The sequence below is a fragment of the Ischnura elegans genome, chromosome 8, assembly GCF_921293095.1.
Source record: "Ischnura elegans chromosome 8, ioIscEleg1.1, whole genome shotgun sequence".
NCBI lineage: Eukaryota > Metazoa > Arthropoda > Insecta > Odonata > Coenagrionidae > Ischnura > Ischnura elegans.
The window spans coordinates 74,426,117-74,570,295 of NC_060253.1; the positions used below are offsets into that span (position 1 = coordinate 74,426,117).

General features: G+C 39.1%; 2 protein-coding genes across 2 annotated transcripts; one reads left to right on the forward strand and one right to left on the reverse strand.

Annotated features, from left to right (window-relative positions):
* The first annotated feature begins 5,972 nt into the window (after positions 1–5,972).
* On the forward strand, positions 5,973–98,854 carry LOC124163428 (cip1-interacting zinc finger protein). The gene is made up of 7 exons (XM_046540339.1): positions 5,973–6,273; positions 47,219–47,389; positions 88,827–89,132; positions 92,762–92,970; positions 94,339–94,681; positions 95,839–96,163; positions 98,321–98,854. Exons 1-7 carry the CDS (start codon positions 6,145–6,147, stop codon positions 98,419–98,421), a joined length of 1,584 nt encoding a protein of 527 aa, XP_046396295.1. The 5' UTR covers positions 5,973–6,144; the 3' UTR covers positions 98,422–98,854.
* Positions 98,784–120,293, reverse strand: LOC124163429 (probable tubulin polyglutamylase TTLL9). The gene is made up of 11 exons (XM_046540340.1): positions 119,953–120,293; positions 112,739–112,834; positions 112,432–112,538; positions 110,268–110,346; positions 107,525–107,631; positions 107,055–107,214; positions 105,107–105,225; positions 103,515–103,733; positions 103,064–103,177; positions 102,794–102,969; positions 98,784–99,087 (listed from the first exon to the last, which is right to left on the reverse strand). Exons 1-11 carry the CDS (start codon positions 120,076–120,078, stop codon positions 98,972–98,974), a joined length of 1,419 nt encoding a protein of 472 aa, XP_046396296.1. The 5' UTR covers positions 120,079–120,293; the 3' UTR covers positions 98,784–98,971.
* Between the last annotated feature and the right edge of the window lie 23,886 nt (positions 120,294–144,179).

The following is a 144,179-nucleotide window of genomic DNA, read 5'->3' on the forward strand; positions in this document are numbered from 1 at the left end:
CTCTATTTCTTTATTTATTATTATTTGTGTAAACTATTGGACCTACACCCGGATTAAAGCACCAATATTTGTTTTTCTACGCGTTTGCGCCAGACTACATAAAAAGGATACGTACAACTTTTATCATCTCTAAAACAATAGTATTAGACGCTTTTTGGTAATGACTCATTCCCTTAAACACACTATTGCTTAATGAGCCCTCCTTTGCATACCTTTAAATACCTTGACTTAAAATAAAGGGGAAATGTTGACGATTTCAACATACAACTTATCATAATTATTTTTGAATCCTGATCGAACGGATAAATAATGATTCTTTTGACTTGAAAACGTTCTGCAACAACTCTTTGCCACTTGAACATACATACATTTCGGAAAAAATGTCTGCATTATTCCTATCTAGTAATGCACGTTGACGCATTTTGGGGCTTCATCTATAGTGCATCCTCACGGGGAGTGAATTCATTGTCTACTGGATATAAATTAACTAATAGGTACTGTATGAGTATTAAAGATTCGCATACTAACCGCACTCACTGAGAAGTTCTAAGGCTGATTATTTTTCTTTCCAAAAGAACCGCTATCAGTTACTTTAACAATCAATGTGTCGCATTCCTGGATATTAGGATCCTTAGAGCTAATGCATTATAAACTCGAAATTTATGAAGTGTTATTAAGTTGTCGATACCGTGATCCTTAGATCTCCGAGATAGATATAATTGGAGATTTTTTATCGCCTGTAGAAAAAGAAGTTAGAACATGATATATCGCTACGAAAAAAAACTGTTTTTTGTCATGAATCAATAGCTTCAAGCATGATGGTAGTATTATTTTATGATTTTGTAATTCCACTGCTTTATTTTGCGCACTATTTTACTAGGCACACAATACGAAATCCTGATGACATAAGCAGCAAGGTGGATGCTGATAGTCATCAGTCATCACTAGTAGCCATAAAATATTAAAATTGTTTTATAATGATTTTTGACTAGCTTTCCCATCTCATACCATATGACGACATTAGGGAATAAAGTTGAAAAGAATCACAGTACAAGATATTTTCTGAATAGTTGGTCCTTCAAATATCCCTTAATGTAACCTAGAATCAATAGAAATTGTACGTATCAAATTTGCTAATTGAATAATGACTTCCAATTTACTGGTATCAGTTACATTCAATCGTCATAAATACAACCATAATTCTTATAAGAAGCGATTTTGAATCGATTTTCCGCCCATTAAACGTATTAAAACATGCAGGGTACAATTCAAAAGACGTCTCCTATATTTCTCAAAGTGTTACCCCTTCAAATAATCTGCGTATTGCTATAATTAATACAGTAATTTACATAATATATGCTCATATATTGAATGAATCAATATTTCGGTTCCACCATGAACACTTTTGATGTGAAAGATAATGTAGACGTGAGAGCCTATGGTTTTATTCTCGGTGAAGCCTTTCTCTTATGGGGATCGATTGCGGACGAATATCCTCATTTTTTCCTAGCCCACTTTCTACGAATTTCCTCCGATATTCAATCTTTGGCGAAACTCACGGGAAAGATATCATATTTAATTATTTCTGTTTATATTACTTCTGAGCACTAAAAACTGATATATTACCTTTACCGAGAATATTTTCTTGATATATTGTGAGTGCATACTGAGGATATTTTATTGACATATTGAGTGTGTTTCAGGAGGAATCTATAATACTTCAGGAGGAGGTAGGAGAGACAATTTTAAGAATTTTCTGTCCATAAACATGGGGTCGCAACTTTATTTACTTTTATTAACTCCTTCATTAATAATACATCACCGGCCTCGGTGGCGGTGGGGTAAAGTCCGCGCCTACCAATCCGTAGGTCGCGGGTTCGAATCCCGCCTGGGTAGGTGATCCTTAACCAGGGCATGGGTTTTTGCGTTGAGCGTTGCTGATGTTGTAAAGGCCTCAATGTGCTGTTTACGGGGAAATGGGAAATGAATAAATCAATATGGCAATGAAAAATTATTTTGGATGCACAATGCAATTACCATGAAAACGGTTTTTCTATGGTATCCAGCCTGCCCGACGTTTTATTTAATACTCTGGATTTTTAAGGATATTAAAAAATTAAGGTTGGACGAAAATGTGCAATTATACTTGTCTGAAACAATTAATCTTTGAGCCTCATTAAAGGAGAGCTTTCAGAGAGTATCACCCGCCCTTTGCCCATTCACCCATTTTGAGATTATTAACCAACCACTTCCTGAATTATTGCAGATTGCTCCAGAAACACCCTGTATGTAGTGACATTATTGTATTCGGTGAGGACTATGGCCGCTGTAAAATCACTGGTCAACTCCCATTGCCAACATCGAACATGCAAGCCTTAGGGACTCATTATATAAAAGAACAAATAAAAAACTTGAAGGAACGAAGCAATTTAATTGGCGAGTATATCCATAAGCTCCAGCTACTAAACATATTTTAGCTACTAGTTGTTGAAGTTGTTTGGAATTTTAGGTCAAAGCATAAAGTTGGATACCAAAGATGAAACCTCATATCGACGAATGATATAAATCCACATGGTTTATGCACTCACTGGAAAAAATCTTCTATTAAATGCAAATACGCTTTCCTCTTACAGTATTTTTTAAATCTAAAATTTATCAAATAAATATGAACTTCATTGGCATATTTTTGTGATGATAGTGATGTTTCTTGAATGCTACAGGGTTCCCAATCTACTGAATTGTTGCATGTTTGAATTAACAAGGATGCATACGTTACTCTCACGTAGCCTAAGTTTAGGATTTCAATGGTTTTTAAAAGCTTTTTATCCCCTTACCGTCTTCATTTACAGCGCAATGAATACCAAAAATATAAGAGAAGTTGCTTAACTTTCTCCGATGAAGAAGAATTTAAATAACTACATGCTACATAATAAATTACAGCATTTTTTAAAACCATCTCCGACTAGTAATGGTTTACAGAACTGTATTTAAGATTTAGCATGAGGAAGTTTAACCCTAGGCTGCTTTGTACCGTTAAAATATCCATGCTTAGTTTTTTACAATACCAAAAGAGATCAGGTTGGGTTGCGTCATTTGATTTTCTTCTTGTGGAATAAGTTTGAGCATTGAGCATCTTCTAGTTCCTCTTCGCCAGCCTCTTTACTGCACATATTCAAACGTGTCAATGTCATTACATCGACTTTTCCATATTATTAGAGAAATATAATATATTCGCTATAAACAGAAAAAAACAATTAAGATGCAGCTCTAACTGCGTCAAAAGTATACGTAAATACTATTTATCCCAAATTCCCACCAGGTGGGCTCTTTGTGAATTCATGGCTTTAATTGGAGATGAATTTTTTTAGGAGCTAAAATAAGGCATACTTTCCTTATCATATCATTTATAGTAATGCCATGTAGTAGTTTTTGGGTGCATAAATGAATTTTCGGAATATTTTCCTCGCTTGAAAGAAAATGAAATGAATATTAATTAAAATTTAAAGGTAATTGGCATTCCTCCCCTTTAGCGGGAAGGTCTGATCATATTATCCGATGGAAATCCCAAAGATTCCCGAGACAAACGTCTAGGCGTAGAAAATATATAAACGCCTAATTTCCCCTCTAAATTGTGTTATAATCACACCATTTAAAGACCATTTAAGCAGGCCAGTGCCTATGTAGCCAAAAATGATAGCAAATTAATCGAAATAAACAATAAAGTTCAACATCTGAACTTCCCGAAAAAATGTTTTCTTCAGCTCGAATAAAAATAACGTTTTTTTTCAAACTTTAGTAACATTTCAAACGTTTCGGTTTTTGTGAGGTGTTATTACAGCCAGGAAACCATAGCTACATGTATATATTTACATATTACCCTGCAGACCACTTGCAGAGGTGTTTGGCAGGGGGTGAACCATCACCAACATGTACCGGAGGATAAAAATTTTTCGTCCACGAACATGCTCCATACAACTTGTACGCTACATATGACATATAAAGTATGGGATTAATATATATATATATATCCTACTTTTTAAGACAATCTGCTTATGAACTTAGAGCGTGTGAAACATGCCGCTAGAAATACTAGGAAAGGGAAAATGCTAGGAAAAAGGCGTTAAAAGTTTGTGGTCTGTCTCGAGTTTACATTAAATGCATTTCGATACATGTGTACTTCATGGTGAATGAAAAGCAAGCAATGAGACAAGCGCATGTATACGAGCTGGTTGAATTCCCACCTCGAATGTAGCGCCCTATTAGCACATGAGTACTATGGTTGAGGGGATCACGAGATAAACACAAGCTGTCATACAACTCGATGTACACTTTGAAAGAGGTCGACCATGGGCTTGTGACAATTAATCAAGGTAATTATGTCCATGCTTCGCTGGTATCAAACAAAAATGCGAAGAAATGAAGGCACAAAATACTAAAAAAATGTAAGATTCTAAACAAAGACACGTTACCAGTTGTCCGAGAAAGTGAAGCGTGTTTTCTGGCTTAATTATACCTATGTAGCCAGCGGAAAAAAGGAGGTTAATATACTACAGCTATACATTAGTTTAAGAACCGCTCTTATTCATATCGCATCTGGAGGACTTGGAAATATACTTACTGCACTACCACACCGCATACCGGAGCGTGTGGCAGGGGATGTTAGGACACCTGCCAATGACAAAAAAAGAAAACAAGTTGTGCGTAGGAGATGTTTGGCCACGGAGTTCCACCCAGCATTTATTATAGTCATTTATGATTTGGGGAAGGAGGAGTATCCTTACATACCAGTTAGACAAACTTTATCAAAGTCTAATAGTTTCAATCGGACTTAGAAACAAAGGGAACTTCCAAGATGATGTTATAAGTGCTTCCTATAAGTTAACTGTTCTTAATAGCTCAAGCATTCTAAGCTAAGTATATAGCCTCTTATTCACATCCAGCTCACTACACTGATTTCTGCAAAAGTTGTATAATCTTCTCCGTTCGCCCTTTGCATTGATATAATATATTAATAACTAACCGTTGGCACGTTTTAGATTTTTATGTGAGAGTATTTGCGTTTTGGTCTCCGGTTTCCTTAAGCGATGCGCGCTTGATGGACGCTCACACCACCTGCAAGAGAGTGTTTGTTTTGCTTTTGTAATGACGCTCGATTTCATGTTATTGTAGTGTGCAAGTGATCATACTGTTGCATGCTGATAATAGGTCAGCCCCTCCAAATCTTCCTACATCCATATTATACTCTGCGAGCCATCTCTAGGGTGTTTGGCAGGGGTTCTCCAATCACCAACATGCAACGGCATACCCATATGCACACCCCACGGCCAAAAAATAATAACAAAATACGTCCTCATTTATGAAAAGGGAAAACATTCCAGCGGTTAGTGATTCCGTTTCAAATTCGTGGAAGGTTAGATCAAAGGAAAAATAAAAACATGCAATGAGTCGTCCCTTGAGGAGGCTCTAAGGGTATTATGTAGACGTCACCTTTTTTGACTAATCGTACAGCTCTTCCTTGTATTATATTAAGTTCACGGATCACGGTTTGACGTGTATGTCTTTCTATACCGGATTCGACATGATCAGTGTATATTTCGGATATAATGAAAACGCGAATGAACAAAAATAAGTATCGCTGTATAATACGCCAGTTGAAAGTTTCGTATCGTTATAGCAATAGGGACAGCAATAGGGCATGAGGTTCTAGGAGGGTGAAGAAGCACTGCATTAGTTGAGAAGGGGGTGGTGGGAGATTTCGACGGAAGAAGGCTTCGGGAGGGGGTGAGATCTTTGTCCAGGAGGAAAAAGGGTTGCCCGGGGAAAACGAAGGGGAAGGCGGAGAGGGGAAGCTGTGGTAGGGGGGATTAAGGACAACTCTCTCCCGGGCAACCAATGGGAAGCGTTCCTCGAGCGTGCACCGCCTGACGCCTCTACCACCCCTTCGGCACCGTGGAGAGAGCTGAGAGCCCATCGTAGACTCAGTGGCTGCAGAGACACAGCCGTGAAACGTTCAGACACCATTACCTGCAGGAAGAGAAGACGATATTTCGAAGGGCAACATCCCGTTTTGAAACAGTTTGAAGAGACGCACGAGGAGGTCCGAAGATCAGATCACTGAAGCGGAAGGGTTATTGACGAGTTACCATGGAAACGAAGCAACAAATGGCGGCGGAGGCGGCTGGAGTGTCCGTCATACAGCTTCCTCACCCGGACTCCTTGTCGACAGCTTCCGTCAAGGAATACGCACCGTCGTTCAGCTCTGAGCCACCCCCGGTGAGTACTAGAGCATTGTTTTGTTGCCTAGAGAATGCGCATTCAGTGTTTCCCAGCAGTCAAAGCAAATTCCAACGTTTCAATATCACAGAGGCAAGTGTAGTACTTGGTCATTTATTCTGTCTCTTGTGGTAGTGTCGTAATTTACAACTCACAGCTCTCTTAGAGTTTGCAAATGTAAGAAATTACGCCCATGAATCATGACAGATTTTATTTCTTTTCAATATGTAGTTGGATCATTCAAAATTAATAATAAATATCCACTCTTGAGGTATCTTTAAATTTATTAACATTATTACATCCTAACTTATGCTACAGATGCATCTTTTTCCAGTTTATTTAGGCCTGATAAATTTTTAAATATGCTGGCACGAAATCACTTGCCTTTATGTGCTAAGATGCATGCAAAAGAAGTTTATGGATTCTGCGGAAATCACGCAATAATGTACTTAACGGAAGTGGAAAGAAAATTTGGAAACTTCAACGCCTGATACTGAGAGTCGAATTGCCTTTTTCGTTTGGATAGCATACCATTGATGTAATTTAATAGTAAATTACATTCAATATCAGTCTCGGATTCTTGATTACCTGCTTAGTACCTTGAGAAGTGTTTTTGTGGAAAAAAGGGCGTCTGAAGTCTCAATACCCCCGCAGTAACTGAGTTCTATTATCATTGATGTTATTTATATGGTGGCGATGACTTTAGATTATTCGCAAAAGTCAGGTAATTTTGTGACATTAAATTGCTTTGATGAACTAAAGAAGCTATTAGGATCTTTATATTTCTCATCGATTGATTTTGAATTTCCCGTTTGTATGCAGTGGCGGATTCAGAATAGGGACAAGGGGGGGTTAAGTATGGGTTGTCCTACCAGCTGTACAGGGGGTCCGAAAAAACTACAATTCTATCAAGTGTAAATTGGATACCGAAGGGTGGGCTGTGGCCTCTTAGCCCCCCACCCCAAAGATCCGCCCCTGTTTATGTGTGCTTGTTGATAGATTAGGCAAGTGTAGTAGGTACTCGTTTTTGGCATTCCATTTCATTACGAAAATTTCCCCGTGAATGTAGTAATCATGCTAATTGTTTGGTTTTGATTGCAATTACATCCTCGAAGTTTTGTATGCCTTGACCCCTCAAGCTTTTGGCTGTACCCGCATTGCCTCCTCTTGTTTCGAAAGTCGACCTAAGCTCGTATTTCCTTATCGGCCCACTTGCCAACATAGAGAGTGACCTCATCGTAACTTCATGTTGCTGGAATAGAACTTATATATTATATATAAGTTCTATTCCAGTCCGGTATAACGATATTATTTCCAGTTCCTAAGGCATGCGACGATATCAGCTGATTGGTATAAAACGTCAGGAGGAAACTTTCGTGTTTGTAATGATAGTGTTATTTTTTTCTTCACAAAAAAAGTCGGTCGACCGGTTCCTAAGAGTGTGGTAGTGTTTGATTATGTCTTTACAGGTTTATGGTCCGATAGAATCGGTAACTTTAACGTTTTGCACAACGAAAGTTGGACATAACTGTTCTTACGATTGGCAATAAAAATATAACTTTAACATTTTTTGGGTAATGGCATCGACGATATATTTGGGAACCAATTCATCAATTGGAGAATACCGTATTTAAATGGCATAAATGCCTAAATTCATAAATAACTGGGGTTAATCTGATAGTTACCCTCAAGAGATGCTCAGGCGTGCGTGACCAGTTGGATCTCTTTATTTAAATGCTGCCCCCGCAATATCACGAGAGATATTGGAATTAATGAAAAAGACTGGTGGAAATTTATAATGTACGTGAAAGCGCAGAACGAATTAAAGAAAGCCGTACGTATAATATACAATATCATCAATTAAATTAAATGCAATATTATAGCCCTCCAAAACGTCGAGAACGTTCCATTTATGATGGTGACAGGTCGAAAGCTTGAATGATTTCAAGTCCTGATTAGTAGCATGTTGCATGATTTATTAATTATAATTAATTTTCTGAGCAATGTAACTGTTTTGGGCATACTGATAATTTTTAAATTGTAATATTCACGGTTTCAAGGTGTTACTGTTTTTGAAAGTGATTTGAGGTTAATGTTGAGTCGAAAAAGTTATTAGCTAAACTATGATTTTCTACAAGTGCTCCGTGTAGTTTTCTATTCAGTAAACAATACAACCGCATAACCAAATGAGTACTCCGCTTTAGACCATTTACTACTGTACGTATACATGGAGAGAGTTAAAATTGTCATTCCTTTTAGTTTCAAAATAACGCAGGAAGGACAAAATATTCATGTAGGCCATTCCTTAGATAGATATTTAAACAATCGCTTTATCTACGACCAAGTCAGCTAGAACCTTACCGATCCAATGCATCAGTAAATTTATCGTTCAATACATATTTGGGGGTTGATGAATGACATCACATGATTTCATGCCAATTTGATCAAAAAGTAATTTGACATTCTAGTGCAAAATTCTTCTCACCAAGGAAGCAATAAGTTATAGCAAAGAAGTAAGAGTTAATTGAACCCAGGTGGGATTTGAATTCAAATACCGGCTAAACCAAGCCATTTTTTCATCGCAAATTTCATTCTTGGTGTACATAACTTTGCACCCACGAGTATCACTGATTGTGAGAGCAAAGCTACTAGTTTGATTCAATGAAGGAATATTATAGTTTTAAGCGTTTATGTTTTTTTTTGCTCGAGTGCTTTTTTGTTTAAGCGGAAACTTAACTTTTCCCAAGGGCAGATGAAGAAGGGAGGGAGGTATTCAGTGGGAGGACTGTCAATCGTTAGTTTGTTCGCTGGGAGCCGCAGACAGAGTGTTGGCTCAAGCAATTCAAAGAATCGTCCTTCGACTAAGCCTATTTGCACATTTCATGATAAGTGGACAGGGTAAGTGAAGGATAATCGTGGAGTCTTGATGGTGGAAAACCCAACGTTGGCAGCCACCCACTCATTCTCATTCGTGTCTGCATAGGACACAAAGGTATTTGTATCATTAACTTGAACCGGACGGAAAGATCACTGGATATTTATCTCGATGTAGTTCCGATTAAGGATGGAAATCCCACTAAATTTGGTATCAAAATATACTGCAAGTTTCTCCGCGCTGCATAATTGTTTTTGCCAATGCACTATAAATATTTCCGGATTCGGTGAATCATTTCAAATGTGAACCTGCGGCGTTCTACTTTTTTAGTTGGATATAATTTTTTTATTTGATTTTCCTTAAGTTTCACCTGACCTAGTTTAAAATAATGAATAATCAGCAGGAAAGAATCACTCTGGTAAGAGGACCTTTATCCAGGATGAGATAACGGAAACCCTGATCACCCGTAATCGAATTGCATATTTGTTCGATTTATGCATGCAAAGAATATATTGTGCAAAAAGCGTTTCTTTCGATAATTTCTTCTCTGTTTACTATCGTCTTACACCTAGCACCTTGAGTCTCGGTATAATTGCCTTAGGAATGAAAGAACCTGGATAGCGTAGTAGTCTGCGCAGTAGACCCGAAAGCCAAAGGTCCGTAGTTCGATACCCAGTCTCGGGGAATTTTTGCTCATGGCAATTCTTGTTTATTATCGTCTTGCCTAGATGCAGAATATATTCAACTCAAATATAACTTATTAAAATATTATAACTCATATATTTTACTTGTTAAGTTAAATATATATTCAACTTGCAATTTGTTAATTAAATATAATTGTTATAATATAAACGTAGATACATAAACTTAAGTTATTTGTAATGCTAGCCAGTATCAAGGGCAACTTATCACTTCGTACTCTATAGTTCAGAATATACGGGTGTCCTTGTCATTAATGTTAATACTCTGCGTGAAAGTGACACTGGTCAGCGGCATACCTCACCCAGGTGCTCACACTCCCTTTTCCTTCGATTCCACGACTCGTCTCCGATTCGGTTCGCACCCGTCGCAACCAAAACAAAAAAGAACACAAGTGCGCATTCCCTTCTCACACCGTCCCGGTCGACTGCATTGCTGCTCGCCCGGTGTCCGGCGGCGAGGGAGGTTGATGTTCTGTTTGTCCCATGAAAGTGAAAACACAGTTAAGCGTGAAGGTGGGGTGGGGTAGATAGTCGGCGAACGGACGACAGGAGTGCACTGGTTTGGCGTAGCGATGGTGACGGTGGTGTGGGGATACCGAAAAGTCAATGCACAGCCCTCTTTCTCTGTGGCGCGGGACTCTCTCTTTCCAGGCACGGCCAATGTGGGACAATTTGCAGAAGCGCTGTTCTGCACGGGCGGAGAGTCGCAAGAGTGCATACGCCCCGTGTACCGTTGGGAGAAATCTCTCAAAAGCATTGTTTTTCCCTCTCCTGCCGGGCGGATTAAAAATAGATTACTGGGGTATAATATATACGTTATCTCGTACTCGGCGAACGGATTAGGGCATATGGTGAGCTTTCCCCAAACGCGTACCTACTACATTACGTGCGGAATTTATTCCGAATATCTTTGATATACCACAATACAGAATCGATCATTTTGAAGATATGTTTGGCGTACAAGAGGGAAAAGGTTTCAAAGCAAAGTACGGCATTGTTCACTCATATTGAATTCGATTTTTATACTTTGAATGCAAGGAAAAATTATATTCGCTGGTGTAACATATCCAGGGTATATTTTGTGGGTATTCGCTTTTTTCATGGCAATTAATCTCAATGAGGAGACGGTTCAATGGATTGACTTTGCTTAGGTACGTACGTATGTTCATCTAAAAAAATATGCCAAGCGTATCTTTAGACAGTGCTGTTGCTGTTGTTGAGTTCGCTGTTGCTGGAATATTCGGCATCAATAACGTATCATTTTCGTAATATCATAATGAATCTCTGGAAGTGTCATGATATTAAACTTATCAAAACAGTTCCTGCTGCCTTTTATCATCAAATTTACTTCATAAGCTAAGAGTGGTTGTCCTGACCTTTTAGCGGCGACTGCAATGTTGTAGGTATGCGTTAGCACAATAACATTCTATTAAATATAGGGCCTATACTCAGCTCATCTATTCTATATATATGAAACACTCATTCAGCTCAAGGGTACGTCTTTCTTCCGAAAGTCATATTCACGCTCAATACTCAACGGTATATTTTCGAAGAAAGCTTCCAAACGCCACGAAATGCAGCGAAAGTGGTTCGCTCACTCATGAGCTATAAAGTTCCAGAGACTTCATGCAGACAGTGTTTACAGATATAAAATGCTATTACCCATACACTCAGAGCCTACTTTACCTTGCCCGAGCCGATTATTATAGAGCTACACTGTCGCAGGCACTATGGCCCCTTATTGTGCGCGGAAAAAAACGTCTTAAATCTATTGGTCTCCTACGTTCCTCACTCGAGTTCCCCGCTTATGATTCGCGCATTCAAAGGTATAGAAGCGTGCGTCACAGTGCTCCATTCTAATGAGCATCGCGTAGACTGTCTGCGAGGAGAAATGGCGTGAGAGATCGGTCCACTAATTCTCACCACTGATGTTTGCGTACCATCCGGTGTGGACAGCTCCTCAAGATGTTTTCGCCGTCTTAACCACGCCACAGTCCATGAATTCCCACTCATTCAAATGGCGTATGGGTAGAAGGAAGTCAGTGATTCGTATTTACTCTTCAGTTTAATTAACTTATCATTAGGCAGTGAAAGTCGCGAAAGGAATCACAATGGTGCATGGTCGGGGAATTTGATGGGGAATGGAATGCTATTAAAAGCTGCACAATCACTGGCGTTCAAATGTTTTTCATGTAGTTTTGCTGTTGGATTGGGAGTAGTTCCTCACAAAAATTAATTTTGTAGCAGTTAAAAATTTTCACGATTTCTAGTTTGGTACGGGGAGAATTTTGATCCTTAATAATTTAGAGCTTAAATTGCGGAAACTTTAAACGGTCAGTGTAACATTTCATTAAAGTGTTATTTTTTTGAGGATTAATGCTGAAAACTTATCTTGGAGCACATACTTACGTTACACAGACTTTTGTGCGCTGAAGAAGTTCTGTACTGCAGTTACTGTCACGAGACTTTTTCTTTTATCTACGTAATGAATGCAACTGCATATCTCGACTCATAGATTTTTAAGCGAAGCCTGGGTTTATTTCGAGGCTTTCAACCATTTAATATTTGACAGCAATTTCTATGGTCCCTCATCCCAATGACATGCTCTATGACTTTCGCTTCATAGGGACGGGGGTACACGAATCGTGCATTGACAAGTGGGTGCAATGATGAAGCTTAAATTCAGCGAAGAGAAGATTGGTGAAAAAGTATTTATTGCAGTAGTTTGATGCTTTTATGGCGTAATATATGATCGATGACCGTAATATACATCTACATCAATATAAATCTACAAAAAACGTTACGCATACAAACAAATTATACTACCGTATTCATTCAAAGGCAAAACTTACGTACTACTCATCAAGGTTTTGTACCAATAAAGCTAGATTACACAAGCCATGCTGTTATAAATAAAAAGACAATTCAGAAACACGACCGTAATATACGATCTTATTACATGACACATATCGCACATGACTGTCAGCTATGGAAATTCCGCACCCCTTAAAAATGCGAAATTGTGAAGGCCCCAGCGATGGATGGAATTAATAATGGAGGCCTATGCATTGCCAATCACACCTGGTTTTCCGTGGGATAAGATAGCATAGAGCGGATGGCATGAATTTCTCATGGATTTTGATTTATTCATTTTAATTTTTACTACGCACGTATAACCCCACAAGGGCGACGCACTGGAGATTCAGTCATTGCTTGTAGAAATTGTCACGTTGACATAACTACAGAGGGCGTGCAGAGAAGCTCTAGAGCTGGATTGTACTACATTCATTGGGCAAATAGACCTTTGGGTTGTTTAATTATTTTTTTTTCAAAATTATATCATTCCGTTCGGTTATATAATTAGTGAAAGAGGTAGGCAATCATTAATTTCCTTGGACATTAGCATGAATTAAATACTTGTGCCATTACGATGACGTATACTAATATTGGCTTGCAATATTTATGCTTTACCACGTCTCCAACAGCTTAGCAACTATTATACCGGCCGCAATCTCGAAGAATCCCACTATTTGCTTAGCAACTTGGCTTCATGTTCGTGCCGGAATTATTTTGCCTGAGTGCAATGCGTTCGTTGTTGTTTCATGGGGTGGCTCCGGCCAGCAAAACCGCTATCCTCCCATTGCATGTTCCGCGAATTCTCGCCGGGTCGCCCAAACTGCGATTTCTCCACTCACGTGTCCAATGTGTCCCAATGGAAGTGTGTCACCCGAACTCTCGGAAGAGCACGGTCAGGGTGGGGTGAGGCGTGACCGCGAGGAGGGATTATGGACAGAACGGACCTTCTGGGAGTGCACTAAGGGAGAAGGAGAATGGTTCGGACCACGAACGAGGTGTTCGTTAGGCTGGTCGGGAAAACCCGCAGGTCAATGGACAACTGGACTCGGCCCTCTCCCGAGACTGGGACAATACCTTTACATGGGGAATACCCGCCATATAGTAAATGCCAATCCTTCCACATATTAAGGGTTTCTTTTTCAGGGTCCTCTCTTGATGAGACTTTACCTCTCTTTGTTAGCCCATTGATGGTGGATACTCCGTCAACCATCTTTTGTACTGCATCTCTATACTTTCGCAGATGAGGCGTTTTTTCCCAACTACCACCGACGCCTCCCAGTAGGTTCAAGACAAGACGTACGTCTGGGACGTGAGTGCATTCTGGGTGTGACCTCCGACCAAAAAATAAAGAGGGAGTTATTTTTTCAAATGGCATGGTTTGGAAAGCAAACGGCGCCATCGGTTAACGTATCTGATGACTAGTGTAAGTGTGATGCATTTTAACGTGTACTAGAGTCCATGTTTTTTATATCTATGATTGTTGTAGCCTATTTTTGACTACGGATCGTAAGGTTTTCAACCTATATATTTTAAAATGGACTATACGAAATTTTTACATTCTCTTCATTTTCTTTAAACCTTGTCCCTTAACCTTGATTAATAAATATATACCATTTCACATGTGGCATGTAATTACTCGGCCTGGTGGTCGATCGGCTTCACAAAATCTATTCTGTTAAGTTATGACTGACATGCACACATGGCGGTGTAACGTATGATTAATAATAGTCTAAGCACAGTACCCGCTAATTTGACAGAAACATACTTTCGTGCCCCTTGTATGAAATATCTCGTAATTACCTGAATACCAACTGTTTTGCCTGTAAACGTTAAAGGGAAATTTTTATTTTTTTAAGTATTTTGTAAGGTCAAAATTTTATTTTGCATCTTCTGCGGTATTTCTCAACATCTTTGTTGCATCAAATTTCTCGGTGACTGAGCGAGACAGGTACCCACACGCTACATGGATTTTTTAAAGTCAAGGTTTACAAACATCACTTATTAGAATCACTATTCCTTAGTTATAATTTATTCAAGTAACTGGAAAGGATCATGCCCTTCACCTATGTTACCCCACCCGCTTAAGACACCTCGCAATATTTCTAAGTCGATATATAGTTCGATCTTGTTAAGATTCTTAGGGTAAACATAGATTTTTTTGTAACACTCGTGTTTGTGGCGAGTATACTCTACGGATTCCTGTGTGGGGTTTTCCTTGCTGCCTTGAGTTGCTCTCGTTCCTCTTCTTTCTCAAACCTTCAATTCCGTTATTTCCTTCTTTAGCCATAAGATCATAGGATGCCGCCCAGACCATGGTCAATAGCGAGTGCGATAACAGTGAAAAGGTGGATTTTGCAGGTTTCCCTGGTGCATCGTCTTCTTCCTGAGGCAGTTAACGACTTTTTCTGGAAAATGCAGGGGCAGTTGAGGAGATTGTTTTCCAGAGGGTACGGACATTGTGTACAGGGAGAGCCCTATTAGGGGGAAAGGCCTCATTTGGTCGGGGACGGTTTCGTGGGATTCCCGCTTCTGGTGGACAAAGCACGTGGGAAAGAATTTTTGTGTGCTTTGGCACGGTAATCGACGTAACCCAGTCACTCGTCCGTTTGGCTTCATTCTTTGGTTTCAAAGTTTCACATTTTGTATGTGGGTACGCGGAAGTGTATTCCTCTGGCCTCCGAGCTCGTATAAGATTTGTGCTGTCCTAACACTTTGATTTAGGAATTATACAACTTTAATAGGTCTCCTAGAACTTTAAATGGATTGTTTCGAAAGTAAGAGAGGCCTGATTTCACATGCTTGTGTTTTCGGGATAAATGTTTCGCCTTTTAAAGTCCACGGAAATGTTTCTATTTATCTATTTATTTATTTATTTATTTATCACAACCCCCGTAAACAGCACATAACGGCCTTTTACAACGAGGGATTTCAATATTAACAGAGTACAACACAAACATCCATGCCCTGGAGAGGGATCACCTACCCAGGCGGGATTCGAACCCGCGACCTGCGGTTTGGCAGGCGAGGACTTTACCCCGCCGCCACCGAGGCCGGCAGAGGCCTTTCGCCTTATAGAGGCCAGGCCAGACATTTATTCCGTTTCTATACCGAAGTATCTTTATATTATTCTCTCTTTAAGGAAAATTAGGACTGGATTGAAGTGAGAGTTTTCAACGAATCTTCTTTATACCCACGAAAAAAGTTAATAGTATAAGTCATGTAACTAAAATGGTCAATTTTTCAAGCAAATGATTTTGTAAACTAATACAGCGCGGTTATAATTTTCTTAAAATGTTGGTTTCATCCACCTTTTCCATGCAAAATTGTTGGTGGTGGTGCTACAGGTGGACTTGAGCGACCATGCCAACACCTTCCCCCCCCCCCACAAGTTTTGATCCTGGGTACGCCCTTGTCTCTATTCCAAGTCTCGGGTTTACGTGAGAAAGTTTGCATTGTGATATGTTAGATAGAAGTATTACAGTTGGGTTGCACGATAATAATAATTTTCTCATGCCAACTTTGGCTTTTCCTGGTGATAGCAAGGTTAATGACCTGGCCATTTTTTGGGGAGCGGAGCTGATCAGAATGAATAGGGGGGGCTGTTTTTTCCGAGCACAACAGATATACGTTTTTTAAACGGCTTGATAAGTTTTACTTAATTTTTGGCCGTAATTGAACAATGTTTTCTCTCGCATAGCCATGAGTGCCTGTATTGCTGTCTTTGACAGTGGATGGCTTTGATTTGAAGTTCATAAATCGAATTTTTTGGAAAGCCTATGCTAATATAATGTATATTACATCGACAAAATTTTGCCTCCCCCTTCCGATTGTTTTCTGGTTGTGAGTAAACATTTTCTTGGATACCGAATAAAGCTTCCCAACCTGTCGTTTGTGACAGGATCAGGGAACCAGTATTTTACCTTCGATAGATGCCAGCATCGCTTCCTCTCGTTTTGCAATCTTTTCGCTGGAGAGCAATCTCGTCTACCCCTCGAGGCAGTTGCTGTGGAAATGTGCGGCTGCCCTTGGGAGGCTTAAAATGTTTCCATCTTGACGGTGACGTAATCACATCGCATAGGTCTCCATGCCAACAACAAACTTCGTGACTCCGGAACGCCTTTCAAATGACCTGAGGACTCAAGTGATTTCGTTTTGATTCATGAACGCCCTCCGCCGAGTTTCTTCGCTGGATCCAATGGATAATATTTTCCATTTATTTACGAATGTGCGTGGGTTTTGATACATTGTATATTTTCAATTGAGTTGAGTGCACGAGACAACGAATAGCCTATGGAGAGGGTACGCATTTTTTCAAGCAGGTAATAACACTCTTTTAACCTCATTTACGTCATTCTGTAATGAGGGACGGTATTCGGTTTTCTTTCCGTCATAGATTTTCTGCACATCCTTCCTTTATACGTCATTGCACCTCAATTCAACGAACGTTTTTCCCTTGGGGTCTCAGCTGTTGGTGGTATGATTTTATGATATGTGGCTTATTTTAATTAAAAATTTACATAAGAAAGATGCCAATCGTTGACTAAAATGTTTGATAGGAAGTTCTTTTTTGTCAGACACCACGGATCACTTGATAAAGTGAATACTATATTGGCGGAGTCTTTACTTTATCTTTTATGCTATAGGTCATATTGCGAAGCTCTGTAGCACATCGATGTTACACACTTTAATTATAGGCCTACCGTATGTAGTTTTCATTTGGGAGCAAGTGCACTGCGCAGGAGAAAAATGTAAATTTATAAATAAAAAAAAAATGAGTTGTAATTTTTGTTTTTTTTTTGGAATTCTAGGTTTAAAATGTCTGGATTGTAAAATGAAGTAGTAAAGTTGAAGAAGCACGAAATAGGAATTTTGAGGCTTCGCTTTAATTATTAAAGCATTAACAGTTGCCATCATTACTTTATGATGTATTGATTTAGGAGCGTAGAATGTTGCGACTCGGGTACGTGTCCTTGCGTCTAGAGTACCGAGACTTTTTTCTCCTTTGTACGGCATTATTATCTGTACAATATTAACGCAGTGCTTGATGCTAGTTTGAGATCCAGGGCCAATTCATTGCATCCTGTTGTATTGTTAAAATTACATGCGAGCCCTTACAAAACCCCTCCTGCATCCTCTTCTGAGATGTATGACTTCGTGCGACGGTATTCTGGAATCGATTGGAGACAGGTGCTAATTATCATTTAGTGTGCCTTCTAAAGTTACACCATTGGCGAACGACAGCTTATGAGTAACCACCGCAAGGGCCTAGGGCATTCCTAGGGCATTGGAATACATTGTATTCCAATGCCCTAGGAATCTATTTTTCCGATTATTTACCACATAAATTCGTTCTAACGATATATCTTGTTTTTATCTCACTCCATCCTAACTCCGTGTGCTCACCTTGGGTCTGTCTTACCAGACTTCGCATTTCATCATAATTCTCCCGACAGTTCGATCTCGTTTCCTTATATTTGAAGAAATTACCGGTGGTGATTCTCCGCCCTTTCAGTTCCTCTAGCAATGGTCATTTTTCATTTTTTTGACATGTCTACTCGTGATATGAGAGGTCTGAAAATTTTTACAGGGTGTACCAGTGCTTTGCGATGGACGACGACTGGAATTGCCCATTTCAACAATTTAATGAGGCCGTAGCTATATTTTACAAAGATTTACTTCTTGGGACTCCACAACGGCACAAGTATAGTCCGCAAGGCAGGAATTTGGGATAAATAGTTTTCTTGCATACACTTTGTATACTAAAGTTATTGATTTCGTTTCTTTTGTGTATACTAACAAATAAAACGGACGAAACGAAGAGGAAAATATTTTGATTAAAAGTATATGTTACCCGTGACTGTGCCGTCTTAGCGTAACGTACTCGCAACTGTGCTTAACGATGACCAAGTTTGCAAATTTTTCACGACAATATACTAGGCATCTGCGTCCCATATTGCTTAAATTATAAATATTAATTTGGATACAAATGTCTCAATGGATAACCCGTAGGACCCAGAGTAATTTGGGTACAAATGTTAATGATAGTGGATTTAATGGTGGCAGGTTCCTTGTCTTGCATCAAAATATAAGAAGTCTAAGAGCTAATTTTGATAAATTTGTATTTCAACTAATTAATCTCGATATAAAACCCGCTGTAATTGTTTTGACAGAAATTTGGGTCAATGACACTGAAGTATCTATGTATCAAATAACTGGCTATCGGAGTTTTGATGTGTGTAATAATAACTATAGGGCTGGAGGAGTTATTGCATATGTAGCAGATACTTATGAGTGTTCTTCTATTGATCTGGGTGAATTGAAAACTGCTGATATGGTTAAAATATCAGTAGGGATAAATGATTCTTCTTGGATAAGCATTATTGGTGTATATAGACTTAATTTTAATCCTGTTGAACATTTTTTGAGTGAATTGGAGAATGTATTAACCATCTCTCGTGAGAGGAATTTAATTGTAATTGGTGATATTAATTTATGTATATTACAACCCAACGATATTTCCTTTGAATATCAAACCCTTATGGCTAGTCATGGACTGGACCAGCTTATTCGAGTACCAACTAGAATTAGCAAAACGGGTAGTACATGTATAGATCACATTTTTTGCAGAAGTAGAGATAACTATAAGTATGAGGGAAGAGCGGACGATTGGGGTTTAACAGACCATCATGCTGTATCATGTTCTTTAAATATTAATGTACCCATTAATATATACGAACGAGTTTATCGAAGCCATTGCCGGATAAACTTTAACCATCTAAATAATAGTTTGCTAAGATGTGACTGGAATGATGTTTATTCACAACAAAATGTCAATGAAGCCTATGAAATATTTATAAATAAATTGAAATGCTGCATTGAAAAAGCTGAATACGTGTCAGACAGTAACAGATCGGGAGGAATGAAGAGGCCATGGATGACTTACGCTTTGTGCGGGAGAATTTCTAGGCGAAATTTTCTGTATAAAAAAATGAGGAAACACCCTGAAAATGAAAAGCTAAATAGGTACTACGTATCGTACACGCAAAGATTAGAATATGATATTAAAAAGCGCAAAGAAAAGTATTACAGGGACCTATTTGATAGTAATGTCAATAATACCGCTGCTCAATGGCGCATTTTAGATTCACTCACGGGAGGAAAGCAAGGAAATGAGAATTGTGTAAAAATTAGAACTAGTAATGGTATCGTTGTCACTAAGTGCCAGGACATTGTAAACGAATTTAGTTCACATTATGGTAAAGTAATTCAAGAATTGACCCAGAACAATTATTTTGAAAGTAATACGAATAAATACAAAGAAATATTCCCAACCTCCAATTCAATTGACTCACTGTTTTTTGTTCCTACTGATGCGAAAGAAATTAGCAGCATTATTAAGGAATTAAAGTCTAAAAAATCTAAAGGTGTTGATAATATTTCCACACAAGTTATAAAAGAAGTAAATGCAAATATTTCGGAGGTCCTTGCCCATATTGCTAATCTAAGTATGTATACTGGAATATTTCCTAAACAATTAAAAACTGCAATAGTGATACCAATTTTTAAAAAAGGTGATAAAATGAACGTAAATAATTACAGACCAATATCCCTATTATCTGTATTTGCTAAAATAATAGAAAAAGTTGTTAAAGTCAGACTTCTTAAATTTCTAAATCAGCATAGTTTTTTCAATAAAAACCAATTTGGATTTATGAGTGGTAAGAGTACAGAGGATGCATTATTAAAATTCTGTTCAGAGCTGAACGACGGACTGAATAAGAACTGTAAAGTTGCTGGCTTATTTGTAGACATTACCAAAGCCTTCGACTCCATTAATCATAACATACTAATGAATCGATTATGGGAAGCGGGTATACGTGGAACCGCATATGATTGGTTTCAAAGTTATCTTTGTGATCGAGATCAATGTGTGCGTCTCAAAAATTGCTACAGTGAAAAGATTCGACTCACCTGTGGTGTCCCACAGGGTTCTGTGTTGGGACCCATACTGTTTTTAATATATGTAAACAATTTATGTGCTGGCAGGTTTAAAGGTCAATTAACGTCATTCGCAGATGACACTGCACTAAGTTACTCTGTTAATAGTGTTGATGATCTATATGAACACATACAAAGTGATCTATTAGCACTCAATATGTGGTTTTCGGCTAATTATATGTTGTTAAGTGAAAAAACGAAATATATTATGTTTAGCATGAGTAAATCTACCTCAAACAAAAGTAAACTATACTATCAATGTGCAAATTGTATAAAAGATAATGTTACTTCCTGTGATAAATGTATTTTGATCGAACAGGTTAGTCACATAAAATATTTAGGTATATATTTTGACCAAAATTGTAAATGGAAGTCTCACATAAATAAATTAAAATCAGAAATGATTACTATTGTAAGAAAATTCTACTTCCTCAGATACATATGCCCTGAATCAGTGTTAAAAATGGTATATTATGCTCTCGTTAATTCAAGATTGCAATACGGAATAGCCTGCTGGGGTGGAGCATATTTTATCAACATTAAACCATTGATAGTGGCGCAAAAAAGGGTTATCAGGGTTATAACACGATCGTATAGGAAAAGCCACTCATTTCCTCTATTCAAAAAATTAGATGTCCTCCCACTAAGGCATTTATTCATTTATAAAGTCCTTAGAATATTCTATAACCGTAGTGGTGAAAAGGCCCGACCACAAAACTATGACATTAGAGCTTGGAGAAACTTCCATATACCTAGGCCGACGACCGAAATTTATCGACAGTCATACAATTACTTAGGGCCTAAATTGTTTAGCATGTTGCCGAGTAATGTAGCAAACTCGGAAAAAAGATGGGGATTTAAATCCGAAGTTAAAAAATGGCTTATGATGTGTGAGGAAGTAGAGTTTCTACTAAGAAAGGTGGGTTAAAAAGTTTACAATAAAAGGTATATTGTATATTCTATGTATGTAATTATGCGTTTATATAAGAAAAATAAGAAAAATAGTTATCCTTGTCCAAATATTTGAAATACGTTTTGTAATAATGAATGCAATCGGCAATAGAACAAATAACTGAATACAAAGAAATTTTACTTCTCATGTGTGCTAGCACCAGACCTATGTAAAACGTTTAAGATGGTAGCCCCAAAACTACTCAAAGGGGTACCTATATATTCCAAAATATTTAAGTATGTTCTAAAATGTAATATTTGATTGTAAATGGAATAAATTATATATTATTATATTATATTATTATTAATTACAAACCGTAATGTGAAAGGCACCCGAATGTGCATGTATTCGCGCGCCAGGTCATTGTAACTAACTACAAATGGTAGCCTGATTATCATAAACATAGTTTTAAGTTTGTGAACGCCTCTGTTGCTGCTGAGGAACCACAATGCATGTACCCGACTTTTGGGTCACGAAATCTTTCTTATCCGAAGGGTGCAGGACCTGAAGATGCACTTTCTTTCGCGTACTCTCTCTCTCTCTCACGCTTTCGTCCAAATGTCACGATTTGCTTAGTCGTGATGGGAAAGGGATTCACGTCTAATATTTCCCGGAAATGTAATTTGTCGTTTCTCTCATCATTGTACATATTGACGTTGATTTGATTAGGAATGAATTTCTTTCTCAACACAAAGACCATCAAAGGTGAAAGTGGTCGTTGCTCATCCTTTTATGATATCCTTGTTCTACTTAATTGCTGTAAAACCGTAAGACAGACAAGGGCGATGATTTTAAACGCACCTACCCATTTTGCATGGATATATTAATATTATATCCGTAATGTTTTTTACTTCTGACGTTAAGTTTACGGCGGTGGGACGATATTGCAGTGCACAGTTTGCGGTCGTTTTTTTCTAAGGTTCGTAATACTTTTAATGGTACATGGGATGCAGGTATTAACATAATACTCTCTTTAGCTCGCTGAGGGGTATTTTGTTGTTGAAGTATTAATTCACGAAGAAGCGAAAATTGCTCTCATCGGTCTGAAATTTAGTTTCTCGACGTATCATGTGGTCTAGATCGGTGATTGTTATTTTTGAAAAATCGATTTTTTGACCCCCGAAGGTTCCTCTAAAGTTGAATCATAGAGGCCGGTGACAGCAGCTTTGAAGATAGAAAATTTAGCATTTCCTCAAATTTTCTTTGGGTTTCAACGATTTTAAATCGGGTCGATTCACTGACTTTTCGTCATATTTCGTCTAGTTCACCCCAAACATTTGTATGAATCAGCCAGTTGGTGAGTCAGTGATCGGAAGTGGGTTTTATAGTTTATGACCTTTAGAGGGTATTTTTCCGATTTCATCCCTTTTTACTCCTTCACCAAATACCTTACAGCTCCCGTGTCATTGAGTGTTTTCCCCATAAAATTGTCATTAAAAAGGACATACTCGTATATTGTACTATGACATGCAGTGGCGCAGCGAGGGGGGGGGGGTTTGGAGGATAAGACCCCCCACAGAGCTCAGAAATTTTTAAAAGTTAAATCCATTTTACTTAATTGTACTAATATTACTTATAGTATATTGTAAGGATTCACAAAATATCCCTCAGAAAGGTGTAAAACTCACTTTTATCGTAAAAGTTTTCTGTGGAGGGCCCCCGCACCTCCGACTTGCTCTGGCGGGTATGCCATACCCCCAGACACCCCAGTATTATTTGCGCTTAAATCCCCTTCCAGCCTTAATTCCTAGCTACGCCCCTGATGACATGTGCTCGTTTATTGTGCTATTGTTTTACAGGGGTTTTACTGTATTATTATTATTATCACCTGCGTGCACTTCATCTTTTCACCACAGCATTCCACACAGTAGACTCTCGTTAACACAAAAAATGTCAATGTTTCATTGTTACAAGAGTAAATGTATTTCAGGCTCTTTGTATACCCTGTGCAAATTTTTAACCTCCATAACTGCCTGCGGGTTTACTTAATCACTCTGGTAGTCAGAGCCATCGCCTCTGGTTGATCTTTAACGAGTATTGTAAAACGACGTTTTCTGTGATGGCTAATGAGCAGAGATTCCGCAGTTTCACCGTCCTCGGTAATGATATTTTTATGGTTATAATGGCACTGATGTTACGAGATTTTTTGTACAAACCTAGAGTGCAGCCGACTTTCTCGCAAGTTATCTAAGAATTTTTCTTTCGAAAGCAACAACGCTTCCGCTCTCCATATGGTGGATTTCATGTTAGCTGTTGCGAAAAAAAGCTAACTAATTTAAGCTAAGCTAATACTACGAATGGAGTTAGAATGACTTGTAATCTACGCTCCTAGACATCATTACAGCGTGTGCCTTTTCGTTTCAATGAAATTTCAGACGCTTCTTCATTTACTGTACGATTAGCAGTAAAACTAGAGTCATAACCGAAAAGTTCGACCAATGTGTAACTTCGAAGAGAGCGGTATACATGTATATCTACATAATACCTTACGAGCCGCATATAGGGTGTTTGGCAGTGTTTGAATTCATGCGAAGACAACATGTGCCAACTAATTTTAAAGGCAATGTGCCAATAACGCTAGGACATGCAAAAACATGCTATTAGGGGCACTAGGAAAATTCAGAAGTATGCATTCAGGAATGCAATTAATTTGTAAGCTACTCTACCAACTAACTGTTCCTAACTGTTTATCAATAAACTAACCTATTTCTATGTCCTAACTCTATGTTATTCAACACTGTTAAGTGGAGGACTGAAATATTTTAGTGATATTAGACAATCATGAAATTACCTTTAATTTTAAAAATACCTTTAGCATCTTGTATACCTCAGAATATTTCCAAATTGAAAGGTCTTTTTCTATCTAAACGTAACTTGTACCGTGCATTAGGTCCCATTAGTTACGAGTATTTGCACATCAAATTGCTCATGAGACGGTTCCTGTTATTTAAAGCATTATAAACACATTTTTTCCAATTGGATAACGCTAGGCCAATCGGCCACTTTGTGCAGGGTGGTCCCGATTCAAACGTTTTCTGTGATGTTGACCTCTCTGAGAGTTCGCGAGACTCCGTTCCGACAGTTGTATTGACCGCATCTGTATTCGCACAACGCACGCTGACCCCGAGCGTATAGGGACATGACTCGAGCAGCGGGGATGGGTGGTATGGCTTAAAACAACATCATCAGCGAGCTCCGCGCGTCGGAGAGTTGAATCCCGTCAATACTGGTGGCCTTGTGAATATTTCACCAAGTACGGCGAAACGTGCGATTGGAGGCATTTCGCTTCCCGATGTTTTGATTGTTTCACCCGAGGAGTCCCAATTACAACCCTTTAAAAGGTTGATTTTTGTTGCCACTTCAGTCGCATATTAATCAGGTTTCAAGAACGTCCGCTGCGAACTGCGAAATGCTGCGAATAGCATTGCGATCCACTTTTTTTCCAATATTTTATCGTAAAATGTTTGCGATTGCCAGAAATAGCATTGAAAAGTTATGAATTTGATGGATCTCATAATAATCTAGATAAATTTCGGTTAACGCTCCTATTTTTACCATATTTCCCCGTGAAACTCGGATCGATTTGTCCGTCGGCGACGCGAGTGGCGACCTTCGTAAACCCATTCACAAGCACGGTGGGTGACAACACATTTAGAGGCCGACCTGAGGATCCTCATTCGTAATATTCGCGGTTTCACCATCTACGCCCATTCTGCTACTGGGGACTCACAAATATGTTTTTTGGGGTATATGATTTTCTAACTATCTATAACTACATAATACCCTGCGAGCCACCTCTGGGGTATTTGGCAGGGATTACCAATCACCAACATCCAGCATGCAAGAGGACCGCCACATGCAGACCGCACAGTCTTGTTTTTCCTTGGCCGTCCCGGAGGTCGTCTTCCATCAGGGTTTTCTGTCCAGACTTGTTTTTATAGGCCGTAGATCCACAGGATAAGTTAATTGGAATATTTTTACATAACTAACGGAATGAGCTTGGAGACACTAATATGAGACTACGATATACTAAATATAAATTTCATTATTTGTTTCATTGCATTTTTCGTCCTTTTTGGGTGCAAGAGTACCCACAGGATTCCTCAATAGAGAGCTGTTCGGTTATGGAGGCGAAGAGGGGTTGCTTGCTCGATTCCCTAATAGTAATGATAACTAGATCGAAACTAGAGGCCTGAACGTGGTGGAAGGGCTCCATATTAGCAATAATAACACTTAGTGACTTCCAGAGTTTATTTAAAAATTACGACCGGTTGCGGCTATCAGTCGTTATCAAGTACATACTCAGCAATTGCTGTTTCTGCACTTGATAATGGCTTGATAGCCGAGACCGATGGTAATTTTTATAATATTTAATTTATTAAATGTTAATGTGATTAAAATTAAAATATCTAGTACATAAATGCAATAGCTGTTAATGTACCAGATAATGGCATGAAGGCCGAAACCGGTAGTCATTTTTTTGAATAAATTGAGGAAATCACGAAATGTTATCACTGCTAATAGTAATGATAGCATTAATCCGCCCTCAATCCCAATGTGCCGCCGCCCACTCGGCTACATCCGCCCAGCAGCCGCCGCCTTCTCCCCCGCGAGGCCTCTAACGGTGCCCGCCCCACACTCCCAAGATCTCTCTCTTCCCCCTTGGCTGGCCTCGATTAATCTCGTCTCCAACAGCAACCATCCCGATCGGGTGTCTCCGTTTTCCCTAAAACTACATCTGTAGCTGCATGATTGTGTGCGAGCCACCCGCACGGTTGCCTAGTTACCAACGATATCAATCAGAATATCAGAGATGTGCGAGAATGTTACATCAGTCCATACGGTATAGATACTATGCAAATATTTTATTTTTATCTCGTTTTCATTTTTTTTGTTTGGGTAGTGAGAATTATGTTCGAATTTATTGGAGGTAGAGTAAAAACATATTTTCAGTCTAACCAACTTTGTCTAGCTAATTGAGGTTCCGCATGATTTAAAATGGTAATGACTTTCTTGTTTCCTCGTCATTATCTTGATCACCTGCCACACAAGGTTTGTCCTATATCTCAGTGAAATTCCTCCAACCAAAGTGACAGGATCTTCGGCATCAGCACTTTTTGTTTCAGTCCATTATCTAGGTACAGCACTTGTTTATGTACGAACAAAAGAAGTACCCCGCAGTGATTTATTGGAAGTGATTTAACATTTGGGATGAGCCGGTAAGAAAATTTTAGCAGCATCACAAGGGAAGGCAATAACCGCTCTTCGTCGGTGCGACATTTTGGTCCGATACTGGGATGTAAAAAATTCAGCCCATTACGTTTTGATTCACACAATTATGGTCGGAGAAGATCCCATAAGGGGATCGGGTAGGTGTAATGGCTAGAGTGTTGGCTTCCCACCCCATGGGCTCAGGTTAAAACCCCGGAGAATTTTTCAGAGACTACCCGATCCCTTTGAATGTTGTGTGGAGAACATTTCAAGCGCAGCACTCCGTCCGTCGGATGGGACGTAAAGCCGTAGTCCCCTTGGCGCCTTTCGTTAAGAGCAGGCTAATTCCGACGCCGAGTTTCTCTCCACCCTTCTTTCCATTTCCTTCCCTCAAGCAAATGACCTCAGCTGTCTGTCGTCTCCTCCAAATACCATAACCGAAGATCCCATAATCCCTGAAGGTCCTATTAGTTCGTGAGAAGGAATTTCACTGACAAACTGAGTGATAGGACAAACCCTTTGAGGCAAGTGACGAAGATGATAAGAAGCAAGGGTGAAGTCATTCACATTTAAAATCATGCGGAGATGCAATTACCTAGACAAATTTGGCTTGGGCAGATGTTGACGGGGGCCCATATTCTGTATATTAACAGCCCCCCACAGGGTGACCGAACTGTGGACGTCCGGAAACAGCGTAAGGAAAGCTTTCCGCCGCCACTTGTGCATCATATCGATCGAGTGCGTGAGCACCTGTATGTGTGTGTGGGGTCAACGGGGGAGGGATTGTTTGTAGCGTAGTCGGCATCGGGCTCCGTAAAAAAAGGTGGGGGTGCTCAAGGGATGGGCGGGATGGAGGATCCGGGGAGGGGGTTTGCCGTGTAACTTGTTGAGATAACAGGGAGGTATGGCCTCACGCAGAATCAACCCTTTCTGACCCTTTAAAAAGTTCTGAGCAGTGTTCATGAGCCGCCTGGGTGGTGTGGCGATCAATCTTTTTCCAGGACTCGGGGTGCGAGGTGTACTAACGCACAAAAGGGAACATCCTCATATCTTATAGTCACCATGGTTTCTCCGATAGGCGTGTGCGTGGGTGGATGGGAGAACATTGGAGATCGTCGGAGTGGGAATTGTGTTAAGAAGTCCTCCCGCTGCATTCGTGAAATTAGTTAGCACCCAGACGGAGAAAATTCTGCATAGCGATACGTTTAAAAAGTGATTTTATGAAAAAGGCAAAAGGCGTAGTTTACTGTCTGAAGCATATCGAATATCAAGTATTGCCAATCGTACCAAAGAGTCAAATTTTATATTATAAAAATATATTAGTATCAGTGATTTAAAAATATTTATAGAGCACATTGATCCCTACGTAGAAATGTGTGGAACCCACAATATTTTAAACCCTTCTCTTGGCACATGATGAATCTAGAAAATGGAGTACGGGCATTTTCCAACGTAGCTCTTTACTTATATAATGAAAGAAAGTAATTCGTTGATAATTTAAATAAAAATAAATGAAGCCGTTAGATCCTTTACTGCTCACCCCAATGGCCGAAAACTTCACATGCTTAAAGGAGAAGAACAGGAGGATGGTGGTGACGATTTCTGTGTTCTCTCCATAATGAGTTCATTAATAGTCAGTCTGTTTAACATTTTGCCGCGTAGGATTAGCGGCAATCCTCTTGGCTTTTGGTCTTCAGGCAGCTCTTCACCTCTCTAGCTAGTTTTTGTGTTTGTTGTAAATTTTTTCTTATATTGTGAAATGGATTAATGCACTACTGTTAGCCAATTAAATTTTGAAGGGGGGCAGTTATGCCTTCCTTCACGTAAAAAGCTGTGGTAATATTTTGTTGAGAAAATGTTAGTATATTTTAGAAGGGATCGCTGAGGTTTGATTTTCTGGGATCAAATTAAAATTTTTCCTGCATAGCGAGCTTAATCATAGCTAAGAAGTGCTTCTTAGGAATTCGCACTGCTCTTCTACGCGAAGTAGGTAGGCGGGAATTAGTTATTCCGAAGCTGCAAAAAAAACTGCGTTTGTTCGTAACCGCGATTTATTCATGGAAATTTCTAAGTATGCTCACTCATTTCCTGCAGTATTGAAATTATGTTGTAGTTATCTCAACATGCTCTCCGAAAGGAATTTTTGCACTTAAAACTTAAGGACTGCATTACGCCGGCACCCCAATAAGCCAGTGGAAGTTTCAGCGCCTTGGACAATTGGACATTTTTACAGTCTGTCTGCTGTTCATTTCCAGGCTTTCTATTGCCATCCTCAGATTATAATCAGAGTTACAGTCTTTCTCAAGGCTTATCTTGGGCACCCACCCACTATAGGAATGTTTTCATTGGCCTTCCTTTGTCCGCGACGGGCTGATTTCCCTAGTCCCGGGCAGCTTCATCCAAGGCCAGGCGGGGATCGAATCGCACTCACATTCCTTCCCACTTTTTACTTTATGTGTGATGGATGAAGAATTGACCGACGTATTATAACGAAATAATTAATATTAGCATCCCATCAAATTCGTTCTACTGTTGATACTCATACGATATGTTAGGGTACTGGTTCAAACAACCTGTTGCATTTCTTTCATCAGCCCGTTTCTAGTTAATGTGTGGCCATACAGGTGAGATCGTAGTTTATATCCTCTGGAGAGAGTCCAGGATCAATAAAAGGTGATATAGTTATAGATAGGATCATCCATCAGGAAGCATCCCTGGATGTTTCAATTAAATAAAAAAAAGCCCTGAATAGCCCGTCGCAAATATGCTTAGGATGCAGAATGCCTAGTCCACAAGGGGGGTGTATTAGGAAATACAATATTTTCCTCCCTAAATTGTATTCCATGCGCTCCTCATCGACAAAATAAAAGTCCGGTGACTCACCTAGCGGATTCACCCGTTCTCATAGGTTGCTCAATTGTTCAGCGCAGGAAATTTTTTTGCCTCGATCGGGATCCGAACCGAGTTCTACCGAATTTACGTCAGATGCTTCACCGCTCGGCGCGGATTCGGTAGATTCGGGTTCGAATCGCGGTCAGAGTAATTTATGTATCCTGAATTTTATATTTATTCGCATGCTGTCAATTTTTTTAATTGCGTGGTACAAGCACAGGAATTAAATCTCCGGGTGACAAGTGAAAATTATTTTTTGGTAAAACCAGGCACTGACATCTGGGTCGTTATTCGTTTCTCTTTTGCGGTTTTCCTTGTTATGGACTCGGAACGACGGCTTTCTTAACATAAAGGTGTCAGGGAATATCTCATATTTTACGTCTACTTTCCACTTTGACGAATGTGTTCCCATTATCACTCATCTTCAAATAACAAAGTATTCTTTCATTGATAATTTGAACGTAAAACACTAATTTTCTCGAGGCTCACTTTGAAGCAGTTTCCTAGACAGGGTGGTTTTAATGAAGCAAATATTTTGCTACTCAGATTTGTTGTTACATGACCCAGACATGTTGCGTATGGGACCCTTACGAAGTAGGACTAATAGCTGAAATCAATCGAGTACAGCGTAGGGCGGCCAGATTTGTGATGAGTTGTTACGACAAAAAGTGCAGCGTTTCCAGTATGTTACATGAGTTAAGATGGGAATCTTTACAGGAGCTTAGATCAAAGTATAGGATTAACTTAGGAAAATTAAAGATGTTTTCTTAGACGACGTGAGTCATATCGTGCGTTTACCACCGTACTATGGTAGGCGTGATCATGAGAAGAAAATAGAAAAATTGGACTGCAAAACTGAGAGATTTAAAATGTCATTCTTCCCTCGTACTATTAAGGATAGCAACGCTGTCTCAATTGATAGGATTAATGGCGTCACTCGCTAGGATGACATTGGCAAGTTTTTTCAGAGAATAAGCATGTATATTTTGCTAGTAGGTATGCGTAATATCTCTATGACCGCGCGGTGTGCATGTGGCGGTCCTCTTGCATGCTGCATGTTGGTGATTGGTCAACCCCTGCCAAACTCCCTAGAGGTGGCTCGCAGGGTATTATGTAAATGTAGATAAGATGAAGTAGATGTACCATCCACTACGCCCGACCATGAGGATTTAAGGTTACTTTCGCGAATATAATGGACTGCGTAACATTTACGCTACATTTACTATTTTACGATATAGGATTAATCTATGTCCTACTTAATTAACTCTAGTAGTTTACCTCTATCGCATGGAGTAAGGGGTAAAATTATAACGAACTTGTGCTCTCCACCCGCTACGAGCGTCAAAGTAATATTGGCACCAACGTTTCAGACGACTAAGCCACGACTTATGTTCCTCTCAATACTTCCTGGCGCGGGAGATTAAAACAGCTCTCTCCTAAAAGGTGACCGCAATATTTTTTTCCGGACCGGTGAGTCACGGCTCGGGGGAGGCTGGCAAAAATACGCAGGGTGAGTTTCCCCAACTTGAGGTTGAGTAAAAATAAGAGAGTGAGAAGCGATGAGCCTGGAAGGGAAAGGAAAAAAATGAATTGCGCCCACGAATCGGCGAGTTTAAGGAAGTTGGCCAGTTTCACACCTTGCAGTAGAAGCTATACATCTGCAAGCCACCAACAGAGTTGTTTGGTAGGAAGTGAAACTTCATCAACATGCAACAGAAGATTAAAGTTTACTTCCATTAACATGCATTACGCTTTTTGTAGGTAAGCTATACATATATGACACATAATCTACTATATCCTACCTATGAGGGAAATCTGCCCATGGAGCTAGAATAAGCAAACATGCTGCTAGAAATATCAGGAAATTCAGAAATATGCTTTAAGGAATAGATAGGTAGTGAGCTACAGTAACAGTCAACTAACCTATTTCTTACTGCTGCACTTATAATATCTTATCGTTTGCGGAAAAAACGTCACTCTAAATATATCTGTCATATAGTATATTCCTCTTGTTTTATTATTTCTGATGTACCGTAATATGGTGACGATAGTAAGATATGGTTAACTTCTTCGGAAAATAGACAGATCTTGATATTTTTCTAGTTCATTACACGATTTGACAGTCATTCCCATCAGTCTTATTCGAAGAGGTCAATAACAGTAATTAAACTATCGTAAAGAATAAAAGTTTGTCAGAAGTGGGATTCGATCTCACGCCCGGATAACCGGACTGCGACCTGGATATAGCGTCTTGGACCGCTCTGCTGACCCGACTATGCATGCTAAGGTGGGGGTTATCTACTGCTTATTTATGCAATCTGCCATTTAATGTGCAGTCTGATATTGAATCTTCAGTCTTTTTCCAGGCCTCGGTTGACATTGGGGTTGCAATTGCAAGGATGTTTGGTACTTTTACTATTTCAATGAAGTCCACAAAATACGGTTGGCCATCTTAACGATTAAATAAAAAAAGGTCTGTCATTATGAGTATTTTTTTGCTCCATTGTGTTCGCTCGGCTAAGCGTGGCTGCTTCCGCATCCGCTCTTGCGTGGAATGGGGGAAGCCGTGGTTGCTCTGGGAACCCGTCTCTAAAGGCTTACTCCTCTCCTTCAGTCGGCGCATTTACAACCACACGCTGCTATAAAAAAAATGAAAATTTCCCTCGGTCGGGTGAAAGTTGACTAGATTCTATATAATGCGTTACAAATTGCCGTTGTCTCGATGAAGGACGTAAGTTCTAAATGGAAGTAAATCCCTTTAGTGTGGCTCTTTAATGACAGCGGCTCGGTAGTGTTTAGTGAAGATTAGTAGTCGCATCGCTACAATCTACGTAGCGCAGCGGTACCGCTTTTCCCTTATCTATTCAATGCATTACCAGATCGCATGACTCACCCAGATAGATACCCAAGAAATATACATCATTATTAATTCAGAGAATTCAATTTTTATAGGCTGAACATCGTGGCCGGAAAAAAAATCGATTCCGGGGGTAAAGTTTGCCTACTCCTTAAGAGGCGTAATTCGTGCGCATCGTAGCCTATAGGTGTTAGTGGAGTCAAACCACGGTCGCTTTTCAGGTCATTTTCTGTATTATTTCTGATGAATGCCAAGGGCAGTGAGTCAGTTTCCCTCAAATTTCCGAAAAATACTTAATCTTAAGAATAAGCGAACCGGGGCATTTTAGAGATCTGACCATCGGCCCAGAAAGCTGAAGGTCAACGCTTACTCCGATTCGGTAGATAATAAATCACACCAGATCCAACCCTTTTCCTTCCCCAAGCCGTTGAGGATTCAAAAGAGATGTATGAGGCATATCCAAGGGCACCCTAGTACATCTCATTCTTTATCGGTGTAACAGTCAAAATTAAGAGTCAAATTATCTTGGTGATTGATCCGAAGATTGATTTGGGTCGACGAGGGTATAGCCCACCCAAATTAAGCCACGGGTGTGTGAAATTCACTCATACAGGGTAGAGGGCAGTTCTTTTCCCTCAGTTGTTGTACTTGTCACTGAATGGAGTTATTCCGTTCGATTAATATTCAGAAAGTTTGATTCCGATTAGTTTTAACGCGATCGGAATTTGTTGTTCGAATATTTTCACTCTGACGACTAACTGCAAGGGCTCATGTCGTCATCGGAATAAACATTTTCAAACCCAACGAATTCCGATCGCGGATCACCCGTTTGGAATGGAAACACTAAAATCATTCGCATCAGTGTTAGGCACACTTCCTCCTGGACCAACTTGCCATTAGAGGATTTTTATTTGGTGGTGTCCGACAACTTCACCAGAGAATCGCACTTTGGACATTTCAAGCACTAGCCACCATAATCCATCTACAATGCTCAATGGTAATCTATCAACTACTGACAAATACCTTTGGCACCTTCGTAGTTTGGATGAGGAGAGGTAAGAGAAACACATATTCTATGTGGGATTCTCCACTTCCGCGACTCCGTTGATTCCCGCCGGCCGCCAGTGGCTCTACAGTCGCTTGGTTACTTGTCATCAGGGGCGGATCCAGGATTTTTTCTCTGGGGGGAAACAAGGGTCTGCAGGTTTTCTCATATTTGAGGTTATAAACAAAATACAATTACTGTATAGAATATTCCCTTTATTTTGATATGAAAGTTATAAATATTAAATTAAATGATTGAGGCTCCGTAGTACACAAAATAAAACGAATATAATGTTAACCGTATTCAAATAATATTGTCTACTTTTTAAGCGTTCGGGGGGGGGGGGGGGGGCGAAGTACTCCCCCCCTAAATCAGCTTATGCTTGTCAATATACGTTTTAGCCTGCGTGATACGCGCTACATGTTGGTAAGAATCGTAGCGACTGGAGCGCCACTATTTACAGCGACCGGCGGGAATCAATGGAGTTGCGGGAGTGGAGAATAGTGAGGCCTCCTGTAGTAATATAAGCTGTTATAAACCCTATGGTAAGAGAACTCGTCCCTTTCGGTTCGGCGACTTGTACCTCGGTTCGGCGTCCCTGTCGAGCTGCTTTGTTCTTCCTCTAAGGATTTTCGAGTCCTTTAATCCTCTTGCTTCGAAAGCGTGAGATTCTTTCGAGACGTGAGCCAACGATTCAACCAACAACTCTCTCTTCACCCTGTGGCCGCTGCAGCCATGACTCGGCAGTAAAAAAGAATGGTTTCGGTTACATCGGAGAGGAAGTAGTAAGGCACGTAGGAGTAAAAACTTTCGAGAGAGCTTACCATCTTCCATTTACAGTTGACGTTTCGAATCCCTTTTGTATCCTCGAGTAAAAATTGGGTCAACGCCATGTCCCCTTAAGAAAAATAATTATTAATATATAATAAAAATACACCCCGACCACATAGGTGCCGTCAGTGAGTGATTACAACTAATTGAGAATAGCAACGAATTGGCGATTACAAGTGTTTCTTCTGGTAAATAAGGAAGCAGCTAGTTAATATCGGGCAGCTAGTTAATAATAAAGTTCGGGTGGCCGTGATTTCTTCCGGGTATAAGTACATTGAGGTACCCAATATATAAGAATTATATCATTATACAGATATAATATTAACATTATACAGATGTATTAGATATAATATATAATATACATTACATTATATTTAAGGCACTTTCATGAGCTGACTCACTTAAGACACGAGTTTCATTGATCAATCAATAAATGTGCCAGGAACATAAAAATGAGCATTTAATTACAATATAGATCTCGCAGTTTAAAAAGGATAATCGTACATTCTGATTCATGATTTCATCCTTATGCATGATTCTGGGAATTTCTTGCTCTGTCCTTACCAAAATTTGTAATGAACTTTATCTATGATAAATTTCGTCTAGGATATCCGGGATAGATCTATTTCATATTGAATCAATGATTTTTCCTTACGAAGGCTATAAACTTACAGTATACTTGTTAGCTACGGGTTTGAAACGGTGGGTGACATTGTTGTCTCACATCTGGGAATTTACCTCGCTATCGTAAATTTGTTGTGACGTTCAGCTACGATGAATTTTGTAAAGGATATTCAGAAATATCTTTTACAAGTTTTAATATTAGGGCTCCTGGATATTAAATCTCAGGAAATTAACCCTGATTGTTTCCTATACATACCCGTGTGAAATTCGCTGAACTCAGGTCCTCATTCAGCATTACTCGGGGGCTGCTTTAAAAGAATAATGACATGTAACAATCGAAGGCGTGCGGGCGCAACGTCGACACGAGCTCGGGTAATGAAGTGCACTTATTGAGGGGCGTAAAACATTGTCGGGAGCGGTGAATCCCCCCAACGGAAAGAGAAACTTTACTTTCCCACGGGGAGGAGCGATTCAATTGTTTGTCTTGGAGGACTATTTTTTTTAGTCCCCTACAGGCCTACTGCGTTTGGCGCCGAGGGAAAACAGGGGAAAAGTTGTGCCGAGGTGAGAGGCTAAAAAGGAGAAAGGTGAACACGGGTCAAAATGGATAGATGGGAGCATTGGGTGAGCATTGCCCTTTTCATGGACGTTTCGAAGTTAAGGAACTGGCTGGTGAAAATTTTCCTGCGTCATGGTCATTTTTGCAGTTTTTTTTTCTTTCTGAAAAGCGAGTTTAAAGTTCAAATTGCACCGAAAAAGTTAACGTTGGAATTTCAGATTACTTTTACGTTATGTTTTCGCGACCACATTTCTTCTCGACGCCAGTGGCCTAAATTCGACGAAAAAGTGTAGGTAGCGTCTCAAGTGAGGAAGTATCAGCAAACGTTCGCTTGAAGGTTGGATTTACCTTAGCAAAGAGAAACAAAAGATGCATATCAAAGTTCTTCGTTACGGCCAGCAGTTTTTTTTTCAGAAAAGCGAGGTTAAAGTTAAGTTCAAATTGCACCGAAAAAGTCAACGTGAGAACTTCAGTCTACTTATGCGTTATATTTTCGTGACCGCGTTTATTCATGACCCAAGTAGCTAACATTCGTTAAAGTGTGAATGTTTGATGCATTTTAGTATATATAAACTAAACATGCATACCCTGTGTTTGGAGATAGAACGCTATCGCTTGCTCAGGGTATAATTATCCATAAATCTGCAATTAGGAATGATTCATCTCAGGTGAGATAATTTAGTAACATTAATCTCCCCCTCTATTAAAAAATATGAGGGGTATCTAGGATTGGCTGTTCTATTAAACATGTATTTATGGAGTATGACCTTGGGTCACGCCGCAAATATTTTATACGTACATATTTTTTTAAACTATGGTGGACAAGTGGCAATATTCTCTGGGGGGATGAGTGGGGTTAGTGGGGGCTACCCCCCAGGAAACGGGGAGTGAAGGAACAATTTAAAAAAATAACATGCCTTAAAATTCATTTTACCTCATTTTTGCACTTAAAATTAAACATTAAGCAGATGCAGTTATTATATATCAAATCCAAACGAGATTTTAAAATATTTTTATTTTTTATTTCCGGCTTTGGGGGGAAAGACATCTCCTAACCCCCCCATACTTACGCCACGGCACAAGTCCATTTTGAACCTATAAACTCGCTTTCCGATATTTCTCCTAATGTTTTATCGTTAAAACGAAGATCGAACGTTTATTTAAGCTATACTGATAACACTCTTACCAAGCATACATTCATCTACTCCCAAAACCGCTTTAATGCGACAGAAAGTAAAAAAAGGGATGGAGATCACTCAAAAGAAAAAGTGGCTGCATCAGCCTATCGTAGTTGAGCTGAACTACGATAGTGACATGGCTATTCAAAAATATTTTTCGTGCAAATGGACCTATAGGAATTATTTTTCAAATGGCTTGATTGCAGCCCCGTGAGAGGCGTTGACTCCAGACCGTTGAAAAATGAAAGGGCGGAGACACAGATACCTGAAGATGATATTTCAGAGCTCACCTCGACACCATAAAACAAGGCCAGCGGCAAGGAGATCCTGTCCCGGCTTCTGGCTCTGCTCTCACCGGGTTAGCGGCGTGGATGTTTTTTTTACGGGATCTGATGCTCATCTCTGGGAAGCCACCGCGATGGAAATGAAATGATCACATTCGAGGCGATGATTTTACATTCATATGGATTGAAAGAGTAATTCCACTTCATTGTGAGAAAATCGAGATAATACCATCCCCGGTATCTTATATCTAAACCTATTTTTGGACATCTCTGCCCGGAGTATATTTATGAAACCCAGAATTGGTGAATGGCTCTTACATCTCACTCTTTTGCCTATGCAGATGCATCTTTTCCAGAGTCATATCTTTGCATTGAAGGCTACATGCATGATAAAAATATATACAACATTTGTGCGTGCTTCGCGCCACCAAATTCAATGAAGGAATAAGCATCTTGAAAGTGGTGGTGCTCGAATAGATCGAGTTTTGGTTTCGGTACGGCCTTATTCCGAACTCTCATTATTTTATTATTAAGTGAAGTTATGTAACAACAAACCCATAATCCCATTTGCCCAGAATTCTTTAACAAACTATTCTACCAAAACTATCAAAATCCACTCTCTGCCAAGTGTCCTTTTTTAAGGTAAGTCACTAGGTTTATACGCTTGAGTTGATAATCATTTGTTGAATTGCCGGAGGTTGGAAATATTTCAGTTTTATGGCACATCTGTGAAGATCTATTACTACGTCGTGCACAGTTATAAATAATCGTACATTATCATGGAATTATTTTCTACAGTCCTCTCCCCCACATCCCACAAAAGAATAATACAATTCAAGCGTAATATGCAATAGTAATACTTATGATTCTCATCGCTCCTGACTTTTCCTAAGTCTACATTATGCTTAATCAAATTCCTGAGCCCCAAAACTTTTGACCAAGTAAATCACAGATCTAACACGTTTGAAATTTAATGGTTTAATTGGCATTTCAAAACTCTGGTTGAGTGCATAACTTGGAGTTAGTTATTAATGTGAAGAAAATTTAAAATCATCGATGACGTAACTGTGGTTAAGCATCAATTAATATTACGCAAGTTGGACTTATCCAATGGGGAAAGGGAAGATGGGTAAGAATTCTCGTTGTGATGACACTGCATTTTTATTTCAATACCTATAGTGTCGCAAGAGTGTTGAGTCGCAGCGGCAGAGGTTAACGGCGAGGTGAAAAATTTAACTTTTTTATGAGCTCGTCAAATTATGGAAAGGATTCTAACCACGAAATAGCGTCGTGCATCATTGAAAAATCTCTTGGTAGTGCATGGATCCAACACAATAAAAATTACGCAATTTTGTTGATATTGCTCCATCGTGACGTGTTCTAGACCGGTATTTACGGAAATTGATCATAAAACACAGATGAACAGGAAGCCAAGGGCACCTGTTATCTCACTTGCATCTTTCACAAGCGTACTTGTGCTATTAATTATTAGGAAGATGGGATAACTCATTAAAAATTGCGTATTTACTGCGCTTTCGCTGTCCAATAAAGTTTATGTAATGGCTAGTTTTCCCGTCACTTCCTTGGCATATACAAGTATTTCAGTAGGAATGTTGCCTTTCTTTAGGAAATTGTAGGGACTACAATTTTAAGCATTTTTTGTCCATACACATGCGGCCACAACGCCTTACTGAGCTATGGCAACGCAAACATTTTTTGAGTACATTTTGTAGTTGCGATGAAAAAAGATAAATTTCCATTATCCAGACTTTTTGATATTTTATATAATACTCTGAAATTTTAAGGACATTAAATAATTTAGATTGGACAAAAATGGCGCAATGGTATTGTTGGTACTCGTTCAATTTAGCTCAAACATTAATTTGTTTCAAAATGCTTAAAATTGTCTCCCCTACAACCTCCTGTAGTATTGTAGCTTCCTTCTAAAAACACTCTGTATATTCTAATTAGTAGGGTATTTTATTATTGCTAATAGTACTTCAAATAGATACATACATACTATTTTTATCATTTTCTATTCACCACGACGTTAGTTCATTCTTGACTAGAGAGAAATATTTCAGGGCATGATTTTATTACTCACTTGAGGGGTTTAATACAGTTCCATGAATTCTAGTTTGTACGATATTATTTTGAGTGACTTCCAGGAGAGACCGAGCCATTTAAATATGTGTTCAAAGTGATTGTTTCAGTCACCTGTTTTGATGAGCGGGTGTGCGCAGGACGCCATGTTCCTTCATTGTGCATTGTAGGCGCGTACTTTCCTAGCGAATGCTTTGTGGGCTAACGGTAGATCCCAGGCGCCGATTGCTCGGATCATGCCACCGATGGGCTTTTGTGCGGCCGTATCGAAGCCGTTGATCGGCCCCGTGTACTTGCATACACTCGGGCACAAGCTGTCCGAGTTTATCTCCGAAGGGAGAGAGCGTTGGGCAGAGGTTGGGACCGACCAACTTATTTCAATGAGGCTTCCTCCATCCTGTCACCTGAATATCTAAATCGTTTCATTTAATGAACTGAGCTTTCAGAATATCAACTATTCAGCTTGCATTTATCACTTTGTTTGCATTTTGAGACGTAATTTATGAACGAATATTTGAATTTTATGGATATTTATTAACCATGTGCGGTCCAATTTTGTATGAAATTATTTTTTCAAATTAATTTTCACGAAAAAATTGACACGATTGATTGTTGCGCTCTAATTGTTCTTATTTTTATTGTTTAAAGCAGAAATCCATTGGTTTTAATAGTATCCATGTTCTATCAGAGTTTTTTCTTGGAAAATTTTCGATACGTGATATTTCTTGAAATAATGAAAAATCCGTCGAGCCCTCATATAATCGCAGTGCCTTGTGATGTTGAGCTAAACTTTTCGTTGGATCTGATGCTAGAACTGGGCGCGACGAGTCAGCCTCGACGTTGGGCCGCAAAGGGTTAATACTATGATTTGCCTTTCTGCGGTGTAATAAATGATATTTTAAGTGCCAAAATGATGTAAAATGCATATTCAGTCATGTCATTTTTCAATATATTTCATGAACCCCGTTCCCTGGGGGTAGCCCCGACTAACCCCCTTGATCCCTCCCAAAGCCCCCTCATCCCCCCGAAGCATATTCCTAGTTACACCACTGTTCCAAAATACACACTTTTTTCCACTGCTTTGGGCAATAAATAGCTTTCCTTCGAAGAATTTCAATGAGTGTTCAAATGCAACTTTCATTCTAAATAGCGGATAGTGGGTGGAAAATCGCTCCTGGGGTTCATCGTCTCAAAGTGGAGAAAATGGTACCCCCGGAATGCATCTGAAGAGTAGAGAAGATACGTGAAGAGGAGGCATACTCCATTATTTCCCATGGACTCTTACTTGCTTTCCCAATGATTCTTGCCATCTCATTTCCTCAATGATGCGTGTAGATCACGGTTTTTCGTCCGCCTATTATAAATCCAAGCATCTTCCACGGGCCTTCCTCGTTTTATAGTCCTATGGCACGATGGTCGTTTATGGCTATCGAAACTTTCTCCAATAGTGTGCCTCGTCAGTGCGTACTCGTTGTGGGGAAGAGAAATTCAGTGACTTGTCTCCGGTGATGGTTTGAAATAAACCCTTAGTTGGTTCAGTGCTCGTTTTCCGGGATCGATAGGAATATTCACTATATGCTAGCGGATCAAAAATGTTACCGAAAAAGTCCACCGTATATGTTTTCCAAGCAGAAAAGGAGAAAGGGAATAATAGATCGACACAAGGGCTAAGTGACAACGATTATACCTTGAGAAGATGCACCAATCCCGGCTCTAAAGGTCCTATTTTGTGTTTATTTTTCGTTTTATAATACTTTTTGATTTTAGTTTGTAGAAGTTTGATACCATCTAGGAATTCCTAGAGTAGTGCACAATTTTCGACAATTTCAAGAATTTCAAATGTGTTTTGACGTGAGAACACAATGATGTTAAATTTGCATATTTTAGAAGTTCGCGAGGGTCTAATACATGCAGCCGGAGTATTTTACTATGATAGAGTAAGTTTAAAACAAGTGACGAGTTTCAGACAAAAATGGAAATGAATGCCCTAAGAATGTTAACCCCTAAATTTATAGAGCCCTTAAGCAGTGACGTCATGGCAAAATTAGCAGTGCCGGAAGGGACTTTCCTTAACTCTTTTTAGAGTTGAAATATTACTCTGTTTCTATTACAAGTCTATTTTTATTACAAGTTATTATTTACATTATATGACAATTTTTTGTTTTGATTGAGAATTTATGCATTAGAAATTTTGAGACAACAAAAATGATAAAAGTGTTATTTGACTATTATTTCTTTTGCTAACCAGTGCCAGAACGGCGTCCCGGCACCATGATACCGCTGCCCTTAAGTTAGAGACTGCGATAATGTAGAAGAAACACATTCTATAATTAAAGAAAAGGGCTAAAAATATTTGCAAATAGGTTTGTATTATTCTATCAGATTTGCGACAGCAAAAAAATAAGTTACCTACATACCTTTATGTTCTTCTCTTTTATATCCGAGGAATCATTGCTGTCATGATACGTACAATACATTAATTTGCCTCTAATTTCTGCCCCATTCTATGAGAAATTTAATTTTTATTTCAATTTAAATGTTCCGTCATTCAACAATCAGCACCTATTGTATTTATATGCGTCAATGTTTCAGTATGCCGTCACTGAATGCCTTGTTTTGTACATATTTGGGAAGATAAAATCATTGCATGTTTTGAATCGCGTAGTCACGGAGAATATCTTTGATCGGGTAAAATTACGATCCTTTCGAGAAAGTTTTCCCTGTCCATCGAACTTCCCTAACTATTGACGAGTCTTGTATCGTTTTACTTTCAAATCGACTATTGAAGTTGACGGTACATAAGTTATTGGCGTGGGTGGGTAAGTGCTCCATAAATCTCTTTGAGTGACTGTCATTTCGATGCGTGAGTATTAATGGCTTGGAATTCGCGATGCGATCTCTTTGAAGCCGGATATTTGCCTTTCATTCAATACACACCCACCCCGGAGTATTAACGTCCAGATGAAATCGACCTTCAAATGCTTATCGTGGAGTGGATGGCAACGTTCACGAAAACTTTATACATAGCTCGGTGACAAAATATTTTTCAGCTGCCGGAATTGTGCTAAAATACGAAAAGAAAGTGTACTGGCCAGTAAGTTGCGTGGTGTCTCATCCAGAATAGCATTTAGGAAAAGGCGACTTATTCTTTAAAGTTTCCTTTGCCAAGGAATTATTTGTGATTCATAAATACAGACAGAGTAAGTGACGATAATTACTCGGGAAGTATTTGCTTACTACAAACTGTTGCGTTAATAGCTCACTTTATCCAAATTAATTAAAACTCTTCGTAACCAATATTGTTAAGTACATGTTTTGACATTGAAATAAGATTCTAGGGTGACCTAGGGAGCTTTGTGATGATAGCATTCATAACCTAAAATAATATTCTTAAAATGCCAAGTAATACCTTGTTTGTTTAACTCGTTTTCGCGGGATTCTGCTAGAGAATAATTCCATCTAAATGTTGTTCTGCTGAATGACTCCCTGCATTAAAAAGGGCAAATATTTGGAAACTTCGTAGCTCATTTACATAATGATGCCTTTGCCCAGCCACAGATAAGTTACGATCTCAGAACATGAGGGTAAGGAGGTAATTCCGAAACTGCGACTTATTCATGTCAAAATAGCGGGGGGGGAATAGATATCCTGGCTTTTATACGGACGGAAGATATAGAGGATGGCTCCTGTCCATTGTTGGGAACGGTTCATTGTTGGTGCTTCCGGCGTCCGGTGGAAATAAAGCGGGCTCCATCACTGGCTGTTGCGCTGAACCCTTGCGTTGTTCACATATCTGCACTCTTTCCAGTGGGAGCTGAATCGAACAAAGGATATGTTAAAGGGGGAGGCCAATGGAAGGGTTGGGGGTATAGACGGCGATTGTGGCGACGCCGGTGGCAATTAAAAATAATGGCATTGCGCCATTATTCCCACACGTTTTCGTGATACGGTCCGCGGAGTGGCTCGCTCCCAAAAACATGGTCACCGAGGTCGTCGACGGACTGCGACGGATTGTAATGGTACAAAAAAAACCTTCTTACACCAATATTTCTTTTGAAAATGCGATGGATTTAATCGCAACTTGGATAAATAATGTTCTTCTAGGACTATTTTCGAAACCCTAGTTTCCGACACCGCGGGTATTTCGTTATCGGCGGAGAGCGACGGATTCGTAATGTTACGCAAAACCTTTATCCACAATATTATTTTGAAAATGCGATGGATCTAATCGCAACTTAGATAAATAATGTTCTTCCAAGAATAATCCGAGTAATCCTAGTTGGAGATACCACTTGTATTTCGTCATGGAAGTGGGTTTTATACTCGATATTCAAATCAGTCAGGAAAACGTATTGAAATTCGGCGAGTACCAACGACTATTTCCCAACGATATGGCAGCTGAAGCCAGAGTGTCAGCCATATATGTCTTCCAAGTAAAGATGAGAAAAGTGATTGGATACACCGTGGGTTTAAATACAACAATCATGCATTTACATCGTTTCACTTAATTTTATATGCCATATAGAGTATGTCATCACAAAATTCAGCCGTGTCTTTTTTATGGATGAAAATTTCAGTTGACATATCGACGATCTTGTAGAACCAGTTTCGTGAAGGGCTATTATATACTGCTGCAATTAACACGAGCATACAGCACTGAACATAGACATGTGAATTATACTAGAGAACCTTTTGGAACAATCCGTTTTCCTTTCTCTTTTGACTGTGGAGGTTTACGTATTTAAATCAGGGTGCAGCTTGCATAAATGTTGGTATTGATAAAGTCGTAGAGGACGGCTAGTGTGCGGAGTGCGGGATTAAAACTCCTGAGATGAATACGGGATACGGACTTAGGAGTTGGGGTACCCCTCCCTATACAAGAGTAGCCTCCCGAAAATCGTATGCTTATTACCTTTCTGTTAAATTTAAATACGTCTACTTCATCTCAATTATAATTATTACGTACTTAAAACAACTAGAGAAGAGGAGTAAGCAAAAAATAGGAAAATTTCTCCCTCATCTGGTAGGATCTGATTAGCACACACAATTCGAATCGATACTTTGCCAATTTGAGAAAATAAGACGAGGTATGAAACGAGTTCGCTGATGAGTTCCTACCCCTTCGAGATGACGAGTAGCTTTAATGTGAAAGCCATGTTGTATCTCGAGGTGATTTGGGTTGGAGACGTGTTTCACTTCCCTTCGTGTTCCGCTCGGGACGTGATTGTCACGCCATTCCTCGGCTGTGGTTCTGTGAAATATTTCATCGCGATGCCATTCATTACTCGTGATGGGAATGCTTTAATTGAGGGGCGTGAGTGAGGGAGTGCTTCGTGAGTCCTATGTGAGTGAAAGTCACTCGAATGGTCGTGAGTCTCGGATGATTTGTCCCTACTACAATCCGGATTGAGACGGAGCAGCTAAGAAAGCCGGTAATGATTGGATGGTAAATCATGAGGTAGTAAATTTGCCCTTGGAGTAATCCTCAGAAGCAATACTATTATCATTACAATAATTTAGTATTTATTATTTATATAAACAATTTATAAATCATAGAAAATATAAAAACAGAGAAAAAATGAAAGATTATTGATTACCATTGATGATTGAAAGAAAAAATTATTGTGAAATAGCGTAAGCTACCACAAGATTAAGCCAAGTATTTCTTTGAGGATGAAAATTCGAGTTGATCTATCGAATAGCTTGTACAAGAAGAGTTTCGTGATTGGCTATAGTATACTGCAGCAGTTAATGTAAGTACATAGCACTGAAATAGAATTCGTGAAAGATTCCTGTGGTAATCTCTGTTTGCCTCTTTCTTTTGATTTGAAATAATTAGTTAGCTTTTTCGAAATTGAAACAACTCATTATATCTACAGAATTTTGCACCGTGAAAAGTCAGTGTCTTCAAAATGGAGGATAATAGTTCAAAACCACCTCGACTCGGTATCTAGGGTCGCTCAAAGTGGGATCTTCTTTTCGCGGGGTAAAACTGCTTTTCCATTGACTGTGTACATATCCAATAGATCTATCATATTATATTATGAGAGTTGATCATGGCATGAGTATTTTACATGGCGATAAAATATTCACGCTACGATCAACTCTCGTAATATAATATGATATTTCTCTCGGAAAAAACCAAGGGTGCACTTATGCACGAATGGCACGATCAAATCTATTGCAGAAGAAAACCTTGGATAATAGGTCAAGCAGGGCGAAGATCAAGGGTAGGCTTAACAAACAATGAGCGTCATATTTATCGGCAATCCATCAACTACGCTTGGGTTTGAAATGGCCAAATTCATTATCTTACTAATTTATCGCCCCAACCAGTGAGTGACGTAAAATTTGAACATTAAGGTTTTTCAGCGGAAGGTGAAAGCTAGTTTTAAGTGCCGGAACGAACCTCTTAATTTGATATTTTGTATCCTGATGCAAAAATATGACCATCTGATGAGATAAAAATTCATTGTTTTCGAACGAGAGCTAGATTGGACACCATTAGGTAATTACTGATTCCTTTGTCATCGCATTGAACACAATGAGCCATCACTAATTTAAAAATAAATTTTTATTTAACAAACGGAATTTATTTTCTCCACAGAAAATATTTTTTCTTCATCCATAATGCAGTTTAAAAAAATATAGAATTAGTCCATCGTGCATGGCTTTTTTTTGGCGAGAGTTGATTGGAGGTCACTTAACAAAATGAATTTTCCGTATCCTCTTCCGCGACAGTTAATCTTCTAAAAAGAGAGTAATTATGTAGCCCGCTTAAGGTTATTTCCTAATGGAACTCAAGGCTGTACCATCTTTTAAAGCCAAGGCTAAAGGAGGAGTCGCTAAACGAGTGTCTACGATTTTTTTCCTTTTATGATCAATATCAATTCTGCGGGGGATACAACATGCGTAATTGCGTCATTGATAAGCTGTGAAAAGGCTTTCGATTGGAATAAATTCAGTCTGATAGACGTTACACACATTAGATGATGAGATGTTCATTTCAAGGTCTCACGGACTACTTATCCTTGACGAACAAGGTCATAAATTCTCATTACTCAAGCGTAAGTACGAGCTAAATGCATAATTTGACCAAGCATCTTGCTATTAGCTGTGACAACGCTAAAAGACATAGTTTTGGAGCTGTTTTACTATTAGAAATAAAAGTGCAAAAGTGACGTTCGAACACTGAGCAGCTGCCACAGGTCTTTCGACTTTAGTTGGCTATTTCGTTAGCGGTCCTTTATTCGACAGTTACGATAAATCAATCAAGAATAATATGCACACCATTGATATGCTATAGTCGAGTTTTCAATAATACAGGTCGATATTTCTGTTGACTATGCTCATAATTACTTTTGGGTTTCGAAAATAAGTTGTAACAACTATTTCGTGAAATTCCTAAAATTTTTCGGGACTTGTTTGCTAATGTTAGTCGATAGCCCTAATGAGGTCGTTGGTATAGGAGAGGAAACGTTGGCCATTTTAGTTTTGACGCGGGTTACCCCCAAAAGCCATTAATATTGATTGTTGTTTCTATCAGGGGCGCCGCAAGGAGGGGGGGTTAGTTTAGGTGCAACTAATACCGGGGTGCGTGGGGGTATGGAATGCCCACCAGGATAAGCGGTAGGTGCGAGATTAATAAATTGCTGAATTTCTAGATAAATTGTTCAAAATGGTGAGTTTTACGGCTTTCTGAGGGATAATTTATTTATTCTTACACTATTCTATTGGTAAAATCAATCCAATTAAGTATAATGTATTAAACTTAAAAATTTATCGGTGCTCTGAGGGAGGGTTTATCCCTCAAAACCCCCATTCGCTGCGCCACTGATTTCTATTGTACGGCTACTATGCTATTGTCTGTAACTGTTTTGTTGATTATTCTACTATTACAAACTATACCTTTTTCATTGATATCCACACAGAATCTAGCCTTGGAGCATAGTAAATTTATAATTTTTTTCTTTTAATAGGCTTACCAGAGGCCGCGCTCCACGGCTGTGCAGGTAGCGCGCATCGCTGGCGTCACTTTGGTTGCGGCGAGCGCCATCTTGGGCGCCTTCTTACTAGCCGCAGCATGGATCTCCGCCAAGCACTCATGCGCGCACCATGTCGTCGTCCCGATGCAAGCCAGCCACTCACAGGTAAGGAAATGAACATCTTATGGGGCTTTCTCCAGCATATTCCCTGATTTTAAAATGTCTCCAGGTCCTGAAATAATCGAATCATATTGGAAGCGTTCACATCCATAGATGTTTTGTCTAGAATCAAGAAGAGCTCAAGAAAAACTCAAAAATACAAAAAAAAGAATTTTACAAATATATAAAGCAATATGTAGAAAATATTACATATCAGTTACTTCAAGTAATGTAAATGAAACAGTGAAGCTAATAATATGAGGCGCATTGTGTAATTATCGATATCATTTAATATTCGTTCACTGGGTAAATAATTTTATTCATTACAAATATTTTGAAAGCTTATTTATACCTATAATTGGAGCTCTTTTCCATTATTTATGGTTAGATGCGAATGACTCATTGCACTGCCGCGGCTTTCAAAGGGATCTTTTTCAACTGTTTTGATGGGGAATAACTATTTTAGGGTAGTTAATACAGTTTCCCTGGTTACTTTTTATGATCGATCCGAAAGGTAGGACTCCATTTGCATGGTTGCAGTTTTGCGGATTGGAATGTAAAATAAATATGTTAAGAGCCGCATTAGCTCAACTTTCTGATTTATGTGCAATGTCCTGCACTTTTTTTCTGAATTTATTCAAGGAAAAGAAAATTTTCGATTGAACACGCTTTCTGAATTGAACACCATCTCTTCATACCCGAACAAAATCAAACATAATTTTTCGATGCAAAATAGACAATGATTTCACCTCTATTTGTCTACGTTCCCATTGACCTAAAATTGCTCGGTAAACGTAGCGTAATTACTGTGCACATAAATTTCCTAGTAAATCACATTCCCCCATGCAGAGTCCATCGACTACCCAATAGAGGGCAGAGTGAAATGTGCAAATTGCCTTGGCGAGATGAGTTGCTCATGACGAGGTCATTTGGAAGCGTGGAAAGAAAAAGAAGAAGATCGCGGGGGGAGGGGGGGAATTGGAGGCGTGGGAGGCTGGATGCATGATCTCAGTGCACGAAGGCCCCATGGCAACCGAGGACCGCCCCCACCCCCCCCCCAACCCTCTCGGCCCGTGCCACTAGCCCACTTTTCCGCCTCTTGCAGAGCAATCCCGGCGCCAGCTAACCAACCTCCGACAACAAACTCTCCCACCCCCAAACCTCATCACGGTTACCTAGGCAACCGATACAGCCGCCCGTAAGCACATCTCTTAAGCCTCGTTGAGAACAACTTGTCGTGACTTGTCGTGAGTTTAAAACACACGGAAGGTGCCTACTGGTTCACACGAGGCATAATTCGACTTGCCAAAGTAATTTTAATAATAATAATGATAATAAACGTCTTTACTGGGCGAGATAGGGACTAGAAATTCCCATCTTCCATCTAACCCTTCGTCAAACATGAAATATATGCAGTTCAATACATTGTCAAGTTACTTATGAAATTACACAAAAAGAAATATAAGTTCAATTTTCAATAAAAAAATAAAATAATAAGTTAACAAAGTTACCATTGACCAAGTGTAAAAAGATATTAGTGACCGTGGGAAAAACCTAAGGATATTGACTGTCCGCCTTATTGGAAAAAACCCACTGCAGGAAAACGCCACACAAGAAGGGGGGCGTGAAAAACCTGCGAAAACCTACTGTTGGTCTATGTTTCCATTGACCTAAAATTGCTCGGTAAACGTAGCGTGAAATGGGCTTAAATTTATCTCAAATTTCTGCCAAAATGACCATTAAAGAGGGCTATTACTAATTACTTCATGCGCGATACAACTGCCCCTGAGCACATGATTTAACCTAGGCGAGAACAACTTTGCTTAGTTTAGCGGGATTTGGCGGGAATTTAAAACTCATGTTTGCTGATTCACAAACGACATGATACCGAAGTCTTTTCTTTGTGTTATACTGAGCTTAAATTAAGCTCAAATTTCTATAGTACAAGGGCGTACCCAGGATCAAAACTAGGGGGGGCGGGGGTGGAGCAAGCCATGATTGTTCAATTTATAGGTAAGATTTAAGCATGGAAAAGGTGAATGAAACCAACATTTTAAGGAAACAGCTCTTTATTAATTTTTAAAATGATTTGCTTTCAAAAGTATTATTTTCTTAAAGACATTTGCGATTTTGGCTTCTAGGGGGGGTTAGCTGCCCCCTCCTGCCCCTCGCTGGGTACGCCCATGTTATGGTAATAACCATTAGAAGTAGATTACTCATCGAATGTCTCATAAAATATCGATCCTTACCTTATAACGATTAAATGATTTCACGCACGACCTGAGGTGTTCTTGATAACCTATCAGTGGTCATAATAATCAGTCCAATCGCGCCAAATATTTGTGCACGGGCTTCTAGTCTGGGTTCACAAGTCGACTTTATGTAATCGATAGTAGCTCACATAGGATGGATATTTCACTAATTTTACTAACTTAGAAGTTTTCAAATACAATTAGTGGTTAAAAAGAAAACATTCCAGAAAGCAGTATAGATGAATTTTCAGACGTGTGCCTTTGCCATCCATGCACCGCGAGGTTACCTGTAAAATACTTCATCTCTATTGTTAAATCTACTGGTTTATTATTAGTATCAATATCACAAATTGAATAATACTGAGTAACATAGTAATATTTTCTTTGAAATGGCAAAATAGTAATATTTTCACACGATTTATTTTCATTAAACGGAGGGATAACAACAGTATTTCTAAGTATTGAATTGCTCCAAAATTTACCCTCAATTATTTACGGCTTAACATTAACAAACATAGCTGACATCAAACTAGCGAATATCAGGTTTATACCAATTGGCAACTTCAAAGGACGTCCTGCGAAAAATGCACATTATGAAAATAAAATAGTTGTCCATCCCTACAGCTTGCGACCAACCTCGTGGGAGGTCACTTATTTATTTCCAAACGCAGAGGCAAAATGATTTCTCTCCGGACAGTAGCCGTGTTTCTTAGAGGGAATCCCCCGCAGAGGGAATGAAAGCCATCCGGGAGAAATCCAAATAGCGCCGTGGGCCATTTAACCAGCTGACTCCGTCCAAAACACGCGCCTCATCCTTCATTTGTCCGGAAATAAAAAGGCGGAAGAATACGAGGAAGTGGGTGGATTGAAGCGTTGATGATTCGGTCACCTGGGAAACCGATGCGTGACCCAAACAACCGAGTCGGACACATTTGCCACGTCACTCTTGATGTCGCTTTCTTTCTTGAAGTGGCGAGTTAAAGGTAGAAGACACGACTCGCATGTTATTGGAACGACGTAATTGGGTCGAGGAGTTTTGTCAAATTGAAGAGAACGAAGCGCGTTTCTCGTGCTGTGTACTTTTTTCCCGGAAGAAAATTGCGCGAAGTTTCCAATCGTTCTTTCGTTGGATGAGTATGGGAACTAAATTGGAGCGAAGATTGACGTACTTTGCCGAATTGGCCATCGACCAATGCCGGAGTTAAGAGCATTCGCAGTTCGGCGGGACTTTATGTAACTTTCAGCGTTACTCCGGATAATAAAAAAACGACCTAGACAATGGAAATTGACATTTCGAGTGGTGGTCCAGCCAAAAACTCTCATTGCTTTGTATATTATGAATTTAATCTTTCGTTGACTGAATTATGAATTGACTAGGAGTTTTCGACTGGTTTTAATAAAATATATTGGTGGGCAGGTCAGCGGTAAAATTTTACCGATAACCCGCATGTGCTTTCGTCTAGCAAAAATTTCGTATCACAAAATGTCCAATGATTAGCCATGGTTCGACTTGAAACCGGGAAGATAATTTACACAGCTTGCATAAACCCAGTTTTTAATAGGTGATAGAGGTTTGGCGCCTACCTTTGCAATTTCGGAGAACAGCGTTTCGAGTATGCGTCGAGGCGCATGCTATTTCCCGTATGTTTCGAACAAGTTCTAATCAGAAAGTGACGTCGGTTATAACAACGAAGAAATGTATGTTGGTTATAACCACGAGAACAAGATGACATGTCCGAAATTGGGTTATACTCGTCCAACCTTCTTGTAATATTGTCTCCGAAGTATGTATGCATAGAAATACGAAGGTTATGAGTCAGTAAAATTTATAAAAGGTGCCCGTGTTGGTTATTACTAATAAATAAAATATAAATGCTTATTGACGCAATTGATTGTGGAAAGTTTTTGAGACATTAAAACCGGCATCTCTATACTATTTGCTGTGTTGCATATCGTTCATTTTCTTATGGAGGCATTCACGCAAGATATTGAGCAAACAAAATCATAATACAGCCTACCGAATTGGTCATCGCAAATTGTAGATAATATACGTTGCAGTGACTGGCTCCTTTAGTTCTTAATTAATATAATGCCACGGAGTTTTGAGTTACGTAACCGACAATTGGATACCCTTCGGGAGGTGTTAAACCAGAGAAATAAACCTGTTCCGCAAGAATAATTCGTTACGAGTTGATTTCAGCATTGTTTTTAGGTGCACTAAAGGACGATTTTATCTGGACCGGGGCCATGTTGACTCTGCGAAAGGAAAAGAGAACGGGTACGAAGACCTTGGGAGCAACTAAGAATACATGCTCAATTGGAAAGTTTCGGGGAGGTTAAGAAACTTTTTTTCCAGGTCGAAGCTTTCTGCTTCCCGCTTTGGAGACATTTTCGATTTTTTGCGAGGGAAAATATTCTCTCAGCTTTAGCGTAAGCTCAAACAATTATGGCAAATAGATATGCTGCCTTAAGTCACAAGGATGATCACAGCTGCGGAAATTTTTGCTGCCCTATTTCAATATAATCCTTGAACAAAAAGACACTTCCTTGTCTAAAGTTAAAATTGCGGCAAATTATGTTCAAAGTAGATAGTATGCTTTAAGTATTCCTATAATTTTGAATCGTCTGAGAAAACTTTCTTGAAGCTGAGCCATCAGATTTCTCATTATTTGCACATTAAAGCCGTAAAATAGCAAATTCCTAATCAAAACTTGCTTCGCGTCCTATGACTTAAGATTGGGTACAAAAAGAAGATTTGGTTAATTCATTGTTTAATTTTTTGGTCTGTTCGGATGTTACCTTAGTTTGAGCATCCGTTATATTTTTCCTCTCCAAAAACGAGTGCATAATATTTTACGAGCTAATTTATACACTTCTCTTCAGTTACTGATACGTTGATCCTTAGATGGATGAAATCCAACGGAAAAATGTTAAATATATCTACCATTTCAGCTGGATGTGATTAATAGGGTCTTCTGAAAGAGACCGTGACCCTTAGCTGGTATATTTTCATCTGCGTCGCGAAAATCGACGCCTTCGACGGCTCCTCCTTGTGTGCATAGAGATCCACATTTAATGTCCGTTCGGTGTCCTCCCTAGTTCGTGTTCCAGTGACCTCAAGCCATAACTGATCTAGTTCGCCGAGATGATTGATCAAGCAACGGATTGCCCCCTCCCCCATAACTATCTCTCCGTACCGGAGACTAACCGTAGCGTTTCATTTCCCCGTCCGACCCCACATGACTGGGTTCGCGGCTTCCAAGGTTCATTTGGTCTGCGCAACGAAACGGTTCGGTTCCCTATATCCGGAGTCCAGAAACTATGGACCGAGTCGGTAGTTCCTGCTCTGGAAGGCAATGGGGGAAGATTATAGGATGTACCGGCCCTGCCGATCTAACCACCAGAAGATTGCAGGTCCAAATTCAGAAAATTTCGATTGCTTTCTGTATAATATTGCTTTTGTTTAACCAGTAGACTTAAAGCATGTCCTACTGTTTTAGACTTTGCTATTTTGCTTTTTGAATGAGAAAGTTTTTGGTGGCCATATGTGGTTAACTTTTATAAAATAAAATTTTGAAAATAAAATGAAATCGGATTATAAAACTACCCTACAAAATGCCTCAAATATATTTGGCAGGGAGTGAATTTTCACTCATATACACCTCTAACCAACAAATTTATTGCTGAAGAAATTTCTAAAAAAAAATTATTACTCATACGCGGGAGTGAAATGTATCTCCCCTAGTAGCCAGAGCTTTCAGTTATAGCATCACTTTCTGGAACTATTTGACTATATGAGCACTCTTAATGAAATTCATGGGTCATCAGCAGTATGGTTTTGATTTAACCCTCCTTCACTTCAGCAGACGACAGCAATGAATCGCGTGTAAACAAATTTAATGCATAGAAGATGTGGCCAAAAAACATCATTTAGGTAATTGCTAAGGGGAATGGAAAATGCTCTGAGAAGTTGTTTGATTGCATAGCGTATATATAATGAAAAGTACTTCATTATCATGAAAAAATAAGTACCAGCTTCAAAATCTTACGGGATAAAAATACTGGCCACTCGCATATTGTCCCGACAATAAAAGATTCGCTTTTTTCGAGCGATGAAAGAAAGGAACAGCAAAGACTCGTAAGGTAGAAGTGCGAAAAGACGGAAACGCGAGCACTCGTGCGTGATATTCGGAACGAGGATGACAGCTTCGAGAAGATGACAGGCCCTTAAGACGAAATTTGACATAGTGGCACGTTTGCCGAAATCCCTTCGTGTAAAGTGTACGTCCATTCTCCTCGTGATGTTGAGAACGGAAAGTGCCCTTTTACAGCGACTCACGGCGTGGGAGGGGAGAAAAGAGATTTCGTGCCGGCGATAGGCGAATAAATAGTTGAGTGGCGGATGGCGATGGGATGGAGAAAGCTCCTCTCGCCGTTCTCAAGGCGACAGTTCCGTCCCAAAACAAAACACGACCTATTTGTGATCGTCAGGTTAACGGTCTTATTAATAAACAACGAGTGGGCCGTCCCTCTCTCACGCCTCTTGCGGTGGTTTCGCGAAACTTCAATGCCCTCTCACGTAGAAACTTCGCGCGGCAAGAGTCAACGAAAGGGCACATCAGTCACTCACATGTTCATTAAGATCTATTCCTTTCAAACACGCATCGCTCCAGCTCGATGGGTCTTATTTATTTCTTTTCGCACAATAACGCTATTGGTGTTAGTAGCCCTTAATATCCAATCCCTTACTCCAGTGCTGGGTAATTTTTCCAAGTTTTTAGTTATTTTACTACAGTGCAGTACATAGGAATTTGAAGTAAAAACTGCCATATCTCAGTCTCTATTATCTTACGTATTTTCTATGCACTTAGCTCGTCTAAAGAACCATTCCAGGTAGATGTCCGACCGTAATATTATGGCGGCATTTTAAAAGACATGAATTTCAAACACGTAATATTCCGATGATCGCATTTCTACGAATTTTTGCGAGAACGTAATATTGTGTCATTGGCACTCAAAAGTGTTAAATAACCCCTAAATTACACCTGCTGGGGTGCCTAAACTTCATTTATTTCGTATATATATCTTGTTATTTATTTATTGCACTGGAATATCATCAATATGTTAGGTTTTATCACGAACATGTCCCACGGTTCAGAAACATTTTTCCCAAATCTCGAACAAAGAAATTTTTACCCAAGAAGGGAGGATTCCTTTGAAAATTAAAGTTATGTTATTGCTATCATCACTTCTGGAGTACATGCGATGCACTACTCCGGAATAGTATCTATCCGGAAATCAAGTCTGTGGCAATGCTTGGCCTATAACTATTGAAGACGCTGTGTACCCGTTATCACTCGAGGTTTCATCTTCTACAAATCTGAGACTGTACACGTACAGGCCCAAATTCACTCTCGATACTTTTCGGTACATTCATTCCATATTATACTACATATTGTTATCGGTAATTGGGTTGTTAAAAAAATGAATGAATGTTCCCGTATTGATGCTAAGCCAAATGCGTAAAAATCCTCTTCCACTAATGTATATTATCATAAGTGGTCCAGCCCTTGTACCCGATGAAATGGGAAAAACGTTTTTCGAATATTTTTCCATTTTCAATTCACCTATGACTCTAGAAAAACAAAATATTATAATTCGAAAAGAGGTCCAGGGCGTTGTGAAGAGCCGAGTAATTCTAATTTGGATTTCTAACTCTAAGTTGGGTTATTTTTGAAAGCTCACAATATTTAAGGGGAATCCTCGAAGCTGTTTACATCTCTGCCAAATAAAACTTCCTGTAGCCTCCTTCTTCACTTAAGTAACACTACCTGATCCCATTCTCGTTTTGGAAATAATTTTTTTTCTGCTATAATTCAGGAGACGGTTTTTGCTCGAGGCAATTAAGTTATGCACGCTTGTTTTTACTGATTGGTTCCAAGTGGGTCGCCCAAAGGTATTAAAAGCAATTTATGAGAGTGGAATCTATAATGGCGTTCATGTAAAAAGACCTGCTTTTCCTCGTTATTCCTAGAGAAAAACCTCCTGGGTCATTCTACGCAGAGCGCCTGATTACTGTCTGCGTAACTGTACCTTTTAGTACGTTCACCTTGTATAAAACGGGAATGAATAGGATATCGTTATTTCCTTTGACTCTTGTTGTCTCAACCTAACGTTTGTTTTTGAGGGATGCAGCATCAAGACCTCTTTTAATTACTGGCGCGGTTTTTCGAGACATTAGCACTGGCGTGGTGACATACCATATCCCCAAATTATTTATTTAATTTCCTCATAACTACTGATATTTTGTCAAAACCATCATGCATTTTTGAAAGTTTAAATTGTTTTCAACAGTTGTAGATCATTAGATTTTGATATTTTCATTATTTTATATTTTAAAAATATTTTTAGAAAAAAACAGCATTTTTTGTGAAAACGTAAAATTATATTTAACTTTCTCTTCATTCAGGTCCTGGGAACTCATGATTTAATTATTATAATAAAATTTAAAATAATATACAACACTTCAATTCACAACGTTAATTACTATAAGGCACAAAAAATGAGGTATCTATAACGCAACTAGTGGCGCGGGGACATACCGAGTCCCCAGATCACTTTGCAGGATAGGGTGAGATAGACTGACAAACAACTGGAAAAATGGGGATTGAGCTTCTAAGGCCTCGAAAGATTAAAGAAGAAAAGGAATTTCTCAATTGGCCGTTTAATTCTCCCTGCTCGTCCACCTTGCAAGTCGAAAAAATTTTGCTGCGTTGGTGTGCGGGAAGGGGGAGAAATTCCCCGCAGGGACCAAACACCAGCCTCCCAACCAAGTGTTTCTACGGATCACGGGCTGTCTTTAACAGGCCAATCCTGTGAAGATTCTCGGTTTTCTGTGGAGCAAGAATCCTTAGCGGAGGTCCCTACAGCCCCCACAAAGGATCTTGTTGTGTATGTTTGTGTGAGTGATTGTGTGAGTGCGTGTGTTTTTTGGGCTTTCCGGTTGAGAGGCTGGTGTTTGGTCCCTGCGGGGAATTTCTCCCCCTTCCCGCACACCAACGCAGTAAAATTTTTTCGACTTGCAAGGTGGACGAGCAGGGAGAATTATACGGCCAATTGAGAAATTCCTTTTCTTCTTTGACAAACAACTGTTTGGTGGGAGGAGTAGACTTGGCAACATCGTTAAGCTACTAACAATAAGTAGCTAAGCGATGTTGCCAAATCATACTAGAAGTAAAAAACACATTTACCAGCCTGGGGATCTACCATCACCAGACCCAGTAGTTAAGGGTTAAAATTACGTTCTACGCTACGCTAAACTGTTTTTAAACACGATGAATTAGTTGTTCTTTGATGGCATGTTCCCTGGTTGGTTGACGTCGCCGGTAAACCCTAGTTTTGGACATATGTGAATAAGGGGCATTAATGAATCAATGGATATATAAATAAATATATGAGTAAAAAAATACAAAAATAAATAAATAATTTGTTTAACAAACATATAAATGAAATAGAATAAAAAGATAAAACATTGTATAAAACTTTAGATAGCTAAAAACTCAATGACAGTATATATTGTATAAGATCATGGTCGGTATATATTTATTTACCTCAATTGCCCCCGAAAACAGTACAAAGAGGCATGTGCATCAGGAGTTTAAACAATCAACAACAGACGATCACAAACACCCATGTCCTGAAAGGAGCAACCTATCCAGGCGGGGCTCTGACCAGCAACCTTCGGTATGGTAGGCGAGTACATATGCTCACCGCCACCGAGGCCGACAATGTATCATATCCAATACTTTTAATGATAAAGGTATGTTTATGTAGAGCATTTTGCGAATCACCTGTACTCAACCTTAACCCTTAATTAATCTTCCCAGTTCAATTCCCAGAAAGGCCCAATTCCTTTCATCTACAACTCTTATTCTTTTACATACATAAACAATCAGTTGGTTACCAAACAATCTCCCCGTAACGGTTTTTAGCATCCCGAGGCCGACAGGTAGTGGAGTCGTATATGTACATTAAAGTATGGAAATTACCATTTGCTGTTTATATTTTATCATAGATTCGAAATGAGGTCTATAAAGGTGCAAAATGATAAATGACACTCGCATTCTATATGCGTGTATCTGGTGGGTATGCGCGTATCATCTTTCGTCTTCCAAATACCCAGTGAGAGATATTGTGTTTCCCCGGGGGCGCGCGCAACGTGATCTCCTCGATGACGCCATGGCGTATCTCATCTTGCGCAGCGCAGTCTAATCTTAGCTGCAGCTTCTCCGTGTCAAGCACCGCGGTCGCATCCAACGACTGCCGATGTAGCACTCTGGATGGCACGGATCGTCTCGATGCAAGAAGGATCAGTGCAGCCCGAGGCTTCTGAGAGGCATGAAAGGGCTCGCTAGTCTCAAGTTCCCGGATGGAACGACCCCGTTTCACTGTTTTGAGCGCGTTTTACGCCGGGGCCAAGAAACCAGTAGACTTGGAATCCCGGTTCGATGGGATGATGAGATTTGTGAAGGCAAAATGCCACGATAAAATTAGAACAATTAAAAGAAAATAGATTGTTTCACTGTTTTGAGCAAGTTTTACGCCGGGGCCAAGAAAGCAGTAGACTTGGGAATCCCTAATATATGAGACGATGAGGTTTGTTACGGCAGAATGCCACCATGAAATTAGAATAATTAAAAGAAAATAGATCGTGTTTCACTGTTTTGAGAAAGTTTGGCGGCCATGAAAGCAGTGAACTTGGAATCCCAGTTCGATGGGACGATGAGATTTGCGAAGGCAGAATGCCGCGATGAAATTAGAATAATTAAAATAAAATAGATCGTGTTTCACTGTTTTGGGTACGTTCTACGCCGGGGCCAAGAAAGAAGTGGTCTTGGAGATCCCTACTCGATGGTATGAGATTTCTGATGGCCGAATAAATACCATGACTAAAGTTGGAATAATATGAAGATAATTGATTGTGCTACCAGGGCAGCTGATTATCTAGCGACGGACAAGCAAGAAGAAAGCAGTAGAATTGCCGTATCGCGATCGTTTCATCTTCCTAGATATGGTCGGTGGATGCAGATGAAGACAAGAATGTTGGAAGTATTGGTTAGCACGAAACAAACACAGAGGTAACCAAGACTTATTTCAAGATTTTTAGCCGTTAATTACTAATAAATTAGGGGTATTAAATGAAAGAATAGAGATATTGGGTACCCAGAAAAATAAAACGAAAAATTTAAAGCGAAATAAATGGCGATAATATGGATGAGAATTTTTTACAGGACAAGACGTTAGTATTTTTCATGACGTTATTTTTTTATTCCATAGGTATGATTATACACTTGGCATAACTTTACTATCATGCATATAAAGATATTACACAACAGAACAGAACACTCTTCGATATGACCTATAGTAATATGCAAGAGCGAAATGAGATGAGTGAAATCCTAAATGAAACGAGTAATTGGTAGAACCAGGGGTGAAAGACATCTGTGGAATTTTAGGTGGAACTTAAATGGCCGCGAGAGAAATGAGTGGGGTAGTGAGGTAGTTTTTGATCGACAAAAAATATTTTTTACTAGGTGTGGTCAATTGATATCGAAGTAAAGTACATTTTCTTGGAAAGGATAGTAATTGAAGCGTAAAGTTTTTTCGATAACATTATCTCCTGAATGCTAAGAGTAGGAAATTTGAGAAGACGATAAAAGGAGACGATTTGTGCATTGAAGAATATGAGCAGGCCACTGATTTAATGTATGTAGGAGGGAGAAGTTAAAAAAATACGCGAATAAAGCAGACTTCTCAAGTTCTCTTAACACCTACGTTTGACGTGCCTGAGGCTTGAAAAAAAGGTGGTAAAAACAGCCTTGGCCGTAGAATCATAACGCGCTTTGAATTACCATTTTTGCGAATGTGTCATCTCCTTGGAGGAATGGAAATGAGTATCTTATTAAGTTTTTTACGTCGTACTCGTGTGCATAATTCTCCCAAATCCCATGACTCCTCTAAACTTTACAGGGTCCATAATATTTATTCACGAAAATGGTCAACCATGGTATATATATGTTGAATGCATCCAGCACGTTTTAACTATGCGGTAATTTAACTAATGTAAATAATACCTTTTCATAAGTATTTTCAAGGCATATGAGATGGACGAATTTTTCTCCGTCATCACACCGGGTGATACGATTTCTGTTGACACATCAACTAAAGACTAGTTATCCATCCGCAAAGCATATTAAATCTGCAGTGTCAGCTTCTAATAAAACTTTAATGAAGTTTTACAGTAGGACTGAATATTCAGGAATGGAAAGAAGTCATTGCCAGAAACCATAATACATTTTTTATTATTTGAACGAATGAATGCACAAAATATAAATGAAGATTATCACCCGGTCGAAAGTCAGAGAAAAAGTCATGGATGTTTTTAAATTCCGCTGAAAGTCCTCTCACACTAACAATGTGGACTTGACTACTTTCCAAATTTCTACAATGCTCTACAATACATGGCGAAATCATATTGTTTATAGCGAAATCTATAGCAAAAATGTACACGAATCATCATGAAATATATCCTTCTGGCTAGTTTTCGCACGTAAAGTAGTATTACGATGATATTTTGAGAGAAATTCATTGAGACAACAATTCACTCCATCCTCAATCAAAATTGAACAAAGGCAATAGATGCATCCTTCGAAAGGTCATTACTTTCTCATCCTCGTGAAAGGTACCTCGTAGTTTCTCTCCGCTTAGACGGCATTCTCTTTGTAGAAATGGAAGTCATGGCAATTAAAACCCATTGGGACGAGAAGAAGCCTTGGTTCTGGAGATGGGCGCCGAACGGTAGGAGAATATGCTCCATCGCTCATGCATGGTGGGAAGGGCTGCTTGGAAGGTTTGGGTTGGGTTCGAAATTGAATTTCATGCAGAATCCAGGTAATGCTTCCTTAACTCACCTGAAGCATAAGCGAAACTGTATCATTCCCATGGTTCAGATGCTGACGCTTTGCTTAGTAAAACTCTATCCATGGCTTTTAAAGGTAATTTATGACATCAGAATCCGGTGAAAACTTTTAAAACGATGAAAGAAGGTCACGTTAGAGTTCTTTGGTCCGGGATTTGGCGATAATTGAGCAATCAGTTCCGTAGAAACTTCATCTAGGTTTGTGATATTAAGCAAATATATATATCCGACTTAAGGCGGGTTTGGCCGGAACAAAGGAACTGTAGTCGCCTATCTTACGATGTTTTTATGGATTGCTAGTTACCGAATCATGGGTCGATAGATTCCATGTAAATACCTTGTCATCGTCTCTTAAGGAATTAGTTTCCGGGGCTTTGGTACGGAATGAGACCAAGATTGATTTGAAAAATTCCAAACTTTTTAAAAGAGGTATATTAATGGTTAAGTTATGGTAATAAAAGTCAACGATCCAGGGAAGAGAGATTTTAAAATTATCAAGTCACAATTAAAAAGTAAAAATGAATAGCTGTTTCATTAAACATTTAAGGCACAGTATTCTAAACAAGGTTTCATTAAATTATTGTTGAATATGATGAATATTGATCCGCGAGCCCTGAAATAGGGAGTGATTTCTGAATCGAAGGGGACGAATAACAGAATGATAAATCAACAGCAAAAAATGAAGTATGTGGTAAGCTAACAGTGATAACATGGTAAGCACAATATAGAAACCGTCGGCACGGATACACTTAGCTGAAATTTGGGATTAACAGTGTTTGTGCATGCTTTCGAAAATACTAGAGCTATTTTTTTTACATCTGTGGATATTAGCATATCTATTTATGAAAACAAGTCGAAATGATGGACTTGGTACCTTTGGAAAGTTTCAGACCAACCAATTTCAAAGGTACAAACTATATCAATTCAATATTTTTTCCTTCATTAGATATATTGCTATGCGTAATATCCGCTGTTGTAGAAAAATCAAAGCTGTACTATTATCGGAAGCATGCATAAATACTGTTTTTCCCAAATGGCTGCCAACTGTATCTGTAACTATTTGATATCAGGTTGTCTGAAAAATTGCCGAATTTGCTTTTACTACTTTAGAATTGACGGCTTAAAATATAACGAAAGGCCCACATATTTCATACCGGGAACTTACATCATGAAGACTTGTATTCCGCACTGATATAGCTGTTATTATTGCTTCAAAATTTCAAAACACTCGAGCCTAGTATTGCACGTAAGGAATGGCGAGATAGTCCCATCCCATCTAGTGATTGAGAAGTGAAAATCGAAAAGTGGTCGTTGCGAGACTCGCGAAAGGATAATAAAGTCCGCGGAGTGGGTGGATGGGGAGATGAGCTCCTTACCGTAGGCAGTGAGGGGTTCAATGACATTTGCGAAGGCGTGCTTCGAAATTAATGGCGATGGCCTGGATGGTGTGTTTCGGTGAATGGAGAACAGTAGTCGCTCATCGGCGGCGCGGGTAGGCGTTGAACTCTCCGCATTAATTTCTTCCCACGACGCGCGAGAGAACGACGGCTAAAGTGTGCCAATCTCATCTTCCACCACTCCGTCATCCGCAATCTCCTTTAACGCGGCTTATACCAGTAAAGGATGAACATAACTAATATTATAAGACTTGGTGCTTTCCTTTCACACGATGTGTATGAATGCTTCGCGGAATTACCACCAAGTGAGCTGTTCTATCAGAGCAGAATATTACAGAAGAGGATCCTCAACAGTGGCGTAACTATGGGGGGGGGGGGGGTGATGAGCGGATAAATCCCCCCCAAAGCATCAGAGAAATAAAAAAAAGTTATTTAAAAATATTGCCTAGTTTTGAAATATAAGAACTTCATCTGCTTACATTCAAATTTTTGGTGCAAAAATTATGTAGAATGTAAATTCAGGCATGTCATTTTTCAAAACTTTTCCCGCTTCAGGCAAACTCACCTCCCCCCCCCCCCCAGGCTATCTCATCCTCCCAAGCCAACTCTTCCCCCCGAAGCATATTCCTAGTTACGCCACTGATCCTCAAGTAAGCTGCTGAATGTGCTGTCAACCACCAAACGTTTTAATAGGTTTCTAAAACTTGCGACTCGCGTCGCTGCCGGTCAAATTGATCCGAGTTAAACGGGGAAATGAGGTATAATTAGCGGTTTTAACTGAAATTTATATGCATGATGAGATGATCTATCATATTCTTTACTTATCAAAACTATTCCTATCAAATAAAAAACACTGGATAAAATATTGGATAAAATTGGATCGCATTGCACCCATCACCTCGCCGCGGACATTTTTGGAAACCGATTAAAATGCGACCAAAGTGGCAACAGAAATCAGCAGTCTACGACATGGAATTGAGCCCCTTCTATGCAGTCCCCTTGGGCTAACTCTGTCATCATCTTCATGGCGTTGAGTGAGTGAATATTTTATTACGCACGGCCGGAAGACATAAACGCGGACAAATCTAGACACAGCACTCAGAGGACGATGGCAGAGTCAGCTCTGATAGAAGAGCTCCCCTGGTGGGAACCTCGGGAAGCATTTATCTACATCTCCGATATTATCGAAGTGCTTGCACTTCTCTATATAGTTCCAAACTTTAAATTTTGAAAAGGCTTATTTTAAGTTGGGTCGTTGGTAAAGTCTTTGTTTCACTTCAAGACAGGCTTGATTGCCGTTTGTCAAACTTAGCTAATCCAAAAGATTCATTGGCCAACTGATGTCCTGAATCCTTTCGTCTAGCAATCGATACCTTCCAATTTCTGTGACTTGCTCCGAGTGAAAGTTAAATCTACCAAGTCACACGAAAGCACAGGACGTAGTATTTCTCTCGGTACTTGGGACATGGCCTTGTCGGCGAGTCCAATTACAATGCGGCTCATCCGCTCGTGTGCTCTTTGTTGACCGAGGGGTGAAATGCTATACACGAAGAGTGCGTGAACGTGCATGGTAGGAGATATGCGAACGAGATTGCGGAAACAGGAGCATGAGACGGAGGTTTCGTCTGATTGAACTTCCGCATCTCGTCTCGAATGGGAAAGTGAAAAGGAGAGAAATAGTGATCCACAGAAGCGGTTATTTCCATTCATACAACCTTGCGTTTCGAATTCAAGCATGAAATAAACTTTCGACTGGGTTAAATATTTCATGTTCAATTTCACTCGCAAGTTGCCACCTTCAGCATACTGATAAGCGTGGAAAATCCAACCGTGAAATGCCACAACGCTCGTTCGGGATATTGGTAATAATTCTATCCTTAACTACTTGAAATGGAAGATGACTTTCAAGTCTCCACGACAGAAATACGCTTTCACCAAACTGTCGTCCATGGTATCGCTATGAAAGGATTCACAAGGCTTTAAATTACATTGATTTCCACCATTTACATTTTATTTTGAAGTAATCGTCACGTAACGAGTTAGTAGAACACCGATTCATCTTCGAAATCGTATTTGATTGACGGGTTGATTAGTTCATCAAAAATTCAATGACTCAAGTTTTTGCGTTATTTACCGACAGTAGATGCTTCAAATTAGGATTTCGTGCAAAATATTTGCGCGCGAATCACTGAACATAAACGGGAGTGAACGGGAACTAATGAAAGAGTATTTCCATTTTCAATGTATCCTGCATTATGTCGTAAACTTAGGATACTAATGAAGATGAGAAATGAAGCTATTCTAATCTTATAGACATATGCTATGGTGGTACCCTAATTAAAGATGCAGTGTGGTGCATAGGAAGTCCCCATTAGTATCGATGAAAATGTTCCCTTTTTAAAAGAAGGTTAAATGTAAAATCCAATATTATTTTCCGAACGAGGGCCTATATGCCAAATGATTAGAGGAGACACTTGGCTGAAGGGATTGCTTATTGGCCGTACCCTGGTATACATTTGACGCGGATAAAATCTCATCGCCCAGAATGTATATCGAAGTGAATTTGGAATATTTAATTTTTTTTTATTTTGATTTTTAGAGAGGCATTGCATTATATTGAGGTATCACCAGCCCTTTTGCAAGCAAATCAGGCCAAGGCGTCATAAAGGGAAGCTTGTGAGATACTCGAGCACTGCAGATCTTTTTCAGGCAAAAGAGAGAGTAGGTCATCCATCGGAATAAACCTACTTGTTCAAAGCTCCAGTTACAGCCCCAAAACTCGGCTTTCATCCGTAAACAGCAGAATGTCTCTGATATTTTTATTTGAAATTGATGTAATTTGCTGGATCCTAAGGAGATGAAAATGTCGCTTATCAAAACGAAGGTTGGCTATGTGGTAATGATACACGACGGCGACAAGTATTTCTATGCTAACTTGCTAAAAAAACTTAACGTAATAAGAGGATAGTTCCAATATACAATGATATAATCGGAAAAATGACTGTTTTACGTTTATTCCTCACACAAAATATGAATGCAGAGTAGAAATTCACTAGAACGACGCTAATCTTTATAAGCATATGATGTAATTCGATGAAGGCTAATGTAAATGGTGGAACGATGTTATGTTGCACTTCCCTTTTATCTCGGCCTAAAAAAAACAGTTCAATAAAAACATTATCACTATCCTCGTCATCCACATTGCCTAACATAAATGTTCAAAAAAAGAACGCTCGTTACAATATAACTTCTTTGAAATAACACTCATACTTCTCTGTTGTTAATCAATAAGTCAAATGTTCTCATTTTGTTTATGAGCGTATAAGGGCAAAGGAAAATAATACTCCTTCCGACTGTGGGAAACTTAAGGCATTTTTTAAATAAATGAAAAACGACGAAACAGTTTTTATTATATGTCCTTTTAAATCCACGATATTTTACATACATTATAATTGTAGCGTAACTGAATGGATTGGTGTCTATTAAGCGTTATGTATGCCGTCAATTCGTGCGAATTTTATTCTACGGCACCACTAAGCAGCGGTATCTCGTTCAGTATTACTTTCCCCATTAACCGTAGTGGAAGTGGTCTTTTTTTCGTTGAAACTTGTCTCGCATGCATTAAACGTGTGGTTTATATGATTTAGATTCTACGTTCGTTAATTATGCCGACTAAATATGTTGTGAAATTCACTTTACAATAAGTACTCAAAACCGAGTTAATATTTATTTATTTAACAGCCTTTGGCCTTTTTTCAAAATTGCATTCGGCCAAAATTCGGCCTTAACATCGGGGTTTTCGATAACATTTAACATTCAAATGTGCACAAACATCCTTGCCCTGGATAAGGGTAATTTACCCAATCGGGATTCGAACCCGCGAACTGTGGATTGGCAGCCGAGGACTCTACCCCGCCGCCACCAATCGTAATATCATTAATTACTAGTAGCGGGCGGAACTTGGAGGAAATCCATAATCGCAGGAATAGAAGGATCAACAACTTTGCTATTTCCACATAGTAATTTATTAACACCGACCATGGTTTCGTTACAGAGTAACGTTATCAAGGTGGTAATGTATAATGTTACTCACCTTGATAATGCTACTCTGTAACGAAACCATGGTCGGTGTCAATAAATTACCATGTGGAAATAGCAAAGTTGTTGATCCTTCTATTCCTGCAATCCTAATATCGTCAGGCAAGGGTTTACTGCATTGTAAAGCGCAGAGAGAGAGAGAGAGAGATGAGGGATGGACTGCACGCGTGAAATGACTCATTGTGAGCGCGTGTGCGTCCGGTTTCCCCCGCCCTAGCGGCCGCCGCGACGGGGAAAGTGTTGCCCGGCTCAACTCGCGCTCTTCCATCCTCCCTTTTTTTCTATAATGCCGACCCATTCCACACGCCCCCTGCGCTACCGCTGTTCCCCCACCACCACCCACGCGGGGGTTGGGGAAAGCGGTTCTTCCCCCCTTTCAGAGTGGTGTCCCACTTCCCCCCTTCCCCTTCCTCCCCGCCTACCCCGCCCCTACATCACTCCGTGTCGCTAGAAGATCGAGTCCGCTGAGTTATAGCTCCTCCCCCGCGAAAGGGAATTAGATTCCCACATCAATCTCATCTGCAACTCACAAAGATACCTGAGAGGAGAACACCTAAGATGGCGCCTAGTATATATGAAGGCAATGGCATAACTTGGAATGCGCTTTGGGGTGGGGATGGAATGGCCTCGACTGCGACCCCTTCACCCAGGCAAAAGGTCCGGGAAAAGTTTTGAAAAATGATCTGGAAATAAATTTTACATCCTTTTGGCACTAAATAGGAATATGCTTTGGGGGAGGAGTGGGCTTTGGAAGGATAAGGGAGGTTAGTGGGGGCTACTCTCCCAGGAAACATTGAAATGTATTGAAAAATAACATGACTGAAAATGCATTTTACACCATTTTGGCCAGTGACGGCGCTAGCAGGTGCGAGGCTAGGGGCGAACCTTCAGTGCGGGGCCCATCACTTAAAATATTAAACTCTATACCCCATCTACAAGCTCGAGCATTTTGAATCCCTACCACTCTCTGGCTAAGTATGTGTTCCCCTCCCAAATTCAGACTTCGTAATTACGCCGTTATGATACCATCACGCAGTTCATAAATTCATAAAATTATAACGTAAAATAAACATAAAAAGCGCGCTTTTTACTTTAAATTACTGCATTATTATAACCCTTTTTCATAATATTATTTTTTGTCTAGCACGGACTTCACAATACAGTAATAGTTGAATTTGCGTTTTCAAACTATCGTATATTTTAATTTTTTTTCACGAACGCGGGGCCCGGGGCAGTCGCCCCGGTTGCCCCGCCCTAAGGCCGGCTCTGATTTTGGCACTTCAAATTATACTCCCGTTAGCGCCCAAAGTTTTTTTTAAATCACACATCTTTCACTTTTATAAAATATGATACATTGGAACTCAACACAATAAATACCTGTAGCAATAATAACTTAAAAAATACAAATGTGCGGTAAATGTTAGCGTGTGCTGTTGCAAATAACTTTATTTCATGTCATAATATTGATGCAATTCATTTTCTCCTATATGAGCCTAGGATTTTATTCGGTTCGGTGTAAAGAAGCGTGAACGAACGCACTGGAATTAATGACCCCTCTCATATAAAGCACGCAGTGATTGCAGCGAGGGGAAGGAAACCTTTTACCCGGGAACAGGGGCCATTAATTCTCATACTCACATCTGCCTCGCGGGGTTTAGAAAGCGTGGCAGGCGTACTTCATTTCCGTGTTCATTTTTTACTGAAAACTGCATTCGATTTGAATATCTCCCGTTTCCTTATATTTCAATTCTTTTAATTTTCATTTTCAAGCATGATGGATTTAGTCAAAATTTGCTAAAAATTTGTGAGTTCCTATGGCCTTCGGGACGATTACGAGGGAATATTCCCAAAATTCGTACAAAAATTGTTTTAGGAGGTGGTCATGACGTATTCTGATACAAACATAGGTATAGAAATTGAGCATGACAATTATAGGTTAGTTCTAAATTTCATCAGTAAACATATTAACTACTTATGATTACGAAAAATAATATTTTACGCTATTATATAGAATGCGAGAAGAATATTGTGAGATGCTAAGGCGTCCCTACATCCCTATGTCCCTACATAAACAGTTTCAACAGACACTGAATTTAAATACGATTCCATATAATTAAAGAGAATAAAAGTTAAGGTTATGTCATTTCGTGAAATTCAGATCGCATTTTACTATGCAAATACATTGTTATTTTTATAGTTCAATCCGTGTTGAAGATTTCCAATCACAATAATTACTGCTTCGGTTACAATGTATTATGTCATATTAATTAATTTCATTCACTCGATGATGATGGAGCGAGACAAGGTCGGCAGTAGATCGTTTAAAAAAGAAAAATTGAAGTTTTTTTTGCGAACGTTGAAATTTCTTTAGAAAACGTTGGAGAGTCCTCTTTTTTCTAATCACGTTGGAATGACAATGAAAACTTATAAAAAATTGGAAAGTTTTCCATCAGAATATATTTTACGATGATGCACACAGTCTGTCACTCACTTGATGCACGAGCTTGTGGGCAGTACATTGGAAATCTGCTGGGAAGCTCTTTTTTCTTATTTGTTTTCACTTACATGCTAGAGGAGAGAGAGAGCCCGCGTTATATCTTCCCAGGCGGCATTACTTTCACTTACACAGCTTTGCACGACGACAAGACTGGTGGCGATGGTGACTTACTTGGTCGGTGACATAGAACTTCGAATTCATTGGGAAATCTCTCTGAGTAGTGGAGCTTTTTTTCTTGATAAACACGCTTCAACCTTTTTTTCCCTAAGGAAACTCTCCGAATCAGGCCGACGGTCACTGATCTTACGTCCCAATATATCCTCTCAAGCTCCAAGACTCGTGACTGTTGAATTGATTGCGGAAAAATCTGGTTATCTCCGACCAGTCAAAAAAAGGTTTTGACGTACGAAAGATCATTGGGGTTCATTTATACCAACGTTAAGGCTGAATTATGGCGTGGTGGCTAATTTCTCCATTCATTTCCGTTTATGTAAAAATAATGGAGAAAAATTTGTTATTTTGATATTCGCTGACGATGAGCTTAAGTTTTCATACCCACCTGAATTTTCTCCATTATTTTTGCATGAAAACTTACCAATTGTTTTGGTTTAAAATTTATAGGAGCAATTTGACTCAAAAGTTATGACAGTATTTTAAATTGGAGCAGTGATTTTGAATATAACTCCATATTTTATCCTTGTACAGAAATACCTACAGCAAATGTTGGGAAATATGAAACGTATGGCACCTGAAAATGAAAAACACTGCTTTAAAAACGGCAAACTGTCATTGTCTCCATGGACTATAACCAACACCGTTCACCTTTCTGGTTGAATAAGTTATTGGCAGTACATTAAAATTAATTCTTATGGTGAAAAGTGAATGGGGGATGTTTTTATACACCTGGGAGTTCAAACACTTCGGAATTCCTCGCTTCAAATGTATTAAGGAAGGCCAATATTTTTCATAGTGTTATTACTGTGTCTAATAATAAATAATATTTTTCTTACTGTTATTAACATTTCTAATAAAAACTGATATGCTTTTTACTGCTATTATTATTACTATATTAGACAATTATTATTAATTTTCCTCTTCAACGCTAATTCGGCGCCCAGATTTTCGACGCTTTAAACAAAATACATATCAGAACTTGATATGAATAGGTCATTAGGAATCACTAGGCGTTAGTTTTCTCAAAACCTTAAAAAAGAGCCGTTCCGCTAAACATTAGGGAGAGGATATCTTTCTTTGCTGCGGTAATCACGAAAAATAAATATCTGAGGATAAAATTAGTTTCTTGAGGCATAAAGAAAATAAAACTTTGTCCGTTACAGGTTAAATATAAATACAATTATCATGATTTTGATAGAAATCAGAAGAGATAGTCTTATAAAAAGATATTCATCTTTCTTTTCTCCCAAAATTTCGGCAATAGAAAGGCAACCCTAACAAAAACGAGCATTGTTTCATTTTTAGATTGTTTTTACAAAAAAAGGAGAATAGCGTGCCGTTTTCTTTCTTGTTTTTTTGTCGCATCGAAGGGACGCGAGAGTGGCGAGGATTCGTGCCAATGGCCGCGGTTCTTACTTCCGCTCATTGAGGTCTCCGGCCGTCTCTCCTCAAACCGCAAGAGAGGAGATTTCAACACCGGAAGGAAAATCACAGCCGGAGATGTTGATTGACGTCCCACTTGGAGGAGGATTTCGCAGCCTCCCGTACGGAGTGACGTCTGCAATTCAATTTTCGATTCTCGACAGCAACTTCGGCCCATTCAACCGTCCGACGGATTTTTCTTTGAGTGAGAGAGATTGATTTTTCATGCAAGCGACAGCCGAGGTCATTTAGTAAAACCATGAGACTCGTCACTGTCATTCTTTAAGCCTTCTTCGCTCACTGTGGTGCCAGACTTTGTTTTGCCATTGCCAAATGAAATAAAATTTTCGGGCGGTGAAAATAAATAAAATAATAATAAAATAAAAAGAAACTAAAGCCTCTGAAAATGTTTTACCTTTTATGAATGATTGAATGGTAAACGGAACTTGTCCAAGTGTAATTCATAAAATCGTATTAGTTCCGTTCTAAAAAAATCGTTCATGTATTAACACTCCAAATTATACATCGTTATATATCGCAATATTGGGGTAACCTATTTGTATCTCATTTAGAGGTGGAGAGATGGATTTATTTTTCATACTAGGGAGATGCGATTTTAATTACGGAACCGCTGAGACTCATTACCGTCGATCTACAGGTATTGGAAGCCTCGTTGACTGTGGCGTCAGACTTTGTCATATCCGATATTGATGGTACGAATGCCTCTTTGGGGTATCAGTCGTCTCATTTAGAGGTCGTAACTAATTTATTTATCCGAAAAGAAAAGCTCTTTTTATGCACGAACTTTCGTAAGTTTCGTAGATTGGGACGCCGCTGTTGGTCAAGATAGAAATAATACTGAAAAAAATGACTTGGGATACCGATATGAGAGGTAATATCACTGAAATACGGTGTAGAGCAAAACCTATCGATTTTCTAAAAATGCTTAAAATTACTACTAAATGTGAAAAGTGCCCAAATACAGAGGGAAATTCCAAATACATTTCATTTCAGCGAAACACAAATTCAGTGACACCTGCGATTTTGACAATCTGCCGGATTCAACGATCCAGAATATTTATTCTGTTAGGATAGATTTTTCATTCAAGGGGCAGGTGAGCTCCTAAAAGAAACGACTATCAACTCTTTCCTGTCATTTATCTGCGTTTGGAGTCTCACTCCCTCGCTTTGGTTTCTTGCACCTTAAATAGCGAGACTCCGTTTTGTTATTTCCAGCCATGGTCTTACAACGACCGTTGTGGAATATCATTTGCCTAATATGGAGAGGTGTGGGGTTAATAAGGTCGGAATAAAGTTATTCATTCATGAAGACAAGCTCCATTCATGTCCGATCGTAATAAGCGAATGCATTATTCCCAGCCTTAAATAGCCAAGTGTTACTTCGATATTCATGATCCCTCCACAGTATTTCACAATTCGAATCCTGATATCCCGATTTCCGCTCGGGTATGTTCTCCAGTTACACCACCAAGTCATCTTATTTTAAGGTGAATTACTCAGGGAGGTCCCAGTTCGTTTCCCGGCAATGTTAAAATATTTATCATGCAATTTCACTCTGTGTTTAAGTTAACCCGACGCGAGACTACGTAAAATATTCTAAATTCCTGCAGGATTTTAATAAAATACGTTCCATTACAATATTAAGTAATGATAACAAATTAATCTCTGCTTCCATTTGTCTGCTAAAATTACTTAACAAGTGAATGACTATGTAGACGATAAAATCCAAGTTTATTTGTGCTTATTGCATAAATCACGTTTTCTTTATTGGTTCTGTTTGACATTTTGGACTCTTTGATTACACGTAATCGATCCAGTATCATTTGTCCCAGATTTTCAACATTATCCAGTATGTTCGCCGGCCTCGGTGGGGTAAAGTCCTCGCCTGCCAATCCGTAGGTCGCGGGTTCGAATCCCGCCTGGGTAGGTGATCCCTAACTAGGACATGGATGTTTGTGTTGTGCGTTTTTGATGTTGAAAAACCCGTTGAAAAGGCCGCAATGTGCTGTTCACAAGGAAATGGGAAATAAATTAATAAATAGAACCGAAGGCGCCATTTTAGCAACAGTTAACGACATAAAATTTTAAGGATATGATTTAAAATATTATGCAAATGGCAATCCTGAATTCAATCAGTAGGACCTCCTTTTGAGTCTATTGGATGGTTGAAAATGGTTCCGAGATCACGAATAGCTATGATTGCTTTCACGGTTGGAAGGACAGAAGATGTCGCGCTGAGCGAGTACAAGGCGATATATTTCGATTCCCATGATTGGTGGAGCAGAGTCTGGGATGAGGTTGCTATCGCCTCGCCCGGCCGAACCATCTTCCCATTCTTCCTCCGTGCTGGATCCGTTCCAAGTGGGTCGCTAACCGCGTGGTGCAGTCATCATCCTTCCCTTCCCCATATTTCAGCTTCAAATCTCTTACTCCACCCATGAAAATACAATGCGGAGAAAAATTGCGTCTAGAAATTTTAATCCTGGATAGCTGCTGCCAGTAGGAAGCGAAATTAGTAATGATGTCTGGGTAGAAAACGCACGATTTTTAAACTATAGAAACTTTGAGCCTAGCGATCCGATTCGCCGCAAGTTTGGACTTTTGCCGGATGTTCTGGACAACTCATGGCTTCGAATGCTTTTCCTCCTGGAGATCGCGATGTATCAAAAGGCATCCGGCAAGGCAAAATTGCGGCCAATCGGGGCGCTTGGCTCGCAGTTTCTGTAGTTTAAAAACTGAACGTTTTTTACCTAAACATCATACGTAATTTTGGATCCTACTGGCATCAGCTATCCCTGGTTAAAATTTCGTGACATAATTTTTCTCTACTCTGCCGGCCTCGGTGGTGCCGGGGTAAAATTCCCGACTGCTAACCTAGAGGTCGCGGGTTCGAATCCCGCCTGGGTGGATTGACAACCATCTGGAGCATGGATGTTTGTAATTATCAATCAAGTTAATTGTAAGAGAGGATAATGTTGTCCTAAATTCGCTTGAAAAATAAAGACGAAATTAAATTATTATCTCGAGGTTCACTGTATTATCCCAAAGCTTCTGAAGTTAGCTAGACGCGCCAGCTATTTGCAATGTGTGCACTGCTTCGAGAAAGGGGTAGGAAACTTAGGGTAGGGGTAGGAAGGGGTAACTTCAAATGCTATTGTTACGGCAGTGATAGCGAAATACGAAATTTTGCGGAGGACAGTAATTTTGGTAACTTTAAAGAGACAGAAGTGAAGAGAAGAATAAGACAAGCATTCAATCCTGATAGCCCGAAGTAATATCCCATATGAGCAGAATTAGAGTTTCCGAGTTTTTAAACGTTAAATATACGAAAAAATGTTAATTATCGAAAATCGCTCCTCTTAACTCGGATTTATGAATTTAAATATTGAAAAATCAATTAAATTTCAGAAAATTTGCAACCAGTGAAATTAAGGAAATGCTACAGAAATTGTTATAGGTGCCAGGGAAAAATTGGACCATGGCAATAGACTAGGCTTGATGGCCGGCATTATCCTTGTGTTGTTTTTAACATCTCCTTATAAAAAAAAGATGTTTCGGTTTTCGTGTTTCCTAATTTAAAAATATTTGCAAGAAAAGTGCTGCTATATTAACTCATTACCTTTTTCGCCAAGACTTTTATTACGTAGACGCAGGACATTTGTGATGGTAACAATGGTATTAAACCATGTTTCCCCAAGAATTTTCATTGACATCACTATCTAGATTACCCAAGACCTATGCATGGCGGGCTACTTGGTTCTCAGCTCTCAACAAGTACCTACCTCAACAGTCCTGAGTCAGACTGCCATTCGTAGAGTTTAGGTAATAATTTATTTGTTCCCTACTTTATCATCAATTAAACACCACAATAATGACATGTTTTTTATGCATGTAGATCAGATCAAAAGAAAAAGTTGATTGGGAACTTCGTTCAGTTATATCGTGTTTGTATCCTGCCATTTAATCACATTATCCTCGGTGTTGTCAAATAAATTTGAAGGAACATCTGGCTTTATCAGAATTTTTTGACCAAGTATTCACTGAAATTAATGCAATAAAGAAGATAATAATGCGTGTAAAATATATTCTCACAACGATTTGAAATTTATTTTCTGTGGAGACACGCAAAAAATGGTGAGTTGGCAACGGAAAATGTTTTCCCTAGCACTGCATGGGAACTAAACCATCTTCAGCAAAGGAGATATCCCCGACTATTTCTATTCCCATCGTTATCTCATAATTTTCCCTTTGAGCGTGCTGGCAGGGGAGCAATGGAGAGAAACGCGGCCGAAGATGGTTTCTTTTTTCCCCTTTTCCTTCGTCTGCAGTCTGAGAAAAGGTCAAGGCAAACCGCCACTTGCAATTTTTCCACGAATACTCGGTCATGAGGGAGAAAAAATTACCAACTCATATTTAGTACTCGGTTTTACGCAATTATACAGTCAAATATCCGAACTGTCCCCACAGAGATAATCATCACGCGCATAGAAATTAAAGACAATCAAGATTAAATACAATAATAATAATGCGATAAAGATTAATTGATCGTGTTGTGGCTTTTATTGATTATCAATATGTCGTTCGAGTTGAATTTGAAATCATGGGAGCCACGTACTTTCGGGTTTCTGGACGTAGTGTTATCGATCATTAATAATAAATTTCAGGTATGAATTTCGGAGAGAATTTCATATTAATAGACTCATATCCGCCACATAGCCTGTATACCCAGTGAATCATTAAATACGCATCGAACAGCAGCTTCCTGTCCCACCAGACCTTCGTGGACCATTGCCGCTTCTTCAATTCCGGCGCCCATGGCCAATAGGCGATAATTTGGGCAGATGGCTATTTAGCGACAACCGAGGTCATTTGGACCATTCATTTTGCCCAAATTGGAGGGCGTCCGTGCGAGAGAATTTTACCAGATTGGCGGAAGAGGAGAAGGTACAGTTTTGTTGAGACCATAGCTTAAGGCGCAGTAATGAGCATTCTAAGGTTCCACAAGGTTGAGTCTAGGATTTCCATATAATAGATTAATACTTTCAATGAATTAAAAGAGTGGAATTTTCATGCAAAGGTAATCATTTGGTCTTTTTCAATGGACGATGATTTCGTTTACTGAGAAATATCCCGTACCAGGATTCGAATTGGATCTTTCGGGGAATAAAAACCAAGGTATTCACGAACGAAAAGGTATTTCTCAATACTCACTTCTCTCGAGAGCTATTTAATTAAATGCAACTACGATAAATGCACAGTACCGTAGTATAATTATATTTCGGCCGATGTAATGTCCAGGGAAGCATGCAACTCATTGTTTTCTTCATTTTCTCCAAGTACCTTCATTAATATGGATCACATTTCAAAATCAGTGTCACATAATGAGAGCAGCATAAATACCATCTCCAAGGAAAAGAAAGGAAAAAATGTTGAACCTGCAATAATTTGAAAGTGACTCCGTTGTTATTAAGCGTCCATGCAAAAAATAATACACGCTTGAGGTTCAATAAAAATGTGTGCATTCATTGTATTAAGCATTGTTTAGGAGAAATGCTGAGTCATTCACAATTTGTTCCTCAATGATTAACATTCATATCACGTGCAAAGAGGAATTAGCATCCTAATGAGACTCGGTGAAATTGAAGAATATCTGGAAGTACACATTTACAAAAATTCTAATAAATTAGAGTTATTTCTTTCTCTTGACGTCTACGATAAATGAAGGTCTGTTTCTTAGAGTATAGGTCATGAAGAATTTTAAATGTAAAATTTTGTCAAAATTCTTGTATATTTATACACCTTCATTAAGGTCATTTTGCAATCAATTGCATTTCATAAATTTCATTTGATTGATCAGTAACTTGGATTTTGGATCAAATCCAATTCATTGCAAAGTAGCCTGATGAATGTGTGTTAATAAACCGAAACGTGGAAAAATTTGCATTTAAAATACCTATAAAATATAAGACCAATGACCAAAATAAAAAGATCTATTCTCCAAGACATTGAATCAACAAAAATTCTAATTTGATTAAAATTGTTCTCAATACCTGGGTAAGTGGGTTCAGTGTAATTCTAATAATATATTGCCTTTCCAGTGTAAGCTGGGTGGATATTTTGAAAAAAGATACTTTTGGCAAAAACACTACTTTTGCGCAAATATCCAGCGGGTTCTTCTCGTTTTCCTCCTATTTTTCTTTCGGTTACGTTTTATTACTATTCGAGCTCTCAATGAAGCGGGAGGATTAGGCAACTATTCTCCGGTATGCTGTTGGCGGAGTCTTCCCTAAAAGCAGTTCCCATCCTACAAGGTGTATAATACGCATTTTAAAATCCCTACACAAATATTGAATTTCGTTTTATCTATGAGGTATCACCATACACGGGTGGTGCTGGCGGTATGTACAGAAGTCGAAGATATACCCTCCTCTCCTCTCACGAAACGTTGAAGTTTCTAGCCTAAAGGAAGGAATTCGAAAACGATTTACCATTCATTTTATTCAATACTGTTTAGAAGAAATTCTATACCATTCATACTTTGTTCTTTGATGATTAATATCCACTTCACGTGCACATAGGAATTAAGTACTGTAATTAAGAAAGTATTTGTTCGAAGCTAAGGCGGGATAGGATTTGTCAGTGCCCGTAGGCACTGAAAGGAGGTAGAATTTACGTTGCTAATTTGGAAAGTTTGTCATGTCGGAAAAGGAGCCACTTATGCAGGTAACTGGTGAAGAGAGTTGAACGTTTGGGCAGGTTTCTCTGTTTGAGTCGTCCCGTCGGGAATAAGCACGAAGTTCCAATGTATTTGGAAGCCTAGATACGCAAATTAGCGTACTGACGATAAACGATGATCCACAGAGTGAACTTAAAGGCTTAAAACAATACGTCTTTTGCGAAGGAACGAGAGTATGAACGTGATAGGTCGCTGGAGAAGTAGTTCACGGGACATGTCCCTATCACCGTGCCAAGCCTTTCCAACTTCCCGCTTTCCTCTGCCCTGTGTACTTCGCTTCGTCTCATTTCACAACAGCGCGTCCAACTGAGGTGTTGCCGAAACCTTTTCGTAACGCCCAGGCAGAAGAACTGTTCGTATCTTCCCAAAGGGGAGGAGCAGGCCACAGAAAGACTTTCATATCACCCAAAACGGGCTCACAACATTCCTGTCCCGAAAGGCATTGTGTTCGAACCGTCAGCGTGTTTCTTTTTATTTCAATTCTTTCTCCGGGATCCTGGCTTGTTTTTTTTCCAGGATGCACCGAAAGATATCGGAGCGGGATCTGGTACCCACGTCGCGTCTTTGAATGACGAGTTCCGTGACAAAGCCTGCATTTTAAACGAGGAAAGCATGTCGTAGGTGCGGCTCTCAGAGATCATAATGAGGGATAACGGGCATGGAAATAGTTTTGGATGGTTGATGGGTCCTTCGAATGAAAATAATCTAGAGGGCATGAGGTTGAAATTTCAAATTTACTAAAAATCCACATTATATGGTAGAATGAATGGAATGCAGTCAACTGTGGTATATAAATTTTTTTAAGTGTTATAAAAGTTGCTATAAATGTTATAAAAGTGGTGGTAATGATCGGATGAGTAATTAGAATAGGAAGAAGCGGGGTAAAATTTTGAGTTGACCGTCACTACTTGGGTTTAAAGGATAGTAATAACTTGGTGAAGGGATGCACATGCTGGGTTTTATTCCAATATTTAAGTTATGAACTATACCGCTGATGCGTATAACCAGGGGTTGAATTAAAGACATAAGCATTAGGCATTAGATACACGCCATGAATAGGTTAAACTTAACTAAACTAAATGTTCATTAGCAGAGACTGGTTGTATGCAATACCCCATATTGAAATTTTTTGAGGGAAACTTCCAATAAACCAACGAGCTAGTAATGACGTAGGATTCTCCTGTATGTGAGGGTAACATTAGTGATTGAAAGGGAATGAATGATTCACGACAATGAAAATAAGGGGCACAGTAAAAGAAATTTAAGCATTACTCCCTTAAAAAAACAGACAATTTTTTTTATTTTTGGCAATCACTTTTACTAACAAGTTTTATTTGCATGTATGTGACAATTGAGACATACCTCAATATTTTGAGTTCAAAAAGGCGTGATCACAAATCGTGAAAACAAGATAAGAACGAATAATTCCGTGAAGAAAATGCGCCAAATGGATTGTGGCTAACCTCCCTTTACAAATCCCATTCACACAATCGTGAAAAAATAACCCATAATGCATCTTCAAGGACGAATACTTGGACAAATTGTGAGAGAAAAGCTGTCGCATTGCAGCAGGAAATGGGACATTAAAAAAAATGTAAGCAGTAGTCTTAGACCACAGCAGGAGGACGTGAGAGCAAAACGCTCCAAACGTATTGGCTGTTTCAATGATGGGTTCTTCGCGAGGAAAACAAGTTCCCTGCTGAACATACAAAATTAAAATACCGTTGATTACTGACACAGCGACATCTTTTCTCCATAACAATGGGCTATTAACTGTTTCCTGTCGGTGGAAGTTTCAAGGCTTCGAAGAGTATTTTAAATGCCACAGGTTAAAGAGCACGGCACTTGATATTTTGTTTTGAAATTTTAAAAAGCAGCGAGGAAGCAGGAAGGTGGAACATCCCATGAAGGTGAGAGACGGTATCTCCTCCCATTCTGTCAAGCTAGAATATTATACGTATTTAATGAGGTGCCGGGGATTATAGGAATATATTTTTTTTAATGCCTATGAAACTCGTTGATGAAGGCAGGAAAAAGAATTCCAGAAAACACCCAATAATTCACATAAGGTACAAACAGATAATCTGAGAAACGTTTATCTAATTGTAATCCGTGAACGCAGCTGATTTCGGCTTTTATAATTAAAAATCACATCCCGTCAAAATAGGAATGAAATTCTTCAAGTCGTACTAAATACTCGCAATTGTATTTTCGCAGTACCAGAGCGTTGTGGAACATTCCTATTGGAAAAAAATTCAAATACGTATAATGAACGGCGATGTAATTTGCATAAGCTGTAAAACCATGTGACTACCATCATCCCAGTAATAAATACCTAATCCGCAGCAACGACGCTGTATCATCATCATCATGAAAAGCCAACAATCTGAAAATTGGTTTGACGCATATCATCAATACATTTTAATATCAGGTAACCTTTTTATAACTACGAGGTTCTTCTCTTAGAGATGCTTAAACTATTCCATATATTTCATTGGAGGCCTTTCTTGGCGTTCATCTGTCTTTCGACGATTGTTTCTTCAGACAATCAAGTATCATGGTCTGTTCGATTAACTTGCTCCCTATTCTTCTCCTTTTTTCAGAAGATTTCCCCTTTCTCTCACTCTTTTTAGTACTTGCGCCACGTAGGCCAAGGGTGGATCCAGGAATTTTTTCTGGGGGGGGGGGTCACCAGGGTCTGACAGGCAACCTTTCTTCCCATATTTGGGATTAAATATTACATGCAACAATTACTCCACGAAATATACTCTTAATTTTACCATAAAAGCTATTAATACGTACACATGACTTTTATATGAAAATTTAGTATTAAAAATATCGTCTATTTTTTAAGCGTCTGGGGGAGGCGCGTGCCCCCGTGCCCCTCCACCTAAATCCGCCAATGATATAGGCTATGTAGAGAAAAGATAAATTCACAAGAATTTATCTTTTCGATTACAAAGGATTTAAAATATTTCTTGTCATTAGGATACAATATTTCCCAGCATTTTTATGCAAAAAAATACTCTTTCGCGCCGTTAAAAATTCATGAAACAACTCTCATGTGGTTGGAGGCGTACATGATTATCTAATGTCCCAGTACTGTGTGAGCAGCATATTAATTTTCCAACGAATAATAAAACAGGAAGCAGGGAATTTTGCGCGCGGGTGTGAACCTAGGTCAAGTGCACGGGACGCGATGAGTTGAATTGGTGTGGGAAACGGGCTAAGGGTGTGTAAAGTGGTACGCCACTGAATTGCGGAGAGGAAGCATTCAAAAGAAACGGTGGGAAAAAGATCGGAAGGCCGTGAATAGACGTGACACACAGATTCGTAATGCAGATTAATGAATGGGGAACTTCGGGTCAGAAGGGTGGAGTTCCCAACGAAAAAAATTACAATAAAGTACGATCTCAAGGCATGTCACTAAAGTCATGATAATTTTATAACGTTTTTATAAACTCAGTTTAGGGTAAGATCTTGGATTCTCCTGGCGTATCAAGTGCAGAAAGGATTCTGGGGCTTTCCACCGTGTAATGGAGCCAATTACCCGGTGTAAAACCCCGGGAATCCTTTCTGTGTTTGTCATCTTGTCCGGGTCAAATCTTGCAACTCATTTTAACCCACTTTCCGATTAATTGTCAAGCTGAAAGTTTCAGCTTAACTTAGAACCATATGACAATGCAATATTCTTACACTTTCATAACGATTTTAACTGTATCTCGATTATTGTTCAGATTTTAAAATTAAATATGGATATTAGTTCGAAAAATGGCCACCAAAATCCGATGGCGGCGGTGCGTTCATTTAACGGCACGAGAATGATAGCCGTAACAACAATTTTGTTTGCATCAAAGTTCATTGAAAAGTTGATGAAACGAAAAATTTACTTTTTAGTTTACGATAAAAAATTTGCATTTTATAAAATAATATTTTTATTTTTTATTATTATTATCCGTCACTTTCGTGTGACAGTTCCAACGAACGCGCCAATGACGGTGGAAAAAAATGACCGTTTCAGGTATGGAAATCCCATCCCCTTTTCCATCACTCGGCATGTTCCTTTTTCCGTCGCTGAAACCATCGTCTTTCAGCCAATCAGAACGCATGGCCACTAACATCGATTGTAACGCCACGCTTGGCTTTTAATTGAATGGCAGTAGTACATATAAAATATGGAAAGTAACGGAATAAGCGATGGAAAAAGGGACGGTGGGAATGGCCATGTGATTCAGAAAATGATGGGTTTAGCGATCTCTGTTTTATCCCTGAAAACCTATCGATGAAGCTATCATTCTGAGGGACGGAAAAAATGATCGTATGATTCAGGCTTAAAGGCTAAACATGCATTGGACGAATTCTCGGCAAGTAAAAACGATGGAGAAAATTGGACTAATTGTTAAGTGCAAAATGAAGTTCAAATAAACTCTGTGTATGCTCTAATTTCTCGATTGATGCATTGCATCAAAAGTCGGCATAGTGTGATACTCATTGCGATATATGTTGTGATACTTCACTAATTAGTTTCTCATTAATCTACTCTTACCATCATAATTCGAACGACATTGGATTGTATTTTAGCAATTGGATCATCATAACAAATTCAGTGATAAGCCATTCGAGTAGTTACAAAAAACTATCGGGATTGATATACAATATTTGCAAAGTGGGTAGGTACCTGGATCCATATTGGTTACAACTGGTTGCTAAAGCTACCCTTTAGTTTAGGCTTCCTTAAATTGGCGTATGTCATTAATGAAAAAGCATTGTTAATTAAAGTGGGCTCTTCAAATTTGGCTATACTTGAAGTATATTCGAAAAAATGACACGGCCAACAGGACGACGAAGAGGCAGGTGAATCTCCAATGTCGCCCGGGCTGAAAAACGACCGTTCGCGTGACTCAGTCAGTCAGGAGGTCACTGGGTGAGACCAACACGTCGTAACAGGCTAGGCGCACGAGACTGAAGCGGTCATTATGCCCGATCCAACGGCGATAACCGCGGGATTCGAATCCTTTCATCATCTCAGATTGACTATCCCAGATAATTGTTACGGGAGAAGCAATGGAAGCGAGTGTTCACGAAACCTCGGGAATTGTGGGAAGGAAGGAAGAAAAACAGCCTTCAAGGTCCGCGCGTGTTACGGGAGGAAACGGTGGATGGGTCTAAAACCGATTTCAATCAAGGGCAGCATAGTGTTATGGGATGTTATGCGAAAACATGAGGAAGTACCCGTGCGGCAATAACCTTTCTTAATTATCATAATGGCCCATGAAAACAGGAAGAAAAATTGACACGGACTCCAAAACAAACTATCAAGCGAATCTCTTTATTGATGCTAATTACACCATCTTCAGTCATATAGAATCTGAGTTTCAATTGAAGTGATACTAAAGGCTTTCAAGGTAAATCAGGCAACTATGTATTTAATTTTATTATTTTATGGATTTATTTAAAAGACTATTTAAACATTCAGCTATCCCAAACATGAAAATTTATGAATTCGATTTCTCGGAGAAGTTTTAGCGTTTCTTTAAGGAGATTAAACCAGCTTATATTATATCGGTTTACTCGCTGAAAATTAGTAACCCAATTTAATTGATGGTGCACCCCACTCGAATAGTTATTAAGTTAATTCATGTGTGTGAATAATCTCCATGGAATTTATATAATAAAGCTTGTATTAAAAAAATACCGATGGGAAATCACAAAAATTATTTTACGGTAGGTAAAATTCTCTAATGATTTACTTCTTTTATAATTTACTCATCACTGAAATGTTAAAGCTTGCTATGATATCAAATAATGGACCACGAAGAGAAAGACGCCTCGATATTCCTTCTTCAAAGCAACCGAGAAAATACTGAGGTGACTTCTATTTATTTTCGACACAGGAAAACGCCAAAAAGGGTCCACCTAATATACCCTGAAAACTTCAAGATGGTAGCGTAAATTTGAAGGAATTATAGGTACGTCATGAAAAATTAAACGACCGAGTAAGGGTTATCCAAACACGGCTTCATGAACGGAACACGGCATTCTAAAAGTTATCGCCCGTTCTCGTAAAAATGTTCCCGATTTTCCTCGTTGTCATAGTGCCAGACAATCAGCGGGGATGAGTCCGCCGCTGCGTGGGAAGGCAAGACGGCTGTCGAGCGCAGTGGGAGGGGGTGCGTTCGGAAGGGAAAAAGAGAAAGCCTCGAGCCGCGCATCCTTGGTCACGCGTGTTGATCTCTCGTTACCGGGGAGACGGGACGACAGTGTGTTGGTGGCGGTTTGAAAGGGGAACTCGCCTCACGGCTGTGTTGTTGTCTCATCTTCCAGGCAGCTTATGTGCTCGTGGAGTTTATGGGAAAGAATAACACTTTTAAGTCGGCTTCATTGAAGAGAAAAAAATTCTCTCGCAAATAACGAGCTTAAATTACTGTAAAAATATTCATTACTGCAAAACGTGAATTTATCGGTAGTGAAGTTGGGATATAATCATTTTACCAATCTCATAGGCCAACTTTTAAATTGATTTCCCGCCCTATTTTCAACGCACGGACACATTTTCACTTGATAATTATTGGAATTGGGCGCGCCATTAATTGAAATGGGTATCTAACATTTTACGTTTAAACTGATATTTTATATACTACTTTATGCTTCTTAAAGAAATGCTAAAACTTCTAAAAGACGCCAGTGGAAAGCCACACATTCTGCTGGTCAAATACTATAATTAATATGCAATACTACATCTTCTCCGTGTATGCTTCCAGTTTACGTGACTTACAGAAAAAAAAGGTTTCCAAACGTATGTAATTAATACTTGAATATCATCGTTCAATATCCATCGAAATTAAAGGAGTCTCGTCTTAATAAATACCTTAGCGGCTGCATGAAACGTTCACGTTGCTATCGAGGTATACCCACCCGCTGCATTAGCTTGAGAATCGTCAAATCAAATGGCTAGATTAAGATGGGGTTATTTTCATCAACCTTCAAGGTACCTATCCGTATGTTTCTTCCTCCTTTTGAGAGTTGACGAGAGAAGTGTTCTCATAAAAACGTGATGAAATAAAGGACCGCTTGTTGATGTCCAAACAGCTTTTCCATCTTGAAGGTAAAAAAAAACTTGTCTGTAAACTTTGCAGTGGAAGAGGAATCAGATGTTCTCACTTCAATGTGGAAGGGTTCGCCTTTCCGCAAACACCTAGCTGTCTTTTACAGGTGATTGTTCACGGTTAATGGATTACCGATTTCATCCTCGGAATGAGATTATAAACTCTAAACGATCTTACGATCTTTAGTTAAGTAAGTAAATGGATAAAAGTTTGGATCATGTCCTTGCGTTTTCCTCACATTCTGTCCATCAGTATTTAATTCAGATATTCTAAAATAAACGATTTCTCCATTCAGGTCGGAATTAGCTGAGTCATGCCCTAGGTCATAGCTTACTACCATCGTTCCCGAATGTCGACAATAGAAAGGTCTTTATAGTAAGACTCTTTGCTATTCATAAACAAGCCCTTACTCGGGTTGCCAAAGTTTACCTACCTCGCAATGCCTTCACCGATTCTTCGATGAATGCCTTCACCATATTTCGATGAATTATGCATCGACTTTGCATATCGATTGATGAGTTACCCTAGATGTACTGGATAAATTCAATGGAATATAATTTCACGCAAACAGTGGAGTAAAAATTGCTATTTTATTGCAAATCATTGAGTCCGGCCGAAGCAACCAAAGGAAGAACGCGAATTCTACTTCGCCAAAACTCGCTCCGTTCCGGGTTGATGACCGCGTTCAAGAGCGAAGTCATTGCGAAATGCAACGGGAAAGGTTTTTCGTATGATTTCAGCCCTTCGCTGTGGAGTGAAAGTTTTCAGTTTCTGATGGTTTGCCGTCGAATCACAATGCCTCGATTTACGGTCCATTTTCCATTTATTCTTCGGGTTTTGGGCGCTGATTCTTGCCCAACTTTTACGATTCTAATACCGCTAGGGTGAAAGAACGTTCCACTGCAAAGGCAGAATTTTGAGTGCTGTTGAGTAGTAAATATTGCTGCTTAGTGGTTACATTAAATAAATAAATTGAGTGCTTCAGCAATGCGCTTAGAAGAAATAATTTTTAATTGAGGAAAAAATGACTTAGCATTACGAAAATTTCAGTACCGTTCTTTAAATTCTTATGAAAGTGTTTCATTTCTTTGCAACATTTTGCCCTCCACTAAAGGTTTTCACTTCCGTAATTACGGAAAATCATCGAATCAATCACTACCTTGGGGCCAAAGACATAGTTGGAAGATTGGCTACGCTATAACTCTGATACTTAGAAAACTTTTTTTTTCCTCTATCGGCAACTGGAAAATTCTATTTTTTCTCCGAATACCATTCACTTAACTAGTAGGTAAGAATAACCAGGCCATTTTTTACTTGTTACTCACGAATCTTTTATCATTCTTTTTTACTGTAAAATGACTACCTGTGTGGATACTCAGTGCTATTTCTTTTCATAAAACAGGGGATGTCTCGTACTAATTCATTGCCATTCGACTAATTTTATCGTGATAAAAAGTGGATTTATGCCATGCTAGAGGTATTATTTTATGCCATGTGGGCTTTAATTCCAAAAAATACCTCTGGGGAACAAGGAAAATAATGGTATTGTTGAAACAATTCACTAACGATTTACTTCACTTAAAATGTAATCTTCAATGAAATTTTAAAGCTTCCTATGACTTGAAACTGTGGATCGCGGAGAGAAAGGAACCTAAATTTGATTATAATATTCATTCTTTTTGGTCACACTCATCACGAAAATGAAGACACATCGACGAACGTGTCTTCAAATACGCCTATAATTTAATAAGGCACTCGGGAACTTTCCATTCCCGAGACGAGACGTTCTAGTTTCTTAGTCCTTGAGGTCCCGCTAAGTCGATCTCTCCTTATGCTTCTACTAGAACAAGCGGTCTCAGGTAATAGAACCACCTAATGAAACTCGTTTTCCGTCTGCGATGCAAGCGTGCATGCTTTAAAGAACACTGTACGCCTTAGACATGTTCATTTATGACCTGTGTAGCCAAAATTAGAATTCCAATGTTTTTACAGTGACATAGCTCAAGGTGTCGAGAAGGAGTTTTAAATTTTGAATTTTAATAATTGATGGCGCGATATGATGGATACTTCATTTATTTATAAGCCACATTACACCCTTGCGATACACGTCAGTGGCGTAGCGAGGGAGGGTCCAAGGGGAACCAACCTCCCCCCACCGAAATATTAAAACACAATGACTTTGCTGCATATAAGAAAACAAAATATTGCCAAATCATGAATAGACAAAATATTAATTTGAAAATTGAAGTTTTTCGATCATGAATAATGTTAAATTAGTTTAAAATCCTCACTTAGTACTCCGTTTTTTTAGATTTTTCCCTTGGTTTTGGACCTCCCCCCCAAACGAAATTCCTGGCCACCCCACTGGTACACGTACAACACATTTTGCCACATTTAGCTCACATGATGTATTTTATTTACATTCCATTGAAAGAAAGTTAACAACTACGAGTCGAATATCGTATACTACCAAGGCATAATCAACAGAATATTAGGTGCAAATAAACATAATTTAATCCACCTTCAGCTCCTCCACTTCCGAAATAACTCCTTAATATAAAGCTTATAGAAGCTAACTTGAGGCGAATGTTTTGAGTTTATCTCACCGGCTCTATTAACTTATTAATTCTCATAAAATTATCCATCAAATACAGTTTTTCTTATTCCAGTATTTTCTAGCCTACGTTAGCGCTGTATCGGTATTCTTACCTCCAATGTAAGATTAGCTTAGGGCTGTATTATTTCCTTTGAACTGTATTTCTAAAACCGATAGAAATTTGTAGAACCTATGGATCAAAATGTGAAAAATAGTATTGTTACTACTTTTTTGTTATCCATGCATACAATGCAGACATTAAATAATAGAAAACTTACTTCGCGATGGTTGATAGACATAGTTTAAATCATACCGCGGCAAGATATAACCCCAGATAATTACATTTGTATGAAAGTGGCTGAAATGGCTGTTTTAATTTCAATACAAGCGACTTATTGATTAAATACTTTAATGAGCGAAATTCAGAACAATATTATACGTCAGACCTGCGAATTTTTTTTCCATCAAGCTGAGCTCAAGCGGCAGTTATTACAACCAAAACAGTTTGTCGCAAATCTGAAACCTTCCGTATGGAATAATTTAAGAAGGCTTACAGCGACCGTTCACAATCAATAGGCAGTGGAAAAGCGAATTTGTTGACTAATCATACAAAACCCAGTCATTGTCCTCGCGTAGCTTGGTATGTGCATACCTATGCTACAACTCCATCGACTGAATTCACGTCGAGCGTCGGTTGACAGATGGAGACGACTGCATTACGACATAAAGCTTGTTATGAAACCGGTGCATTTGCTAAGTGGGAGGAACCAAGCCCCGTTTTCCCAGCGGAGAGGTTTGAAACATGCTGAAGGGTAAACAAAATTTTGGGTGGTCAACGTGAGTCAGTTTTCACGCCGACTCGACCGCTCATGCATCGTAATTGCGATGAGCCATCGATCGTGATTCTTAAATATTTGATGGCTTGTTTAGCCACCCAATGAGACCGAAAACTTCATGCTGCATTAAGTCGGGCGACCATGGGTGTTATTTAACACCGCGCGCTGCTATCGTCTCGCTCATGCAAAAGACGAGAGAAGACTTTTGAGTCGGCACTTTTTGCTTTGAATATATTTTTAAACGTTTTTTCTTACATTACTTCTGTTTGTTTCATCATTTCATGGAGTTTTGTTATTGATATCAACCCATTTCCCTCAGTCGGATCGGCATTAAATGCACTTGCACACATGATGGCAATACAATATTCAATTATCAGACATGTGAAATTTTGCTCCATTGTTCTCAAATAAATTAATTAAATTTCCACATGGAAAATATTTGTGAATGTTCTCTATATATTGCGTTAGTAGATAATAAATTTACTAGCAAACATTTCTTTAACAGCTCTGGTTTACACGATTCGCCACCAAAAAGTAGAAAATAAAAATAAAAAGATCAAAACACGCTTTCAAGTATAAAAAGGACTAAAAAAACCAAAATTAATCTTTTCATCACTCGGAGAAAAAAGCGTGGGTTCTGATTAGGTTTAGATATTAATTCTAAGTGTTAATCCTTATTGATCCACCGGGTACTTCTACACTCTTTTCGTATAAACTTTATCAGCTCCCTCAATTTATTCTCCGAGGGAAAAAAAAAACCTTTGACTGTTTGTAGTTTTTAACTCTGATTTTGGAAAAAGCGTGTTTTTGTTAATGTTTTTATATTTAATTTTACAGCCAGTTCTATTGCCTCGAGCAATGACTGAATTATTGTACAATTCTTTTGAAGTCCCAGCAACCAAGGATGTACCCAGGATCAAAACTGGGGGGGGGCGGGGGAGAAAGAGCCATGGTCGCTCCAGTTGTAACATTTTTGCGTGGAAAATGTGAATGAAACCGACATTTTAAGAAAATTATTAATACGATTTAAAATTATTTGCTTGTAAAAAATATTTATTTAGTTACATGTCTTATACTAATATCATTTTTGAGGGCTAAAAGAATTTTTTTTGCAAAATTTCATTCCAATCCAGTCCTGATTTTCCTGAAAGACTTTTGCGATTTTGGTTCCAAAAATAATCCCAAAAACTTGCATCGCCTTCCATCCGCATTGCCAAAGATATCATCAATATTCACCACTCCTTTCATCAGACCTCTTGGCAGGCAATAAAAATATTGTTAATCTGTGTATGCATGTCATTACAATAGTTTTCGCTTTTCTCTTTCGCAGGGCCATGAGCACCTTCCATCTTTCGATCGCCTCGTGGACCCGCTGCAGGCGTCGGAGCAGAAACTGGAAGCGACCAAGTTGGAGCACGTGGCCAACGCAATAGGAGACGGGGCGAATACGAAAGATGAGGAGGCAGCAAAGAAGGAAGACCCTGCGGAGGTAAAGGAGACGAACAAAGGCGAGGAGGAAGAGGGCGTGTCCGAAGAAGAGGAGGACGAAGACGAGGACGGATCTGAGGGCAACTCGGAGGAGAACCCCATCCAGATCAGGGTGCCTCTGCAACTTGACTTCGACGAAATCGCCGGGGTGAGTACAGTCAGTGGCGCAGCAAAGGAGGAGGGTTTTGAGGGATTAAACCCCCCCCCGAGCTCAGAGAAATTTTTAAGTTTTATCCGTTTTACTTAATTGGAATAGTAGTATTGATAGAATAGTGTTATAATTAATCAAATATCCCTCCGAAAGCCGTAAAACTCGCCATTTTAAACAATTTGTCTGAAAAATTTTCTGGAGGGCTCCCGCACCTCCCACTTACCCTGGCGGGTATGCAATACCCCAACACCCCTAAACCCCCCCTAAGCGTAATTCTTAGCGGCGCCCCTGAGTACGGTAGCGTAGGCAGGATTTTGAAATGTGGGAGGGGGGGTTTACCGGAGATTTCGGGAACCCTCCGGGGTTTATGGAAAGCAACCTAGGGCAAAGGGGGCCTGAAGGTTCATCCCCCGGCAAAGTTTGGGATTTTCGATACTGAAAACGTGATTTTTAGGGCTCAAAAACAGTAATTTTGTACGAATATTTATTATTGAGGCCATCTTTCTCATTTTTGGCGCCTCTTTTAAAGGCTCAAGGGAGGGATTGTCAAGAAACCCCCCCACCGTGGCTACACCACTGGGTGAGTAACCTCGCCATTAGCACAACGAGGAGGGTTTAGGGGGATAACACCCCCCTCGCAGAGCTCTGAGAAATTTTTAAGTTTAATCCATTTCACTTTATTAAATTAATATTACTCATAGAATAGTGTAAGGATTAATAAAATATCCCTAAGAAAGCCTTAAACTCACCATTTTGAACCATTTATCTGAAAATATTTCAAGGGGAGGGCCCCCGCACCTCCCTCCTACCCTGGCAAGAATTCCACACCCTCAGACCCCCCAGTGTTAATAGCGCCCAAAAATCCCCCCTACCCATTACTATCTGCATAATAACCCCCATTACTAGCTGCACCCCTGAACCTCTCGGTATGGTATGGTATTTGAAGAAGGCAACCGACGGCTGTGTTCATTTGCATCGCGAGGTAAGGGTGGAGAGAAACCCAGCATCGGCATAAGCCTGCCCCTGACCAGTGAAATCATCGAATGACCTTCATTCATCAGATCATACTTTAAATTCCCAAAAATTTGGTATGGAGGTGGGAGGTTGAACTCCTTGGCCACCTGCCCACACCATACAGCTTTGAATGTAATTATTTTCAACATGGGTCATTTCTGAACAAGTAATACGAGTGATCCTCCAAGTGAGGATCTATTTGATTTCCATAGAAGTAGCTTAGGAGAAATGAGAGACAGGGGAATGCTGGTGGACCCACTCCTAATGACTACACTACATGCAGCTCACCTCAAAATGACACTATCATTTGCCTCCAGTTTTCTGGCTACACTTGTGTTTATTAGCAATGATGTATAAATGTGCACATAGGCGGATCCAGGGGGGGGGCACGTGCCCCCCCAGACCCTCAAAAATATGCAAGATTTTTAATACGGTCCCATTGTGATTGCGTTCGTTTTGTATTACGAGGTATCGTTGTGCCCCACCCAGAACAAAATCCTGGATACGGCCTTGCTTGTGCCCCTCCCAGAAAAAAATCCTGGATCCGCCCCTGAATGTGCACCATAATTTCTGATATGTTTTTCCCCCCACGGAAACATTTGGCTTTAACCTTGTTGTCACCTATCTAGCTAACAACCAGATTCCTAGTGAGGTGTCTTAAAGGGTAGTGTATCGATACATACATAATTAGAAAGCTTCAGAAAATTAATGGAAAAACAACATACTAGCCATTGGAAAACCTTTAACGAGTTACTAATAATAGGCTGGTTTCCTGTTTTTTTTTTAATTGCCTAAATCAAAATATAATTACTCCTGGAGTACATATTTCATGATTTTAGATTTTTAAATGGCAATACCTATTTTTCGAGATTAAATGAAAAGTGAAAATTTTCATCCACACGAAAACTCAATGGCTAAGCATGTATGCTGGGAAAAGCCTGTGTGGCGTCATTCTGGTTCTGCCTGCCGCTGTGTGAGGTCACCTTGGTGCAAGGCTACTAGCAGGTAGCAGAGTACCCTACTAGCAGGTAGCACTTGGCTTAAACAAGGATTATTAATGCCCTATCAGACGAAGGAAACTTTCCGACCATAGGCAGTTTTAATAGGTGACTATTAAGAGATGTGCCCCTGAGCTCTGTGCCTCATGCATGCACTGGTAATCTCAGACGATGTAAAACTCCTGACTACACATATACATTTTGGGCCCCTGTGACGTCACGTGGAGTGGCATCGCATGGGTGCCAATATGACGTTTTTCAAATGAGGTTAAAATTGACCATCAACATTCGTCTAAACTGGGATTTCTAAAACCAAATAATTTGTATAGTATGAATACACAAATGGTGAGTAACAAATCACTATCAATGCCTTTCATTTTCTTTGAAGATGGAAACTACCCTATTGCTATAGCCCACAAAGGAAATATCATTTACCTTGAACTAGGGGTTACGACTCACCCCAATAGGGTAGTTTCCTATTATTTTTTTATTGCCTAAATCGAAAGATTATTACTCCTGGAGTACGAATTTCACACTTTTAGATTTTTAAATGACGATATCTATTTTTCGCGATTAAATGGAAAGTGAAAATTTTCAAGTGCGCGAAAACGCGACGCTTAAGTAGGAATGACGGGAAAAAGTCCGTGCGACGCATTTCTGCCCCCCTCCCGCCTTGTGAGGTGACCTTAATCGAGGCTCTGAGCGCTGATAGGACGCAGGATGCTAGCGGGTAGCTGAGTACCTTGCTGGCTGGTAGCGCTTGGCTTAAAAAAGGTTTATTAATACCTTATAAATAAGTATATATACGTAAATATAATACCTTAATAAAACGAAGAAAACTTTCCGACCTTAGCCAGTTTTAATAGGTGATTATTAAGACATGTTACCCTGAGCTCTGTGCCTCATGCATGCATTGGTAATCTCAGACGATGTATAACTCCTATCCTCTCGCGTAGAAACTAGGTCCCTGTGACGTCACGTGGAGTGGAATCGCATGGGCGCCAATCTGGCCTTTTTCAAATGAGGATAAAATTTGACCCTTGCCATTCGTCTAAACCGGTATTTCAAAAACCAAATAATTTGTGTATTATGAATACACTAATGGTGGGTAACGAATCGCAATCAATGCCTTTCGTTTTCTTTGATGAAGGGAACTACCCTATTGATTTCAGCATTTAAGCCAGATATCAAGACCTTTTCCACTTTGAAATTTGAACACCAGAAGTTATATATTCAGTCCATTCTATTTGTTTTACATACTCAATTGTTAGATGCAAAAATTCAGGTATTAAAATAAGTATTAATGACACAAAATATATTCTAATTTAATGGTCAAATGTTGCTCCAATAATGAACTGCTCCTCTTCACAGAAGCAGATGATGAATATAATTTATGAGTGAAACGGTAAAATCAAAATTTCCAAGTTGATAGCTGGGGTATCCAAAGGCTCCACTTGGGATTTGAATGTGGGACCTTTTGATTAGTAGCCACTAGCTTTATATATACTCTATATAAGCAAAGACATCAATACCCATTCACACAACAGCTATCACATAAGTAATGATGAATTCATTCCATGCTGGTCAATAACAAAATCTGGCTTAAATTTTCAGATGCTGATGGAACGCAATCTCAGGTCTCGCATGAACTGTGTGGTGGAGAAGCGCAAAGCAGAAGAGGTTGTTGAACACCACCCACGCACGCTTCAACTGCCATTTGGACTCAACCTCACGACTGACCCTAGACACGAGAGAGTCACTGGTGAACGCATGGCAATCTTCTGTGAGAGTGGACACGACCAGATGCAACAGCAACAGAGGAGGTAAGCTAGCTCTCCAATAAAGCATGGTTGCATCAGTGGCATAGAGAGGGGGAAGTCTGGGGGTCTGGACCCCCCTTAAAATAGAAAAACAAAATTACTTTGGTTCAAAAAACTAAACATTGAAAAATCATGAATTTACAAAAGATTTTTTTAATGAAATTTTTTCGATCATGAAAAGTGTTAAAATTAAATAGTTTTAAACCCTCAATTTAGCATCCTGTTTACTATTCCCCCCTGGTTTTGGATCCCCCAGAACAAAATTCCTGGCTACCCCACTGGGTTGCATGATGAAGATAAAAGACATCTTAAAGTGATGCCAAATGTACAATGTAAATCATACATGGTATAACATACCCGTAAATGCCAATGAAATAAATATATGATCAATGACAGCTTTAAAGGTTTTCCACTAGGTCAATTCCTGTCATATAGTCAATTTTTGATGATTGACTTAACCACAATCCTGATAGTAGATTGAGCAAATTAAGCCCTAAGGATAGAGGAAAACTATTTAGACCATCAAATTGTAAACATAAATCCATAAATACACCAGTCTTGTGGTTAACCCTAACAGTCTTTGCTTGTACATCATGTTGGAAATACACAAGAACTTTTATCAAAATTATGATCAATAATCAATAAATTCTTGCAAATTCCTGTACAGTGAAAATAACATATGAATAATACTCCATCAAAATTGTTTTTGTAAAGAGTGTTGATCATTAAGCTACTCAAGAAATTCATCCATTTTTGTCAGGCTATGAATTTTCATTATTATTTTTTTTTGCTTTGAGACTGAAATGTACCTATTCACTTAAATTATGTCCAAAACTTTTCTTCTAACTAAATCTTCACTTCAAAGTAAAGCAGTGATTAATATTAGCTGCCTTTACCATAACATACTATCTACAAAATGTTCAAATTTCTCAAATTGAATTTAAAAAATTAAGACGAATATATACTGCAAATTGAGATTTGCATTCCATACTACATTGGTTTAGCATTCCTGCACTATAAAACACTCGAATCAAGGAGGTTTTATTCTATAATACATAGCCCAACATTACGATAATCCTGAAAGTCAGTTGTGAAATAATATTCAAGAACTTTTCTTTAGTGCCTAGAGAAGCTGGTACCTCCTAGCACTTCTATCCTTGTAAATTTTAGTACACAAATAGAAAATTGATCATATGTATTATTCCTCAATTTCTTCACTTAATTTGAACATGAAATTACATACTTCTACATTGAACACTCTTTTATGAATGTGAAATCCAACACTGTGTCTCTTACAACAGCCAGCTGTGAATTAGCATTCAGAAACCTAAACCAAGTATTAATTATCTCTTTTACTGTTTTTCTTCCCAGGCCAGAGATGCCGTTTGAATTCATCCCATTGATGGCTCCCCAGCAGCAGCAACAACCGATGCAGCAGATGCAGCCCGAGCCAATGATCGTCCCTCTCCCTGGCCCCATCCACCTCCCGTTCCACTTCATGGGACCCATGCACCACCAGCAGCAGGCTCAGAGCCAGCAGCCCCTCCCCATGCACCCACAGGCCCCGCATCTCGAGGAGCCTCACATGCAGGGCCCCATGCCGCAGCCACAACAGCAGACCATCCACATCTTCACCCCCGTCCACCAACAGGGAGTTCCCCAGAGCGAGGCACAGCACCACCAGGAGATGCTAAGGCGACAGATGCTTGAGCAGGTAAAAATTGACTGCTTCGATCATATACCATGGAAATTTTGGATAATTACAGGATCCTCCCTGATGAGCCCGAAGCTGTTGCAAGAGCATCTGCTTATTTTTCATAGATAGTTAAAGAGGCAAGAACTTTCAGGGTTCAAGGCGAACCCTGATAAGGGTACAACGCACCGGGGCCCGGAACCAAGCCAGGGGCTTATACGCCAGGAATCCCGGGGAGGGGGAGGAGAGAGGAAGGAAAAAGGATGGAGACGCCGTCGTGATCGGAGCCCGCCGGCGCCTCCAGGGAAAGGAAAGGGTTGGAAGGGAGGGAAAGAGGGATAAAACACTCCAGTGCTATGGAAGCAAAGGAGGCCCAATCTAGCGAAACCATGCCTGCGCAATTTCTCTACCACCAACCCGAAGAGATTTTTCTATGAGAAGAAAAATCCCAATGAGAGGGACAGTGGGAAAGTTAAAGAGGCAGTTGAGCTTTTAAATATATCCACCAAATATAAAATTTGCCAGGAAAAAAATAATTTGGATTAGCCAGGATTCAAACCCGGATCTGCCGATTGCCCATCAGTTACACTACCAGTCATACAATCAAGCCATCTTCTTCCTCGGCTAATCTCATACGGGGTTAACCAAATAAGGTGTTGACGTCTCAGGCCAAGTTTGGGTGACTTGTTACCCTATTTTTCTCAAGATTAAATTCTATGGGGGAAAAAGATGCTTCAGTTGTTCAAGTGGTAGAACCCCTGGTACAAAGTTGAGGATCTGGGTTCGAAACCATGACAATGAAACTTATTTTTCCTCTGTGTGGAATCTTCACTCTTTGTGTGCATTTGTGGGTGACTGCATAAAAGTAGGGATCCAGATATTCAACAGTTATTCCTTGAATATATACCTATTTCACCTTAATCCTTTATAACCCAATGTTGCTTCTAAGCAACATCAAAAATGTTTAAACTTTCAGCTCTAATTAGGAGATATCTAAACTAAATATTATTTTGCAGCATATGTTTTAATGACGAAATATTTAGCCGCCAGGATAATTATCATTGAGTGTAAAATGTTCAAGTTTTCAAAATGAAAATTCTTGAAATTTGAATTCTCCCAGAAACAGCTCTGGGTTAGAGAGGGTTAAATGGTAATAATTTTACTTTAACCACTTATAGGAGCAGGCATTGGAGAACATGAGGCCACCCCCTCCCCCAGTCCCCTCTGCTCACCAGCTGCCCCCTCACCAGCAAGCACCACCCGTGCACCACATGCCCCAGATGGGACCCCTCCCCGGACACCAGGGACCGATCATCTCAGTGCACCACTTGCTCGCCTTGGCAGAGGGAGCCTCCGACGAAGACGACAATCAGGAACAAGCTGTTCCATCCGGGAGGGCATTCAGGGAGCAGATCCCACAAAGGCTTCCAGTCCACATTCCCATGCAAGGAAACAACATCAGGGGCCCAAGCATCCCAATGCCAGAGGAGCATCGACCACACTGTGAGTTGAATATTATGTTTAGTTAGCCCTTATAGTGCCAGCAGGTCGATCTATCGGCCTGGGCATAGGTGTGAAGAGTGCTAAGGGCCAATCTATCGGCCGCATTTTTTTGCACATGCACCTTTTCATTTTTTGTGCTTCATTTAGCTTTAGCAACTTTTTTTAGTATCTGTCACGATTGAATATACCCGTTCGTATTAAGAGCACTCTGGAAAAAATAGCTTAAGAAGATGCATATTAGACCTTCTATAAATTTTTATAAAGTGCAAACCTACAAATTCGCCTAAAAAGCCCTGGCATTTTCCAGAATACCAGGCAAAATAGTTTGCCACTGAAAGGGATTAAGTGACATCTCCATTTCCAAACATCTTTGGCTTCATCCCAGGATATCATCGGTTTTCGCAAAGAACAATATTTGTAAAATGTTCTTAGGTTAGGCACAAGGTAAGGTTGCTGATGGTCAATGTTTAGAAAAATGACTCTCTCATTGTCATTGGGCCTGAATAAGTATCCATCCAATGCAAAACTATATTAAAAATATACTTATACAGGGAGTTTTAATTAAACGTTACAAATAAAAAGTTTCACCTATCTCAACAAGTTTTGTATCAGTCTCATCCTTCATGATGATAAGAGAGCCACTTGCCTAAACATCTGCTTTTAATAGCCTCACCCGGTAGAAAACCCGAGAACATTGTACAACTTCATCATCATTGGTTGACCTTTCAGAGCTGATAAGTTCCCGATTCTATTCACCTTCTGAGCCAGTGGGATAGCCAGGAATTTCATTTGGGGGGAGGGGGTCCTAAACCAGGGAGGGAAATGTTTGGAAAACAGGGTACTAAATAGAGGGTTTTAAACTAATTTTAACACTTTTTATAATCTAAAAAAACTTCATTTGTTGGAGAAACCTTTTGTAAATTCATGATTTCTCAATATTTTGTTTTCTTTTACGAAGGAAAATAATTGTATTTTCATATTTCGTTTTATTTCCTCATTTAGGCCCCCCCTGCTTCCCTCATACTGTTGTTGCGTATATAAGGCTGGATGTTGCATGCTATTGCTCTGTTAGTCTTGATAATGACGGTGTAAATGTCGAAACTATTTGACAGCTAATAACAAAAAGTTTGTGGAACAGTACTAGGTTTTGTTTCACCATGAACTCACTTATTTTGGGATAATTTTTCTTTTTTGTGCCCCTAATGCACATGTTTTCATTATGCATGCATTTAGTTTCCTATAAACAGCCAATAAAGAAATACATAAACAGCAGCAGTTTTCTTTTATGGGGCAATTGGGGGTTCATAATTGGGCAGAAAACAGTTCGTACCTTCATAGAAATTGTCAGTGGACAAATGAAAATGTTCATTTTGAGCGATTCTTATGCCACTAGTTTGTGGTGAGGGATTACAGTGCCTTTGGTGTCATTTGGAGGAGTACCTAGACTATATTTCCTGCACTGGCTGTACAACCAATATGAAAGAGATATCATCAGTCAATATGTCTAGGAGGTTTATTTTGACCAATAAATTGGTATTTCCAAGCTTGTATCTCATTGCAAGACTATCATCCCAGTGAGAAATGGGTGGTGGAATCCACGTGGAGATGTAACGTGGATACCACGTGTTTTTGGTCGTGGAATCAATGTGGAATCCACGTGGAAATTTGGTGTAAAAATTAAAACAGCAGTAGGTGCTGTCCTAAAACCATTAAAACCTCAACCACTCTATATCTAAACCTTCTATATATGTGTCTACGATTTTTCATGTGCTCTCATGGCTGCCTTTCCACGAATTATATAAAAATAGAATGTGCGATACATTTTCACATAACTAGCGTGGTTTCAGGATGATAAATGACGCAATGTCATCAGAGAGTTAAGTTCCACAAATTAGAAATTCTGTTTAACATTTTATGCTAATCACCGCAAATCCACTTGAAATCAACGTGGATTCCACGTGGGTCCAACCACTCAATATCCACCACCACCAAATCTCCACCACTCAACGTGGATTCCACGTGGGTTCCACGTGGATTCCACCACCCATTTCTCACTGGGATGAGTGTACTCTAGAAAAATATTGGTTATTTAACTACAGCCGATTGCCAATAGAGATACCTAATTTTCCATTAAATTAGTTCATTTTTCTCTTGCAGATGTTCAGCCCCGATCTGTTCCATCTGATCCATTCACTGGAGAACTCCACCGACGTGAGAAGAGAGTAAAGAAACGCTGTGCCTGTGATTGTTCTTGCTGAGGTCAAACCTTCAGAAAATTGTCTTCCTTCTATTAATGCATAAGCTGTCATAGCAAATGATATCAGCACGAATGGAGCTTTGTAAAGTTTTTGTCATTGTGTAAAAATCTGGATCATTGAGTAAGCTGAGCTGTGGCGTCAATCATTAAGTAATCAGAGAGATTACCAGTGGTTTATTTAGTAGCTTTAAGGTCCAAGTAAGAAACTAATATTATTTTTTAATGTTTTATTTGTTGAAGCTAAAGATAGATGCATTTATTTTAGTGAAAAACGATCACAGAGAAAGTTTACAATCTCCAAGATAAGTTCTTCATTGCTGCCTGTGAACCACAAAGTCATCAAATTTATCTTCATTAACTGTGTGTTTTTAATATTTGGGAAGGTCTTTTTGTACATAGTTGTTAGCCTCTTTTAATAAAACTTCTCAAAATCATTTATTTCTCATTTATATTTTACTACATAATTATTTCCTTACAATATCCATAATTGTTGTATAGGTTTCTTTACTTGAAAACTTATTTCTTGTGGATATTATTTCCACGGTACACATTTATTGTTCTTTTTTGGGCATTGCAGCATCTTCTTTTTGCCATTTGGTAGCATTTTTCCATGTGCTGATGCATTCCTCTAATTGGTGCAATTGCAATGCACGATCATTATGGCATCCTACCCAGAGAATAAAAGCTAAAATTGAGTTTGAGCTTTAATTAAATTTAACCTATCATCATCATAAATGGCAAAGCTTTGACTGGATTTGGTGAAAAAGGGTGGCAAGAAAATTAAGAATGCCAATGATGGCTAACTTATTGGTCAATCATAGGTCAGTGGTGAAAAATGATTTCTCTGAATAGGGAGGGGTATTTTTCATGGGGTTCAGTCAGGGGGGTATGCTTAAGTTTGGAGGAATTTGAACCCCAAATCTCTTCCTAGATCCTTGGCTTTAAATTGCTCCAAAGAAGAGTCGATGAACTTCACTGGAAATAATTCCTCAAAAGTGCATATTCAAAATTCATATGCATAAACTTTTTTCAAAAGAGAGCAAAGAAATGGATATATGTATATGGCATTTGTTCGCCTGTGTAGGAAAATCTCAGATGAAAATATTCTGTTTTCGTCTCCTGGGTCATGCAACATCCTCCCATATATATCTGTCATTAGTAGCGAAAGGCTTAAATGCAGAAAGAAGGGGGTGCCGAAAATGCTCACTTTTCTCAACCTTGCTTTCTATTTTATTAATATGAAAAGTAACTGAAATTTATCTTAAAAAAACAAAATATTATTTCCAGTTGAACAAAATGTATTCCTTCGAAACTTTGGCCCAAAAAATTGTGCCAAAAACATTTAATGACATGGGGAATATTAACCCTTTCACTGCTGTGGACGTACCTAGTACGTCCGCACGGCAGACTGCGGTGGACGTACTTTTTCTTCCTCCCTCCCATGCGTTCAGCACTTTCACCGAAGCACTTCGAAGGGACCCACTAATCCGCGACCTTTTCCTCGACGAATTCACCCATACAGGACCGTCTCATCGGCCCTGACAGCGGGGGCCCTACCTCCGGAAAAGTGATCACTCTGACTGAAATGTGAATATCAATCAATCAATCCGATCATCAAAAAATGATTGTTTTCATCGCACTCCTGCCAATCAAGCAATCAAGTACGTCTTTGAACCGTTTTTCTGCAATGAAAAATAACGATTTTGTTAACTTTGATATAATGGCCGTTTTCCGGTGGTCCGCAGCCACGTTTTGTTGCAAAGTTAACGAAATCGTTATTTTTTATCGCAGAGACACGGTTCAAAGACGTACTTGATTGCTTGATTGGCAGGAGAGCGATGAGAACAATCATATTGTGATGATCGGATTGATTGGTTGATTTTCAAAATGCAGTCAGAGCGGTCACTTTTCGGGAGGTAGGGCCCCCGCTGGTAGGGCCGATGAGACGGTCCTGCGTGGGTGAGTTCGTCGAGGAAAGGGTCGTGGATTAGTGACCCTTCGGAGGGTGTACCACACCCATCCTGGAAGTACCTGCTCCATGGGCCCAGGAAACGCATTTTAACATTTTCGCCGCATGTGAGGAGAAGGTTTCCGGAGATTGATCAGCAGCGAAAGGGTTAAAATGTAAAAAACAGTGGAAACTTAGTTGCCTATCTCATATAATTTCTATTCTCTTCCTCCCCTTCCCTGCCTCCTAAGTATTCTTCCCTCCAACAGGACTTTCAACATCTCATCTCCACTCTATACTCTATCCTTTCAAACCCTCTGTATCTCCTCCAGACACTTCATCTCCTCATTCACAATGTTTAGCACTTCTCTCTCTTCCTAGATCCTTGGCTTTAAATTGCTCCAAAGAAGCGCCGATGACATTAACCAGAAATAATTCCTCAAAAGTGCATATTCAAAATTCATATTCATACACTTTTTTCACAATTCAAGTTTAAATGAGTACCTCTTTATCTGACTGTTACCATAATATGGTACATATATCCTACTGCAAAGAGCCAAGAAGCACTGAAATTTGTCTTTCCTTTTTGAAAATTCTTCGGTTTTGTGATGGCCTTCATGCGAGAAATTTTTGAAATAGGTGCCGGAACTCAGTTGTGTACTTGCATGCATATTCAGTGGAGGGTCCTGGGTGTTGTGGCTAAAAAATTTTCATATTGATAGTGAGAATTTTTAAAAAACTTTGACTCAAAACATGCAACTAATGTGAAAATATCAAAGCTTAACCCTTCAGCAAAGGGAAAACGTAGATGATTGTGTGTACCGGTGACTATGGGAAAAAACGTACAAGAATGTTTGACATCTCTTCTGACCTGCTCCCCCAGGCCCTTCTTATCAGTACATATAGCTCAAACTCTTACTTTCACGTGGAATGAGCAAGTGGTTGAAGACATGAGAAGTCTTGGGGGAGAGGCTGACAGAGTAATCTGGAGACAACTTGTTGATGAGTCCAAAAATCGACTTCGACTTGATTGGCCACAGGAGTGTGGTCCAGGTAGCGAGAGTTGCCCGATGGAAGTTCAAAAGGAAGGGCAGAAAACCCTGTGCCAGCACGGTTTGCAACCAATCGCTGTCCCCCAAACACACCTCACACCCTTGTCTAGTCATGCAACCATATCACATGCATATGAAGCACTGAAAAAAGCCTGAGCCACCAAAACAAGCCCTTTCTTCGCAAGACCTAAACAAAAGATTCTTCCTTTGGGTCCTTCACGCACGTCGTCCCTTCCGGCTGCTTTCTTATGGGAAGCCTTTTATTTACATGTGAGGTGGGTGTTTCCCTTTCTTATAAGGCAACCTTGCCCCCTACCCCTTCTGCCTCTCATCGGACAACTCTCAGTGGCTGAACTGAAAGTAAATAAGTGTTCAAAATATGACCAGAGCCGCTAGGGATGAGGGTTAAATTAATTTTGCAAATTGGGTGGTCTCCATTAAACCAGCCACAATCACTAATTTCTGGGAGGTGGCACTAGCCCCCCACAATAATACCATTCCTCACCCTCTACATTCTCCACCTCACCTATCGTCCATAAGCAAGCATCAGCAGAGTATAAACTTGCTGAGCAACAAGTTAGAGGACAGGTAAATCCAAGATATGAAGACCTGCAAAGTGGATGGTATCCAAGCAGAATGTGTTGGGCAATGACTTGATTGAATATAAGAATTACACCTCTACGGCCTTGTATAGTAATTGGTGGAAGAAATTCTCCAACAGCTGTAGCGTATTCTACTTGTCCGTTTTACACCAACCCGTGTATTACTGTATTGGAATGGACTAAATACAGCAGGGACCGAAAACAGCCTCACAATTGGCAAGCCTTGACAGTCACTCACTCATTCACTCATGAAATTCTCCGACAGCTGTAGCGTATTCTACTTGTCCGTTTTACACCAACCCGTGTATTACTGTATTGGAATGGACTAACTACAGCAGGGACCGTAAACAGCCTCACAACTGGCAAGCCTTGACAGTCACTCACTCATTCACTCATGTATACACAAAGACACGATTACATATTTCCCTGCATAATAAAGCTCGGTCCACCATACAAATATTGCTCTCTTATTTGTGATTTTTCTCAGTAATGGTGCCCTAGAACCTTTTAAGCTCTTTTCAGCTTTTAAATGTCAATGATGCTATCTATATCAGCAAAAAAATTTTAAAATAAAACATGAGAAAATTATTTTTTATGTTCAGTATTATAAGAACCTCCATCATTATAGAAGTCTTGAGCAGCTAAAAACTGTTATATACTCTTGGTACATTGAAGTATCACCCTTGGAAAAGTCTTGGGAGAAAAAGGGCTGAAAATCAGGGGGTTAATCAAAAATAAAAATTTCCAAGGCTAATCAAGGATGGAGCTTACCTAAAAATGCATTTAATCTTGGCGTCAATTTTTCTTTGTCTCCTCCAACTTCTGTGGGAATCATAGCAGTCGGGTAACTGATTGGACCACAATCTGACCCAGGTGGGATCCAGTGCACAGGGCCATCATTCCACAGCAAGTCAAAGCCACCAACTCGCCTCTCATGTCCGGTGAGTCTTTAAATTATATGAATGAAATTACAAGAGCGAATTACTTCATAAATACAGGAAAGCAATCACTCTTCAAGATGTGAAATCTTGGGGTACTAACTTTCCTTCATAATCCAAAATATTCAATACATCTGATATTAAGTTATATTTTAAACAATAGTCATCCTGGTCAGTTGGAGTCAAAGCTGGAGATGCATTTACTTCAATCAGCCATCTGTGGATAGCAAGAGAAAAAAATGCTCATCAAAATGTACTTTGTAGCAAGAGTAGTAGTATTGGAAATGCAATCATTAATAAAGAGTGCATTTATACCTTATAGCAGACCAAAAGTAAAAATATACTGGAAAAAACTATGCTTAAGGCAATTCAAAATTATTAATTAATGAAAACTTGATTTTCAAATTGTATAATTGCTATGAAGTATTTTCCAATCTGAATATAAGCTCTAAATGTTGATGCATACAATGCTTGTGCAATAAATGCTTGCCTTCCAAGCTTTAAAGACATTGAGGAGAAAATAAACAACAGTCTTAGTCAATTTGGAAACTTACGGGTATAGATGTTCATCAATGAGCACATCATAGCCATAGAGTTCAAAACAATGAGGATCTTGAATTATCGTCGTCTGCACTGATCGCAAACTAACCGTAATCAGGCGAGCAATTCTCTGCATCAATATTTCCACCACCAAAGATCCATGCTTCATCGTCAAGAACTTCCTCAAGCTATTCAAATTCCATTTAATGCCATTGGAATTTGAAGGTACTTCTCTGAGGGTACCCTTGGACTTTTCAGCTATTGTTTTCTCAGGACACTAAAAAAAAGAACAATTGAGAAAAAAAGAGCTGAAATAATCATATAAGTGTACTGTTGGTCAAAAAAGTTTCCCAGACATATGAAGTTTGAGCCAGTTATGATCTTGGTTGAAATTTCAACTCCCTAATTGCTGTTGTTATTATTATTCTACCCAGAGGCATAATTTGGAATATGCTTTGAGGGGGGGAATGGGGAGGCCTGGGAAGGGGTGACCCCATCTCTCCATGTCACCATGCAAATGCAGAAAGGGTGCTTTCTCTTATCTCATCTCAGAGGACTAATGAGAGTAAAAATTAAGCAATGCCTCAGTAAAGGGACACATAGTCGTCGATTGCAATTTCAAACATATTCTTGTATGGAATTTTATAGTTTTCAGTTAAAAATGCCAATATTGCTGGAAAAAATTAGATCCACAGAAAAATATACCAAAGCATATAGCTAAATTTTTTTTATTATTCATTATTATGAAATTTTCATTATTTTTAAAGTGCTCTACTTGAAAAATAATATACAACTTGTCAGGGGCGCAGCTAAGATTACGCCTAGGAGGGGGTTTAGGTGCAACTAATACTTGGGGTGTGGGGGTATTGCATACCTGCCAGGGTAAGCGGGAAGTGCGGGGGGGCCCTCCTCCAGCAAAATTTTAAGATAAATTTTTCAAAATGGCGAGTTTTACGGCTTACAGAGGGATATCTGAATAATTCTAACACTATTCTATAAGTAATACCAATTCAATTAAGTAAAACGGATTAAACTTAAAAATTTATCAGAGCTCTGGAGGGGGTTTTATCCCCCAAAAGCCCCCCCTTGCTGCGCCACTGCTACTTGTATACCAATATAATACTTGTCCCCCTTTGTTCTCCTTCTTCTAAGGGAGCTGTGCTCTTTTTCATCTCTTCATCTGGTCACCCTTTTCATTGGAAAATCATAAATTTCATTAAATCAGCTACATCTTTCATTGAATAATGCTGGAAGTTTAATCAACTTTTTTAATGTATAGAAACGTAACTAGAATATCGAAAAATGGAGTGTCAGAGAAAAGGTGCCCCTGGGCAAGTGGCCTCCTCCGTAGGTTTATCACGAGTACATAGTAGTCGCACAGGAAAAATGCCCCCAAGCCCCCACCCCACCCCCATTGGCTACATGCATGATTGCAAATTATAACTATCTTCACCTTTGAATATGCTGGAAAATTTCCATTACCTAATGTACACATTACAAAAATAACACATTTGATATTCTTACATCCGAGTCCTCATTTTTCATTTCAGGGGTGTCTTCCGCAACAGATTGATTGAGCAACTTGTCGGAGCAGCTCACTTTTGGCATTTGGATGGAAACATTGGTGAGGTGAGCTTTGGTGTCCTTCAGATCTGATAGATCATAGTCTACACCAGAGAGACGTGCAAATCCTTCACGAGCAAGCCATATTTTCAATGGCGTGAACTAGAACAGATGAAGAAACACCATTCAGTGATAAGATTTGTAATTAGAATGACCAAAATAGAGTTTTTCAACTGGCATAAAACTAGATAATTTTCTAAGAATTGGCCTGAAATTTATTCATTGATCAATCAAACATTACCATTTAGAATACAGTATTTCACAGTGCTACATGCATTGCTTTCAAAATCATCAGTTGTTTGGATAAGCCAAATTTTTGTGGTACAAGCTCCATAATTTTTTTCTTACACGTGTAACATGCATTATACTAAAAATAAAAGTTTTTTTTAAATTGTGGCTTACACATATGTATTTCAAATTTGGGAGTATATTTTACAATCACATTTGGTAAGCCCACTTTCTGATTATCAGACTTTTTGTCATTCACCCTCCATGGTAAGATGCCATGAGTTTGATAGGTATGGGTGGTGTTCCATAGCCCCAAAGTGTTGCTGAATTTTTTTTTTAATTAGCCCCTAGAACAAAATCTAAGTAAGTTAAGCACTATCTAAGGTAAACAATTATTTACACTTTTGATTTTTTTTCAGTGTACTTGAATGTATGTATAGGTTTTGTACCTACTTTTTTTTTTGGACAAATTACCAATTGAGGGAGTCAGGCTTCCCCTGACCCCCCACAACTCTGCCAATGGATGTTCAGTTTGCAAACAGCATTTATTTTCGCAGTGCAGATAGTGATTCATCACATCAGATTGAAATGAGTGTTGTGAAGATCATAGTCACTGTCCAGTGTCCATGTCACGCACTTCAGTGCATTTTGATGGATTGGAAAATACTAATACAAACCCATTGTTATTTTAATTCATAGCATCACACAATGAATGGAAAATGGTGAAATTTGGAGCATCTGGAAGTGGCCTAGAATGCTATTTTAAAAAAACTGTCTGATTTAACCCATTTCCGCCCCTATGTCTCTATCCTATCTTTTTGAGCTTCACAGGCTCTAGAAGAAAATCTGCACTCCTTTCTGCCGTCGAATTGTCACATATAAATGTTTTAAACCTCGGAATAAGTTAATTTGCTTAATATTTATTTTTAAAGCCAGTTGAAATAAGCCCAGAGACGGAAAGAGATGGGTGAGAAACGGAAATTCAATGTGGATCCTAATTGTCTGTAAATTACATGCAAGTAGTTGTCCTGAAGATTGGTGCTCTCTATCAAGGTCACTCATCAAAATTGAAAAACATCAGTTTCTGACCTTGTTATCACTCAGTGCAGCTATATGGCTATGGATCATTATGAAGAAACAAGTTGATGTGAAATATTTCTCTAGATTACTGAAGATGACCAAAGGAGCCTAAGTATGCTCACGATCACGAGAAGAAAGTTTATTTTTGTTAATTTATTTATATTTATTGGGTGGGAATAGGCTAATATATATGTATACAGTATCAAATACAACATTTACATGAATGATTGAGGAAGTATGGCTACCAAACGAAGACCATTACAGGGGCCATAGGTGGATTTAGGGGGATGTGCATGGGGGCTTGTGCCAGCCCCAGACGCTTAAAATATGGACAATATTTTTAATGCGGTTATCATCTCGTTCGTTTTATTTTATGTATTACAGAGCCCAAATCATTTAATTTAATATAAATAACTTTCATATCAAAATAAATAGAATATTTTCTGCAGTAATTGTTGATTTTTTTAAATCTTAAACATGAGAAGACCTGTAAGACCCTAGTGCCCCCCCACAGAAAAAAATCTTGGATCCGCCTCTGACAGGGGGCATGAAAATATTATTTATTTGGAGGATGTGAATTAAAGGAGACTTAATAAAAAAGCTAGAATTTATAATTCAATTACCGATGTGACAAGTACATAGAGCCTCAGGTCAAATTTTCGTCCTGCCAGCAGGTAAGGAGATTCAATGTACCTCTGAACAATAAATGATGTTCCAATGCTTGATGCTAAGTCTCCTGCGCTGTCATCTCTCATATTTTTTATGCTATTCAAGTCTCTCAGCCTTAAAATAATAAAGAGAAATTCAAATAAATGCCAAGATCAATAAATTTTTCAGCAAAATAATTTAATTATTAATTAGTTCAACTCTGAATACTTTTTCAACCAGCGATTTAAAAGAAAGCCAACTTAAGTGAACTGGCAATAGTCATCCCTTTTATTCAATGGCTTAAAATAAATAGATACATAATTGGGTACTTTTTATATTATCAAATATTCCAAGCAATATTAAAAAATATGCAAAGGCCACCACTGATTACAGTCATTGAGGGGTATTCCTAAAAAAAACTATGCTGTACAAATAAATCACTTACTTCTGAAACAAAAATATTCCACGGCCCTGACTACCAATAGCTGGTTTGACAATCCAAGTGCTTCCATGATTTTTCCTGAATTCCTCCACAAACATCATGTATTCACTCTGAAAAGGGTAACAATGTGCATGAGTAGTATTCCAGGAAGCCATAAAATTAGAGTAAATAGAAGTAAATATGTAGCTGTAATGTAATGTATGTAACTATGTAACTGTAATGAATATAGCTATGTTAAGTATGTGACTGTATCATCAACATCTTTAGTGTCACAATACAGTTGAGGACCTCAAATCCGGAAAGCTTGGGACCAAAAGGTTTCTGGATTTCCGGTTTTTCTGGATTTCTGGTCTTCAAGACCTTCCCAAAGGTATTTCCCATCTTTTATTAACTCCTCTTTAATTTAAAGTAGGACAGGTGAATTCTCCATTTCTCTAACTCATATAATCAATGAGAGTGAAGCTGATGACTTGTTTCATCATTTTTCCATAGCGAAAGGTGTGCGTGAGGTCACTCATGACACATCTACATAGATGCTTATGTAGCAAAGTAAGCCGTGAGCCATTCCGGATTCCTGGTTTCTCGTTTCTCTCGATTCCGGATTTGAGGTCCTCAACTGTAAAAATACTATAAAACCCACTTCTTAGCACTGACTGACTGACTGATTCATACACTTTGGGGTGAACGAGCTGAGATAAGACAAAAAGTCATAGAATTGATCCCCTCTAAAATCTGAAATCCTAAGAAAAATTGTCGAAACACAACATTTCCTATTACTACAGTGTTATAATCTATTCACTTTATGTTTGTGGGTGAGCTTCCGTGAGAGCCCAGACACTCTCTGAAGGCTTCGCTAATGGGGTAGGGGTAGAGATAAGAGGAGTGAACTTAACGTTGCCAAGTGTACATTTCCACCCTAGTTTGTCACTGAAAACAGTGAGTCATGGGTGGCCACAGTTATTTTGGCCCCGGCACTGACACAATGTACCTACTCATTTGGGAGGTAGGTATTGAGGATATTGAGGATAAGCCAGAATAGCACTACAAAATTGTTTCTTTCCATTACTCCTCTGCAAATGAATTGGAGACACACATATACAGACTCCCTAATGACATGAATTTTTAGAGAGGGGCTAATTTTTCCACTTTTTACAAATGTATAAGTAAGACACTGACTGCAAGAGAATTTCTTTTGCCAAAGTTACATTTTATTCCCCATTTATAAAATAAATTATATAATTTGATTAAAAAAAAGTCATGCTATTATTATTTTGGATGGTGAAAGAGTTCTATTTCCTGGGAAGCCAATTAACCAGGAAAATGATGGATCAAGAAGGATTTAAATAGTACAATAGCCCAGGGAAGAAGTAAATTAAAGAAAAAATGAATCTATGGAAGAATATAATCTTGGAAGGAAAAAATTCATCAACCCCATGTTGAAAGATATTCAAAACAAAGTGCATCAGAAGGCTGATGAAGATAAAAGAAATTGACCTTGTGGGTAATGAAGATGTTTTGAGAATGATAAGTGGAAATTGGTCTTCTGAATGCTCTTAGAAGACACTAGAACAGCTAAATTATTCACATCATGACGCATGATGGTGTGAAGAAGATGATCATCGAAGGATTAGGGAATGTGAAGAATGGCACAGTATGGCCCAAATGAAATATGCAGAATTATTATGGATGTAAAAGAGAATATATATGCAAAGTTATAAGAAAAGATAGCTGACGTGAATAAAGGATAGTATCAGGTTAAACTCTGAGGAAGCTTGTCACATTCATAATGGAAAATAATTTGTTACAAATCCACACACTTATTAATTAAACAAACTGGGTTTCAATACAGTATTGGTTCAACACTGCAGTTCACTTCAGGACCCAGATGATAGCAACACTACTATGTTAAAACACATGGGTAGGTTTATTGATTAAAGTGTGAATTTCAATCAAGTTATTTTTCACCACAATGAAGAAAAACAAGGGTAAGTAGATAATAACGAGTTGACCAAAAATCTCCATGCTAATCTTTTACCCAGTGGCGTAACTAGGAATATGCCTTGGGGGGGGGGGGGGGGGGGATGGGATGGCCTGGAGTGTGTGACACCCCCCAGGCAAAATCTGATAAAATGTTTAAAAAATGACATGCCTGAAAATAAATTTTGCATCATTTTAGCATGAAAAATTGAACTTCAAGAAGATGCATTAATTACACGTCATAACTAGACAATAGTTTTAAATAATTTTTTTATTTCTCTGAGGCTTTGTGGGGTGGGAGATCTAACCCCTCATCCCCCATCATAGCTGTACGACACTGCTTTTACCCATATCCATTTGGTGATGAATAAGTAATATCTAGGTTAGAACCAACAACAGAAAAAGAAATATAAGTAAAAGATCATGATTATAATCAATACCAGGGGCGCAGCCAGGAATAAAGGGTGGGGGAGGTTTAGGTGCAACTAATACCGGGGTGTGTGGGGGTATGGAATACCTACCAGGATAAGCGGTAGGTGCGAGATTAATAAATTGCAAAATTTTAACATAAATGGTGAGTTTTACGGCTTTCTAAGGGATATTTTATTAATCCTTACACTATTCTATGTATTAGTAATATCAATCCAATTAAGTAAAATGTATTTAACTTAAAAGTTTCTCTGAGCTCTGGAGGGGGGGGTGTTTATCCCTCAAAACCCCCCTCTCGCTGCGCCACTGATCAATATAATAACTTCCAAAATAAACTTACTGGTAATTCAAAACTCAGTGGCATAGATTCACAAAGTTCAGCATCCTGGAGGTGACCTTTTTCTCGAAGCAGGAGTTTCCTTATTTTGGGGAAAAAATAGCTTGAGTTTATTTAAGGGTTTTCATAGACATATTTAGTTTGCTATAAAGTAGTTTAACTTTTGATGACAAGTAAGTTTTTCAACAGATTTTTCTTAAGTTTTCTTTCCAGCCAAGTTTTGTTAAATAATGGAAATTCATTGCTGGTATAAAAGATTTTTATTTTGACTCAGTGAAGCACACAATCCTAAAAGGAAAAAAATTAGGTATATTTCTCAAGAGCCAAAATACACTCCAGACAGGATTATTGGTAGGACCTCGATCCTTCTGCAATGTGGGTGTTCACACAGACTGAAAATTGCAATTTGAATGATCTTTTGAGTTCTTATAATGATCATAATATGAATGATAATTTTAAGAACTCCATAGATGGTAGGGAAAGATAATTACCCCAAAAAAAATATTGTCCCCAACTGGCAATTTGTTGTAAGTGCAAAATATGAAAACAGGAAAGTTGCCGCCCACTTTTCAGGGGCTGACAATGTATTTATCCACACAGCACAATGACATACCACAGACATCCCTGGTGCATATATCCTACCGGGATATTGTGATGTCCCTGGGATATAGGTAATCAATGTCCCACTGTCAAAATGGGATGTAACAAGGATATTCAAATGTCCTCAAATGTGACATACTCGAAACATATTCGCAGGACCTCCTTCGGACATCCCACGACCTCTCATGTATGTCTTAGAAATATCTAAGTGTCAACTGCAATGCCACAGGAACATTGCTGAGACATCCACATCCTCAAATTTGACCACTCTATATATAGTTCTTGCTCCTTTACCCGTTAATGGAGAACTTTTGATTGAGGGGAGGAATAACTCAAACAAGTATACACAATAACAAATCACAAGCAACCCATGCACTAGTTCAAGTACAAGTGGGCAAGTTGGTATGCATTTGGCATGAGTTTGAGAAACCATCAAATTATCTACTGAAGGGTTAAGGCCTTCAGTTTTTTATTGTGAATAGCTCGTGAATTATGTGATGGATTGAAAAATGGATGAATATGCCTCTGTTTATTTTTCAAGCTCTATTGCAATCAAAAATAAAATGAAATTAATGAGCAACCACATTATCAGGGTGAGTAAGTAATTATGAAAAATAAGTCTTTTTGCAGACTTGAGAAAGAAGAGTACACCTTCTATAGGTATATCTGAGTATATTTCCAAAGGAAAATCATCTTCAACTAAAGATCAGTCACAACCTCAAATAAAATCTGAGCAGCAACGTCATTCATATTAGTAATATGTTAAATATATTAAAATGTAACTAACCTCTCCCACAAACTAAATTAAATCCTTTCCCAAATAAAATCATGTAAAATAATTGTAAATTTATTTCCTTCATTTCACTAAGACTATAACCCCTCAATTACACAAGGGAAGTACAGATCATTAAGAGTTATCTGTTTCTCTATGCACATGATAAGTATGTATGTATATGCTAACATCATTTGAAACAGTATCATTTTATCATGGTAGAAAACACATAAAAATAAATTATAGGGAAAGAATTAGTATTACAATTTGCATAGCCTAAACCTAGTATTTTATTTCAAAAACAAACTTAGAGAAGTGTAATATTTCTAAACCTGCCGCGTGAACGGCGGTGAAATATACAACAATTGCCATGAGAAAAAATTGCCATGAGAATTAAAGAACCTGGATAGAGTAGTGGTCTGCACAGTGGCCCGGAAAGCCAAAGGTCCGTGGTTCGATTCCCGGTCCAGGGGAATTTTTTCTCATGGCAATTGTTGTAAACTTAGAGAACTTTAAATATCCAAAGGACCCAAGAATATGAAATCCAATCCTACTTCATAGCAATAAAGAGTACCACACCACATTTTTGTGATTTTTTTACTGATGCATATGTAGTTTAGATAGCTTAAAGCAATGGCTGACTTCACAATCAATGAAAATTATATTCATTGAACAATCCAGCCCATACCTTCAATACATGCATTAACTCTAGAGGAAACTATATTAAGCACAGAAAAATTAAATCTTGAAACTATGCCAAAGATAACTCATACTGCATGAATTTTCATGACTCACCGATATCTTTTCAGATTTCTGACCAAAAGATTTTTCCTTGAAAGTTCATAATGATTACGAAAATGTGGAATACGTTGCCTTGGCTCCAAGGCTCTTTTCCTGGTAGACTGAGTTGATAAATGAAAAATTAGATTGATGAAAAAATTTCCAAACTACTTTGTCATTCAAAAAATTATTTTATAATACAGCAAAGATGCAGAGAGAGTCTTTGGAGAAAGTACGGAGAGCCAACTGAGAGAAATACCAACACCAGGGGAATAAAAGTGAGGAAAAGAGACAAGATGTCACAAAAGACACTCTCACCCACCTCATTTTGTGAGCCCATGCATGGGTAGCTAAGGATATCTTTTAGATGGCTAATATCACACCAAAATAGGTCCCACGAGTCATCTTCAGCATCAGCCTGAAGAGGAAAAACATAGGCTGAATGGCACACCTCCAATTCATGAAAATAAACATTTGTTAATGCATAATTTGCTTCAGTGGCACAGCAAGGAGGGGTTTTGGGGGATAAAACCCCCCACCCCACCCATAGCTCACAGAAATTTTTAAGTTAAATCTATTTTACTTAATTGGATTAATATTGCTTATGGAATAGTGTGAGGATTAATAAAATATCCCTCAGAAGGCCGTAAAAATCACCATTTCGAACCATTTATATTAATTTTTTTCTGGCGGAAGTCCTCCGCACATCCCGCTTACCCTGGTAGGTATGCAATACCCCCAAACCTCCAGTATTAGTTGCGCCTGAAACCCCTCTAGCCTTAATTCCTGGCTGCGCCCCTGATTTGCTTAACCTGTTCCATTTATACCTAGTTATTCAAGTAAATTAGTGCTGACTAGCCGAAAGGGCATAGTTTCCAAAGAGGGAAAATCGTTGACCTTGACTGGAATTCAAACCCTGATTCCTGAATATGTAACTAATTTTTTTTTCTTCTTATCTTGACCTCGTTTAATTCATGGTAAAATAGTTCTCGGAGTATAGGTCAAATGTATGTGATGCAAAAAAGTTTTAGCCAACGTTTCAGTTTATTTTAAACTATCATCAGGGCTTAGCTTTGCACATATTTATTGATAAATATAAAATATATGTATATAATTTAATGACAATAAAGAGTACCACATATTTTTCATTGATGTCAATAAATATGTGCAAGGCTAAGCCCTGATGATAGTTTAAAATAAACTGAAACGTTGGCTAAAACTTTTTTGCACCACATACATTTGACCTATACTCCGAGAACTATTTTACCATGAATATGTAACTTCACAAAACATTATCAAGTGCTTACGGTACCAAAGCATCTCCAAGCTCCATGGATTTTTTTGACAAAGATATCTCAGTAGCTTAAATGGGAGAGCATCAAGCATAAATAAGGACCGATGACTGATTCGTTTCATCTCAGCAGCGTCACTACTGGCCTATGATAACATCATCCGTCCCAAGTGAACGACTTTTCTGTTAGGCCAGTTAATTGGACAGTCACGCTCTCAATTATCAAGAAAGCATCTCATTCAGCCGATCAGTATGTACTAATTAGATTAAGACATGTAACTGTTCTACATGTTATTCAAAAAATTTTAAGGTCTCTTCTTTGGGTCCAAGAGTCAGGGGCGCAGCCAGGAATTAAGGCTGGGGGGGGGGGGTTTAGGTGCAACTAATACCGGGGTGTGTGGTGGTATGGAATACCACCAAGATAATCGGTAGGAGCGAGATTAATAAATTGCGGAATGTTAAGATAAACGGATCAAAATGGTGAGTTTCAGTGGCGCAGCGAGGGGGGGAGGGTTTGGGGGTTAAAACTCACCCCAGAGCTCAGAGAAATTTTTAAATTTAATCCATTTTACTTAATGGATTAGTATTACTTATATAAAAGTCTTAGGATCAATCAAATATCCCTCAGAAAGCCGTAAAACTCGCCATTTTGAACCATTAATCTTAAACATTTTCTGGAGGAGGGTCCCAGCAACTCTCACTTACCCTGGCGGGTATGCAATACCCCAACACCTTAAAGTATTAGTTGCGCCCAAAACCCCCCCTAGCCTTAATCCCTGTTGAGTTTTACGGCTTTCTGAGGGATATTTTATTAATCATTAGACTATTCTATTCTATTAGTAATATCATCCAATTAAGTAAAATGGATTAAACTTAAAAATTTCTCTGAGCTCTCGAGGGGGGGGGGGGTTTAACCCCCAAACACCCTCTCCTCGCTGCGCCACTGCCTAGAGTTATGTGTATTAAATTGTACAATGCCCTTCCGATGCATCTAAAAAACACTCCAACAATGTCTGCATTTAAATGCCAGCTACAGAAATTCCTATAACCAAAGTGTTTTTACAGTGTGGAAGAGTACTTCTTGTAGTTTTAATCTGTTAGTAACTTTTTTGTGAACCATTTTCATCTTTCTTTATTTTTGACTTGTACAATACATTCTTGTAATGTCTCCAAGATGGAATAAATTATTATTTTCTCAGACATTTCATTGAAACCTAATGGCCCCAAAGCGGTAATCCCAAAGATTTAATGCGCGTGCATTTCTAGATATAATTTTACTACGAGGGCGGTTTTTTATTCATCCCCCGATGGCTCATCTAAAACGCCATAAAAGCGACAGGCGGGTACTGCGCAGATAGGGCAATTGCTCGTCCTCCGCACCAAACGCTCAAGTCATTTCTGACCGTAAGTTGTTAGTTTAAGGTTACTAGCCATCTCATGCAGGGGCGCAGCTAGGAATTAAGGCTAGGGGGGGTTTCAGGTGCAACTAATACTGGGGTGTATGGCATACCTGCCAGGGTAATCGGGAGGTGCGAGGGCCCTCTGCTAGAAAAAAATTAAGATAAAAGGTTAAAAATGGTGAGTTTTACGGCCTCTGAGGGATATTTTATTAATCCTTACTCTACTCTATTAGTAATATTAATCCAAATAAATAAAATGGATTAAACTTAAAAAATTGTCTGAGCTCTGGGGGGGGGGGGGTTTATCCCTCAAAACCCCCCCCTCGCTGCGCCACTGATCTCATGAACTATACTGCCTAAATTGATTCTCCCGCCAAGTGTGACCGCCAGAAAATTCGCCGAATGGCTTCAGCATTGACATGTCTTGACCTTTATGCCGTTAAAAGAGAATTTTTTAAATGCACTGTGGCTAGAGTGTGAAACAGTATGAAAAATTACGTTCATTCCGATTCAAAACGAAAGAGGAGACATGCTGACTTCTGGAGGGCAAGTCTGTAACTCTGTTCTCTCCCGAAAATGGGAGAAAGGAGATTCGTGAAGCGCCTGTGCGAGAGTTGTCGCCCGCCCCAAGTCTCTAGGGCGCCCCGCCGGAGAAAGGAGACTATTTGTCGCCTGGGAGAGTACTAGTCTCCCGACCCAAGTCCGTAAGCCCCCTCAAGCGCCTTTGGCGCCCCAGACGGGCGCTTCAGTTATGTCCCCCTCAAGAGCCCGACGTATCTCTTTCTCCCATGGAGAAAGTGCGTATCTCGACAGTGTTTTGTTGTATTTTCTCAATATGGCGCGTTTTCTTTCAAATCATAGAATATTATTGCTCGTATATGAGGTGCATTTAAGAGAAGTGGGGCAATTAACACCAGTGAGAAATTGTTGCGGAATATTAATAAACCGTTTGAGGAGAGGGAGGAAGATTTCCGGCCGCATTAGCGAAGAAGGTTGTCCTATCCGTCCTTCGATGGTCCGATTCTCTTCCTCCTGAAAATCCATCACCAACGCTTAGCTGGAGAGCCTCAACAGCAGGCAAAAACACCGCAATCCTATGAAATAACAATTATCTGTAGCTCTGAATTCTTTTCGTGTAAGTAGCGGGTTTTAGAAAGCTAATGCTAATTCAGAGAGCGCAAGAAAAGCACTTTAAATAATGAAAAATAACTTCTAAACAAGTCCTACCTATGAAAAGCAACAGATAGTTAATGAAACACAAGACATGCCCTTATTGTTAAAAGAACTTATTCCACGAAAATGTAACAGAGTTTCACCATTTCATTGGTTTCACGAATACGACTGCTCAGCAAAACCGTGTGCACACACATATGAGATCGCGAATCGGTTCCGCTGTCAACACATACAGAAGCTATAAATGTACTTCAATAATAAATTAATATCCACATACTAAGTACTAGCACACACACCGTAAATATAAAGTGAGACATAGGCAAATAAAATTTAAAAAACTGGAAATCACTTCCACTCTTTTATTCATCACGAACAACTTACAATCACTAAGCTCGTTATGATAAAAACAACTATTAATTCACTGATTTAAAGCCAGAAATTAGCCCACGAAAGAGGCACAGGTGACTTTTCTCACTTTTATTCGTTAATACACTAGAAAAAGTGACTTCACACACAGCTTTGATCTTGATAGCTTGATCGTGAAATGTCAATGTACCTATCCGATGAACAACGGAGGTGAACACGCCACTGACAATGTTTACATTGCTGTCAGACATTAATCGATATGGTAATAACACTGCTTACAATTCAATCACGATGGAGCACTGATAATTACAACTCTTAGCCGATATTTTTGTACATTGCAACCACTGGCACTGTGATTATCAGCAGATGATTTACGGGAGTTGTCACATTGACAATAACACAATTTTGGCACAAAAGATGTTTGCACAAATCTGCAAGCAGCGAGCAAAAGCTGTATTCACATTAGAAATATACTCTTAATTTTCAACTTGGGTGAGGTTGTAATTGATACGAAATGAAGAATTTACATGGTGACAAGCAAAATTTACGGGCACTTGGATTTAGCCTTGCAGCCGCTTGCATGCGAGGAATCACTGCGCGCGGTCAAAAAAGTAGTCCCGACTTTAGTAAGTCATAATGACGTTATTATGCATTTAATTTAGAAAATATTTGCATGGATGAGTTTGACATAAAATTAAAAACATTCTAAAATTGCACACGGTTAATTTTTCGATAAATCAAGCTCCAATATCAGATTCGCCTTAGAAATTTTTCATACTACCCATCGGAGCATAGAGGTAACCCTATGCATAGAGAGCTCTATGCATCGGAGATAGTTTTCTCCCATCCGAACGGGAGAAACAGTTCTCTCTACCGAGTTACGGACTTGGGTGGGGAGACAATTTTGGGCGACAACTCTCTCTCCCAAACGAGGCGCCCCAAGTTACCGACTTGCCCTCCTGGAGGTGTTCTGATCCATTACGCCGCCCGTCATCTCAGCGCTGATGTAGCCCAACTGCTCCTCAAGCAATTTCAATGGGATATTCTCGATCCCCGCCGTGCAATATCAACTCAGTGCCGGTTGACTTCCATCTTTACGCTGATATGAAGATTTGGCTAGCAGGGAAAAGTTTTCTAACGGATGATGAGCTTCAGGACAAAGGAAAAATTCTTTGGAGGTCATTGGCGGCAACATCATATGAAAAGGTATTGCAAAGCTCGTCCACAAGCACGACCCATTCCTCAATCGCCGAGGCAATTATGTCGAAAGGATACCACAAGTGTGCTCAACATTTTGCATTGAAATAATTTTTGATCAATCACTTCGTACTCTGTGCATGACCCATTGGAAGTCGAAAAAACGGCCCTCCTACTAATAATTCGAGCACGCATTCTGAGTAAATTGTTCTACTACTTGAATGCGTATTTTCAGCGCATATATAATGAATAATTTCACGTTTTTTGTACGAACTTTTCTTTTTAAAGAACCGTCGCTTTTTTCGATCAATCGATATTTCGGTTCAAATTTCAATTTTTGTTGAAAAGTTGAGCTTCTAATTTCCACTAAAAATAGATTGCTCGAAAAATGTTTACCAGCATTTTTCCATCTCTGCGCGGGGTCTATACAATTTTAGCTCATACCTTGGAGTGCTTATTGTTTTTCTGCTTCGAAATTCTCTACGCAGTCTTAACCTTATCATAATTTATTTTTTTGCGATCTTCTGAGAAAAATTACGAACTAGCTACTCAGCAATAAACCTTCTGGTGGTTAATCGTCATATTGACCTAAAATTAATGAAAACTATATCCAATGTGAGATAGTAATGGATAAGATATAGGTAATAATATATGCCACTTTTGCATTAATCGGTGGTCAGAGTGATAAGGAGCTGAATCTATATTAGTCTACGATAACTTCCTCGGAAAAAAACCAAAAGAGGAAAAGACAAAGCACTTTGGATGTTTTCCACTGAAAATTTATTACCTACCATGATTTCGACCCTAATGTCATTATCAAGGTAATGTCATAAATGCCCTGATAATGACATGCAATTTCAGGGTGAGCATTCAAAGCGAATTTCCTTCCCTTATACTGTGGTTCCATAAAATAACGGTTCAAACAATGGTCAAAAACGCACTGTTGAAGGAATTCACATAAAATAGCAGGGTTCAAATCGACCCCATCGGACAGCCGTAGTCCGGGATGTCGGACCTCCAAGCAATAACGGAGATCAGCTTAAACCTGAATTACAACGATCATTTTTTCCATCCCTTTCGAGGGAAAACTCCAGCGATAGCTTCAATGATGGCAGAAAAAGGGCCATTTCACACGATCATTTTCCGCGGCGATGGCTCATGGAAATTCCGTCCCTTTTTCCATCACTCGACACGTCTCTTTTTTCGTCGCTGAAACCATCGCTGGCACCGTCCTTTAAGGCCGTTTTACACGGTACACGGAATTGCGCAATCTGACGTACGTGGGAAGGCGCAATCAAAATTGCGTCGTGTAAAGCGGTGAATTGCTAGCACACATGCGAGAATGCGTGGATGCGAGACGGCAAAATAGCCCGTTCTAATTTCATTCATGCATTCGCGCAATTCCACGCCATTTTAGAAATTAATGCAGCTCTAACCTGCGCAATTCCGTGCCCCGTGTAAAACGGCCTTTAGCCAATCCGGTCGCCAACAACGATTGCGACGCCAAAATTTATTTTTTTCGAATGAAAGTTGTAATTAGAGAAACTGACGGAATAAGCAAAGGGAACTACATAGAAGAGGCTCAATTCCATCCCATAGAAGGGAAGTGTCTGTTGCCACTTTGGTCACATTTTAATCTGTTTTCAAAAATGTCCACGGCGCGGTGATGAGTGCAATGCGATCCAATTTTACCCCAATATTTTGCATTATAATGTTCGTAATTACGATTAACAGCATTAAAACTTATGAATTTGATAGATCACAACATAAAGAATAAAAATTTTGGTTAAAATTCCTAATTATACCTTATTCTTCCGTGAAACTCGGATCACTTTGTTCGTCAGCGACTCGAGTGGCGACTTTGTAAACCCATTTAAATGCGCGGAAGGTAACAACACACTTAGACTTGGAGACCCTCTTGTTTAATATTCGTGGAGTAAGCGATAAAAAAAGGGACGGTAGTAATGACCACGTGATAGAGAAAATGATGGGTAAAAGAGATCACTCTTTTGGTCCCTGAAAATCTATCGCTTGAATTATCCTTTTGAGGGACGAAATAATAGATCGTGCGCCTCAGGCTTTAGTGAGGATGAATGAAAATTATCTTACCTGGGTCCAGCCAGGCCGGGTTTTAAGGACTTCCAAAACAGCGGAAGTCACTGACAGACCACACCGAAATCGAATCTTCCTCTTCTTTGTCGCAGATTTTTTAGTCACGCTTGCCGCTTTCGCCATTTCATCTTTTGTAGAAATACGGATAAAGGGAGAAAAAATAACTATATGTGCTTGAATGACTCGCCAAAACACATTGCAAACGTTAATGTTGCATAAGACACCTCCATTTATTGTTTCTTTGAAAATGAAGATTATTTTTCCCTTCGCCAAAGGTAAAAAGGAAGAATATTTCAAAAGTTCTTTCAAAATTGTTCTCCGGTATAAAATTAAGAACACTCAAATACTTTTTTTGTAAATATCATTGATTACCTTGGCAACAAATAACATATAGAGGTGTGGGGTTAGCAATGACAGATTACACATATTTATTTTGTTCTACACCTCTTGTTTTAATAAATGCTTTATGTAAATAATTCCACCGCATGAGGAATGAGATAGTGTTGTTTTTGATAGATCAATTTTGTTTAGTGTATTTGAAGCATGTGGACAGATATTGTTTTTTAGAGTTCAGAACGGAATTAAAATCTACAATTCCTGTCCATATACTCCAAATTAATTGAACAAAACTGATCTATCAAATGCAATACCATCCCATTCCCCATACCGTGGACTTATTTATAAGAAACAAATCTCTGAAAAAATGATGAATAATGAATAAAAGCTCACCACAAAATTTTATTCAGAAACTTAAACCTATTACCCTTAAACATATATGAAGCAATATAATGTATTTAATCCCATGCCACAATAGAGTAGTTTCCTTCATCAAAGAAAACGAAAGGCATTGATAGCGATTCGTTACCCACCATTAAGTAGTGTATTTATAATATACAAACTATTTGGTTTTAGAAATCCCAGTTTAGACGAATGGCAATGGTCAATTTTAACCGTATTTGAAAAAGGTCAGATTGGCGCCCATGCGATGCCACTCCACGTGACGTCACAGGGATCTAGTTTCTATACGAGTAGATAGGAGTTTTACATCGTCTGAGATTACCAATGCATGCATGAGGCACAGAGCTCAGGGATATATCTCTTAACAATCGCCTATTAAAACTGCATATAATAATCACCTATTAAAACTGTCGGAAAGTTTCCTTCGTTTGACAAGGTATTAATAATCCTTATTTTAGCCAAGCGCTAGCTGCTAGCAGGGTACTCTGCTACCTGCTAGCATCCTGCGTAGTATCAGCGCGCAGAGCCTCGCCCCATGGTCACCTCAATTGTGGCAGCGGGAACCAGAACGACGCCACACGGAGTTTTCCCAGCATTCATACTTAGCCGTCGCGTTCTCGCGCGCTTGAAAATTTTCACTTTTCATTTAATCGCGAAAAATATATATCGTCATTTAAAAATCTAAAAGTGTGAAATGCGTACTCCAGGAGTAATATACTTCCGATTTAGGCAATAAAAAAATAATAGGAAACCACTCTATTGTGAAGACTGTAGAGGGCACACATCTTAATTAAAAATACTTAAACTCCAAGAAACTGATTTAATATAAAATATAGAGATCAAGAAAAGGGAAAATACTCATTATTACCATTGGTGTCAAAACCACTCGAGTCTGTAAGTAAAACTTTCACGTCTCTATGGATAAACTGTCAAATGGAAGAAGCCGATATTGAGCTTCCCTTCTCATCGTCTTATGATCGAATTCACTCCTTTCGGCGTCGCCTGCTGTCCGGAGGCGGTGTGATATATGTTATTCACCCTGAGACTGGAGCGAGCGAGCAGGTATGTATACCTTTCGCCCTCGGGGATTTGCGAGATGGAAGCTCAACTATTACAGCGTGGAAGGCGACACACGAAGCAACTACCCCATTAATCACGAAGCATATCTAGTTCTTTATTGCTCCAATATCCTGCCTCCGTGCATCAATCCGTGATCCGGTAGTAATAACCATCAACTATCGAAAAACAATGCTTATTTGGGAGATAAGGTCTGAAGTTTAGGGGACGCCTATTAATTATGTAAGTTGATTTTGGCGATTTTTGTACCCCCTCCCCCCTTAGTGAGATATCGTGAGATTTGATTCGAACCCATCCCTCTAAGCTCACGTGGGATTGCGCAAAATGCGTATTTTCAGTGCAAACAAGGGCGTACCAAGGATCAAAACTGGGGGGTGGGAAGGGGGGGGGGGGCAAGCCATGGTTGTTCAAGTTGTAGGAAAGATTTAAGCATGAAAAAGCTGAATGAAATCAACATTTTAAGGAAACTGTAACAGCTCTTTGTTTTTAAAATTATTTGCTTGAAAAAATATTATTTTCCTTAAAGACATTTGCGATTTTTGCTTCTAGGGGAGGGGGGAGGGCAGCTGCCACCTCCTGCCCCTCGCTGGGTACGCCCATGAGTGCAAATACGTTAGTCTATGCTTCATTACGTTGGATTTATAAAAATATACTATTTTAAAATTATTTGTACAAAAGATTAGTTAAGATTAGTATTTAAGATAACTAAGATCGCAAGTTTACGCCGTTTCATGCGCAAAACAAATACGTAATACTTGCCAGGAGCCCCTCCCCTGACTTGCCAGGACTCTCCCCCACTCCCACACAGGACTTACGCGGTACTTGCCTGGACTCTCCTCCACGTGAGATAGAGATAGGGTGACAATCGGCTTCAAAACCCCCCAAAACGATTCACGTAATTTATGGATGCCAGCTTACTCATTTCAAATGAATACTTCATGAGTGCCATCGAAAATAACTTCTGGCAACAGCCTTGACCACTGACAATAGAGGAAAGCCAACAATCGAAGACCAATGATACTCAACTATCGTCAACTTTAAGCAAGGTCATAACGAGCGTGTGGTCCAAACTCCCCGAAATGTATGGGGGATAATGTCTGAAGTTTACTACCTCAGAATTAATACCTCCCAAAATGTCCCCCGAAAATATTTTATTGCTATAGACTTTACAACCGCTCCCAGACGAAAACCGACAATCGAAGATAACGGAAAATCGACTATCGTCGACAGTAAAAAATATAAAAATAGCATCACAATGAAAAAATAATTTTTAATAAAAAACGTTGTCTTGCGAACTTAAAAAAATAAAATAATTTTTTTATGAGCCAGGCAGAGTCTATAAATAAGTATCAGCATACCAGTGTTCACGGTTTAGTGGCTACAACCTATACAGCTACATCTATCTACATCTACATAATACTCTGCTAGCCACCTCTAGGGTGTTTGGCAGGGGGTGATCCATCGCCAACAAGTAACATGAAAGAGGACCACCAAATGCACACCGCACGGTCACAGAAATATTACGCATAATAGTAAAATTTACTGCATATTCATGCAAAGACAAAACTTGGGAATGGTTAATAATTCCTACAGCACGTCCATGCAAGGTTAGAACAATGGAAGAAAAAAAAAAACATGCAATGAGTCGACCTAGCGAGTGACGCCATTAATTCTATTAATTGAGACCTTACTGCTAATCTTAGTAGTACGAGGAAGAAATGAAAATTTGAATCTCTCTGTTTCGCAGTCTATTTCATTTATTTTATTCTCGTGATCAAGTCTACCGTAGTACGACGATAAACGAAGGATAAGTCTCACGTCGTCGGACAAAACATCTCATCCGAATTTACAAAGTAATTTTAACCTATCTACGCTCCTGTAAAGATTCCCATCCTTACTCGCTTGACATATTGGAAACGGTGCTTTTTTATCGTAACAACTCATCACGAATCTGATCGCCCTGCGCTGTACTCAATTGATTTCAGCTATCAGTCCTATTTCATAAGGGTCCCACACGCAAGCAGCATATTTTAAGTGAGGCTTTACTAGAGTCAGGTAGCTAATCTCTTTCACCTTTCTAGGGCATTTAACTAAAAATTTTTATTTCAATTTCGACGATTTTTGATCATCGACGTTGATGATATTAGATTCTGCATAGCTTTCTAGTCTCCATGACATCGACTCGTGATCGAAAGCGTCATTAACCCCGAGGCTGTAAAGATAGCCTGCACATATATTCTCTATTTCTCAGCCCCGAGGGCTTCGCGAGGTGGAAGCTCACCAAATGCAGCGGAGGAGAGTACACGCGAGAGGCAATTGCTCCATTTATCAAGACGCACATCTCGTGCTTTCTTGCGCCACAAGCGTCGTCCGTACCTGGCACTTTCGACTTCCGTCGTGAATCGCTGCATAACCCACACCATCCCCTCGACGGCCGAGCTCAGAAGAACTGGATCAGCGCGCTTCAAAAGGGAATAACCGTCGCCCGTAACTGCGTGCTTTGAGACGTGTTTTAATTCCAAGCGTCCCATTCAGATAAACGAGCTTCACATCACAACGTGTCTCCCCGATATAACGAACGCATCTGCGGTTACGAAACCTTTCTCTCTCATTAGAAGTGTACCTGTGACATCGTTTCCGCAATTGAATCGGCTGTAGTTGCGTGTAGCTAGTTCAATCAATGGCACATTCATAGGTCGAATAATTCCAGACGCATTATCTCAGATCTACTCATACAGTGGGAGGAACAACTTTCATTTTCCACTAATGTCAGTCAGCATAGGTATTTGCGAGTGCTGATCAAAAGTTGTTTCACTTCCATTGTGGTTTAAATGGTAGTTCATAATTTAATAAATTGTATGCAAATGAAATCGTTTTAGACTTGAAGTGGTGGAAATGCTATATACCCATGATAAAATATAAAGGAACTTAGTAATTTCGACATTTTAATACATAACTCCACTACCGACCATGGTTTCGACGCTATTATGCCATTATAAGGGGAGAGAGTGAGAGGGAGAGAGGGATTTACGGTGAAATAATTTATCATACGGTCTATTAACTGAAATTTATAATGGTGATGATGAGATCCTTCAAATTCATAAATTTAGTACTCAACACCTCACGATTGTTCAAATATTTAATAGTTAACTAGCAAGCCACACGGCGTCGCTCGGGAAGGTTAGTACTTACTAAGAGAAGTGGGACACATGGAATTCATGGTCGCATAGCAGGATGTTTACGTAAAGGAACAATGCAGGTATGGTGCAGGTAACATTAATCGTATAAATATGTAACCGCAAACAATGGAAAAAAATGATTTCCGTCGACTGCGCACGGGATCAGCTCAAACCCAGCTACACAACATTGACCATTATGTGTATCTGCAAGGGCGTAAACTAAAAACTTCGCGTGAACGTATATCCCAGGTAAAAGTTTTGCACAAAGAGGATTACTAGTGTAGAATCCTTTGAGGTATGTTTACCCTTTGAGAGTGCCAGGATGTGTAACTACCCGGCAGAATGTCCAACCACAGAAGTTGAATGACGTGAAGTAGCAAACTGTAATGAGAAAACAACGCAAAGAACGCGTTAGACACAACCATAAGTAGCACTGGGGGCTTTGGGAGCATGAGATGCACCTACGTACCAACTTTGGTTGTTATCCATGTAGCCGTATGGAAATGAATAGCGGACAGACAAACAGACTTCCTCTTTTTCATGCATTCGTAGATAGAAATCGAGAATGAATGAATCGCTGTCACCTGATCTCCGCGCTGTGGACAGTTTTGAAAACGGATTAACACTAGAACTACCGATAGAGTCATTTTGACTCCTCGCGATTTTTTTGAAAACCGTGCACTATTTTATTTTCTAGACTTATTTTATTCGAAAAGCCTAATTTTGTGTCAAAGTAAAAGTCACCGAATTTCAGGTCAGAAATCGGAAAAATTAAGTCAGGGCAGAGAAATAAAAACCGCGATGAATCAAAATGACTCCATGCCGGTAGTTCTAGTGTTAAAGAACGCACTTAAGTGGTAACAAAAAATCAAGATTCAACGGGACGCATTGCCACCTCCTCTATAGAATCTCATTGGCTGGGAGAGCCAAAAACAAAGAAAAGCAAGACACACCGTCGAGATCGGGTCAATACACTCTCCTTCACGATACGCAAGTACACAGCTTCCCGATCGTCACATCTGCCGCACGACGACGAATGGAGATGCAAGGGACGTCTCCCACTTCGGCGTGAGGAAGTTGCGGATCCATCTCCATTTCAAATGTCCCGACATGAAATCACGGAGAGATGGAGGTTAGCACATACACTGTGCATCGTACTATACACGCGAAATATTATCCCTTCCAATGCGAAAAAAAGCCACTGTCACGTTAGGCCGGCACTTATTTAAAAAAAAATGATCCGATTTAAGAATTCGTGGTCTCAAAATGTGCGAATTAATGAGAAAAAAAATTACAAAAAATGTTCTAGGTTCGTGCGACGTCGGATAGCCGTGCCTGTAGCGCCTAAAGAGTCTAGAAGTTATTTTGAATGTTAAGTTTTCCGACCAGGATTAAATGTTTTTTTTCTTAATGTAAAGATGATATTCCAGATCCCTTTGAACAAACATTTCAACCGATTTGTCGTATATTGATTCCCTCATGCCGAAACGCTGCCTCAAAGGCGCCTGCCGAACGCCAGCCGCCTCCTTACCCCTACGCGCATTGCTGGATTCGCGCGACACTCCTTAGTCCCGTGGATCTTCCCTCCTTCCCCTTACATGCTGGCAGAAGAAAAAAAAGAAATATTATAATGAAGCCCAACATTTACACCCTGCACACATTACACTGGTCTCTAAAAACGTATCCCTTGAGCTATCATTCTGAGGTTCGGAAAAAATGATAGTACGATTCCGGCTTTAGCTCACGCTTCTTCTTTATCCGCCATTTTCTCTTCAATCGGTCCAAACACTCTGCGTTAAATTTTTATTTCAAAATTAATACATATTCTCTCACTTTGTTTTGTAATTTCATTAACCAGCCCTCCTGTATGGAGCGGAAGTCTGGAAACTTAAAAACAAAGTGAGAAGAGACTCATTACTTTTGAAAATAAAATTTGACGCAGTGTCTAGACCGATTGAAAAAAAATGGCGGATAAGGAAGAAGCGTGAGCTTAAGCTTGAATCATACGAGCATTTTTTCCGTCGCTCATAATGATAACTCAAGGGATAGGTTTTCAGGGACCAAAAGAGTGATCGTTCGAGCCACCATTTTCTGAATCACACGGTCATTCCCGAAGTCCCTTTTTTACATCGCTTTTCCCGTCACTTTCCGTATTTACAACTATCGTTCTCCTAAAGGCCTGGCGTGGCGTTACGATTGCTTTTAACGGAAGTGCGTTCTTATTGGCTGAAGGTCCGTGCCAGCGATGGCTTCAGAGACGGAAAAAAGGACGTGCCGACTGATGCAAAAAGGGACGGAATTTCCATAAGCCATCGCGGAAAATGATAGTGTGAAACGGTCCTTTTTCTGCCATCATTGAAGCTATTGCTGGAGTTTTCCCTCGAAAGGGATGGAAAAAATGATCGTTGTAATTCAGGCTTAAGCTGATCTCCGTCATTGCATGGAGGTCCGACATCCCGGACTATCTGGCTATCCGATGGGATCGATTTGAACCCTGCTATTGTGCGTGAATTTCTTCAACAGTGCGTTTTTGACCATTGTTTGAGCCTTTATTCTATGTAACCACAGTATAAGGAAAGGAAATTCACTTTGAATGTTCACCCTGAAATTGCATGTCATTATCAGGGCATTTATGACATTACCTTGATAATGACATTAGGGTCGAAATCATGGTAGGTAATAAATTTTCAGCGGAAAACATCCAAAGTGCTTTGTCTTTTCCTCTTGCGATTTTTTCCGGGGAAGTTCTCGTAAACTAGTAAAGATTCAGCTCCTTATCACTCTGACCACCGATTAATGCAACCCACCCCAACATATCAAACCGTAACTTAACTTAGTGCCAACCACTGGACGTGGACAGTGAAGCAGGACCTTGGGGGGCTAGGAGAAAACCCGAAGCTGTCAGAGGAAAGGCAACGGAGGATGCAAATTGTTGACGAGGCCAAAACTCTCTTGGGCGTCGTGTGGCCCCGGGAGTAAAGGTCTGTTTACACGATGCATTAACACGTTCGAGTTAATTTGTGAATACAGGAACGATTTTGGTGAATCGGAACGGAACATATACGAATGCATGAATTAAATTAGAACACGTTCTATTTTCCGTTCATGCATAATTGGGTGAATTTTTTAGTTCATTCATGCGTTCATTCATTCAGATATTAACTGGTACGGATTAATGTACATGTAAACAAGCCTTAAAAGCAAGTGATCGAATAGAATTAAATTAAGTGCAAAAAGTTCCCCGCGGAATATGTTAGATTAAAATTTTAGAATTCTAATTTAAATAATTATCGGGTTTGTTTGAGGAAACAACCGCGTACAGGAAAGCGGCGTGCCGCTATTTATCAGTTTCATCACATCGCGTCGCTCCAGCAACAGAACACCAGGCTCGATGACAAAAAGAATTTTTGGTTACACAGGTTGACGCATTTCTGCTTTGAATTTAAATAGGGTGGGTGTTTCATGCATGCAAGTGCGGGAAGGTATCACCATAGTGGAAGGGTTGGCGTTTAATTGTAGAGGAATTACCGCGGGCGTAACCTTGATATAGGAGACACGCTGCTCAAAATTCTCGTCCGACAACAAACGCTCTGAGGTGCATGGCGAAATGATCCGCAATTTGGGTACGTGCCATATGAATTATACTCCGGACACGTCCGCAGTGGAAAAGGAAAAGCTAGTCATAAACGATGAGTCATCACCCCTGAGATGAGTTGAATTTCGGACATCACTGTCTGAGAATCGAAGGATTCAAGTATCACACCGATTTGCAAACAGGGAGGTCTTCCAGATTAATGAAATACATGATGTGTGAATTATCAAACGACCCTAAGTGATTAACTCCATTTATTAGGAATTTAAAACGGGCAAGTCCAACCAATCGAAGGGAAACATTTAGATTAAATCTTTTGCAGAAATTTCAAGTAGAATGCTTTTTGTCTGATGCTCAAGATATTTTGAGAGAGCCTAATTATTAATGAAGAAACGATTAAATCAATGTATCGACATTTATCGAAAAATGTTGACGAAATCTTGTCAAATTCTTCATAAATAAATGAAAAAATATCGATGTTGATCAATTCCTATCATGAAGTATCTAAGGTTTTCCCGGCGAATAGATTGGATGAAGAGTTTTCGGGTTTCCAGCCGGGTCCAAGAGTTTTCAGCACCGACGTTTTGAGGGCGGAGTCTGGCAGATGGCAGACTTCGCCCTCGAAACGTCGGTGCTGAAAAACCCTTGGACCCGGCTGGAAACACGAGAACTATTCATATAAGTCATGTCATGTAAACAAAAGCCTCCATATTTGTTTCGTAAGGGGTCCCTTCATTTCCTCACCCCAATTGATTCCATTTTTTTTAAAACGTCCAAATTATCTAATTTCATGGCATCACTGTCGAGATATACGTCTCGCACTATTGGAACCTACGAATTTTAAAAAATCCTTAATCTATTCAACAAAGTTTTAAGACAAATAAAATTTTCCGTACATCTTCCAAACCATAACATTCTTGACTTCCACCTCACCCATGACTAGATATTTAACTATATTTATAAAAATATAAGTAATTACTTTATTCATCACTTTAATTGTTCAATATTTTAGTACCGTATCCTTCAGATTCATTTTGCTGAATAAAAACACTAATTTCTTTTTAAGATTTCGATAGTATTTCGAGAGAAATATTTTAAATTAGTTAATATTTACACTTATTTTTCACGAATTTCAGGCTAGATATCTCTCAGAAAGTAAAATAAAATGCTATCGCGAAGTTCATGAAGGGAAAATGGCGGTAGAAAGTTATGCTTTCTGATAACAAAATTGATTGAGAGTGGTATGATCATCGTACAATAACTAAGCTAGGGTACTTACCCCATCCTTACGCAATCAAGAATCATCCTTAGCAATCATCCTTACGCTCCTCCCTAGTACCTTAGATCAGTCCATCTTTCACCTATCACTCCAACCATTTACTTGAGCAATGTTGAAACTTTTATAGTCTTTTTAGCCTTCTTTTATACATAATGCATTTATTTAACCCGTCAGCACCCAAAGTTTTTTTTTAGATCACTCATGGTTCATTTTTATAAAGTATGATACATGTGAGCTACATCACACACAATGACACACAATGTACACAATCCAAACGGAATGAAACATCGAAATGTACGCTAAAATTCACATATTAAATGCATTGCAGGAGAATTGGCTTGGCACTACACTAATTGCCGTATGGCACCCGTGGACGTTGACGGGTACATTGAAAATTTTGGGTTAAAATGATCTCTTGATTGCGTAAGGATGCGAAACGACGCAAAATCACAAAATAAGTTCTGGATCAAATACGAAGGCGTATGTTGTAAGCTAGAGTTGATCTCTACTACACCAGGAAGAATTTATCCGCTGAGTGGGAAAAGTAGAACATGGTTATGAACAATGGCCTAATACTCGACAGCAGTTCCAAGGCAGAGACAAATGGAAAATAAAAGTTTTCAATGAACGTGGTTTGGCTAACGCTAAGAGGATTTTACGATATTTGAAGACATATGGCCGTCTCGTCACAATGGGGAGTAGAAATTTCTGGGGTTTCCATTCATACGACGAAAGAATATTTGATGATTTGCTTAAATCAATAATGCAAAAGCTATTATATGGAATTAAAGCATTAATTTATTTTTTATGGTCGCAAAAATAAAAACATTCTTTTAAATAATAGTGAAAATACTATTTTTGATTTATTTTGTTATGCTTCCTGACGAGAAAAAATGTATTTAGAGAGCACGAGATTGAAAGCTACTCATATCACTACTCATGCTTTAAGAAATATCTTGAATAAATTGATGGTTGGAAAGCCATTATATTATATTTTAGCCTTTGCAAGGGTAAAACCAATGTTGAACGAGGCATTGGTTACGTAAAAATTTTGACAATGAAAGTAAGTGTATAAAAATCATCAGAACTTATATAGGTTTGGATGGAAGGATTACAGAGCAGTTGGGATGCTGTATACAGTGTTAGAGAGAATAATGCAAGGTGAGCGAAGGAGGAGGAGGAATAGAATAGGAGTTAGGATAGGAATAGGATAGGATAACCTGTGAGCCACCTCTAAGATGTTTGGTAGGGGGTGATCAACCACCAGGATGCAGTATACAACATGATTCCCGCATGCATACCAAACTGGCATAAAATGTTACACGTAGGTACTAACAAATTATACTTTCACATTCATACAATAGAAAACTTGCCAACTACTTATGAAGACAATCTGATCATGAAGCTATTACATGCAAAACATGCTGTTAGAAATACAAAGATAATTCAGAAACATAAATCATGCAATAAATGAGTTAATAGGCTTCACTACAAGTCAACTTCTAGTCCTAACGCTGCCGTTAAAGCCTCTTATCGATCGCGGAAAATTACATTCTGAATCTATTTATTTCTACAGTCTATCTCCCTAATTTTATTTTTGTGACCAGATCTACCGTAGAATGTTAGCGTTCGTAAGATATGGCAAACTTCATCGGAATTAGTTATGCGTAGCATGAAAGGGAAGAGACCCCTATGGTGAATAGAAGAGGGATATACAATTGAACTGCAGATTGACGGCCTGTATGACGGACAGAGAGGAAATATTAGAGTATCTTACATGCAACACCCAAGTACAGTTAGATCTTCCTCTAAAATATCAATACTTCTTCCTGGATATGAACCTGGGTCATCAAGGTTGGCAGCCATTTCTCAGGCAACCATTATATTGGTATAGCACAATCATTACCTACTGGTAATTTCATATCAGGCAATCGGAAGGACGTTTGACTGAGTTTTAAATTTTTGGGCTCGATTTATTTTCTCTGTGAGCAGCATAGTTATTGTATCCTCAGTCATAACCCATAAAATTTGGAGTAAAAACCACTTCCCAAAATATCATTACGTATTATAATTCAAGATACAATCATAAGTTGGGGAAAAAAGTAAAAACAAAAATATACCCGGACAATTAAAACGCATGCAAACGTCTTATCGGTTGTTGTATATACAATTAAAAACTGTCAAAATTTGCACGTTGGTAAAAAATATGAAAGTTAAGTGACCTACTGTATACCCTTCCATTCTGTATCTTTACTGTTTTGGTTTCTCGACTTCAAAACAAACGAGACTGCTCACTGGCCGTGAGAAAGTCCAACCGTATTCCTATTTCCTCCCCCTCCTTCCAACTACCTGCCCCGACAACCTCCCAAAGAGTGTATAAATAATCTCACACCCTTGTCCCCTTGCCATTTTCGCCTTGATAACGGCATAGTTTGGTGGTAAACTTGGGTGGTCAATAAAAATCCATTGACCACACACGGACGCTGCGCACTAGGTTTTGATTGCTTGAGCAATTGAGAATTGATATCTTAAAGAGCGACACAGATAACATCATATTAGAACCCCACTACATTTCCAGGTCCGACATTGTCGGACCGATAGGAACGATAAATTAAGAGAGATATTTTGCCGAACGGATAGGTATGGGAATTCGTTTTTCCCTGTACGATAGACTAAAGGATATACTAGGCGTTATTTCGTTAGAGAATTTCATTTTTATTTGTTTACGGCTGGTTGTCCTATCCTATCTGTTTCCCTATCCTATTTGTCTGTTTTCCTAATCCTATTTGTTTACCCCTGCTGAGGCGGCTTGCGAGGTAGTAAGAAGATTTAGATAATATAAGTATCTGTGATTATTTTACCTGTCCATTGCGTGTCCCTATGGCATATGACCAATATAAGATAATCATTACATGAGATGAACCAGATAAATAAAAATATGATAGATAAAATATGAGATAAAAGTCTTATAACGGTTCCATTATCAAATCGAAACTATTGAACTATCAAACCGAAACTAATATAAAGTATGTTATTATTATATTGTACAAATTTTTACAAGTTGACTATCTGCCTGGTGGTAACAGTTAAGATGTAATGAAAATACGTCAACCAAATAAAACTAGATGAGTGGACTCGAAAATTTGAAATTAACATTGAAATTAGTTTTCTAAATTAATTTTTTAGCTATTGCTTTTAATAATCTTTATGTTGCTAGGAAAAGGCTGAAACCGTTCTTCAGGGAGTGTAATCCAATCAATCGTCCTGTTAAGATATGAGAACTTTTTTACGTTGTTCCTTTGTGGCCGGCATTTCATCTAGTATTGGTGATCATTCCTTCCTATATAGTAGGGGTTGTCCATGTCGCAGTTACCCCCATGCTTTTTCCCCCCCAAGCGGGCGGAAGAGTCCGCGAAACCTATTTATTTTTCTTCTCCGCCATAGCGAGTCCCATCTCAGTACTTGCAGCATTTTAGTGACATTTTCAGTCTCTTTATGCTTCCCCATTATATAGATGGCTGCCTTTCTTTGTACCTTCTTTTTGGATTTTGTTTGTCCCTTTTTTTACGGATCCCACTCTAGTGACGCGTATTGTGGTGTTTCTGAAATTTATTATTCTTTCTAACAGCATATTTTGTGTGATCTAGCTTTATTGGCAGATCACCTTAAAGAGTAGTTGGCAAGTTTTTCCTTTGCATGAATGTGGTAGTATAATTTGTTAGTCTGCGTAACCGTGTGGTGTGCATGTGGGAATCCTATTGCATGCTGCATGCTGGTGATTGATCACCCCCTGCCAAACACCCTAGAGATGGCTCGCAGGGTATTATGTAGATGTATTCGAAAATCGGTCTGATTAGGGCCTTATACGCCTTTTCCTCATCATTTTATTCAGGTACTAATAAGAAGGTCACTGGGACGAAGGAATTCCCCGTAGGTGGGCCAGGTTGAAAGGTGAGCGGATCTTAACGCACGCCTGTAATACCCCACCGTCCGAAACTGACCACTCGCACGCAGGACAATGCTCCCGCACGCAAACTGGTCACGGTGAGACCATCCCAACGGGTCCACGGCATTATTGGCCTACATAGACGGAGAGGGAGGAATCCGCGCCCAAGAAAGAAACTCACTCAGCACCTGGCCTCTTCCTTCTAATGACAAGCATCCCTCGCTATTCACCCTAAAAAGCCTTTCACTCGGCCATTCTCATCCTCTCTTTTAATGGGCATTTACAACATGACCGTTGCAATTTCCCCGACGTTCATTCCAATTCGTCTTTCAGGGGCACTCATACCTTTCCAAATGTAAATAGCATTCGCGGGAAAAAAATCTTCAATTCACGACGGGAAGCAACAATGGATAGTTAAGTGATTTCTTAATGAAATATTAAGAGCATTGTACTCATGAATTATTTTTATTCCGGCCTATAGGTTTTAGGCCAATGTGAAAAGAAATTTTTCGCGTCAAATTTTTCAAATCTTAAGGCCGATTTGTACATGGTATGCTAAAAAAGCACCTTGGGAAGGTATATATATAATCATAAGTTGATACAACTTATAAATTTACCTAGAGGTGGTTGAAAGTTCTTATTAGCCTCTGTGTAAGATCAGACTTCAAGCTTACCAGAAATTTCAGCCACCGCCAGGTAAAGTAGAAGGCTGTTGTTAGTGCTAACCAGACATTATAAAACAGGCTCTTCATGTTTTCGTAACCTACAACGTGAAGGATCTTATTCTCAAGAATTGAAGCGTGTTAAAAGGTCTATAATTTCCAATATATCGGTCCTAACTCAGGCGGCGTCATCCTTCGTCTGCTTAACTTATGACGGCCTCACATAAAACACAGGAAAGAACTGTTTTCGGCTCCAGCATGAGCGACCAAGATTGAAACAGCAAAATCTCACATCACGTGCTCTCTTACGGGTTTGATTGGCTAATAATGACGGCAGTCTTAGTTTACATGCTGCTTATAACGATTTATTTTTTATCAAACATAATTCTCATGAAGAAGGAGAAGTATTAGGATTTTAACAAAGCAAATTCATAAATATTTCATTTCCTACGACATTAGTCAGCTTATAAATCCAAGCTATTTTTGAACCCAAATCTTCAGTTTAGCTCTTGCATTAAAATCAGAGAAAGTTTTCGGTGTCATCGACGAGAAAAAGAGCCATTCGAAGCGTCAATCTTTATGCAGCGAACTGTGGTACTTACCACAAAATAGAGAGAAAATGGACGGTGATTGGGCCGTTGAAATACGCCTCAAACGGATTCCCTCGGATTGCGCATTTTTCTGCAATGCCCATCATAGATGATTTTACATTCACTGCCGACCGAAAGGCATAATACGGTGGAATAGCAAGCCTCTATTATAAACATAGTAGTAATGTCATGAGTTAAGTCCAGCTTGTTAATGTTCTCGTAATAAAATGAAAAAAACGAGTCATCGTTTGTGGTCATTTAAAAAGTAAATAAAAAGCGTTCATAGTTCATCATTGAAGCCATAGGTCATAATGCCACTGTCTGAAGCAATTAGTGCGTTCATAGACTTGAATTATACGCCTGCTATACAGGGCTACAACTAGTAATATGTGTTTTTCTAATGAAAATTTATCGAAAATTTTAAATATTTTTCATAAACGAAATTAACATTTGATGCTCAATTTCATTTTGCAAAAGTAAGATTGATATGTGTGGGCTATAAAATAAAATCTTCAGCCGATTCCAAGATAAAGTATCTGAACATATTATTCGTAAACTTAACAGCTAACAACATTAACATAAAAACAATATAATATAGAATTTCATCATTTGTACTGATTTATAATGGGGTAGAGATCTCGTAACGAAGGGTAGCACTTGGTTGAAAATTCATGACAGTAAAACGATCATCTGAGTAAAAATAGGTCTCATTCAAGCCCATGGAGTATAGATAACTCATCTATGATAGAATCTACCGCCCATTTCCTAAGAATAAATGCATTCGTGCCTCTGAAAACGATTGCGTTCCGCTTGACTTCCTCCAAGTAAGTCTCTCCGCCAATTTTCACGCTATATTTACAACTTATACCCATCCCCAGGAGCATAAAAACTGACAGCTTCACAAGGACTACATTGATATACGTTGGAATACTTCAAGACGAATCATCATTCCAATATATTGCAATCCAATACATTCTCTTCAAATCAACTAGGGGTAAAAACTGTCTAAGCTAACTGAAAAGAATTGACCAGTGCATTTGAAAAGGCCATTTCTCAACAATGAAGAAAACTTAGGCAACTGTATGGGGTACCAATGGTACTTTTATTCAATGGATTATACATTCTTATCACGACCCTAAGTACTTGATCAGCCCTAACACTTATGAAGGTTCACTCCAACATTACAAGGCAACTTCTATCTTTATTGAGCCAAATGTAACTAAGAACGCGAGTTCGCATGGAACCATTAGCGCTCGTTGACGTAAAATATTTGAATGGTCGTATTTACTTATAATACAGATTGAAATGTGACTACTTGTTATAACCAGTGATGGCAAGTGAAACGAAAATGTCTCGTTTCGTCCCGGAGCGAAACGAAAATACGAGGCCTAGGTTTAGTTTCGTTTCCGCACGAAACTAAAATCACCAAGGAGTTTAGTTTCGACCCGGGAACGAAACTAAATTAATCGAAACTCCACTGCTCATAGTTAAGTCTCGATCCCAAAAGTTGAGTGGAGGGGGATAAGAGGGAATAGTTTCGACCCATTACGTTTGACGTAAGTGCAGAGAAGTTAAAACATTGAGCTTAAAAATCGAATGGCCAGTTAACGTTCATCGTTCTCCTGTTAGTGGTGAAAATATGAGTGCCCCAGCATCTAAAGGCCGTTTTACACGGTACACGGAATTGCGCAATCTGACGTACGTGAGAAGGCGCAGTCAAAATTGCGTCGTGTAAAGCGATGACTTGCTGGAACACGTGCGAGAATGCGTGGATGCGAGACGGCAAAATAATTTCGTTCATGCATTCGCGCAATTCCACGCCATTTTAGAAATGAATGCATCTCTAACCTGCGCAATTTCGTGCCCCAAGTAAAACGGGCCTTAATGTTGGTAGGCCGAACTTCTTCTTCATTCAACCATACTCGTACTCGGTGCTATACTATACTGTTCGAAGGTGAAGCACGTGGTCGCTCCGGTGCGAAACATTATCTACGCTTCGTTTCTACCAAGAGGTTTAGCTTAAAAAATCCACAGAGGAAAAATCATTCGCCTTGACCGGGATTTGAACCCGGATCCCTCGATTTCCGGCCGAGTGCTTTAGCGAGTTAAGCTACCGAGGCGTCATTCTCCCCTGTGGAAATTTGTGGACTATACCGGACAAGGTGGTATGGACTGCTGAGCATATGATGCGACTAGCAGTCCATACCACCTTGTCCGGTATAGTCCACAAATTTCCACAGGGGAGAATGACGCCTCGGTAGCTTAACTGGCTAAAGCACTCGGCCGGAAATCGAGGGATCCGGGTTCGAATCCCGGTCAAGGCGGATGATTTTTCCTCTGTGGATTTTTCGCACTATTTGTGCATTGCGGGTGACTCCGTAAAAAGTTATCACCGTGGCTAGTCCCGGTATACTTTCATAAGATTTAGCTTAGTTTCAACCCCAAGTACATAGTTTTGACTTTGATTTCGTTTGCACCCTGAGTATAGCTCTCCGGGTTTAAATCCATTTCGTTTCGTCTCCACATTTCGCTCCCTGGAACGAAACTATTGAAATTTTACCGGTTTTGACTTTCGTTTATTTTCACTTGCCATTCCTGGTTATAACCACTCTTGATATCTAAGTGGAATCGATTATTTACGTTAAAATACGCTCCATTTCTTTCGATAATTGGGTTATTTCTTTCTTTGTGCAGCAAGTTGCAATTTAGTGGGCGTGCTTTCATGAAGTGAACTATGCACGTTAACGTGACATATGACGCGAGTAAAATTCACTGATAACATCAATCAAAATGAGACAAACATGCCGTACTTTTAAAGTCACTAATATTTCAATCATCATGGTAGAATACGTTCCATATCGCTTGAAAACATCCGAAATTTCTCCCGTCACATTTACGCGTGAAATGAGCACGATCAGGACCAGTTCAATCTGGAAAAAACGCCCGTTCAAACCAGTGTAAATTCGGAAACTTGCTCATCATCGACCAAATGGGAATTAAAGACTCAAAGAGGACACACTCATCATCCAACATACCTGGCCGTGAAGAAAATTAATTGCAAACAGGAAATGATTAGAAAAAAAAAGAAAAGATTGCGGATGAGAGGACCAAGTCACCCGCTGGTGGATCAGAGCTGTGAAGAGAGAAAAAAAGGAAAGGAAACGAAAGTGTTTGCTGGATGCCATTCGAAATGAAGTGGAGGATTTTTGTCCAGGAAGATGATACCGGAAGGAGTTAAGATGACGGTGGTCCAGATTAGAAAGGCGAGTGCCATTGGAGAGAGAAGCGATTGAATGAGTTTGAAAAGGAGGAAAATCAGAGAAAGTTTTCGGTGACATCGAAGAGAAAAAGAACCATTCGAAGCGTCAATCTTTTTGCAGTGAACTGTGGTACTTACCATGAAATAGAGAGGAAATGGACGGTGATTGGGCCGTTGGAATACGCCTCAAACGGCTTCCCATAGATTCCGCATTTTTCTGCAATGCCCATCACAGACGATTTTAGATGCACTGCCGACCGGAGGGTATGATACGGTGGAATAGCAAGCCTCTAGTATAAACATAGTAGTAAAGTCAGGAGTGGAGTTCAGCTAGTTAACGTCTTCCTAATAAAATGAAACAAAAACGAGTCATCGCTTGTGGTCATTTAATTTTTTTTTGTACTTCTGAAATTTCTTTTTAAATGTACAACGCGTTTCGACAAGATATGTCATCATAAGGTGCAGCAGTGTTGGAGTTCTTGCCAAAAATATATTTTGTAATTTTTTACCCTTAGGCCAAAAGGAAATAAATATTCAGAAAAATAAGGATAATATTTTTGCAGTGGATATAAAAATATTCTACGAAATATGGTCTGAAAATGTGGATTTTATGTCTAATGCCATTTATTTATTTATTGGCTATATAGTTGCGCTAGGGATATAGTTACACGGCTTAACCACCTCCAACGAATCGTACGAACGAATACACGTACCAACCTATAAACGTCAATCAGTGAGTTCCACTTTCAGGCAATAAGAGGAAATGTATTTAAGCGCATTAGGGAATTAGAATGCATTCGTGTACTGTTTAACATAGTGAAAGACGGAGTTGAAAAGCTAGTTAAATTAAAAATGAAACGACGAGATAAATCATGATATGGCATAAATGTCGGTAAAATTCTTGTCGGTCATTCAAATGACCATCTCTGTCTTTAAGTAGCATTACTTTATTCCGACAGATCGTATAAGAACGATTGAAACAGTGCGGTGTGCAGAGAAATAGTTCCACTTTTTTCCGCGGAGTGGCGAGCGAGTCGCTGTTTCTTGGCTCCCTGCTCGACCTCTCTATTAACTCTTTTGGTACGCACATTTCTTTCTTAATTTCAATATGTCAATTTCAATATCTTATTATATTTATATATCATAATGTCATAAAAGAATGGTGTGGTTTTGAACATGGTTTAAATGAACACAAAATTACTTACAGTTTATGTTTCTTTTTTTACGAATAGGGGATCGGGTTGGTGTGGTGGCTAGGGTGTTGGCTTCCCACCCGGCGGGCTCGGGTTCAAATCCCGGCAGTGGCAGAGAATTTTCAGAGACTGTCCGATCCCCGCTTGAATGTCGTGTGGAGGACATTTCAAGCGCAACACTCCGTCCGTCGGATGGGACGTTAAACCGGGGCCCTCTTGGCGCCTTTCGCTAAGAGCAGGCTAATGCCGACGCCGGGTTTCTCTCCACCCTTCCTTCCATACGCTTCCCTCATGGCGCAAATGACCTTAGCTGTCGGTCGCCTCCTCCAATACCATACCATACTTTTTTACGAATTTGTCTTCTCACAAAGTTTTTTTATACATAATTAATACATTTCAATACTTGCGCCATTAGTCGCTCGACCAGAGAGAAATCCGGCATTGGAATTAGCCTACACTTCACGAAAGGCACGAAGGGGACCGCGGCTTAGCGTCCTATGCTACCGACGGAGTGCTACACTTGAAGTGCCCGCCTCAAAGCACTCAAACGGATAGGGCAACCCCTGAAAAATCTTTGCCAGCCTATCCCAACTACCTTGCGATGAGATGCTGAACCGCCCGATTATTTTGTGATAATTCTGTACTTGATAAATTGATGATTTTTAACCCGAAATATCAGTGAGAAACTGCCAGCCGATAAGGATAGTAATTCAGGAAGCAGAGAAATGTACGCCATTACCTCCATTTCAATCCGACTGGTTATTTATTACGAAATGTACAGCGATAAACGGGAAAAATGAGATCTTTTACTTGAATCTGTACGAATATGTAATAAATTGTACCTGTAATGAGATTACCACTTTATATTGTTTATATATTTAACCATAACTCAAATAATTTGAATTTTCAGGAAAATAAATTGTAACTTCGTTTGATAACTTTTTCAGAGATCAATATTAACTATGATCAATACATTTTTATTACTACGTCTAGTAATCTGTCAAGGAACAAATGAATGAGCAGGAAATTAAAAGTCATAAGCTACAAATCTAAAGCTATGCCACTAATAATTACATGTACAACGTTTTAATTATTGCACAATCGCACAAAAAAGTATTTATTAGAAAGACGAAACGTGATAAAAAACGTTCTTCAGTTCAAATAGCTAATTTTTTTGGAGGAAAATTGAAAAATAATACTTTTTCAGAGAGTTCATACATTTTATAGCTCTACAAATATTTTCAGTTTATTCGCCGCGATAATAGGACAAAAAAGCTCTCGAAAATCGCAATGTCAAGCAAGCAATGAATGAGGAGAAAATGACAAGTAATGAACTGAAAATCAAAATCTTTGTAACTAATAATTACACGCATAACGTTTTAATTATTTGAAACAAAAATATCACGCAAAAAACACATATTTGAAAGACGAAACATGAAAAAAAGTTTGTTTTTTTTTTAGTACGAACACATAAATTTTGGGGAGTAATAGCACAAATAATACTTTTTAGAGCTTCATTACTAGCTCACAGATTTTATAGCTCTTCAAATATTTCCAGGTCATTCACCGCGTGAACCGAACAAAAAAAAGCTGACGAAAGTCGCGAAGTTATCATCGCACAGCCGTCTCAAAAATTGAAACGGGGCAATAAATTCAAACTTACAACGCGACGGAGTGAAAGAGGTCGTGGATGACCTAGGAACGATTGAATTCGAAAATCCACCCTGCGGGGCTTCACAATTTGTCCTTCCGGGTAATCAATGGCAGGATTTGTCTTACTATTCCTCGAGAAATTTCAACGGGTGTGGTGTGATACTGAAATATTTATAGCATACGAGGGATAACATCGCGCTTTTTCCCTACCGTTAAGGAGAAACGTCATATACAACCCCGCAGGAAGAACGGCGAATATCTCTTTATGTTAGGCGCATGATGGTGGGCTATCTTCTGGATTCGGGAAGTAATTCCGAAAGGTGAAAGTTGCGTTTATTTAAACGAGTTGTTCAGGATCTGGGTCCATAAAACATAATTCTCGTTTCTTGCAGAAAGAAAAACGCATTAAAATCGCGGAGTTTAAAAAAAGGAACCTTGAATCGAATTTTGAAAAACACGAGTGAAATTCCAATTAGTCATTAGGATACATTTTCAGAGGCATCATAAACATGCGCCCGTAATATCAAGGATTTTCCTTAGGATACAAAGAATAACTACTGCTAAGGAATAAAGTCTGCCAGATTTCGTTGCTGTGCCATTGGTTTCGGCGATTATTAGACTAAATTTGTAAATTGACTAAATGCATGAACTTGACGTGAGCATCAGCAAACAGATTAAAGAAGAGCCAAGCTCACACCAAGGGTCTAATTTTAAACAAAGGCATTATTATAAATAATAAATATAATTTAGAAAACTAAAATAATATTTATGTAAAATAAATAAAAAATATTCTTATTGTTAGTAAGAGTTAAGCAACAATTAAAGAGAACAAATGCATTAAAATAGCTAAATTTTATGAACGCCTTTGAATTGTAACAACTAATTAGATTGGCGCTATAGATTAAAATATATTCTTAATTCAACCACGATGACGACTATCAAAGCATCAAAAATGTGCCAAAAATAACCATGCCATTCCGCAAATAAGTTTTTGTTTGTGAACGCAAATCCTATCCATTGATTGTGCTGCTTATTAACTACCTCCACACAAAGTCGACTACCTTCTTACGGTATCGAATTGCCTACTTAATTTATGGTTTAGGAGTATTTTACTGCGCTACCAAACTGCTAAGTTTACCCGACGTTCTTATATCGCCCCTGAAATACTAAACTACAATATTTCTCGAATGATTTCCTTGATTTCAGCACACATCTGTGTTACTGAGTTAAATGTAATAAAATCCATCTTAGTACCGATCTTTACGAATGTGAATTTATTTTTCAAGACGCTATTAGCAATGAAATCATTACCAACATTAAAACATTTATTGCGATTGTTAAAAACAACTACCTATGAAATATTAATGCTAGATGTCTTTGAAAATGAAGATAGAAATTACAAGGGTGATGAAGCTGAATTTCATTTGCAGCACCTAAAACGCTGATGAACTATAATCAAGTGCCTTTCCTAGAAGGACAGACAGCCAATTTTAGACCTCTTAAATCTCAATTTGTTTAAAAAAAATAAAAAGAATGCATGGAATTGACATGAGAATAGCTATTATCAGTGATTTTTGATGACTTTTCTAAAAATTCGTTTAGCCATCCTTATCAATGCTTTCAAACTTAGCGCTTATAACTATTTCTGTCCCTTATTACTGAAAATTCAGCCTCTAATCGCAACCATTCCTGTCCTAACCACGAGAAAAGGACCCTCTGGTGGCGAGATTAAGGTATGATGGACGGCGATTCAAGTGTTTTACGTTTGTGTAAGCATTAAAATGGTGCCTGCATTATACTAACCACCCCATTTTAGGTCGATGGAACGAGGCAAAGAAATTATTACAGCATTTACCTCAATTTCAAAATCACTTGTGGATCAGAGGTTGATATATAGACCCGTAGAGCTGTTTTTAAAAACAAAAGGTCAGTAATGAAACCGCCCACGCATTTTTATGCGGAAAAGTCAACCTTTCACCGCTTCTATACGTGTCTAAACCACTGATCGGAAGGTTTAGTTAAAAAAGATGAATGATAAACTGGATTGCCCTGATGAGTGAATAAAAATGGTGCCCTTTATCACATTCACCCTTTTATGGTGAGCCGACGAAATAAGGGAACGACATAATGGCAGCACTTTGCTCGAGTTTAAAATTATCCACCCATGAATGCCGTGCAGGTCATTATGGACGGCAAAAACTCTTCTTCATGAATAAAGACAAGCTATCGAATACCTTAAGATAGTTTATTTTTCATAAAATTCACCCTTTCACTGCCGGTGCAGTCTAGGAAGAGTGAGGGCTTTTAGAACCGGAGAAATGTTCTTAAAATCGAAATATCAGCAATTGAATTAAACTGTTCCCCATTTTTACGCAGAAAATTCAACCTTTGACCTCCTATGCTGATCTTCAGGTTTTAACCACAGGCCACGGTTTCATCTTGTCCTATGGCTTAGATGCTACGGATAAATTTCAAATTCGAAAGCTGTGAAGTGTGCATTCCCCTCTCTAATATTTAACCTTTCGTAGAGAGCATAAGTAGAATAATGCAACAACACATTTACGCATTTCGCTCGTTTTTTTTTAAATAACCCACACGCCGTAGGTGGACATTTAGACCTGCATCGAAAGATTGGCATTCAAATCACGTGCACCATTTCGTTTTTTTTGCTGAAAATTCAACCTTTCACCGCCGGGTCCACGTGCCTAAACCGCGGTGTCTATTCATCATAACCAGGCTTTCACACTTATCGAATGCAGTCCACCACAAAAGCGAAGAAGATTTCCTCGCCTTCTCTTCGGGGTAGCATCCCTTTCACAAAAACCTCTCTCTTTTTCATCCCCATGTAGAAGGGAACGGTTCTGCCCCACAAAAAGCAGATACCCTGAAAGCAACAAATACCTTTCACCGCCAGGAATCACGGCCTGCGGGCGGGGATCTCTCGAAATGTAAGGCACGGTGAAAGGTTGTATCGGAGGGACCTTCCTGCAGAAGGCCGTTGGATTAGCTCTGTTCGACCCTCGCGGACCTTTTCCGCGTCAGTTAAGAGAAGTATC

Coding starts and splice junctions, on each gene's coding strand:
- LOC124163429 (XM_046540340.1), bottom strand. CDS start 120,078: ATGGCGAAAGCGGCAAGCGTGACTAAAAAATCTGCGACAAAGAAGAGG. Junction 103,178..103,514: donor ATTGATGAACATCTATACCC/GTAAGTTTCCAA, acceptor TGCTATCCACAG/ATGGCTGATTGAAGTAAATG. Junction 102,970..103,063: donor ATTTTGGATTATGAAGGAAA/GTTAGTACCCCA, acceptor TATAATTTAAAG/ACTCACCGGACATGAGAGGC.
- LOC124163428 (XM_046540339.1), top strand. CDS start 6,145: ATGGAAACGAAGCAACAAATGGCGGCGGAGGCGGCTGGAGTGTCCGTC. Junction 47,390..88,826: donor TGCAAGCCAGCCACTCACAG/GTAAGGAAATGA, acceptor TCTCTTTCGCAG/GGCCATGAGCACCTTCCATC. Junction 89,133..92,761: donor ACTTCGACGAAATCGCCGGG/GTGAGTACAGTC, acceptor TTAAATTTTCAG/ATGCTGATGGAACGCAATCT.